General features: G+C 46.8%; 2 protein-coding genes across 3 annotated transcripts; one reads left to right on the top strand and one right to left on the bottom strand.

The window, feature by feature from the left end:
- Nucleotides 1-37,587: 37,587 nt before the first annotated feature.
- Nucleotides 37,588-102,377, top strand: CCNJL (cyclin J like). 2 transcript variants are annotated; one of them, XM_004009544.5, is made up of 6 exons: nt 37,588-37,817; nt 38,207-38,321; nt 67,613-67,826; nt 96,870-97,172; nt 98,683-98,842; nt 100,289-102,377. In XM_004009544.5, exons 2-6 carry the CDS (start codon nt 38,256-38,258, stop codon nt 100,701-100,703), a joined length of 1,158 nt encoding a protein of 385 aa, XP_004009593.2. In that variant the 5' UTR covers nt 37,588-37,817; nt 38,207-38,255; the 3' UTR covers nt 100,704-102,377. The 2 variants fall into 2 exon arrangements, with proteins under 2 accessions (XP_004009593.2, XP_060272587.1); XM_060416604.1 differs by having other exon boundaries at nt 38,207-38,358.
- A 6,422-nt stretch (nt 102,378-108,799) lies between these two features.
- FABP6 (fatty acid binding protein 6) lies at nt 108,800-114,831 on the bottom strand. The gene is made up of 4 exons (XM_004009033.4): nt 114,707-114,831; nt 113,409-113,584; nt 111,590-111,679; nt 108,800-108,924 (listed from the first exon to the last, which is right to left on the bottom strand). Exons 1-4 carry the CDS (start codon nt 114,771-114,773, stop codon nt 108,871-108,873), a joined length of 387 nt encoding a protein of 128 aa, XP_004009082.1. The 5' UTR covers nt 114,774-114,831; the 3' UTR covers nt 108,800-108,870.
- Nucleotides 114,832-129,938: the final 15,107 nt, after the last annotated feature.

Raw genomic sequence — 129,938 nt, 5'->3', positions numbered from 1 at the left:
CCACCCCTTTACTGCGCTTCCCCTCACTAGGGGGGACACTCACACCCTTTCTCTTTGGGTGTACATCTCTACCTTACTTCTGTCTTGACTAAACAAGTCATTTCTCTGTGTGCTCTCATAGCACACAACAAATTGCTGTTGTGCTATGTGTCTAGTAATAAACTTTCTACCTGCATTTATAGTTTTTGCCTCCGTGATAAATGCATTTTTCACTGGGGGCATTTGCCCCTGGATCTTTTTTCCCTGGATCTTTAGCCTATATCCGTGGTTGGTCTGGTGGCTAGGATTCCTGCTTTCCACCCAGGCTACCCAGGTTTAATTCCTGAGTAGGAAATTAAGATCTCACCTCACACCTCCGTTCACTGCTGCCTCACCAAGATCAAGTCCAATCGCTAAGGCTGGAACCAAATGGGTGAATCTAGAGTCTGCACGTTGAGCGACATTGGCCATGAACAGGCCCCTTGGTGGGCAACAGGACTTCCCTGCCACACTGTGTGCACCCGCCCCCCACCCCATGGGAGGGGAACCAGAGAAATCAAGACAGCCCAGATTTAGAAGCACTCCTGCACAGTACGAGTTGGGCCCCAAATACTTCCCACAACATAGGATTCTGTCTAAACTATCAAAGATTACAGATTTCATTTCCAGCAGACACCTCCTAAGGCCTCAGTGTGGTAAGGCCAGGGGACTTGCCCGTGGTCCCTCAGACATGTGGGGAGTCAGAGGCTCCCAGGGCAGAGAAGGGTGTGGACATGGCCACGCCTGCTCCAGCTTCCTCAGTGGGGCTTGGGAGTCTGGACCATTAACCAAGCTCCTTAAGCCAACTCTGGAGTACAGCCACTTTGCCGATCCCTGGGCCAGGCTGAGGGGAAAACTAGCAAACAACAGACTCAGATTCTAGTCTGTAATGGGGGCTGGAACCTGTGCGTGTCCCTTTTTCGTTATTTGCTCCTTTCCCGGAGTCCCTTCCACAGCCGTCCTCAGGCCCCAGTGGCTGCTGGCCGTGGCACGCAGGTTGAGATGGAAGCCTACCTCCCCTGAGAGGTCCAGCTCCTCAGGCAGCAGCCAAGGGCATGAGGAGGGCAGGTGCTTACTTACTGGCTCCTAAGAACCTCTGCAAAATTCCAGGCCTCTCCCTGCTTCAGAGACAAAAGCTTAAACAGAATTTCTCAGAAAACATCCCAAATGGCTCTGGGCAAGTCACTTTAAAAAAAAAAAAAGAAGAAGACATTCATCATCTGCTTGATCATTTTGCCTCAGATTGACCCTGATGAAAAATAAGAAGGAAGGAACTTCCCTGGCAGTCAGTGGTTAGGACTCTGCACTTTCACTGCCATGGGCCTGGGTTCAGTCCCTATTCGGGGAACTAAGATTCCACAAGCCACAGAGCACAGACAAAGAAGGAAAAAAAAATTGTTAAAGAAACAAAGAAGAGCTCAGCTTCATCCTTGGAATTTATTTTCAGCAAAGCCCTTGTGCGCTCACAACACATATTCATCTCTACCCCAAGTGATTTTTCAAGCTGAGGCTGACAATTGCCCCAAGTGGCCTCCTGGTGTGAAACGTTGGTATTCCACATGGGGCTTTCCCGTTCTATAAAACTCATGTAATGTATGAGCTTAATTACATGGAGAACAAGAGCCTCAGAGGTAAAAGGCTAAGGAGGGCATTAAATTCTGAAACACTTCTGAGTAGCCCCTTCACCCGGCACAACTGCACAGACAAATCACACTTAAGCTCCTGAGCACACGGAGGTCTGGAAGAGCCACCTTCTGTAAGGAATGGAGAAGAGAGAAGAGCAGGGGCCCCCAAGGTACCTGCCCACTCCTGTACTGACTGATGTGAGTAGCTGAACTTAAACTGATGAACTTTATCACGAGACCAATTTTGGCCAGTTCGTTTATTCAACAGATATTTGAACAACTCTCAACTCAGCACCAAACCCTGAGTTAGGCACTGGGGATGCTGGGATAAGCAAAATGCAAACATGGTCTCTGTCTCCCTGGACCCTTGAGTCTAGCACAGGCAGCAAGCACGGGACAAATGACCAGGGTAGTAAATGTAAAATGTCAGCTGCCAGATGGTGTCATGAGAATGGCAAGGTAGAACTTTACTGGTTGAGTGATATGAACAAGCTGAAAACTGCAGGGTAAATTATTGGAGAAGTAGGGTGTGTGTGTGCTTAGGCACTCAGTGGTGTCCAATTCTTTGGAACCTCATGGACTGCAGCCGGCTAGGCTCCTCTGTTCATAGGGATCCTCCAGGCAAGAATACTGGAGTGAGTTGCCATGCCCTCTTCCAAGGAATCTTCCCAATCCAGAGGTCGAGCCCAGGTCTCCCACACTGCAGGCAGATTCTTCACCAACTGAGCCACCCGGGAAGCCCAAGAATACTGGAGTGGGTGGCCTATTCCTTCTCCAGGGTAATGTCCCCACCCAGGAATCGAACCCGAGTCTCCTGCATTGTAGATGGATTCCTTACCAGCTGAGCTGCCAGGGAAGTCCTGAAGCAGGGTGGGGAAGGTATCTGAGGGGAGAAGGGGAGAAGGGGAGAGATCATCATATGCTAAGGCCCTGGGGGGACCAGAAGGGCAGGTTGGGGGAATCAAAGTATGATGACCACCATGATCCCCAGGTCATGATGCGGGTATGGAGGGACACTGCAAATAATAAGGTGAGGGGGTTGAGCTCAGAGCTTGAAGGCTGTTAGGTCAAATTCAAGACTTCTGCCTTGACTCTGAGAATAAAGGAAAACAACAGAATGATTTTAAGTGGATAGGTGACATAAGCAAACTTGGATTTTGAGAGGATCACGCTTGTCATAGCCATTGCAATTTAACCTAAAGAGGAGCTTTGCAATCGAATGCTTAATCTTGGGAAACTAATAACATGAATTGGGTCTTGTTGCATAGGAACCTGGAATGTTAGGTCTATGAATCAAGGTAACAGGAGATGGCAAGAGTGAATATCGACATTTTAGGAATCAGTGGGTGAACTTAATTCAGATTACCATTATAGCTACTGCTGTAGGCAAGAATCCCTCAGAAGAAATGGAGTAGCCCTCATACTCAACAAAAGAGTCCAAAATGCAGTACTTGATGTAATTTCAAAAACGACAGAATGATCTCTGTTCATTTCTAAGGCAAATCAATCAATATCACAATAATCCATGTCTATGCCCTAGCCGGTAATGTTGAAGAAGCTGAAGTTGAACAGTTTTATGAAGATCTATAAGATCTTCTAGAACTAACACCCCCAAAATATGTCCTTTTCATTATAGGGGACTGGAATGCAAAAGTAGGAAGTCAAGAGATACCTGGCTGCTGCTGCTAAGTCACTTCAGTCGTGTCCGACTCTGTGCAACCCCATAGAGAGGGGCCCACTGTCTCTGAGATTCTCCAGGCAAGAACACTGGAGCTGGTTGCCATTTCCTTCTCCAATGCATGAAAGTGAAAAGTGAAAGTGAAGTCACTCAGTTGTCCCCGACTCTCAGCGACCCCATGGACTGCAGCCTACCAGGCTCCTCCGTCCATGGGATTTTCCAGGCAAGAGTACTGGAGTGGGGTCCCATTGCCTTCTCCGAAGAGATACCTGGAGTAACAGGCAAATTTGACCTTGGAGTACAAAATGAAGCAGAGCAAAGGCTAACAGAGTTTTGCCAAGAGAACACACTGGTCATAGCAAACACCCTCTTCCAACAACACAAGAGAAGACTCTACACATGGACATCACCAGATGGTCAATACTGAAATCAGATTTATTATATTCTTTTCAGTTGAAAATGAAAAAGCTCTATTCATTCAGCAAAAACAAGACCAAGGGCTGACTGTGGCTCAGGTCATAAACTCCTTATTGCAAAATTGAGACTTAAATTGAAGAAAGTAAGGAAAACCACTAGACCATTCAAACCACTCAGTTCAGTTCAGTTCAGTTCAGTCGCTCAGTCGTGTCAGACTCTTTGCTACCCCATGAATCGCAGCACACCAGGCCTCCATGTTCATCACCATCTCCCGGAGATCACTCAGACTCACGTCCATCAAGTCCATGATGCCATCCAGCCATCTCATCCTTGGTTGTCCCCTTCTCCTCCTGCCCCCAATCTCTCCCAGCATCAGAGTCTTTTCCAATGAGTCAACTCTTCTCATGAGGTGACCAAAGTACTGGAGTTTCAGCTTTAGTATCATTCCTTCCAAAGAAATCCCAGGGCTGATCTCCTTCAGAATGGACTGGTTGGATCTCCTTGCAGTCCAAGGGACTCTCAAGAGTCTTCTCCAACACCACAGTTCAAAAGCAGCAATTCTTCGGTGCTCAGCCTTCTTCACAGTCCAACTCTCACATCCATACATGACCACAGGAAAACCACAGCCTTGACTAGACGGACCTCAGTCGGCAAAGTAATGTCTCTGCTTTTGAATATGCTATCTAGGTTGGTCATAACTTTTCTTCCAAGGAGTAAGCATCTTTTAATTTCATGGCTGCAGTCACCATCTGCAGTGATTTTGGAGCCCAGAAAAATAAAGTCTGACCACTAGACCTTACAAATTCAAATCCCTTACGATTGATTATACAGTGTAAGTGACAAATAGATTCAAGGGATTAGATCTAGTCTATCAAGGGATTAGATCTAGTCTATCAAGACAGACTGCCTGAAGAACCATGGATGGAGGTTTGTGACGTTGTACAGGAGACAGTGATCAAGACCATCCCCAAGAAAAAAAAATGCAAAAAGGGCAAAATGGTTGTCTGAGGAGGCCTTACAGATAGTTGAGAAAAGAAGCTAAAGGCAAAGGAGAAAAGGACAGATATACCCATTTGAATGCAGAGTTCCAAAGAACAGCAAGGAAAAATAAGAAAGCCGTCCTCAGTGATCAATGCAAAGAAAGAGGAAAACAATAGAATGGGAAAGACTAGAGATTTCTTCCAAAAAATTAGAGATACCAAGGGAACATTTCATGCAAAAATGTGCACAATAAAGGACAGAAATTGTATGGACCTAACAGAAGCTGAAGATATTAAGAGATGGCAAGAATATACAGAAGAATTATACAAAAAAGATCTTCATGACCCAGATAACCACGATGTTGTGACCACTCACCTAGAGCCAGACATCCTGGAGTGTGAAGTCAAGTGGGCCTTAGGAAGCATCATTATGAACAAAGCTAGTGGAGGTGATGGAATTCCAGTTGAGCTATTTCAAATCCTAAAAGATGACACTGTGAAAGTGCTGCACTCAATATGCTAGCAAATTTGGAAAACTCAGCAGCGGCCACAGGACTGGAAAAGGTCAGTTTTCATTCCAATCCCAAAGAAAGGAAATGCGAAAAAATGCTCAAACTACTGCACAATCGCACTCATCTCACATGCCAGCAAAGTAATGCTTAAAATTCTCTAAGCCAGGCTTCAACAGTATGTGAACCATGAACTTCCAGATGTCCAAGCTGGATTTAGAAAAGGCAGAGGAACCAGAGATCAAATTGCCAACATCCGCTGGATCATGGGAAAAACAAGAGAGTTCCAGAAAAACATCTACTTCTGCTTTATTGACATACCAAAGCCTTTGACTGTGTGGATTACAGCAAACTGTGGAAAATTCTTAAAGAGATGGGAATACCAGACCACCTGACCTGCCTCCTGAGAAATCTGTATGCAGATCAAGAAGCAACAGTTAGAACTGGACATGGAACAACAGACTAGTTCCAAATAGGAAAAGGAGTACGTCAAGGCTGCATAATGTCACCCTGCTTATTTAACACATATGCAGAGTACATCATGCAAAATGCTTGGCTGGATGAAGCACAAGCTGGAATCAAGATTGCCGGAAGAAATACCAGTAACCTCAGATACGCAGATGACACCACCCTTATGGCATAAAGTAAAGAAGAACTAAAGAACCTCTAGATGAAAGTGAAAGAGGAGAGTGAAAAAATAGGCTTGAAACTCAACATTCAGAAAACTAAGATCATGGCATCTGGTCCGATCACTTCATGGCAAATAGATGAGGAAACAGTGGAAACAGTGGCTGACTTTATGTTTTGGGCTCCAAAATCACTGCAGATGGTGACTGCAGGCATGAAATTAAAAGACACTTGCTCCTTGGAAGGAAAGCTATGACCAACCTAGACAGCATATTAAAAAGCAGAGACATTACTTTGACAACAAAGGTCCGTCTAGTCAAAGCTATGGTTTTTCCAGTAGTCATGTGGATGTGAAAGTTGGACTATAAAGAAAGCTGAGCGCCAAAGAATTGATGCTTTTGAACTGTGGTGTTGGAGAAGACTCTTGAGAGTCCCTTGGACAGCAAGGAGATCCAACCAGTCCACCCTAAAGGAAATCAGTCCTGAATATTCATTGGAAGGACTGATGCTAAAGCTGAAACTCCAATATTTTGGCCACTTGATGTGAAGAGCTGACTCATTTGAAAAAAACCCTGATGCTGGGAGAGAATGAAGGCAGGAGGAGAAGGGGACAACAGAGGATGAGATGGTTGGATGGCATTGCCGACTCTATGAGTTTGAGCATGCTCCAGGAGTTGGTGATGGACAGGGAAGCCTGGCATGCTGCAGTCCATGGGGTGGTAAAGAATCAGACATGACTGACTAACTGAACTTAACTGATTGTATTTTGTTAGGAATGAGCCCTCTGTGCTGTATGTTTGTCATGCATGAATATCTTTGGCCTTGAAAACAACATATAAGGTATTTGTATTATTATGATGCACTTTTCACAGATGAGGGAATCAAGGCTCACAGAGGCTCAGATAGTTGCTTAAGCTCATTCAGTTGGTAAAGTTGCGGAGCTGGAGCTCAAATCAAATTTCATCTGATTTCCGAACCACCGAAAGCTCCTAGGGGCCACAGCCCTGGTCCTCAACTGAGGTTGCGCAATGGAATCTCCTGAGTGGGGTGTACATATTCAAATCCTCCCCCGAAGAGGTTATGAGGTAATTAGCTCGGAGTGCAGCCAGGACTTTGGAAATTTTTATGGATAGGTGAGTCTATTGTGAATTCCCTTCCCGCTCAGATTGCCTGTGATTTCACCAGTTCTGCTGCCAGAAGCCTTTCTCTCAAAGTGACTAGGTTTCAGGAACTGACAAATGAAAGCTGAGGGACTTTGGTGACATCAGTTTGGCTTTAATGGCTGAGCAGGGAAAGCCAAGTCCTCCAGGCTGCATCTCTAAGCCCTGCCAGCCACTCACCTTTGGCCCAGACCCAGCCTGCAGACAAGTGGAGAGGACGAAGAGAAATGGTCAGCTGATCTCAGGTGGGCCCTGTTACCGGAGACTGATGGACTCCTCTGAGAGCCTCTGGAGCTTTAGAAAGTAGTGGGAACAGCTCTTACCTGCCCCCTTGGGCCTGCTTGGCTTCTTGGGGGTTCTGCTGCTTGGAGCAGGGTATAGGTATTTGACCCTGTCCCTTTTCCCTATGCAGCCACTTGGTCTGCTGCCACTTGAACCTACCCAGTTCATTCCCCCTTCCAGGCCTTGATACTTCCTGGTCCCTGGCCTTGGACTGCCTTCCCCCAGCCAGTCACTTGGCAACTCCAGGTCTGGAACCCAGGTGGGGCCCAGACAGAGGTCTGAACAGACTCTAAGTTGAGAGGCCCAGAGGCAGGCTCTACCCAAGGCTCCTGCTTCCTCCCAGACACCTTCTCTCTGATACCTGGGATAAGTCTTTAATTGCCTCCAGGGAAACCAGCCGCCACCCTGTCCTGAGCCACCATCATTCTTGCAGTGCGAGACTCAAGTCACAAATGCTTACTTGATCCTCTCTGACTCATGACGGCACAAGGGCAAGATGTTAGAAAGAGATGGGGTAGCAGAGAGCAAAAAACAGTACCTCACATCTCGGGGCTGCTTTCTGCCTTTTCCAGAACCTTCTGGAGCTATTATCTCACTTAGAGACTCAGAATCTGACGGCTTTATGGAGATTGCATATGCCCTGTCCCCATAATGCAAATAAGAAACTTCGGGGGGCAGTTGTTGCAGAGATTTTATGGCTGATGCAAGGTCATGCGGCCTAAACTACAACCACAGATGATATCGATGCACGTTTGATTTTCAGGATAACTCCGCAAGACTGGCAGAACAGTATCATCAGCCCATTGGACAGATGACGAAATAGAGGTACAGAGATAACAATCTGCCCAAGGTCGCAATAGACCTCACTGGGGAACAGAAACCAGAAATCTGCACTCTTGGCCCTTGCCAGTATGACACCACAAAGCTCTGCTTCTAAGAGGGGCAGAGAAAAGGCAGGCAGGGTCCCCATAATGCCAGTTGACGTGAACGGAAAAGTTGCTTTTAAGACTATGAGTTCTCAACTGTTCAATGTTAGAGTTTGCCTGACAAGCTCAATCCCAGCTCAGCTTTTTTCCATGACCTCTTAGGAGTCTCGGTTTTCTCATTTATTAATGAGGATAGTAATAGTCCTTTGTTCATAGATCATTGTGAGGATTAAAGGAGATAAAAAGCCCACCAAATGAATAAACTGTACTCACAGGCAACAAAGAACAGTTGCTATTTTTACTTTAATAACCCTTAGTAGAATTTCCATTATAATACTAACCATTCTGGGACTTCCATATCTGTCCAGTCGTTAAGACTCTGAGCTTCCACTGTGGTGGGCACAGGTTCGATCCATAGTCAGGGAACTAAGATCCCATATGCCAGGAGACCCAGCCGAAAATAAAAATTAAACATTCTAGAAAACAAACCATTAAAACAGCTTCTCTGAGGATGAGGCCTCCTGGGTTCCCAGCTTGTGAAATCAACCCAGAGGGAGTCTCTCCTTTTTTTTCCCCTCAAAATACATTGGAATACTGGCGCCAATTTGTACTGGCTTCTGAGGGCTTATTGTTCCATTTTCAGGAACTTTGTGGGCTGGTTGTTAAACACAGCCATTATTAAAAATTAAAAACTATGTAAGCTGTTTGAAGCCAATTCTTTAAGAGTTTCGCTCGTTTCAGTTGGTCCTGTGAGAGGGAGCACTAACAGTCTTTGTTCAGGATTATCTTTTCAAGCTTGTTTGTATCGTGTTTCCCTTAAAAAAAAAAAAAAAAAAAGGCAGATTTGCTTATTGTCCAGAATGATAAAAATAATGTCTGGCTTTGAGCATTATAAAAGATGATTACTTAGCATTCTAGAAGATTTGGGTCCCTAAGCTCAGGATTCCTCTCCCACAACTCACTCACTACACGTGCAAGTGCCAGCTGGTCCATTTTGCATCACCATTCGGGACCTGGGGCTCAGGGAACCAGTACAAGACAATGCTGACACTCTAGTTACTGCAGTTGCTGTAAATAATAAAGTCCATTGTCTCTGACCCAGGAGTCTCATGTCTTCCATCAGCTTCCGTGAAACTGACAATGTATTAGTTGGCAAGTACAGCAAACTCTTAGAACCTCCAAAGTTTTTGACAATTGAATAAGTTATATTTAAAATAAAGTTGATAAATACTCAAAACGCATCACTTCCTACCACCTTTTATTATTCTCTATACTTCTGAGGTCATGTGCATCTATTCTAAGTGCGAGCGTATTACGTAACAGTGTGCTCCTACGAATCTCTTCCTAACTCTGTGCTCAGGGGCATCCTATTATTTGCTAGCAATCAGCTAGAAGTGTTGTATTTACACCATGGAAACTATCCCTCCCCCACCAAGATCTGGCTGTGAAACATTTACCATCACATCACCATCTAAATCCTACCAATCCCTCCCCGAAATTTCTCAGATCCTGATGTTCCCAAAGATCTGTTAAAATGCAGGCTCCGAATTAGGCATCCATAGGAAAAACAAGACAAACAAACAAAAAATCTCAACCTAATCTCACACTTTATTACACAAAGTAACTCAAAATTGATCATAGATTTAGGGAAATTCCCTGGCGGTCCAGTGGTTAGGCCTCTGTGCTTCCATTGCAGGGCTGCAGGGACAGGTGTTTGATCCCTGGTCAGGGAACTAAGATCTCGCAAGAGGCAAGGCCATAAAAAGGATTCAGTGAGAGGAAAAGTAATAGGTTAAGAAGTGAATTTATTTAGAGACATACACATTCCACAGACAACAAGCAGTCTGTCTCAAAAGGCGAGAAGGGCTCTGGGAGAGACACATTCCACAGACAAAGTGGAGGGCATCTCAGAAGGTGAGAGACCCTGAACTACGGGGGTGGCTAGTTTTTATGGGCTGGGTAGTTTCATAGGCTAAATAGTGGGAGGATTATCCCACTATTTTGGAAGAGGGGGTGGAAATTTGCAGCAATTGGGCCACCACTCACTTTTGGTCCTTTTATGGTCAGCCTTGGAACTGTCCTGGTGCTTATGGGTATCATTTAGCTTATGCAAATGTAGTACAATGGCTTCCAAGCGGTGCTAGTGGTAAAGAACTATCCTGCCAAGGCAGGAAAAGTAAGAGATTTGAGTTCAATCCCTGGGTCGAGAAGATCCCCTGGAAGAGGACATGGCAACCCACTCCAGTATTTTTGCATGAAGAATCCCATGGACAGAGGCTAGCTGGTCCATAGGGTCACAAAGAATCAGACATGATTGAATTGACTTAACACGCATGAATATATTACAATGAGCATGTAATGAGGTTCAGGATCTCCTGGAAGCTGAATCTTCCCCCGTCTTGGACCTAGTTAATCCTCAAGGATTGTGTCATTCTTTTGGAGGTTGTGCCCAGTCCTCTTGCCTCCTCTTTTAGTTCCAGTTTAAAGAAGGGATATGTGAAACATATAAAGACTAGTTATTCTTTTCTTTTTAAATAATTTTATTTATTGATTGATTTTTTACTGTACTGGGCCTTCGTTGCTATGTGGGATTTTCTCTACTTGCAGAGAGCAGGGGCTACTCTCTAGATGCAGTGTGCTGGCTTCTCACTGCAGTAGCTTCTCTTATTGAGAACTACAGGCCCTAGGACAAGTGGGCTCAGTAGGTATGCCTCCCAGGCTCTAGAGAACTGGCTTAGTAGTTGTAGTGTATGGGCTTAGTTGCTCTGCGGCATGTGGGATCTTCCAGGACCAGGGATGGAACCTGTGCCCCCTGCATGGACAGGCAGATTGTCTACCACTGAGCCACCTGGGACATCTAAAGACTAGTTCTTACTGAGTGCCTATACATGCAGCTCTGTTCTGGACAGTGGTGATAAAGCAGCAAACACAACAGAGGAAGATTCCTGCCTTCATGAAACTTGTACTCTAATAAAGAGAGGCAATAAACCAGGTAAAAAGATAATATAATATGTTGTGTGTTCTTAATTACTATGGAGGGAGAATAAACTAGGAGAGGACATAGGGAGCTTGTTAGATGCAGGTAAGGAATTTAACGACAGAAAAGGTGAACTATGTTCAGAAAAGGTGAACTGTGCTGTGCTTAGTCGTTCAGGTCTGTCTGGCTCTTTGCAACCCCATAGACTGTACCTCACCAGGCTCCTTGGTCCAGGGGGATTTTCCAGGCAAGAATACTGGAGTGGGTAGCCTATTCCTTCTCCAGGGGATTTTCCCGACCCAAGAATTGAAGCGGGGTTTCCTGCATTGCCGTCACATTCTTTACCAGCTAAACTACTAGGGAAACCCAAGGTGTTACTGCAAAGGTGGCGCTTGAGCATTAGCCATCTCACTCTCTAAGGATGAGGTGCAACTATCTGAGGGTGCCATGGGGGAGGGGAGCATTTCAGGCAGAAGGAATGTCACAGGCAAAGGCTTGAGCTGGCAGCTCACACCCTGTGTTCAGCCGACTGGCCACCTTGGCTAGAGAACCAATGGCAGGAGATCATTAAGGGCCTTTGACCTCACGTCGGTTTAGCATGCAGACAGAGAGACTGCAGCCAAGAAATTTAAAGATGCTTGTTCCTTGGAAAAAAAACCTGTGCTCAACCTAGACAGCATATTAAAAAACAGAGACATTACTTTGCCAACAAAGCTCCATCTAGTCAAAGCTATGGGTCTTCCAGTAATCATTTATGGATGTGAGAGTTGGACTACAAAGAAAGCTGAGCACCAAAGAATTGATGCTTTTGAACTGTGATGTTGGAGAAGACTCTTGAGAGTCCCTTGGACTGCAAGGAGATCAAACCAGTCGATACTAAAGGAAATCAGTCCTGTATATTCACTGGAAGAACTGATGCTGAAGCTAAAACTCCAATACTTTGGCCATCTGATGCAAAGAACTGACTCATTGGAAAAGACCCTGATGCTGGGAAAGATTGAAGGCAGGAGGCGGAGGGGACAACAGAGGATGAGATGGTTGGATGGCATCACTGACTCAATGGACATGAGCTTTGAGCAAGCTCCAGGAGTTGGTGATGGACAGGGAGGCCTGGCATGCTGCAGTGCATGGGGAAGCAAAGAATAAGACACGACTGAGTGACTGAACTGAACCTGGAGAGTCCCTGGAGTGTTTGAACAATGGTTTTGCATAAATGATGCACAGGAAAACTGGAAGTGAATGCAGGCTGCAGGTCCCCTTGTGGAGGTGCTGAACGTGCGGGCGAGGTATGACAGGGTTCTGAAATAGGTTTCAGGGTGATCAGCAAAATAAAGGAAGGGGGGTATGAAATAGCACCACAGAAATCCAAGTCTCTGAACCTCATTATGACAAATTATAGATACGAAGTAACCCTGCAGAGCAGAGTAGGGATGTTTTCTTTCTCCTTTTTCTGTCTTGCTCTGCCATGTCACAGCGTAGATAAGATGACATGGAAATCTTAGCAGCATTCGGGGATGGGAAGGGCGACACAGAGGGCTACAGCATCCCTTCCTCCCCACCCCTCAGGTTCAGGCACTCTCTTAAATGCTTTACCTACAACAAATCTTTTCTGCTGACTTAATCCTCTCAACAGCCTTATGTGCTGTATCAGGGGCCTCTCCCCCTCACTATAACTCAACACTAAGAAATAGAATTGCTTTCTGTTTTATTCTTTTTTCATTTAAAAGCAAACACTATTCCTTCAAATGGGTTAATTTTAAGACACACTCTCAATAGTAGAAATGTCAAAAAGTGAATGACAGAATTGAGGCAATTTGGAGTCACCCATGTCAGATAATGAAATGAAGACTCCTGCAGTTAGAGGCATAAAACCAGAGACTTGAACCCACAACCCTTGGTTCTACCCTGAGGTCCCCCATTTAGTAGCTGGCAGAGGAGCCAGTACTCTTGCCTGGAAAATCCCATGGACGGAGGAGCCTGGTGGGCTGCTGACCATAGGTCCCTGAGGGTCGGACACGACTGAGTGACTTCACTTTCGCTTTTCACTTGCATGCATTGAAGAAGGCAATGGCAACCCACTCCAGTGTTCTTGCCTGGAGAATCCCAGGGATGAGGGAGCCTGGTGGGCTGCCATCTCTGGGGTCACACAGAGTCGGAAACAACTGAAGTGACTTAGCAGCAGCAGCAGCAGAGGAGCCTGGCGGGCTACAATCCGTGGGGTCACAAAGACTCAGCCTCAACTTAGCAACTAAACAGCAACAAGAAAGGTCATCACGTTTGATGCTTGCTCAGGCATGTCAGGCCATTCCCTCTATCACAGTGCTGACGCACAGCGTTCTTTTAAATCCTCAACTAGCAGGACCTCGGCAGATGGAGCCTCCTACCACAATTCCCATCTGTTGATTTTTTGCTCCATGGCCCAGCTCCTGAATTTTGCTGATATGTTTTAATCTTTAAAATATATGTGACTGACATTCTACTCATCAACATTGTATGAACACAGAAACAATGTTTTTCTTAGCCAAATCTTTGAATAATATTGAAGTTTGATGGAAAATGGGCCATGGCCTTGGGTACGCAGAACACTTTGATAAAGTCAATCCATTTGCTTGTGTGTTTCCAGTTAGTCAACCACAGCTTGCCTCTTGGCAAATATGGGTAACAGATGAAAAGGTACTTTCTAGGTCAGCATTAATGCATCACTGAAAGCAAGTCAGTGACAATTTGTAAGATGAAGCATAAATCTAAGAGAAAGCCACCAGTATCATCAGGCTGAAATCTTTGGTGCGTGCATGCTCAGTCGCTCAGTCATGCCTAACTCTTTGTGACCCCATGGACTGTAGCCTGCCAGCCTCCTCGGTCCGTGGGATTCTCCAGGCAAGAACACTGGAATGGTTGCCATGCCCTTCTCCGGGGGATCTCCCTGAGACAGGGATTAAACCCAAGTCTCTTATGTCTCCTGCATTGGCAGGTGGGTTCTTTACCACCAGTGCCACCAGAGTGACTCAACTGATTGACCTTGGAACTGAATCTGGACAAGGTGAGACAGTAGAGAGGTATTAGGATTCAGGACTTCAAGGATTATTGGGATGTGGGTTCTAGAGAGAGAAAACTAGAAACTGAGCTTATGGAGGGGTGAGACCATGGTAAGGAAGATGGGGTGATTGGAAGATGGGAAGTCAAGGAATAAGAGGCCAGAATCTTGGAAGGTACATCTATCTGCTTGGATATTAAAAATACAAAGAATTAAAACAGAAGTCGGTTAGAGAGAGTGACAATGAGCCAGACAGGCATTAAAATCCTCAAGCAAAGAAGTCATGGCCTAGTGGTCAGGAGGTGACTGCCATAAGGAAAGGTGCTGCACTCTGATGACAAGTGGTTCTAAGCCAGAATGTTTTACAGGAACTACAATGGAGGAAGGTCCAGCAGAGACAAGGGGGAGCAGGGGGAGCCCCCCACCTCCAGGTCCATAAGCAGAGAGGCAGGAGTGCCACAGCCTCCACTTGCAGAGAGGGCTGAGAGGCTGAGCTCCCTGGAGAACCAGGGTCTGTGGTTCTCCACCTGAGCCACAAATGATCAACGTGGGGGGACTCTGTGTCTCTGTCAGTGCCTGGACCCCACCATCCGGCATTTTCATTTAATTAGTCTGGTGAGGAGCCTGGACTTTAGTGTGCTTTTGAGTCCTGGAGGTGACTTATATGTGCAGTCCGGGAATGACAATAGAAGCTAAAGGGGACACAGAGAGGAGTTTGAGGATGTAGGGGGCTTTGCCCAGGATTGGCCTGGGGTTAGAGGGAAAACAGTGGACTTTAGGGACAGGTTAGACCAAGGGAGGGTGGTGAGCATGGGGATGAGAGCCTGGGGAAGGGACAGGAGGCCTGGGAGACCTGAGCTGAAGAGGTGGATTGTGTGGTGCTGAAGCTGTGAGTGTTGGGGAGGCAGAGGGGCAGGGTCTTACCTGGAGCACAGAGAAGGTGGTGGTTCACTGTACCAACGCAGGGGCCTGGAGGCTGAGGGAAGCCTGTCCTAAACACCAGGGACTCTGGGTCTTCCACTGACTCCCAGCTGCTTCCTTCCCATCAGATTCCCCAGCACGTCACCCTCCCGTGAGGCAGGGCAATGTAAGTTCCCCCCTTACCCAAGGGAAGCACTCACTTTCTGCAGTTTCAGTTACTCTCGGTCTGAAAATATTAAAAGGAAAATTCCAGAAATAAGCAATTCATAAGTTTTAAATTGCTTGCCGTCCTGAGTTGTGTGATGAAATCCGTCGCCCTCCTGCTCCCTGAGGCATCCCTTAGCACTCTGGTCTCTGTCATCAGATGGACTATCACGGTATCCTGGTGCCTGTGTCCAAGTCACCCTCATTTTACTCACGTGGCTCCAAAGTGCAAGAGCCGTCCATAATGCTGGTAATTCAGATCCGCCAAAGAGGAACTGGAAGTGCTTCCTTTACATGGAAAGGTGAAAGTTCTTGACTTAATAAGGAAAAAAATATCTTACACTGAGGTTGCTAAGATCTGCGGTAAGAATGAATTTTCTATCAACTTGTGAATAAGAGGAAAACGCTCCTGCTAGTTTTGCTGCTGCACCTCAAACTGCAAAAGTTACAACCACAGTGTGTGATAAGCATTTTGTTAAGAAGGAAAATGCATTACATTTGTACAAGGCATTAAATTTTGAGAGACTACATTCATATAACTTTTATTCCAGTGTATTGCTATGATTGTTCGATTTTATCATTAGTTGTTAATCTCCCATTGTGCCTAACTTATAAATTAAACTTTGTCATAGGTGTGTATATGTAGGAAAAAAACGTGTGTGTGTGTACTTAGCTGCTCAGTCACCTCCGACTCTTTTCGACCCCATGGACTGTAGCCCATCAGGCTTCTCTGTCTATGGAATTCTCCAAGCAAGAATACAGGAGTGGAGACTTCCCTGGTAGTCCAGTGGCTAAGACTCTGTGCTTCCAATGCAGGGTGCCTGGATTCAATCCCTGATCAGGGAACTAGATTCTGCATGCCACAACTAAAAGATTCCACATTCTTCAACAAAAATTGAAGATCTTGCAGGGTGCAACTAAGACCCACTCAGTGAGGCCAAATATATAGATACTTTTTAAAAAGAATACTGGAGTTGTAAGTACGTATAGGAAAAAAACATGGTATATATATATAAGATTTGGCACTATTCCAGATTTCAGACCACCACTGAGGATCTTGAAACGTATTCTCCACGGATAAGAGGGTACTACCACAGTCAGAGCCTAGACTATGGAGTCAGATGAACTTGGTTCAAATCTCTGCTCTGGGAGACTTTAGACAAATTAATCTCTCTGCACCTCCATTTTCCCAGTGGTAAAATGGGGCTAATAATAGTATCCAACACAGAGGGATTTTGTGAGCATTAAATGAGTTAAATGATGGAGGGGATTAGAAGAATGCCTAGCATACAGGAGGCCCTATTTGTGTTTTTCCTTCTTTCCTTAATTTTTGCATGGGGGCGGGGGGACACTCTGCCTGTGGGATCTTAGTTTCCTCACCAGGGATTGAACCCAGGCCCTCGGCAGTGAAAGCACAGAGTCCTAACCACTAGACCGCCAGGGAATTCCCCTGTGCTTTATCATTCTTTATCAAACATATCCCAAATCTCCTTCTCTCTATCTCTGTTGTGATAACACTGGTCCAAGATACCGTCATTGCCCACTGGGAGTCCTATTTTCACTCCTGTTTCTAACCCACTCACACACAGCAGCCAGGGTGATACTTCAAAACAGCACATCAATCTGTGTTACTCCTCTGCTTAAAATGTACCTCTGACTGCTCACCCATGGCATTTATAATGAAGTCCCAGATCATTATTCCTGGATTACTACGTCCCTCACCATCTGGTCTTCCTCTCTACCTCATTTCCTCATCTACTACGTCCCAGAGTCACTGACCTTTCCCTTCCTTAACATGCCAAGCACACTCCTGTGTTGGGTCTTTGCCCAGCTGTTTCCTCTGCCCAGGTGATTGTTTCTCCCAGTCTGTGCACAGCTAGATTCTTCTCATCCCTGAGTTCTCATCTGAGGCCTCCCACATCCCCAGTGTCACGAGGCCTTTGCTCACGAATTTCGTTCATGCCAATTTCAGTTCTCTGAGCATCCTCACTACCCTGTTTGCTTTGTTTGCATCTGTTCTACTCTGCATTCCCCCCCGCCTCCCCCAGACAGAGACTGAGACTAGGATTTGGGTGCTGATGGCTTATTTGGAAGATGTGGCCAAAAAGCAGCAGTGAAAACGCAGGGACAGTGAGACAGGGAGGATGCAAGGTCAGTGTATGTTTACAGCCTCACTACCAGGGAATTCGATCCCTGGTGGGAAACTAAGGTCCCACAAGCAGGGTGGCAAAAAAAAAAAAAAAGAAAGAAAAGAAGAAATATAGGAAAGAAAGAAAAGAATGGAAAGTACAGATAGGGCCTTCTGGATGCTAGGCATTATCCTAACCTCCTCCAGGATAAGTTGACTTGCTTAATGTTCACAAAATCCCTCTGTGTTGGATACTATTATTAGCCCCATTTTAAGCACAGAGAACACCTCATAGGGTTGTCTGTCCTGCTATATATAGGGGCTACGAATTCAACTGCTGGCTCTGATGGCTGTTTCACCGAAGGCTGCCTCTGAGGCTTTAATTCCCTGACTTCTAGGCTCTGCTTGCTTTTGGGCCAAGCTAGTTTCAGCTGCAAGGCTGTATTGGAGAAGGCGCTGGGCTTCCCTGGTAGCTCAAATGGTAAAGAATCTGCACGCAATTAGGAGACCTGGGTTTGATCCCCGGGTTGGGAAGATTCCCTGGATGAAGGGGATGGGAATCCACTTCAGTATTCTTGCCTAGAGAATCCCATGGACAGAGGAGCCTGGTGGGCTACCATCCAGAGGGTTGCAAAGAGTCGGACACGATTAAGCAACTGACATCAGAGGCAAGTCAGCACAGGTCTATCTAAACTCAAAGTGAGGCTGAAAGCCTTCACTATAGGCTCAGGTGTCTGTTGCCTGACTTGTCTCCCCACTAGAGTGTAAACTTCTAGTGAGAGAAGACTGTTCTTTCTGCTCACTGCTATTTTCCAAGAGCCCAGCATGGTGCCTGGCAGATAGCAGGTATCAATAAATACTAGTTGAAGGAATTTAATCCCTTCATCAATCCAAGCATATGTGTTGCTGTTATCCTCATTTTTCAATGAGAAAATTAAAATTCAGTCTTGCTTACTTGTGGTTGCAGCTGTGGTACAACTGGAATTATCAATCCAAGCACTCTGACTTTAGACCCCAAAGCTGAGAACTACAAGAACTTCCTTCATCAGCAGCTACAATTACTGAGAAAGATCATTAGACTTGGTCATCACATTTAGTTTAGGCAGTATAAAGGTTTTAGGTACTTTTTAGAGATTGTCTTGCTTCTATGGCATAACGGCTTTCATGTGGTATTAGGGTGTGATTTAGAGAATGAATAAGAATAAAAAATGCAAATGATTCAAAGGCCTTGGAGAGCAAGATAAATACTTGGAGTTGGCCTGGTTTGATATAAGAACAACTGGGGAAGATCTCCCACAAACTGGAGGGCACGTGCTCCATTTAGAGGAAGCTCCAGTGGTGGCCCACAGCTGGTGTCTAATAGCAGGGGTCAGTGAACCTTTTTTGCAAAGGGCCTGGTAGTAAATAGGTTTAGGGAGCCGTATAATCTCTGTGGCAGTTACTCATCTCTGCTTTGTAGCAAGAAAGCAGCCACTGATTATTTGTAAGCAAATGGGTGTGGCTGTATTCCAATAAAACAACATCCTTTACAAAAACAGATGATGGGTGATGGGCGGTAGTCTACTGACCCCTGCCTTAAAGGAATGTAGTCCAAATCTGATTTTCCAACAGAAGATGGAAATTGTGACTTTATGTGAAATTTCCCAGTTCTGAAAATATCATATAGACTGCCAGTTTGCACTCACCACATACAGTGGCTTCTCATATTTTCTGTTCAGGAAGTAAGGCATAAATATCAATAGCCATAATGCAAGTGGCCTGTGAAAGACACTGTCGTTCAAAGAGAAAATTCTCTCTGAACTGGGAAGCAGTTACTAAAGCCTTTATGAGAAGGCGGTGCATAGCTGGAGTTAAAAGTTAGGTAATATTTTTCCACGTAAAATTTACAGTGTGGGAGCACTGTAAAGGCAAAGGTAACGGTATGAACAGAAATATTTGGGGAACCACAAATATTCATTTTGACAGAGAGCAGAGGTCGATAAGGCTGGGAGAACAGGAAAGGAGATCAAAGGCTTGCTTGGAGTCTGGTAACAAACCTTGAGCAGGGTGTTCAGAGCTTCCAAAGGTCCCTGTTGATAGCGATGCCACTTAAAGACCGCACCATGAGGGGACTTCCCCGGCGGTTCAGTGGTTAGGAATCCTCTTTGCAATGCAGGGCATGTGGGTTCAACCCCTGGTTGGGGAACAAAGATACCACATGCCACAGGGCGACTAAGTCCTCACACTGCAACTACTGAGCCCATCACCACAACGAAAGAGTCTGCATGCTGCAAGTAAGACCCAAAACAGCCATAAATAAACAAATAAAAGATCAGACCATGGAGGGGTCGCAAGTGGGGTTGAATGTTTGTATACCCCACCCTCAATTCATACATTGAATTTCTAATCCCCAATGTGATGTTTGTAGGTAGGGCCTTTGGAAAGTAATGGGGTTTAAATAATGTCAGAGAGGTGGAGCCCCTAAGATGGGATTGGTGCCCTTATGGGGGACCAGAGCTTTCTCTCTCTGCCATGTGAGGATACAGCAAGAAAGAGGCCATCTGTAACTAGACATAGGCTTCTCCCCAAGAACCAGACCACGCTGGCACCCTGATCCTGGACTTCCAGACTCCAAAACTGTGAGAAGTAAATGTCTGTTGTCTAAGTCACCCAGGCTATGGTAATTTGTCATAGCAGCCTGGGGTAAGACAGAGAGTATTGTAATTGGCAATGACAGCTTCTTGAAACGTGAGCTCAGAGGCCAATTTCCAGTTCTAGAACTAGAATCAGAGAATGCCAGAGCTGGGAGGAAGCTCCGAGGTCTAATCAGGTCTGCCCCCCACTGCCAGGCAGAGACTCTGTGATCTGACAGATGCCACAGGCTTGCAGGCGGCAGGAAGGGCCTGCACTCTGGCTTCCCAGGTGCGGTTGGAAGAATATACTCTCAGGAAGGAAAGACAGGTTTGACCATATGTATCATAAAAATCTAACATAAAATTTAAGACAGCAGGAAAAACATTTGCCACAAATTTAACAGTCTTGCTAGTTTTAATATATAACTAGCAGGCTCCCGTACTCTTGCCTGGAAAATCCCATGGACAGAGGAGCCTGGAAGGCTGCAGTCCATGGGGTCACTAAGAGTCGGGGACAACTGAGCGACTTCACTTTCACTTTTCACTTTGATGCACTGGAGAAGGAAATGGCAACCCACTCCAGTGTTCTTGCCTGGAGAATCCCAGGGGCTGCCGTCTGTGGGGTCGCACAGAGTTGGACACAACTCAAGCGACTCGGTGGTGGCGGCAGCACTTCCTTTAGCTAAACTATAACATGCCAACACAAAGATGGATAAAGGACAGTTTGTAGAAGAAACACAAATAATCACATTTTAAAACTCCAGTCTCACTGGAGAGCAAAGAAATGTGAACTGAAACACTATATTCAAATTCATAGTCAGTTTGGAGAAAATTTTAACATACTTTCTCTTAAAAAAAATTTTTTTTAAATGATAATTTAGTCTTGGTGGGTCCAGGGAAGTAGGTACTTTCTAACATTGTATTGAAAACAGAAATGTGTTTTGGTAGAACGTTGCTAGAGGCCCATTTATAATCTATTTTAGAAGGCATAAAACTGTCATACTCTTTATCACAGCAATCTCACTTCTAGAAGTGAATCCTCAAGATAGAATTGGAAAAGCATAAAGACAGTATGTCTTTAGGATTTTATTTATATTGTACACACACACACACACACACACACACATGAAAAAAAAACCAACCCCTACAGTGTGTTACCAACACTCTTAGTCATATTTTAAATTATCCAAAAATAAAAAACTAATTAAATAAATCATTTGGCGATATGCTAGAATATTATGCAGCCATTACTATTTTATTTTTGGCTGTGCTAGGCAGCTTGCAGAATCTTAGTTCCCCAACAATGGATTGAACCTGAGCCACGGCAGTGAAAGCTCAAAATCTTAAACCTCTGCCACCAAAGAAGCCCCTGAAAATATTTTTGAAAGATATTTTTAAGATATCTCATAAAAATACTCATGAGATAATTTGGGGCTTAGAAGTAGCAGGATGCAAAACTGCATTCAGGTGATTACAACTTCATCAGTTCAGTTCAGTTCAGTGTCTCAGTCGTGTCTGACTCTTTGCGACCCCATGAATCGAAACACGCCAGGCCTCCCTGTCTGTCCATCACCAACTCCTGGAGTTCACTCAGATTCACGTCCATGGAGTCAGTGATGCCATCCAGCCATCTCATCCTCGGTCGTCCCCTTCTCCTCCTGACCCCAATCCCTCCCAGCATCAAAGTCTTCTCCAATGAGTCAACTCTTCACATGAGGTGGCCAAAGTACTGGAGCTTCAGCTTTAGCATCATTCCTTACAAAGAAATCCCAGGGCTGATCTCCTTCAGAATGGACTGGTTGGATCTCCTTGCAGTCCAAGGGACTCTCAAGAGTCTTCTCCAACGCCACAGTTCAAAAACAGCAATTCTACGGCGCTCAGCCTTCTTCACAGTCCAACTCTCACATCCATACATGACTACTGGAAAAACCATAGCCTTGACTAGATGGACCTTAGTCGGCAAAGTAATGTCTCTGCTTTTGAATATGCTATCTAGGTTGGTCATAACTCTTCTTCCAAGGAGTAAGCGTCTTTTAATTTCATGGCTGCAGTCACCATCTGCAGTGATTTTGGAGCCCAAAAAAATAATGTCTGACACTGTTTCCACTGTTTCCCCATCTATTTCCCATGAAGTGATGGGACCAGATGCCATGATTTTCGTTTTCTGAAAGTTTTTCACTCTCCTCTTTCACTTTCATCAAGAGGCTTTTAGTTCCTCCTCACTTTCTGCCATAAGGGTGGTGTCATCTGCATATCTGAGGTGATTGATATTTCTCCTGGCAATCTTGATTCCAGCTTGTGTTTCTTCTAGTCCAGTGTTTCTCATGATGTCCTCTGCATAGAAGTTAAACAAGCAGGGTGACAATATACAGCCTTAATGTACTCCTTTTCCTATTTGGAACCAGTCTGTTGTTCCATGTCCAGTTCTAACTGTTGCTTCCTGACCTGCATACAGATTTCTCAAGAGGCAGGTCAGGTGGTCTGGTATTCCCATCTCTTTCAGTATTTTCCACAGTTTATTGTGATCCACACAGTCAAAGGCTTTGGCTTAGTCAATAAAGCAGAAATAGATGTTTTTCTGGAACTCTCTTGCTTTTCCATGATCCAGCGGATGTTGACAATTTGATCTCTGGTTCCTCTGCCTTTTCTAAAACCAGTTTGAACATCAGGAAGTTCATGGTTTCATGTATTGCTAAAGCCTGGCTTGGAGAATTTTGAGCATTACTTTACTAGAGTGTGAGATGAATGCAATTGTGCAGTAGTTTGAATATTCTTTGGCATTGCCTTTCTTTGGGATTGGAATGAAAACTGACCTTTCCAGTCCTGTGGCCACTGCTGAGTTTTCCAAATTTGCTGGCATATTGAGTGCAGCACTTTCACAGCATGGTTCACACTTAGTGCCATCTACATACCAGGCATATAACTCTATAAAGGAAGTATTCCTTATTATCCCATTCTACAAATGAGGAATCTGGGGTTAAGTAGCTTGCCTCAGATCATCAGCTAGAAAGAAGCAAGGTCAGGACAGTAGCACTGACATATACACTGCTGCTGCTGCTGCTGCTAAGTCACTTCAGTCGTGACTGACTCTGTGCGACCCCATTGACGGCAGCACACCAGGCTCCCCCGTCCCTGGGATTCTCCAGGCAAGAACGCTGCAGTGGGTTGCCATTTCCTTCTCCAATGCATCAAAGTGAAAAGTGAAAGTGAAGTCGCTCAGTCGTGTCTGACTCTTAGCGACCCCATGGACTGCAGCCCACCAGGCTCCTCCGTCCACAGGATTCTCCAGGCAAGAGTACTGGAGTGGGATGCCATTGCCGTCTCCAACATATCCACTACCATGTGTAAAATAAGTAGCTAGTGGGAAGCTGCTAAATAGCACAGGGAGCTTATCTCCATGCCCTGTGATGACTTAGAGGCTGGGATGCGGGAGGAGTGGGAAGGAGGCCCAACAGGGAGGGAATATATGTATGTATATTTACAGCTGATTCAGATGGTTATACAGCAGAAACCGATACAACATTGTAAAGCAATTATCCTCCAATTAAAATTTTAAAAATTAATTAATTTTTTAAAAAAGATTGCAGTCTGGGCAGTCTCACTCAGGACTCTGAATCATGGAGCTTGCAGGAGGCAGAGAGGCCAGGGTAGGGGAGGGCAAGACGTCAAAAATATCCTGGGTGATGGGATTAACGTCTCAGGAAATGAGAACTTCCACCTTCAGACACTCAGAACTAAAACCTTGATTTCATGTTCATTCCCCTCTTTCACACCCCACATCTGGTCCATCAGCAGATCCTATCAGCTCTAACTTCCAAACATGCTCAGAGTCTGGCACCTTCTCACCTCTCCCATCGCCTCCACCCTGAGCCTCGGACCTGGTTGCTCTTACCCCCACCATCTATGTCCGCAGCCCAGGACACCATCACACTGATATCATACAGTCGCCTAGTGGTAGTGGGGCCGTGGGGTTGTTCAGGATCTTAAACATATTTTAAACATGCTTTAATACTGTTTCAAGCAGAGTAATACCTGTGTAACTTAAAAATGTCAAAACAAAAGATTGCCCAGCACTTTCCCCCACCCTTGGCCTCAGGGTCCCCAGCTGAGCAACTGGCGCCCTAATTCTTGGCTCTTTGAGCCTGGGTCTCTGAGCACTTGCAAGCTTCGGGAGCCCCTCAGGGAAGGAGACCTCGTGGCGTCCTGCGGCCCAAGGAAGGCAGTGCCGGTCGCTTGCGGTCAGGACTCTCTCCGCTTGAGGGTGCCAGGGGCAGGCCCCAGCAGGCTTGTCTGGTTGCTTTTACTGTCCAGTCTCAGTTTCCTTCCTGTTCATTGTCTGGCAGAGGAGGGGTGTCTGGCAGGCTCAGGGGCTTTTAAGTTAATGACGGCTTTAATTTCCTCCTGGAGTCTGGTCAGTTCTTAGGCTCTTGTTCCATTGTTCCCCAAAGACTCCTAGTCAGGCTGGAATGCTCCTTATCACACACCTAGTCCAGAGTTCACAAACTGGGGATGATTGTGAGTGCGGCCTCAAGCATTAAAAAAACAAAAAAAGGAAAAAAGGTAGATATGCACATCATTTAAAAATGGATGTTTAAGTTCAAAATACGTGGGAATTTGTTTAAAGTGTCTCAAATATTAATTTCTCACTTAAATGCTTTCTTCTCTGCAATCGCCCTCTGTGTTTTTTTTTTTTTTCAGTCTGACTTTACTGAGCATTTTGATGGCTAAGTTGAAGATTTCTCTTGGTAAATGTCACATTGCACTCGAAAATATATTTGGGTTATTTTCAAATATTTTTGATATTGATTTCTAACATAATTCCACAGTGATAAGAGCATGGACTCCATATGATTTCAATAACTTTAGACCATGAAATTTTTGCACTTTGTTTTATGTCCCTGGATATGTTCCAGTGTCTCCTAGTTTACAGTCTATGGGAACTTGAGTGTAGAATTTGTATCCTACTGTTGTCTGAGAAGTGTATAAATCTGAATTATGCTGAATTGATTCACAGTGCTTTTCAGGCTTACTATATCCTTCTACTTCTCCGTGTATTCATTCTGATAATTTTTGAATGTTTGATATTGAAACTCCAACTACAAATCTTAATTTATCTGCCTAAAAGAATAATTATAATATATAGTGGACGTACATGTAGTTCTGTATTTTCCAAGTCTCCTGTAAATGTGTTGTCATACTTTCATAATCTAAAGAAACAAGAAAGGAAAGGAAAAAAAGCTCGTATTTTAAGTCAGAAGATGTCTTGGTTTCTTTGAAAAATCTAGCCACTGGCGATAATGGAGCTGGAGCAATCAGAGCAGCACAGAGGGCCTCACTCCGGATGTGCCGTCAGCGGTCTAACTCACCTCAGTCCTCAGCACCCTGGTTGTCCCTGGTGGCATGGCTGTTGACCTTCAAACTTGGGCTGCTGTTTTCCTCACAGAGAAGAATACTTCTCCACCCCTCCATCTCTTTCAGAATGAGGAGTCAGGGTGGGGGAGTTACACAGGAGGGCTGGGAGCTTTCTTCCACCCGACAAGATTCTCTCATGTTGATCCCCTTGGGTTTGTGCCCCCCTAGGCCCTGCCAGGATCTAATCCCATCCTCTCCTTTGATTGCCCTCCTTTGACAGAAGGAGAAACTGAGCCCTGTGGAAGAAGTGTTGCTTATCAAGTCCCTACAGTGAGCTTGCACAGCGCTTGCTTCAGGCTCTAAAGTGCAGTGCCCTAGGAAGGCTCTGGCATGTTTCGTTATGAGTGAAGCTGTTAGAGAGCACTTTGTACTTCCACTCACCTTTCTTTTTTCTTTTTTTTTAAATTGTCTTTAAAAATTCATTCATTTGACTGTGCCAGGTCTTAGCTGCCGCATGCAAGATCTTCAGATGCGGCATCCAAACTCAGTTGTGGCATCCAAACTCTTATTTGCTGCATGTGAGGACTATTTCCCTGACCAGGGATTGAACCTGGGACCCCTGCATTGGAAGGGTGGAGTCTTAGCCATTGGACCACCAGAGAAGTCCCTCACCCCCCTCCTTTTCATCATCACAACAGTCTTTTAAGGAAACAGAGTTCCTCCATTCTAAAACCAAAGAGTGTAAGTGTCTGGAGTCACACAACTTTCTGAGTCTCATTTAAAAACTGGGGGTAATGACTCACCAAGCTGAAGTCTGAGCCAGGTGATTCCTTCAGACCCTATTAGCTCTGCTAGCTACATGCCCCTCATTTATCTGTTAGTTCAGGTAACCTGTATTGACCCCCTCCTTTACATAAGGCACTGTGCTTTTCCTCAAGGAGCCTAAATGGTGTAAGGGTAAACACTGAGGGTGAGAAGAAGGGGAAATTTTTGCCCCAACAATTGCCTATAGAGGGGGATGGGTGAGTTCAGTTTAAGCATTGTAAGGTCTAAGACTATCTTTGGAAGGAGCATAAATGGGTGTCTTACTCCGCTTAGGCTACTATGACAAAATACCACAGACTGGGTCACTTATGAACAACAGGAGGGCTCACCTGGTGGTCCAGTGGTTGAGACTCTGCACTGCCAATGCAGCAGCCCAGGGCTCCATCCCTGGTCCCAGAACTTGGTCCCACACAGTGCAACTAAATACCCTGCATTCCACAACAAAGATCGAAGTTTCTGTGTGCAGCCGTTAAGACCCAGTGCAGTCAAACAAACAAATAAACAACAGGAATTTATTTCTCAGAAGTTCAGGAGGCTGGGAACACAAAGATCAACATGCCAGCATGGCCATGTTCTGGGGCAAACCCTCCTCCTGGCTCACTGCCAGCACTCTCTCATCGTGTCTTCCACGCAGTTGAAGGGGCCATGGATCTCTCTGGGGTCTCTTTCATAACACACTACCCTCAAGACCTACATGTATCCCAAAGGCTCCAGCTCCTAACAGCGTCGCCTTGGAATGTTAGGATTTCAACATATGAGTTTGGGAGGTGGGGGGAGGGGTGGACACATACATTTAGACCATAGCAGTGGGTTTCCCCTTAGGTAGAGGTCAGAGGACCAGAGTTGGGGAACTAAGATGCCCGAACGCTACCTGGCAGACCAAACATTTTTTAAAGAAAAAAAATTAATTTAAATATTACTGTGAGTTTTATCACGTATCTTTATATTGTGCATTGTCACTTTTTGCTGCAAAAATGAGAATTTAACTAATATGCAGGATCCCTGAAATTACACAATTCATATTTCACAGTTTGTATGTACATATGTATTTAGCTTACATAATAGCTGTGGAAATGGTGCACATGAATAACACCAATTTTTTTTTTCAGATGCCAGCAGGTTTAATAGTGGCCCCCAAAGGTATGCCCAAGTTGTAACCCCTAGAACCTGCAAAGATGGCCTTATTTGGAAAAACAATCTTTGTACATGTAATTGTGGGTTTTGAGATGAGATCAACCTGGGTTAAGGTGAGCCCTTGTTTGTTTGTGCTCATCTGCTCAGTTGTGTCTGGTTCTTTGCGACCTCATGGACTGTAGCCTGCCACACTCCTCTGTCCATAGACTTTTCCAGGCAACAGTACTGGAGTGGGTTGCCATTTCCTACTCCGTAACACCAACTTTTTACTTCACTTCTATTTTGTTTTTGTTTCAATAATCTACCAGTTTTTATGAACAAACAATACTGATGCATATTAAAAGGTATTTTTGTCTGTCACTTAAATGTCCCCACTTTCTGGATGGGAAGTTGTCTTCTCCACGGATTTGACTGCCTGTTTCTCCCTGGGGCCCCAGCTATCAGGGTGAACGTGCTCTGTCAGAACAGGGCAGGAGCTGCCTGTGAGCAGGAAACCCTTGTGGCCCCCATCTGCAGCTCTCATCAGCGTTTTCACAGAGTAGAAATTGCTTTTGTCCTCTGCCTGAGAAGACCACCAGTGAGATTAAAATATCTGCTGCAAAGTAGATGTCAATGCAGGCTCCTTACATGAGGAAGGCTAATCTTCATCTTGGAGCCCAACACTCTGCCTATAGTTCTCCGTTTAGGACAGAGTTGTTCTCGGATTCACTTTCTGGCCTTTAAGGACCCAGCTCTCCAGCGGTGCAGGTCTGCACCTGGGCAGTGTGACGCGGGAAGGACAGAGAAAGGAGACAGCTCTAGGGGAGTGTATGGAGGTGGGGCCTCAGGCCATCCACAGTCAGAGGAGGAAGGAAGGGAGCCGGTGAGCTCAGGGCCTTCCACGTCCTGCCTCTGAGGCCAGGTGAGGTACTGGGCCCGCAGGGGCCAGCTGAGGGCGCTCACTCTCGTGCCAGGGCCGGGGCGAGTTCAGCGCGTGCGGCTGAGTAGGGTTACCAACCACCGCTCCAAAAGTTGGGTGGGCCACAAGCAACGCCCAGCACCAGGCCCTTCCCCTACAAAGAGAACCACCAGCTGGCCAACAAGACTGTAGTGGGCTGACCCAAGCCTTCAACAGTGGGCACGAGATTTCCCTAAAATAAATATTAGTTCCAGCTCATCAGCTGTTGGCTATCTGTGCAGGGCATGAGTTGGGGGAGCTCAAACTCGTTAAGCAGCCCCCTTCAGACAGCCAGACCCAGCTCAGAGCCTCAAGGCAAAGGGGTCTAGAGCCACTCCAGACGCTTCCAGAGTTGCTGCTGGTAGGAAGGGAGGCCCAGGAGAGTCCTGGGCCTGAGGGCACCTGTGTGGCCACGACTGTGACTGCTGGCCACACGTCGAATCCCCAGCTGAGGGCAGGCGGGCCCTCGTGGAGGCAGAGCCTTGTCCGCTCCTGGGCCGGGGGCCGGTGGACACCAAGGAGCTCTATCTGGTACCATCTCAGGAGGTCAGGGCTCGTTCTCTTTCCGCCCCGCCCTGGTGGCCCACCCTCTGCTGCGCCTCCGCTCGGCCACTTTGTTTCCTACCACCCTCACCCCCACACAGGGCTGCCTGGAGGTGAGGAACCGGTGACTGAAGGACTTTTGCTTTTTAATGAAAACTATATAATTTAAAGCGTACAACATGTGTTTTGATATACACATACGTCGAACCTAGGTCTCATGCATTGCAGGCAGATTCCTTACCCTCTGATCTACCAGGGAAGCCTTACCTATACACAGTGAAATGATTACTACAGCTGAGCTAATTAACGTATCCATCACCCCCATCAGAATATATAGTTACCTAAGGTTTTGTTTTTGTTTGTTTTGGTGGTGAAAGCACCTGAGATCCCCTCTCTTAGCAAATTTCTAGTATACAGTGCGGTTTTTGTTTGTTTGTTTTTGGACATGCCTTATGTGGGATCCTAGTTCCCTGATGAGGGATGGAACCCACACCCTCTGCCTTGGAAGGATGGATTCTGGTCTACTGGACCACCTGGGAAATTCCTACAATGCAATTTTACTGACGATAGCCACTGTGCTGTACATTAGATCCTCATAACTTATCCGTCTTACAGAACTGTAACTTTATACCCTTTGAACAATAGTTTCCCAATTTCCTTAGCTCCCACTCCTGGTAACCACTGTTCTATTGCTTCTATGAATTCAGTCTTTTTAGCTTCCATGTGTAAGTGATACAGTACTTGTCTTTCTGTGTTTGGCTTATTTCACTTAGCATAATGCCTTCCAGGTTCATCCATATTGTTAAACATGACAAGATTCCCTTCAGTTTTGTGGTTGAATAATATGCCATTGTGTAAATATACTACAATTTCTTTATCCATTCGTCCATCAGTGGGCACTTAGTTTGTTTCCATGCTTGGCTGTTGTGAATACTGCTGCAGTGGACTTCTTGAGATGTGCACATCTTATCAACACTCTCTACCTCTGGCTCACTCACGAGTAGGGAAGCTGCTGCTGCTGCTAGGTCGCTTCAGTTGTGTCCGACTCTGTGTGACCGCATAGAAGGCAGCCCAGCAGGCTCCCCTGTCCCTAGGATTCTCCAGGCAAGAACACTGGAGTGGGTTGCCATTTCCTTCTCCGATGCATGAAAGTGAAAAGTGAAAGTGAAGTTGCCCAGTCGTGTCTGACTCTTAGTGACCCCATGGACTGTAGCCTACCAGGCTCCTCCGTCCATGGGATTTTCCAGGTAAGAGTACTAGAGTGGGGTGTCATTGCCTTCTCTGAAGTAGGGAAGAGAGGAAAGGAAAAGGAATGATGGGTTGCGCCATTTTTTCCTTTCCTTCTTTGTCATAATATGTAGTTGCTTAATACAAGTAAGCAACACCAGTAAGAAACACTGGGATAGGCTTCTCTGGTTGTTCATATTTCTCAGAACGCTACTGCCTTCTGTAGTGGGCTGAATTGTGCCCCCACCAAAGTATGTTACTTTTTATTTGGACATACGGTTGTTCTAGTTATAGTTAGTTAAGATGAGATCACAGTAGTGGGGTGAGCCCTTAATCTAGTTGAATGACTAGTGTTCTATAAGAACGCTATGAAGGTGAAGGCAGATGAAGAAGAAGCAGCTGGAAGCCAAGTCACCATGGGCTGACAGCCACCACCAGAAACTGGAAGAGGCAAGGAAGTATTCTACCCAGAGCCTCCAACGGAGCATAGCCCCATTGATACCTTGATTTCAGACTTCTGTTGTTGTTCAGTTGTTCCGTTGTGTCAGACTCTGCAACACCGTGGCGACTTCTAGGCTCCAGAATTGTGAGAGAGTACAGGTCTGTTGTTTTAAACCACACGGTTTGTGGTATTTTGTTAATAGCAGCCTTTGGGAAGCTGTCACATCTTCTTTTTGCATTTAAAGCAAGTCTAGTTCAAGTGGAAAGTATAGCGTCTCAGGGTGGTCAGTTCTTCCCGCGCTGTGACTTGCAGGTATAGATGTAATACATCTACCTTCTACTTCTTTGGATTTCACTGAACTCCTGTGCCTTGTCGGTCCCCTGGAATTCCATGCTCCCAAGGCAGCAAGGAACAGCAGACACCTATGGCACAAAGTTCCTTTGTTCACATACGTGCTCCTCTGTCCTGGACTTCGTTTACAAAACACAGGTTCAAAGATAAAACTCGCTAAGAATTTCAAGGTGTGACAGTAGAACATAAAAAGCACAAGGCCCTTCTGAGCTTCAGCCTGTGCAGCCGCATAAGCCACACACCCAGGAATTGACCCAATGAGAGGGAAATTTACTTTTTCTTATCTTTTGTGCCTTCTAGATGCCATGCTACCTTTTTAATTGAAAAGAGTAGTATGGGCCTGCTTTATAAATATCCTCGGTTTTCAAGTTTTGTTCGAAAAATGGTCCTTTTAAAAATTCATCCTGCTGGGGTCTCAGACCTAATCTGTAGAGTTTTAAGTCAAGAATTTCTAATCGAGGATCATAAAGGATTTGGTCAATGTTCTTTTGACTCTGTAGAGCACAGAACTAGAGAGATTTTAAAGGGTTGGACCGGTTTTTGGTTAAAGACCAAAGTGGTAAACAAGGCTTATGTCTCAAAGTTTATAGCCCAGATGTCTTCCTTCTGTCCCTATAAACTGAGCCAGGCTTCGTGCTTTTGGTCCTAAATGGAGCAATGCAAACCATTAAGACACTAAGGAAATAAGGGGCGGGCGGAGGGGGGTGGATAAATTTGGAGATTGGGATTTACATACACACATTATTATGTATAAAATAGATAACTAATAAGAATTTACTGTAAAGCATAGGAAACTCTACTCACTACTCTGTAATGGCCTATATGGGAAAAGAATCTAAAAAAAGAATGTATATGTATAACTAATTCACTTTGGTATATGCCTGAAACTAACACAACATTGTAAATCAACTATACTCCAATAAAAATTTTAGAACAAACAAACAAACAGACAAAGGCTCTATGGAAATACTACTCAAAGTCTAGCCTCAGCTTAGGACCTGCAAAGCTGTGTGCCTGAAGAATTTGTATCATGGACCCCCCTGCCACCCAGGATATTTACTGTAATGTGATTATGGCAGCAAGACTGGAGACAATGTAAGTGTCCAGCAGAAGAAGAGTGGGTCCATATATCATGGTGGATGGATCTATGCTATGCGACTATGGGGTAACTGTGGAGCTTCCCTGATGGCTCAGTGGTAAAGAATTCTCCTGCAATGCAGGAGATGGGGGTTCTATCCCTGGGTTGGAAAGATCTCATGGAGAAAGAAATGACAACCCCCGCTAGTATCCTTGCCTGAAGAATTCCATGGACAGAGGAGCCTGGTTCAGTACAAAGCGTCACAAAGAGCCAGACATGACTGATCTACTGAGTACACAGGCTAACTGTGCAGCTCTATGGGCACTGCCACGGGACAACCAAGAGGGAAAAACGAGATGCAGAATGGTGTGTTCCATACGCTGCCATTCATGTAAAGGGGAAAGGCATGGGTATTCATGTTGGTAAGTGTGTGGATGACTTCTGGAAGGAAACATCAGGCGCTGCTTATCCTTGGGGAGGAGATCAAAGCCTGGGAGCAGGATGAGAACACATCCTTTTCACCATAAATATTTATTTATAATGTGAGAGCTTGTATCCTATGAGGGGGAAAAAGACAAAGGAAAGTTAAAGTGTAAAAAAAAAAAAAAAAAAAAAAGAAAGTTAAAGTGACCAGCTGAAAATAAAAAGTGAAAAGTTGATAATATTAGATTGATTTGTCCTCTGAGGAAGATTGAAAAGATCAGAGAAAAAAAAATTATTTTCTCATTTTATACATGGGAAAGTTTTAGATAGGTAGGATGGTCTTGCTTTAAATCTTTGGTTCCCATCCTGTGAGTTTCAGAGATTGGAAGTGGAAAGGCAGTAATTGGTTCATAGTTCATATTTAATAAAATTGTAGGTTTTGAATGAATGAATGAATACTCCTTGGCTTATTTACTTCTCATAATGCAGTGAGTGGGAGAAATAACTCCAGTTGCATTTTTCCTCTGTCATCTACCATAGGAAGCCTCTTCTGCTAAGGGCACCGACATCATTTCTACCTGTGGACAGGACTCACTACCAAAACCATCAGTGCAACATGTTTTTATCTTTCAGAGACACAGGGAAAATGAGAGACTCCTGAGAATTATATACAAAAGACTGAAGAATATGAATGATGTTTAGTATCCTCTTAAAATAGCCCTGGAAGAAAAGATCAAAGTCTCTGCATCTCGCTCACCTATTGGGACTCTGGATAACTGAGAACCTGAAGTTAGGAAGAGAGAACTCCAAATCAATGAACAATAAAGACCTGACCTCCTTTGGTGTAGCCTGAGAAAGAAATAATACTGCTATGAAAAAGATAAAACCAAATCAGAAACAAAACAACCCTGTGAATTGTTATTCAATGGAAGGCCACTCTGTAAATACATCAAGTGATTTTTTAAAAATAGCATTCATTATTTTCTTCTGATTGTGAAAGTAATGCATGTTTCTTAAAGAAAATTTAGAAAACTCAGATATACTAGAATAAAAACTAAATTAAAATTTCCCATAATATTACCACTCTGATTACACAGGATAATGTTTTAAAAATGCTTGTTCCTTGGAAGAAAATCTATGACCAACCTAGGCAGCATATTAAAGAGCAAAGACATTACTTTGCCGATGAAGGTTCCTCTAGTCAAGGCTATGATTTTTCCAGTAGTCATGTATGGACGTGAGAGTTGGACTATAAAGAAAGCTGAGCACATAAGAATTGATGCTTTTGAACTGTGGTGTTAGAGAAGACTCTTGAGAGTCCCTTGGACAGCAAGGAGATCCAACCAGTCCATCCTAAAGGAAATCAACCCTGAACATTCATTGGAAGGACTGATGCTGAAGCTGAAACTCCAATACTTTTGCCATCTGATATAAAGTACTGACTCATTGGAAAAGACTCAGATGCTGGGAAAGGTTGAAGGCAGGAGGAGAAGGGGACAACAGAGGATGAGATGGTTGGATGTCATCGCCTACTCCATGGACATGAGTTTGAGTAAGCTCTGGGAGTTGGTGATGGACAGGGAAGCCTGGCGTGCTACAGTCCTTGGGGTCACAAAGAGTCGGACATGACTGAGCGACTGAACTGAACTGACTGAATGTTTTTATGGACATTTTTTTTTTTGAATGTGTGTATGTGAGCATAATGTATAATTGGGATCATAATCTAATCTGCTTTTTCACTTAATATCTTGTGAACATTTCCTCAGATAATTATTTATTCTCTTAAAAAATGTTGAGCCAAATTAATATTTAACCAGTTCCTGTTCACTATAATGGAAAAGATTTGTGATGAAACTCCCTGTAAAGAAATCTTTGTACTCATATGCTTATTTTTTAGAGTGAATTTCCAGAAGTGGAATAGTTGGATCCGGTGATACTTTTTTAAGGCGGTTTTTTTTTTTTAGTTTGAGGAAGTTTATTGTTATATTTTTACAATAATAGATGAGGCACAACTGTCTCCTGCTTTTCCAGCATCTCAATATAAAAGACAATAATCGAGTGTATCAGTGAAAGTAAAAAAAAAAAAAAACAAAAAAAACGCAAAGCCTAAGGTTTTGGAGAGAAAAGTGACAACAATCTATGTGCAGAAAGGGTGTAAATGGTTTTACCTGAGCCTTGCAAATATCGATCTTTGTCTCTGATGAAGACTTGAGGGCCGGGCACCTTCCAGGAATAAGAAGCCCGCTCAGCTCACCACGAAGTGGAGGAAGCCCTGCCGCAGGGGAGAATGTGGGTCAGTTTTGTGGGCCATGCAGGGCCCAGGCCCTTGGGCTGTGTCCTCTGCTTCCCAGTCAGCTTAGAACTGCGTCTGAATACAATTATATTGTCTATCAGAAGACGGTGTTAATTTTCATTCCCACCAACACTGTATTTGTCAATCCTGTATATTGTGCTTTAAAAAATTCTTGTCAGAGATACACCCCGTTTCTAACGTCTTGGCTAGTGAGTATGAGCATTTAAAAAAAGCTTTTTTAAAAATGATAATTGTCCATCTGAATTTCCTCTTTCATGCATGCCTGTTCATCCATTCCTGCCTCTCAGGTGCTAGTGTTTTACATAGTGATTTACAAGAGGTCTATATGGTAAGATCAACCATGTCACATTTGTTACCAACATTCTCTCCGGTTTACCATTTGCCTTTTTGGTGATATTTGATGGCTGAGTGCTGAGTGCTAAGCCACTTCAGTGTGTCCGTCTATGTGATCCCATGGACGCAGGCTCCTCTGTCCATGGGATTCTTTGGGTTTATTTACTCAAATCTATATATACTCATCCTGGCCTTTTGTTTCTTCCTGTGCCTTAACCTCTAGACCTTCTCGTCTGAAATAAATCACCTACGTTTTCTTTCTTAATTTCTTAGTGGTCTGGCCTACGTCACACATTTAAACCTAAGTCAGCCAGCCCACACTGACTGGAAACATCTCACTGTCTAGGGAACCTAAGTACAGCAATCAGTCCTCCAGGTGAGCTAAAGCTGGCTCACCCTACCCTAAAAAATAGGACCTCGTCAATCATGCCCTGTTTCCTCCTTCTTCTAACACTCTGCATAACTATCTCTCTTTTAAAATTTCTAATTAGAGGATAATTACTTTACAATATTGTAATGGTTTTTGGTATATATCAATACGAATCGGCCATGGGTATATACATATGTCCCCTCCCTCTTGAGCTCCCCTCCCACCTCCTTCCCCATCCCTCCCCTCTAGGTTATCACAGCGCACCAGCTTTGGGTTCGCTGCCAATCACCTCAAGGTGTTTGAGTCAGACACCAAAATCCCACCGGCTATCTACTTTATATATGGTAATATATATGTTTCAATGCTATCCTCTCAAATTTTCCATCTGGTGCTCTCCATCCCCCTCTGTGTCTGTTCTTTTGTCTGTGTCTCCTTCGCTGCCCAGCAAGTAGGATCATTAGCATTAACTTTTTAGATTCCATTATTATGCATATAAAATTCACTTTTGCCCAAAATTCCTTGGGAAGAATGTTCCACTGTTTCTAAGGCACTGTACTCTCCCAATCCATGAATTATTTTCCCTTAAATAAATAACATCAAACCATCACTAAATTGTTTTAATTTTATCATTTGACAGGTTCTTATTTTTAGTTTGATAATGGTTTAAATAAATCCCTAATTTTACTTTTTTCCCTCAAATTAACTAATTTCCCTTGGCCAGTTTATTGAAGAATTTATCCTTTTCCCCTTAAAAGTGAAATGCCACATTTATCATAGTTAGTTTCTAAGTATGTGGAATATATTTCTAAACTTTCGATTAATCCACTGACACCTACCCATTCTTGTGTCAACACCACACTGTTTGAATCATAGATCTGCGATATGTTTTAAGATTTGGCAATATATAGCTCTATCCCTCATTTTTAAAAGATAAAAATCTTAGCTTTACTCATTGATATTCTTCCATTTAAGTGTTAGAAAAAGAAGTGTTGTCATCCCTCCCCCACCCCCCATCTACCCACAATTGTTAGAATTTTATTTAAAAAGTTAATTTGTGCAAAGTTGGTATTTTCACCTTTTTCTATTTCCTCAAACTTTTCTTATTCTGCTCAACCTTTATAATTTCTTTATTAAGAGCCTGTATTTATTAATGCTTATTCATTGTTATTTTTCACTTTTACAAGGTGTTTTTTTTTTTAACATTAAAACTTCTCTTTAAGCACCTATTGAAGCTTATCAAAGCTGATTTAAAAATTTCTTTCCAGCTGGGTACCTGCCTGTAGGAAACTAGTCAGAAACCAAAGCCTCCTTTGTAGCAGCTAGTTATTGAGTGTTTGTTTTATACTTGGCATGGGGATTATCCCTTTATACGAATTATCTTATTTAACGATGCAGTATCTCCAGCAGATTGGTGTAGTTTTTATTCCCAATTTTCACATGAGGGTGGGTTCCCAGAGAGTCTGAGGAACATGGCAAAAGTCATCCAGTCGGTAGCTGGAATTGAAACGGGTGACTCTCCAAAAGTATCACAAAAAGCAATCAATTTGTTGTTCCATCAGAGGGGCTGGTTCAAGGGAGTGTCTTTCCGAAAACAAATTAAAACTAAATTAAAAAGACAGTGCTTCCATCCACCTGACCCTCCAGAAACACTGGTTTTCTCCCAATGTAACGAGTAGATCTATACTTTGCAGGAGCACAAAACAAAATCCGTTGATTTACTGAGCCTCCTTCAGAAACAAGGACTCTTGGATAATCAAGAGCGGGTTTGGGGGGCTTCCGTGGGAATTTTACATTTAGACAGCCATCTCCGCATTTCAGGACTAGTTAAAAAGAAAAAACAGGTGGAACCGACTAAAGGTAGGTAAGAACAGCGCACGCGAGAGACAGAACTTTCTGGGGGCATCCTGCCCGCGTCCTTCACGAGCGGCGCGCGCAGGTGGCGCCGCGGTCCCAGCGCTGCCCGCGTGAGCACACGGGTGTCCAGGAGACCACCGGGAGTCCCCGCGAAGGTGAGAGGAAGCTTTCCACCCAGGCGGGGGTGGAGTGCGGACTGGAAAAACAGCCAGCTCTGGCGAAAGAAAGACTCCAATTCCCAGCCCCCAGCCCCGCGGGGTGCGGGGGCCGGCGGCGCATGCGCGAGGCCCGGCCCCCAATTCCCCCAGCGAAGGAGGGAGGCCCCCGGCGGCCCGGAGGCTGCGAGCCGCGGCGGGACCCGAGCGCAAGCAGGGGCGCGGCGGCGGCACGGGCGAGCAGGGCTACGGAGGCGGCCGTCGAGAGCTTGGAGCGCCCCGCGCCAGGGCCGCCTTTGCTTGCAGGCACCCGAGGGCACAGCCGGCTCGGCCCTGGGAAGAGCCCGGCGCCCGCAGCCCCCCACCTCCGGAGAGGGATGCGTGAGTTTCGCCCCGGCTGGAGGGCAGGATGTGGGAGCAGGACAAAGGCTGGGCGGCGGGGGAGGAGTTGGGGACGGCGAGCCGGTGGCGGCTGCCGGAGCCCCGGCCTCTGGAGAGCTAGCGGAGTCTGCAACTTTCTGTGCAACTTTTGCAAAAAGGAAGATAAAATTTCTGCAAGTTGTTGCAGAGCTTCAGGTCGCCTCAGGTCCCACGAGTAAAGGGGAGGGGACGGTGCAGCCTTCTTGGGATAGGAGGCGACCGTCCTCCGCTGAGTGGTGCAGAAGGGGGCGCCCGGCAGAGGCCCGAGCCGAGGACAAGAGAGGATGGGGATGCCGGGGTAGGAGCTGGGGGGCGCGCTTCGGGCTCTGAAGTTGCCTGTGTCCACTCAGGGTGTGCCCTCAAAACCCGGTAGCCTCGGAGAGCGGCGCTGCAGACGCGATGATGGATGAGCCGTGGTGGGAAGGGCGCGTCGCCTCGGACGTCCACTGCACCCTGCGCGAGAAGGTCAGTCCCTCCCCGTCCTTGTCACTCGCAGGACTGGGTATGTAAAGTCCCTTTCGCTCTTGACTCCATATCTTCGGGTCGCCCTGCGTCGGAGCTAGGAACTCCCGGTGCCTTTCTTTCCTTCTGCCCTTAGCCTCCTCCGGGGACAGTCGCGGGAAGAAGGGGAATGAGAAACGGGACTGGAGAGCTTAAATTGGTTTTTCTGCATAGGAGCCCAGAGTTCTTAGACAACTAAACTGTACTGCTTAAGGTGGTATTTCCCATAGTATTGTCACCCGAGATTATTTTAAAGGATACATGAACGGACTTAAAAAAAAAAAAGTTATCGTGTATTGACTGTGCAATTTAAAAACATGTATCTAGCAATCTCTGTGTAGAATAAATGATGCTGATTTTCCATTTATTGTAACGATATAGCAGTTCCTTTAAATATGTTTCTTTAAGTAAAAGTAGTAACATGATATAAAGAACAGTTAGGTTAATACTAGACTAAGACATATGTAGTTATGCCCCACCCCCAAAATATCTAGGATGGGACTGAATAAGATTTTAGAAACACTAGTCTAAAGGAGAGGCTACAGAACTAGGAGAATGGGGAGAAAACCAGCACTCCCCTGCCAGTGTGCCTCCACTGGCAGAAGATGGGGACAGCTGAAATATGATCTCTGCTCTCCCCCACCCCTTAAAGGGAGAAGTGCTGATAGGCTCTGGGAAGGTGGCGGACTGCAGGTGGGTTAGAGGTATGGCCTGTGTGTCTTGTCTCCTGCCCCTGAGCTGAGACTGGGAAGGGTGGTTTGGGGAACAGATGTGTAATGAAAGGTGTGTATGGAGAAGGCAATGGCACCTCACTCCAAAACTCTTGCCTGGAAAATCCCATGGATGGAGGAGCCTGGTAGGCTGCAGTCCATGGGGTCGCAAAGAGTCAGACATGACTGAGCGACTTCACTTTCACTTTTCACTTTCATGCATTGGAGAAGGACATGGCAACCCACTCCAGTGTTCTTGCCTAGAGAATCCCAGGGACAGAGGAGCCTGGTAGGAGGCCGTCTATGGGGCTGCACAGAGTTGGATGTGACTGAAGCGACTTAGCAGCAGCAGCAGCATTGGTTTCCTAGGGCTGCTGGACAAGCTACCACAAACCTGGGGCCTTAATAAAAATGTGCTCTCTGACAGTTCTGGAGGCTGGAAGTCCGCAGTTAAGGTGTTAGCAGGGCCACATTGCTCCTTGGCTTTCCTTGGCTGGTAGATGCATCGCTCTGCCTCTGCCTCTTGTCACATGGTGTTCTGTCGGTATGTCTGTCTGTGCCTCTGTTTTCTCACCTTATAAGGACACCAGTCGTTGGAATGGGGGCTGCTTGACCTCATCTTAATTTAATTAATTACATCAGAAAAGACCCTATTTCCAAATAAAGCCATTCTGAGGTTCTGGGTAGACATGAATTTTGGGGGGACGCTATCCAACCCAGTACAGCGAGGGGTAGGTCTCCTTAGTGAGTCCCTGGGTCACATCCAGTGCATTTGCACCCAATGTCTGTGGAGTTCTGCCTAAAAAGTCATTAGCTATTCAGAGTTTTTTCCTCATGAGGGGGTAGCTGTATTCCAGTCCAATTATCTTATCTTGTTTCCTGTACCTAGTAGTCCATCTCTGTTTTGCATTGCTTGTCAGGCTGCGGCTTTCCTCTGCTTCCCTTGGTTTTTCTCCCCAGAACAGTACGGCCCAAGGTGCAAGCATAGCAAGGCATATGGAAAAGAAATCCAGATCTTGGTGGTTCAGGTAACATGCCGGCAGTGGGAGTGGTAGACCAGGTAGTAAGGTCTTGGTCCTTTTCTGGAGGTGGTGGCTAGATGAATTAGTGAGGCCTGCCGTAAAAACGGGGCTTGCTTGTTCTTTGCAGGTGCCAGTGGTTGTCAGCTCTGCTGGTAGCTTAGGGGAATGGCTTTGACCTCATTGGTTCCTTTCTGGCAGGAAGGATTTCTGAGAGCAGTATAAACTCAACCAGCTCAGTTACCTGAGAATCCTCGACCTTTTGTATATAAATAAGAATGTTCTCATCGCTCCTTCAGCCACTCAAAGGAGCAGGGCAGGCAGTTCCCCATTAATTGTACCTCACCCATGTCATGTTAGTTCACTGTTGGCCTGCCTGCCTTGAGGGAGGATGGGTTTGTCCAGGTCTTACGTGTTAGAGGTTGAAAACTCACTTGAGTTAGTGCTCAGAGCCACCTGTGACTTGAAACTGGTCTTATTAGTTCCTTTTTCTTTTTAATTGACATATAGGTAATTTATGATGTTGTGTCAATTTCTAGTGTACAGCAAACTGATTCAGCTATGCATATATATATATACACACACACACACACATATTGTTTCATATTCTTTTCCATTATAAGATATTAAATATAGTTTCCTGTGCTATAAACAGTGGGACTTTACTGTTTATCCATTCTCTATATAATAGTTTGCATATGCTAATCCCAAACTGTTGGTTTATCCCTCTCCTCCCCCTTCTCCCTTTAGTAACCATAACTTTGTTTTCCAAGTTTGTGAGTCTATTTCTGTTTTGTAAGTAAATTCACCTGTATCATATTTTGGATTCCACATGTAAGTGATATCATATGGTGTTTGTCTTTTCCTTTCTGATGTAACTTCACTTGATATGGTAATCTCTAGATTCATCCGTGTTGCTGCAAATGGCATTATTTGATTCTTTTTACGGCTGAGTGGTATTCCATTGTATATATATCACATCTTCATTCATTTGTTGATGGACATTTAGGTTGCTTCTGTGTCTTGGCTATTGTAAATAGTGCTGCTATAAACATTGGGTTGTGAATGGCGTTTCAAATTTGTGTTTTTTTTCTGGGTATAAACCCAGGAGTGGGATTGCTGGATCATATGGCGCCTCAATATTTGTTTTTTTGAGGAATTTCCATACTGTTTTCCATAGTAGCTGCACCGATTTATATTCCCACCAACTGTTAAGGAGGATTCCCTCTTCTCTACACTATTTCCAGGATTTTTATTGTTTGTAGACATTTTAATGATGGCCATTCTGAGTAGTATGAGGTGATACCTCAATGTAGTTTTGACTTTCAGTTCTCTAAAAATCACTGATATTGAGCATTTTTTCATGTAACTAATGGTCATCTGTCTGTTTTCTTTGGAGAAATGTCTGTTTAGGTCTTCTGCCCAATTTTTGATTGCGTTGTTTGGTTTTTTGTTATTGAGTTATATAAGCTGTTTGTATATTTTGGAAATTGAGCCCTGTAGGTCACATCATTTGTGAATATTAAAGTACTCTTTGAGCATCCTACCTGGCCCTACTGCTTCTGTTGAAGCAGCCTTAGAGCTCCTCCTCATTTAACTACTTTTCTGGTGGGGCCTGGGGGTGCCCCCCCAGTACAAGGGAGTCAGGATTCTTCCCCATCATACCTGTGGCCTTGAACTTCTTCACTGAACATGAGAGAGGAGCAGATCATCCCCACCAGGCTGGTGGTGACAGTGAGGCTGTTGGTGATGTTTTTCAGGCATATGGCCCAGGAGTGTTCGGATTAGACTGACTCCCACTTTTTTTTCTTTATTTTTTGCCAAAAGATGCATCCAGCCATTTTAAATGAGCAGGTTCTGGGTACATATGATGGAATTAGGGCAGGGGATGGCTCTCAGCTTGAGGCCCAAGTTCATGGTCCTTCAAGCCTCTCTCCCCTCCCCAAAGTGTCCTGGCCCCAACCTCATGCTTCCCTCATGGTCCTGTTACCTGTGTCCTTCTCACCAGACTGTGAGCCTCTCACAGGCGTGCCGCATGCTGTGTGATATCTCAGCTTTACCAGACCAGCGTGCGGTATGGAGGGAAGACAAGGGGTGTCCGCTGCTTCACCTGTTGCAGGCACAGCCATCGGGGAGCACAGAGGCGAAGGACCAGGCTCAGGTGGACTTCCTGGGGCACTCGAATGGTGGTGCAGGAGTGCTTCCCAGGAGCCCTCTGTCGGGTCGCCCTGGCCTGGCGGGGCCTGTCCATGTGAGTGGCTGCAGTGCTGGCCGTGGTGCCAGGGACAGGATCAGGTGAAGGCTGCCTCCTGGCCTCCTATAGCCTTGACAGTAGATAGTCTCATTCTCTTCTGGGATAATGTGGGGGTGGGAGTGGGAAGGAGAGGAATAGAGGAGAGAGTAGGAAAAGAACTCCCCACAAAGACAGACCTACTGCCCTGGACCAAAGTCCTACATTGGGATTGTAGGAAAAGAGCTACAGGTTTAGCCCGAATAATAGAAACCTAGATCATTCCTCCCACACTTCTGCTGGGAGGTTCCATTTTCCTCCCTGAATTTTGTTTTTGGACGAGCAGTACAGTAGATAGAACTCACTCTGGTCTCCTTTTGACTTACGTCCATTTTACACATAATCATCATTCCAGTTAGCAGGAAGTGCTTATGTTAGTAAAACAGAATGTTTAAGAGCTCTCATCACTGTGATTTAAGGCTTCTTGGGTATGTGGAAGACTTTCTGAATATGGGGATTTCAGAGGATTACTTGGGGAAGAAGTACCCCCACCCTCCCGAAGCCACGTCGACAGCGCTGGTAGCTTTCTCTTCCAGGACTCTAGGAACCTGTGTGCCAGAGGCCTACTCCTCCTCCAGCCCCGTCTTCCTCCATCAGGCATTCACCTTCTCCCAGGATCAGAGTCACGTGGTACCGTTGGGGTCTTCTCCATAACCCCAGATTTGAGATCTTCAGAGCAAGCAGCCATGGAATGTATATTCCCTAAAACAGCCAGTTTTCTCTTCCCAGCCAGTTTTCCTGAAGCTGGCTTTCTTGTACACTTAAAGGCCTTTAACTGTGTGAGACTGTGTTCTTTGAACCAGTGGAGTGTTAAAGGACATTTTTACTGATCTGTGACTAAATTTACACAGAGAAATTCTGAAACACCAACAGAAATGATGTTTAGTGATGATAATGTTAATGGCTACTGTTTCTTGAGCACTTCCTATGTTTCAGACAGTGTGCCAAGCGCGCCCCTGTATATTATCTCACTTACACCTCATATTTGCCCCGGTTCTGGGACTGACCCTGTAGATGGAAACTATGAGACAGAGTGTGTCAGTAACTCTCGTGAGATCAAAACCCTGCTTGTATCACAGCCTGAACATTAATTTGTTTGGGAGAAAACCACCCATTTCAACCAAAAATAGAAGTACAGCACCAGGAACAATCAAGGCTCTGCCCTCCATGACACTGTAGGCTCTGTATCTTAGTTTGTGGTCCGATGGCTCTCCAAGGGCTAGGTTCTCCCTAAACCATCCTGAAAAACCTGGGCATTGGGAATTGCTGACTCCCAGGGCAGGGCCTCGCTTATCTGGTCCTGGTGGGTCCCCTGCCACACTTGTGCATGGGGCTTCTCACCTTGAAGTGATCTGGCTTCCGCTGTTGCCTGCCCCCGGGGTGCACCTGGGGGGCTGCTCCTATTTCTCCCGGCCCAGAAAAGGATGAGATGCCTCGGGATCTTCCTCTTCCTGGAACTCTGACAGCTGCATGTGCTAGGGTCTCACCCCAGCTCTGTTCTTCACCTGGATTAAAACCACACTGTCTTCTAGTGACCCCTAAAGTGAGTACATTCTTTTATTTTTCTTTTCCAACATCAGTAGTCCCTCTTCTCACTGTTTCCCTTACATTCCTTGAATGTCCCCACTGCAGAGCTGAACATCTGTCTCCTTATAGAAGGTGTTGACCCAGGTTACCTCTTACTTGGTTTTTCTATTCTCTTCCCCTCGTTTTTGGGTTTCTGCACCCCCAGGGAGCAGTTCTTCCTAAATCATGAGGCACACCCAGGTCCACCCATGAGAAAATGTTCCACATACGGGGATGTGTCTGGCCAGCTTAGTTCCAGGAATGTGTCACCCAGGCCTTTCAACCCCAAATGCTGGCTGGGACAAGCCCTTGGGGACTGACAGGGGCGCCTTGTGGCGGTGGTCTTCAAGTGGGAGGACAGCCAGCCCAGAGGTAAGGGTGAAGCTTTTAGCGGAAGCGGAAGTCTCTGGCGTGCATCCTCCAGAGCCTCTGCAGGCTGCCCTGGAGGTGTGTGCAAACAGAGGATGGAAGGTGGATTTAGAAGTGGCGTTCAGAGGCAGGAGGAGATGGCCTTCAAAGTGGCATCTGCTTGCAGACTCACTGACTCCTCTGCCTTACCTGTATTCTCTAGGAAGCTGGGAACAAAACTGAACCAGAACTTGGCATTTTCTCCCTAGTCCTGGCAGCCTTAGACTGTGGAAGCCCCCAGTGTGCCCTCAACACTCAGCTGAGACTAGATCTTTGCACGTTATCCATAATCTGTGGAAGAAGCAGATTATCTCGAAGGCTCCGTTTCATCTGTAAACCAGGAGAGTGATTCCTGCTCCCTGCCTCCCAGGTATCCTGGGAGAAAATGGGTATGGGTATCCTCCTTCCGTCTCCTGGGCCTCTGGGTTGTGGAGTGGGGAAGGGTCTTGGCAGGCATCCTAGTTGGCTGGGGAGGTCTGTGCTCCCTAAGTGAAGGGAGGACAGTTAAGACTTTGGGTTGGCTCTGTGCCCTTGCCCTTGACTTGTTCTTTGTCTTCCTAAACCACACAGCCCCTTGGGTAAAGGGAGTGCAGCCAGCAATTCTCTCTGTGAGAACGTGCCAGAAAGAGGTGACATTGTTGGTCTGCTATTTCTTTCTTTTCTTTCTTTCTCTTCTTTTGGCCATGTTACGCAACTTGCAAGATCTTAGTTCCCTGACCAGGGATTGAACCCATGCTCCTGCAGTGGAAGCACTGGGTCCTCACCACTGGGTGGCCAGGGATTTCCCTTCATTTTTAAAAAAAAATTATTGAACACACAAAGTACGTTTTTTGTTTCTCTAGGAAACTACGAAAATAAATACAAGCAAACAGAAGAAAGTAATACTCCCCCCACGATCCCACTCCTCGGAGAAATCTGTTGACATTTTAGTGTCGGTCCTTCTGTCCTTGTGTGTGTGTGTCATCGCATTTTTATAGAGCTTTTACTTAGTGAAGATGGAAAATACCTTTTCTTAAAACACTGTTGATTTCATAATATATCATGCACACACATTTCCATATCATTCTTCTTCACCCAATCCTGATTATTGGACTTTTGCAAAAAATTTGAAACAATTCCTTGTGTTTATTTAGAATAGACAATATAAGAACATGAAAGAAAGGAAAAAACACATATGAAAGGTTGGATGGTGAAGAGGCTCTAGTTCCTTCCCTGAAAGGTATCACTGACTCCAGTTTCTCCTGAATCTTTCCAGAGTTACCCTGTGTGTGAACAAGCCATGTGTGTGTGTTCTGACCCAAGTGGTAGTAGAATTTATACACTTCCCTGTACCATTTGATTTTTTAAATGTTTACATTTTAATAATTTAAATATCTTTATGAAACCACCAACAGAAGCTCCATGACCAGAAGGGAATTTTTTTGGTCTTTTCTGCTCACTGTAACAATAAAGGTATAGTGTAGATACTCAATATATTTGTGTTGAATGAAATGTTTCTTTTTGGCCATTTTTTATCCAAATGTATACATTTATTTTATATAAATGTTGTCATAGTGTATTACAGTATGTTATAGTTTCATAACAATTTTTTTGTTAACTGTATATGCTAAATAACTTTCTAAGTTAACTATTGGTCAACAGGTATCATGCATAATGTTTTATGGTATGGATATACCATGATTGGATTAACTCGTTTCTTTGTTGAATACGTAAATGGAGCTGCTTATTCATTTTTTTAAGCTGAAGTTAATTTATATATGATACAACACACAGATCTTTAAGTGGTTATGCAGTTTTGAGCAAGTTTTGACAAATGTATATACATGTAGCAACCACCATTGTCAAGAGATGAAACATTGCCATCAACCTAGAAAGTTCCCAGGTTCCTTTTCTCAGTCACTCACCCCATCTTGCTCCCAGCACCAGGCAGTCACTGAGCTGTTTTTTGTCTGTGTGGATTAGTTTCTCTTTTCCAGAGTGGAAATGGAGTTACATGTGTATGCTCTTTTCTGTCTGTCTTTTTAAACTTAGTTTTTTAACACTTTTGAGATTCACCTGTGTTGTGTCTATTAGGAGTTTGTTTCTTTTTTATTGCTGAGTAGTATTCCACTGCATGTATATTAGATAATTTGTCCATCCCCCTCTTGATGGCCTTTTGGGTCATTTCTCTTGTTCCATTTGATTTTATACAACACTGCAGTGCTGATCCCGCTCTGCTGTCTATGAGTGTGCTCATGAGAATAAATGCCTAGAATGGAATTGCTTGTCACAGGGTATGATTTTAAGAACTTTGTATTTCATCAGTTAATAAATTCTCAAAAGTTGCACCAGCTTTCACTCGAACCAGTGGTGTGGGAGGGTGTCTGCTTCCCAGTAACTTTGCCAACGCTGGTATTAGCCTTTTCTAGAAGTCCAGTGACTTCCCTGGTGGTCCAGTAGTTAAGAATCTGCCTTGCAATGCAGGGGATGTGGGTTCAATCCCTGGTTGGGGAATTAAGATCCTACATACCTGGAGTAACAAACCCACACACCAGAACTACTGAGCCTGCGAGCCAAACTTCAGCGAAGAGCCCACATGCTGCAACTAAGACAAATAAAATAAATGGTAAAAAAAGAAAAAGTCTGTTCTGTTTTAATAGGTCAAAATGGTGTCTCTTGTCTGTGTTTAAAAAGAATCAGGAACTCTGAATAGGAAAAGTACTACAAGCTACAAAGGAAGGGGTAGAGAACTCTAAACACTTTCCAGGATCCGGGGAGGCCCATCTGCAGCAGAGAACCATCCTGAGACTCACGTCATGCTGGGGGAGGCCTGCTCACCTGGAACTCAGGCCACAGAACTCTCCAACACTCCCTGAGCCCCGCCACCGCAGTGTGTACTTCCCTCCATCCTCACATGGCAGTTACTTGGAAACTGAATCCTGAGGCTGAATTTGAATTGTCCTGAGGCACTGGCCCCTTTGTAGGTCACTGGAGCAGATGGTACCAGAGCCTGGACGTTCTCTTGGTAGGGACATCCCTGCTGGTAGCACCAGCTACTTACTGAGTCGACAAGTGATCATCTGGTGACTTGAGTGGCTGGGGTGGGATGACAGGGAAGGGTAGGGAGGATCGTAAGAACAGCAAGAAGCATCAGGAATTGGATTGATTGAATTATTGTAAGGAAAAGTTGTAGAAAGCCTCAGTGCCATCAGAGAGGAATTGCTTTCACTCTGGTTCATCCTTGCACTAAAATAGGTGGACTTATTAGATGTGACGAGGTACATAACTTTATACTTAATAACAATTGATTTTTCTGATCATTGTAAAAGTGATTGAATGACTTAATAGGTCTGACTCTGGAGTGAACTTGTCCTTAATTTTTTATTATAGAAATTTTAAAAGATACACAAAAGTAGAGAGAATAGTGGAGTGAATCCCCGTGTACTCTCCACCTAGCTTCAGTACCTGCTGCTGCTTCTCCAGACAGCATGTCATTTCACCCATAAATATCTACTGAGAGATAAAGGCCATTTTAAAAAAACTTAATAACTATGCCAGTCTTACAAAACTCACTATCATTTATTAATAGTCTTCTATGGCTCAGTTCCATGCATTGGAGAAGAAAATGGCAACCCACTCCAGCATTCTTGCCTGGAGGATCCCAGGGACAGAGGAGCCTGGTAGGCTGCAGTCCATGGAGTCGCTAAGAGTTGGACACAACTGAGCAACTTCACTTTCACTTTTCACTTTCATGCATTGGAGAAGGAAATGGCAACCCACTCCAGTGTTCTTGCCTGGAGAATCCCAGGGACGGGGGAGCCTGGTGGGCTGCCGTCTGTGAGGTCGCACAGAGTCGGACACGACTGAAGTGACTCAGTAGCAGCAGCAGCATGTCTCAGTTCATGTTCAGTTCTCCCAGCTGTCTCATAAATGGCTTTTATAGTTGTTTTGTTCCAATTATGATCTAGATAAGGTCGATGCGTTACATTTTTCTTAATTGAATGACAGGTTCTTTAAATTCTGTAGTGCTATAAAAGTTTCAGAAGTTTCACATACCTGATTTAATATAATCCTGAAATAACACTTTAAAAAAATACGACTTCTCCTATATTGTCCCTCCTCTTTTCCTCTCTCTGTTGGTAACCAGTAGTTTGTTGTTTATATCTGTGAGTCTGCTTCTTTTTGGTTACATTCACTAGTTAATTTTTTAGATTCCACAGATAAGTGATATCATACAATATTTGCCTTTCTCTGACTTAATTTCACTTAGCATCTGTCAATGTTGCTGCAAATGGCAAAATTTCCTTTTTAGGGCTGAGTAGTATTCCGTTGTGTATATGTACACACCACATCTTTATCCATTTAGCTTTTGAAGGACAGTTAGGTTGCTTCCATACCTTGGTAGTTGTAAATAATGTTGCTTTGAACACTGGAGTATGTGTATCTTTTCGAATCTGTGTCTCTGGTTTTTTCGGCTATCTGCCCAGGAGTGGAATTGCTTGGTCATATGGTAGTTCCATTTTAATATTTTGGAAAATCTCTATACTGTTTTCCACAGTGTCTGTACCAGTTTGCATTCCCACAAGTAGTGTAGGAGGGTTCTCTTGCCAACATTTGTTATTTGTATTCTTTTTTTTTTTCCCCCCTTTTGGTTGTGCTGGGTCTTTGTTCTTGCGAATGGGCTTTCTCTAGTTGCGGCAACCAGGGGGCTCTTTTTCGTCGCAGTGGCTTCTCTTGTTTTGAAGCACCAGCTTTAGGCAATCAGGTACTAGGGCTCACAGGCTTCAGTACTTGCAGCACGTGGTTTTGTTAGCTGTGGTTCTCAGGGCTTTAGAGGAGGGGCTCAGTAGTTTGGAACGCTGGCTTAGTTGCTCTGTGGCACGTGGAATCTTCCCAAACCAGGGATCAAACCCTTGTCTCCTGCATTGGCAGGAGGATTCTTATCCACTGTACCCCCAAGGAAGTCCATTACTTGTGTTCTTTTTGATGATGGCCATTCTATAGATGTCAGGTGATATCTCGTGGTTTTCATTTGCATTTCCCTGATGATTATTGATGTTGAGCATCTTTTCATATGCCTGTTGGCCATCTGCATTTCCTTTTAGAAAAATATTTGTTTAGTCTACCCGTTTTAAAGTCCAGTTGTTTGTTTTTTTGATTTGTATTTGATCTGTTGAATTGTATCAGTCATATCATTGCAGATAACTTCTACTATTCGGTAGGTTTTTAAAAATTATTCTTAAGCCTTTCATTCTATAATGGTCTCCTTGCCTCCCATTGCCTTAAAAAATTATTTTTCATGCCATTGAATTTTGGCTAAAGCAGGTCATATGTCCTGAAGGACACCCCATATTCTTGATTTGACCTATTACTTCCTCCTGATGTCCTTAATTTCACTGTTAAGTTTGGCTTGTATACTTCCCTATTCTGTGGGACTAGGACATGCTGTAACCTTCTTGTTCTCTAGCTGTCAATCAAACATCACTTCCTCAGAAGAACCTTCCCTAGCTGCCATACAAGGTCAGTGTGGGCTGCTGCTGTGTTCTTAGACAACCCTTGATTATTCCTTCAGCACTCAGCACAATTTGTAATTGTATACTTATTAATGGAATTACTCCGTTTGGATCTCCCTGGATAGCAGGCTGGGACTGTAACTCCCCAGTTCTGAGCAGAGCAGCTGCTGCATATGAGCAGCTCCCCGCCCCCCATTGCTATGTGCTCATCACGGACGCCTGGTCTGGGGTCTGTGCCTTATAGTCCACACCTCACCTTCCTGGACCTCACTGCCTAGTGGGGTAGGTAGCATGGCTGCCAGTAACTCCGTCTGCTGGGAGAGTAACAGCCTCCAAGGACTTCAGCACTTGGCCATTAAGTGGAAGAGCTGGGACCTTAAAACCTCGAGATCTGCTGTCCGGAATCTGACTTTCAACAAGCAGAGTTGCACGCAGCCTTGAAGGCAGTGATGTGTAACAGGAACTTCCCCTGGCGGCGGGGCAACACCCGGGCACCCACACAGGGAGGTGAGAAGACGGAGGCTAGTGGTACAGAGCTGTTGGCTCTGAGTGGAAATCTCTCATGGGTCTCTTGTGTTAACTTTCTGTTTTGAAATAATTTCAAACTTAGCAGAGTTGCCAGCACAGTACACGGTTGTAAACACTTTAACACATTTGCCTTATCATCACCTTTTTCTTTCTTTAGGCATTTTTTTCCTCTCCTGGATCAAGATGCAGACCAAGATGCAGATGCAATGCCCTGTTATCCCCTTAACATTTCAGGGTTTCTTTTGCATGGTTACTTTTTTTAAAAAAAAATTTATTTGGCTGCGCTGGGTCATAGTTTCACCCTGCAGGATCTTTAGTTGTGGCATGTGGGATCTGGTTCCCCGATCAGGGTCAAACCTTGGCTCTCAGCATTGGGAGCTTGGAGTCTTAGCTATTAAACACCCATAGAAGTCCCTACAATGGTTTCTTTTAATATGGGCCATAAATTCTGGGGGAATTTTGGTCAAACCACTAGCAGCACCTTCCCAGCTAGGAATCCTCTCTGGAAGCCTGTTTTGGGTGAAAGGGATACAGCAGTCAGATCAGGAGGAAGGGTGGCCTGGCTCTGAGTCTGGGAAGGCAAATTTTGGCTCATTTCCTTGGACTGTCCCATGCCTTGTTGGCCAACCACTTCTTCATCAGGCAGTGCAGTGGTTTTTCCAGTAGTCATGTATGAATGTGAGAGCTGGACCATAAAGAAGGCTGAGCACCGAGGAATTGATGCTTTTGAACTGTGGTGTTGGAGAAGACTCTTGAGAGTTCCTTGGACTGCAAGGAAATCAAACCAGTCCATCCTAAAGGAAATCAACCCTCAGTGTTTATTGGAAGGACTGATGCTGAAGCTGAAACTCTAGTACTTTGGCCACGTGATGTGAAGAACTGACTCATTTGAAAAGACCCTGATGCTGGGAAAGATTGAAGGCAGGAGGAGAAGGGGACAACAGAGGATGAGATTGTTGGATGGCATCACTGATTCAGTGGGCATGAATTTGAGGAAGCTCTGGGAGATGGTGATGGACAGGAAAGCCTGGTGTGTTTCAGTCCATGGGGTCACAAAACCTCGTGTGTCACCTGCAGACACCGAGAAGCTGTACAGAAGATATCACAGCCCCTGGCCTCACTCCTGGGGGGTTATTCTTAGTACAACTGAGGATAATCATCTCAGACCACTCTGGCCATTGTATTTGTCAAAGTTAGCTAAACTCTTCCCCATTAATGGGTGCTTGTTGTGTGCCTGACTTATGTTACCTCCCATTATCTAAATCCTCTGCTCTTGCTGCTAAGTCACTTCAGTCATGTCTAACTCTTTGTGATCCCATGGACAGAGGAACCTGGCGGACAGTGTCCATTCTCTAGGCAAGAATACTGGAGTGGGTTGCCATGCCCCCCTCCAGGAGATCTTCCCGATCCAGGGATTGAACCTGCGTCTCTTAAGTCTCCTGCATTGGCAGGCAGATTCTTTATTGCTAGTGCCATCTGGGAATCCCCTAAGTCCTCTAGTAGGTACTAAATTATCTTCATTTTACCCCCACTTTACAGATGAGACAGATGCTAAAGTTTACAGAGTTAAATAACTTATCCAAGGTCATGCATCAGGTAGATGAAAGAGCCAAAATTTGAACCCAGGCAGACTGGCTCCAAAGTGCACACTCTTAACCACTATACCCATGATGACATCCCATTGCCTAGGGAAATATGAAAAGCTTCCAAAAGGTGAGACATAGAGGAATGTCATCTACTAGGGCCCAGGGCTGCAGCATATGGTAATCATGCATTGGTGGTCTGCCTGGGGCAGTCTGATGAGTAGGGGGCGGGCAGGTGAACCAGGAGTATCGGCTCTGGGATATGGGTCTCAGTAGACATTTACACTTATCCTGAGACATAGAAAACTCTGAGGAATGGGGGCTGGATCACTGGAAAATATCCTTGGCCTTGAAGACCTAGGTGTTGGCAGTGTTCTAAAGAGATGGCCTCTGAACCAGGGCAGGAAGTGGGAAGACTTGAGAGTATTAGGCAATAGGATCATAGGAACCAGTTAACAAACAGAGTGAAAGACTTAATGTTTCTTACTTGTTGGAACAAAGTGATTTTCCATTGCTGAGGAATTGGCCTTTTTCATGGTGAAGATTGTTGTTGGAATGCTCCTTCCAGCAATTGCTAGTTTCTGTGTAATTTTTCAAGACTCCCACTGCCCTCTAAATTAAGGGAGTAGGTGTTTATCGGGTACCACATGCCAGACATTGTTGAATGTTTGATGCACATTATCTCATTTAATTGTTAATGTTGCTTAATTTGGGAAAGGAGTACTTCAAGGCTGTATATTGTCACTCTGCTTATTTAACTTATACGCAGTGTACAGCATGCGAAATTCTGGGCTGGATGAAGCACAAGCTGGAATCAAGATCGCTGGGAGAAATATCAGTAATCTCAGACATGCAGATGACACCACTCTTAGGGCAGAAAGTGAAGAAGTAAAGAGCCTTTTGATGAAAGTGAAAGAGGAGAGTGAAAAAGCTGGCTTATAAATCAGCATTCAGAAAACTAAGATCATGGCATCCAGTCCCATCACTTCATGGCAAATAGATGGGGAAAGAATGGAAACAGTGACAGACTTTACTTTTGGGGGCTCCAAAATCACTGCAGGTGGTGACTGCAGCCATGAAATTAAAAGACGCTTGCTCCTTGGAATAAAAGCTATGACCAACCTAGACAGCATATTAAAAAGCAGAGACATTACTTTGCCAACAAAGGTCCATCTAGTCAAAGCTATGGTTTTTCCAGTTGTCATGTATGGATGTGAGAGTTGGACTATAAAGAAAGTTGATCACCAAAGAATTGATGCTTTTGAACTGTGGTGTTGGAGAACACTCTTGAGAGTCTCTTGGACTGTGAAGAGATCAAACCAGTCAATCCTAAAGGAAATTAACCCTGAATATTCATTGGAAGGACTGATGGTGAATCTGAAACTCCAGTACTTTGGCCACCTGATGTGAAGAACTGTCTCATTTGAAAAGACCCTGATGCTGGGAAAGATTGAAGGCAGGAGGAGAAGCGGGCAACAGAGGATGAGATGGTTGAATGGCATCACCGACTCGATGAACGTGAGTTTGAGTGAACTCCAGGAGTTGGTGATGGACAGGGAAGCCTGGTGTGCTGCAGTCCAAGAGGTCGCAAAGAGTCGGACACAGCTGAGTGACTGAAAAGAACTGAAATGCCCTGACCAAGGTGGAGTTAGTTGTTGCATGCTGGTCCACCTTCATTCTTTCATTCAGCACATGTCTTTTAGCAGCTGATCACATGCCAGCACTGCTAGCCACTGGGGATATAAGTGGTGAGCAAATAAAATTCTCCACCTTCATGGAGCTTACAGCTGAGCATCAGGCTCACATGAAGTGCCTGTAAAGTGCAGAGAGATGCCCAGCTCCATCCCAGGAGGACTGAGTCAGCAAGACAGGAAATGGGGAGTATAGTAGATTCCTAGGGCTGCCTCAAACTGGGTGGCTTACAATAGCAGAAGTGTATTCCCTTGTAGTTCTGGAGGCCAGAAGTCTTGAAATCAGGGTGTTTACAGCATGGTGCTCCCTCCAGAGGCTTGAAGGGAGGATCTCCAACATATGGTGGTTGCTGGCCATGCTTGACATTCCTTGGCGTGTAGCTTTATCAGTCTGGTCTCTGCCTCCATCCTCACCCGGCCCTCTTCCTGTGTTTGTCTTTGCTTGGTCTTCCCTCTGTGTGTCTGTGTGTCTCTAGTCTTCCCTTTGTGTGTCTGCGTGTCTCTGTTTTCTCTTCCTATAAGGACACCAGTCATTGGATTAGGGCCCACTCTAATCCACTATGACCTCATTTTATCTTGATTGCCTCTGTAAAGACACTATTTCCAAATAAGGTCACGTTCTAGGGTTCTGGCGGATGTGAGTCTGGCGGAGATGCCATCCAACTCAGTACCAGGGGGCAGCCTCCATGTTTCAGTAGATCCCCAGATTCCAGTGCCTGTGATCAACTGGCCACAGGTGCAGGAGCCCAGGTCAGCAGGGGACTGGAATCCCAGCTGGAGCAGCTGGGGCTTAGTGGTGGTGGTTACCACTACCACTACCGACCCATTTCTGGCTGCACAGTAGGGTCAGGATGCCCAGGAGAATGCATCAAGAGGAATCTGGAAATGAGGGCAGGTAGCTGAAAGTGTGGAGTGAAAGCCGCAGCTTAGGAGTGGTGACCCAGGGGAGAAGGACAAGAGTTGTGAGGGTTGGGTCTATTGCAAGGAACCAGCGTGGAAGGGGGCACACCATGACCCATGTCCCTAGGTGGCAGAGGGTGTGGAAGAATGAGGGGCACTTCCAGTACAGAAGGTGTGGGACAGGGTCGTATCAGGAAGCTGTTAAGAACTCAGGGGGGTGCTGGCATTTTATGGGGGGGCGGGGAGGCGGTGTAAGGGTGTCACCTGTGATTGGAAGCCGGGGTGGTGGGTGCTCAGACTTGCCTTTGTGCCCTGAAGGGCAGTAGCTCTGTCTCCTGGGAATGAGGAAGTGTGTTTGGAGCTAGCCCTCCTATGATTTGCAGAGTTCAGGGGGTCCCCACAAGAGGTGGGGTGGCTCAGGGTGACCTCTCTTTGCTGGAAGGAAGCTGCAGGCCAGACATCAGCAGGAGAGGATGTGACCAGCCTTGTTGGCTTCATGTACTGCAGGCCACCCTCTCGAGGATGTTGAAATAATGTTCCCGCAGAGAAGTTGATTCTTTACGGAAAATGCCTCCTCGGGCTCTATGAAGCAATCGGTTTGCGAGGGGAGGGAAGGGGTGGGTGATCCTCCGGCTTTGCAGGGCCTCCCAGGTCTGTGGCCTGTCCTCCTGAGGCCTCTGAAGAATCAGCCCACCCCTCCCCTTTCTTTCTCCCTTTCCATTTGCAAGTCTCCACTTCCTGTTTGTCACCTTGGTTACCCATGGTGTTTCTTCACCGTCTTGCTGCTCTTTGTTCTCAGGCGGACTCAAGCCCTGGAGCTGTTTCCCAAGCAGCTGGCCCGGTGCCTGGAGGCCCAGCCTCCCTAGGGAGGCAGCAGTTGGCAGCAGGGAGTAAGAGCTTGGTGGGAGGCACATGGGAGGAGACCCCGAGTGGGTTTCTTTCAGTGGCTGGTGTGGGAGGGCAGCTCGGCCCTGCTCTGCACCTTGGCCTGTTTATGCAGCAGTTGTCACACTCAAAGCTGTGTCCCACCCCAGGCCCAGCCAGCTCCTCTGATGTCCACGCCAGGATTTGCCACTGACCTGCAGTGTGGCCTGGGCCATTGCACTTCTGAGCCTCAGTCTCCTGGGTTCTGCTAGTGTTAGTGGCAGTTCCCCTGCCTGGGCCCACCTCAAGACAGGGAGTGTTGAGAGAGCCTGAATTGGGTTAAGTTGTTGGGGGGCATCTCTGTGTAGAGAAGCAATGTCAGAAGGGCATGTAACGAGACTTGTATGGACTCACAGTTATCTCCCAGTGCGGGATCACTGGTAATTTAATGTTCTTAGTACTTATCATATTTTCTAAAATTTGTATAGTGGTGCTGCTGCTGCTAAGTTGCTTCAGTAGTGTCCAACTCTTAGCAACCCCATGGACTGCAGCCCACCAGGCTCCTCCGTCCATGAGATTTTCCAGGCAAGAGTACTGGAGTGGGGTGCCATTGCCTTTATTTTATGAACGATTTCATATAACATTATTTTGGAAGGAAAACACAAGCCTAAATTATCCCATGGAGGCCCCAAAACATAGTGTTAAGCACACAGAGTCAGAAAGCCCAGACTCAGATATGTCCTTCATTACCTCGATGTCCTTCAGCAGGTTACTTAGCTTCTCTGAGCCATCCTGGGCTGGAACACGAGGACACCAATGATCCCCATCTCGTGGGCCTGTTGGAGGATAAGAGGACAAAATGCATGAGATTTAGTGTCTGGCTAATGACATATAAGCTTTCAAATTATGTGATATATGATATATATATATATGATATATATATATATGAAATGCGAGGTTATATAAAACTATTCATCATAAGGAGCAAGTCCAGATTCTCATGGAGACCAGAGGGGAGATGTAATCCAGGAGAGAGAGAAAGCTCTGTCCTTGCCTTGGGGTAGTATGTACCTCAGTCTATCCAGTAACAACAGAGAATCAAGGAGGAACCCAGGTCTGTGTTTATGGAGGACAGGATGCTGCCAGTTATATATATAAATATATTTGTGTGAGATGGGCTTCCCTGGTGGCTCAGCAGTAACGAATGTGCCTGCAATGCAGGAGTTGTGGGAGACACAGGTTTGATCCCTGGGTTGGGAAGACCCCCTGGAGGAGGGCATGGCAACCCACTCCAGTATTCTTGCCTGGAGAATCCCCCCCATAGACAGTGATCTACAGTTCATAGGGTTGCAAAGAGTCGGACACAACTGAGGTGACTGAGCACGCGTTCACAGCACAGGCGTGAGATGGGCCAGGGTGGGCGCGGGTTAATCTGGGGCCCAGTCCCTGGACCCCTCAAGGCAGGGCACCCAGCACCTGGCTGCCTGGGGCTTCTGTGGCCGGCGTCTTTGACCTCTTGTGCCCGTTCCTAGGCTCCTTAATACCACTGCCATGTGGAAGTTCTTAGCAGGGGCCATTCTGCAGGTGGAAGCTGTGGTTTTCCATCTCGGCAAACTTTTCAGTTAGTCTCTAAATTTAGAGTTATCAGATTACTAGGCAGTGTGCCAGGGATTTTCACCAGAGTCTTGCATTGCAGATGTGCTGGGGTCTCAGCTGCCAGCACCATAAATCACCGAAAAGGCTGGGTGGGGGTGATAGTGGTCAATGGGTAAATTTAACTCAGAATTTCACAAAACTGTGAGTTTTTTCTGAACACATATTTCTGGGCCTCTAATGGGCTAATATATGATGCTTTTTAGGAAGGAACAATGTAGTCCTGGGCTTCCCTGGTGGCTCAGAGGTAAGACTCTGTCTGTAGTGCAGGAGACTTTCAGGAAGACACCACTTTGATCCCTGGGTCAGGAAGATCCCCTGGTGTAGGAAATGGCAACCCACTCCAGTATTCTTGCCTGAAGAATCCCATAGACAGAGGAGCCTGCGGGGGTGGGGGGGGGGGGGGGGTACGCGACAGTGCATGGTATCACAAAGAGTTGGACACAACTGAGTGCCTGAGCGTGTACACAGAATGTGGTATGCGGTGTTCCCCAAACTAGTGGCCCACAGAATCCTCTTCAGGGGCTGGGTTGTCATGGGACACATGTCAGCAAGCAGTATCTTTGGAATGACCAAGTATGGAGGGTATGATTTAGGTTCTTAAAGCTTCCAGTCCTCTGTAAACACTGACCTCCTTCCTCCTTGGTTACCCTACCCTCTTTGCTGTTGGGTAGACTGAGGGACATGCCACTGAGAGGCAAGGACAACATTCCCTTTCCCCTGGAATTCAGCATCATCCCCAACCCCCGCCCCTACACTGCCAGGCTTTGAGTAGTTTGAATTGCCCAGCTAGATGAATAGTTTTATTCAACATAAATCAGGAGCAACTCGTTTTTTCCTGCCTTTTCATTTCAAGTATTTACCGTTCCCAAAATATGGAGATTAGAAGAATTGAGTATCTCTTTTGTGTTAGGCATTGGTGTCCTGGAGCTGAACAAGACAAACCCAGCCCCTGTCCTCATGATGTCTGCTGTCAGGGATGAAGAAGGACAGTGGATTGATGGATGGAGAGATGGATAGAAAGTCCTGGATGCCCCTGAGTTCTGACAGGGGCATTCCCTGGGGACACTCTCTTCAGAAGTGACCTTTAAGTTGAGATCGGCAGGAAGAGTGGGTTAAGAGGCAATTAGAAAGTAACACAGCACAAGACACCATGGGGTCAAATGAAGACTTCCTTTCCTCCCATCGTGAGAAACCAGGGTGACTGGCTGAACTTTCACAGTGCATGTGACCTTCAGAGCCCTCTGAGGTTAGCCTCAAAATGTGAGCAGAGCCTGTGTATGAGGAGCACACTCTGAATTTCCTGCCCATCTGTCCTGCAGCAGTGACAGGCTGGGGTCCCCACCCAGCTCTCCTGGCTGTGGGCTCCAGGTCTATCAGCCTGCCCTTGGAGCTGGCCTTGCTCCTGTTCCCAGTCACATCTGAGCACAGTGCAGGTAGGCAGGGTTTGCACCTCTGCCAAGGTCAGTGCCTCTGTGCTGGGGGTGAGGGAGGGGTCTGGACGCCTGCACTCCAGGCGGCCTTGCCTTCTCTGTGTGTAACTTGGTTTGGGGCTTCATGTAGGTCATGATTCACTTGTCCCTGGTCTTTCGTGGAGCCCTGCCCCTCTCAGGCAGTCCTCTTTCTGCTTTGTAAGCCTCTGGAAGAGCCTCTGGGCAGGAGGAGAGTGTTTCTAAAGGACTCCAGCCTGTCTTGACACCCATCACCTTCCTCTCCTCCAGGATGGCACTTCTGGAGCTTCTCACCCTGGGACTGTCCCCCAACCATCTTGGTTACCCCCAGGGAAGGGTACAGGACAAGGTAAGGGAGATCTGGGAGAGGAGGGCAGAGAAGGCTCCAGGTGGAGGGAAGTTCCCCCAGTTGGTGTTGATTGGGTTGTACCTGTGTTCATCACAGAACACTCCATTCATCCATGAATACATTCACCCCCTCATTCACCAGATGTTCATTTGCCCTTAGCTGTACCAGATCCAGATCAGTCCCTGGCTCGGGAAGATCCCCTGGAGGAGGGCATGGCAACCATTCCACTATTCTTGCCTGCGAAATTCCATGGACAGAGGAGCCTCGTGGGCTACAGTCCATGGGGTCGCAAAAGAATCGGACACGACTTAGCGACTAAACAATAACAACTGACATAGCAAAAGCAGTTTTTTTGTGTTTTTTTTTAAAGGTGGAGTCCCACCTGCCCACCCTCCCCAACCCCATCACAACCATCTGTCTTTGTGCCCCCACCTGCTCAAACTGGGCAATCAACCTTCTGGGAGGGCAAATAAAAAGCTCTCCCGTCTGGCTCAGGTGATAAAGGTCTAGGAAGGGAGAGTTTCAGGAAGCCTCTGCCCCGCCCCTTCTCAGTGTGGCTTTTGTGCTGGCCACACTGATGCTGCCCCTGGCCCCGCCATGAGCAGGGTCACCCTGCCTGGCCAGTTCCTGCCCCGTTTTCGCCCTTGCCAGCAGCTGCCTGCCTGCCTGCCAAGTGCCTGCCTAATCCAGGAGCGCTTCCTGAGCCGCCCCTCGCTGGCTGCTCTTTTGTTCCTGGAATTCAGGCGGCTCAGCAGAGGGGCTGGCTTCGTGCACCCAGCTGCTTCGAGCTGCCTTAGGTCAAGAGTGCTCTGGGAGGAATGCGATCCTTAGAGCAAAGCCCTTGTAATGGATGCCTTCCCCACCCCCCACCCCAACCCTCCCTGGCGCCCCTCCACCCCCCACTCACAATTGGGTTAGGGGAATAATTGACCAGACTCTCAACTAAACAGGGTAGGCATGCTGGCGTCCTGGTTTGTTGTTCATTTCCCAAAGAATCGCCCTGCTCTGAGGTGCTGAGCAGAAGTGAAGGCTCAGAGTGCTAATTTCCTTTGGCTCTCAGTCTCTGCAGAGCATGTGGAGGCAGGCAGCTTTCTCTGCACCGCCACCCCCATCTCCCGACCCCAGCCCAGCTATAAACCCTCAGGTGGAATGCCTTCTTCAGCAGTACAAATCAGGATCCTTTGAGAGCCCGACCGAGGCAAATAAGCTCAACTTATCTGAAGGTTGATTGCCCAGTTTGAGGGAAAGGCAGGCCTAAGTGCTGTTAAGTGCCACATGCTTTGCATTATGACAGTGTGACCTCCTTTTCAGGTGAGGACACCAGGGTTCAGAATTCACATGTCCAGGGTTAGTAAACAGTAAAGGTGAGATTCCACCCCAGAACTGCCTAATGTTGCACTCCGTGCCAGGCTGTTCCCCTAAATGTGGAGGAGGGTATTTGGAACAGGGAGGGATGTCCTTGTGTTCATTCTTATTTTTTAACTGACTTTGTGTTTTCAGGCAGTTTTAGGTTCAGAGCATATTGAACAGGAGGTACAGAGATTTCCCGTGTACCCTGCCTCCCCTCCATATCCACAGCCTCCTCCACTAGCAACAACCCCCACCAGAAGGGTCCATTTGTTAACAAGTCAGTGAACCTACAAATCCTCACCTGAATTCCAGAAACGAAAGGAGCAGCCAGTGAGGGGCGGCTCAGGAAGCGCTCCTGTAGTGGACCTACATAAACACATTACTTCGAGACCACAGTTTACACTGGGGTTCACTCTTGGTGGTGTACGTTCTGTGAGTTTGGACAAATGTGGAATGACATGTATCCTCCATTGTAATACCACACCCAGTAGTTTAACTGCCCTGAAATTCCTCCATGCTCCCCCTGTTCATCTCTCCCCCACCCAGCCTCTGGCATCCACTGATCTTTATTTACTTTCTCCATAGTTTTTCCTGGTCCAGATTGTCATATAGTTGGAATCACAGTATGTAGGCTTTTCAGATTGCCTTCTTTCACTTAGCAACATGCATGTACGTTTCCTCCTTGCCTTCTTGATGGATGCTCATTCCTTTTTTTAACTTATGCAGAGATTTTTTTGAGCACCTGCCCCTGTGCTAGGCTCTGGGCAGTTGGTATTGGCAGGGGGGATGTGGCTCCTGCTCTTTGCAGCTAGAGTTTAGCAGGAAGAGACACGTGAATAAGTAAATATCTGGTCTTGAAGAACAGCGTGCTAACAAGGGACACCTGATTTAGAATGGTGAGGGATCAGAGAAAGCGTCTCTTTGTAAGTGACGATTAGACCTGTCTGAGGGATGAGCAGAAGTCGAGCTGGGGAGCATCACAGACAGCTGTTCTCCTTCCTAAAAGCCTGCACACCCTTGAGAACAGCCTTTTCCATGAAGCCCTACCTGCTGACTCCTTCTTGAGCTATTATTGCCTGTTCCAAAGGTCCATAGCTGTTTTATGTACCGATGGCTTCCTCAGAGAATCTGCTCAAGCCAATGGGCTCTTTCTGCAGGAGGGTGTGCAGAGGAAAGACATACAGCATCTGGCTTTGAGCTTTTCCTACACAAGGGAAAATGCAGAGGATGGGAGTGTAGCTCTGTCGGGCTGAGCTAAAATCAGAGAGCAGTCAGGACGTTGCATATCTGACTTCTTGTGTTTGGAGCCTTTGAACCGCCTGGATGAGGGCAGTGCAACCCGGGCCAAAGGTCACTTCGCTAATTTCCGGCAGCTGTTGCCTATGGAACACTAAATATCTGAGATTGTTGTTGCTTCTTGTCAAGAGCCTTAGAACCCTCTGCTTAAAGGAAATACCCAAGTAGGCTGCAAGCTTGTGGGGGCTGCTGGAGGGTGGGGAGGGGATCCTGGTGATGAGAGGGCTGCAGCCGCAAATTGGCTGCTGCTACCAGTTGTCTGGCTATAAGCCAGGGCAAGACCGACTGAGAGTTCTTCCCTGCAAGGCCATTCTGCTCTAAACCCCTTACTGTCATTGCCCTGCTCCAAACCCTTTACTGGCTCCCGTTGCCCACAGGGCAGGCGGGATATCTTACATGTTAAATCCCTTCAGTCGTGTCCAACTCTTGCGACCCCATAGACTGTAGCCTGCCAGGCTCCTCTGTCCATAGGATTTTCTAGGCAAGAATACTGGAGTGGGTTGCTGTGCCCTCCTCCAAGGGATCTTCCCAATCCAGGGATTGAACCTGTGTCTCTTATGTCTCCTGCATTGGCAGGTGGGTTCTTTACCATCTTAGCAGGACATATAGACTGAGACCCCGTCCACCCTTGCAACCTACTTGGTTCAAGCATACTCTCCCTCTCTGGCTGTTCCGAGGGCTCCAGCTTCCCCAGATGGGACACCAGTGTGGCCTTGCAGGTGCTGTGTTTCCAGCTGAACTTCCTTTTCCCCTTCATCTTCAACAGGTTAGTTCCTAGGTGTCCTTCCAGAATTTGACTAGACAGGTCTCCTTGAGGTTCCCACTGACTTGCTACTCTACACAAGTGGCCACACCTTCCTCTGGGCCCTGGGCAGTCAGTACTCACCACTGCAGTCCCTCCCTTCCTCTCTCCCTCCCTTCCTTCACTCCTTCACCATTTAATTCCAGGCATCTGACCATGTTCTTGTCACACCAGGGCAGAGGCAGACCCAGACTTGCACCCTCAAGGAGCTTGAAGTCCCATGGTGGTAGCATGAATCCATCAAACAGTGAAGATGAAAAATACCCAAAGAAGTCAAATCCTTTCCTTAAAGAAGTGAAGATTTTGTCCATGATTATAAAAGTCTACACATAATAAATTCTGGAGAGGATGTGGAGAGAAGGGAACCCTTCGACTCTGTTTTGTTGTTTGGTTGCTAAGTCTTTGCAGCTCTATGAACGGTAGCCCATGAGGCTCCTCTGTCCATGGGAGTTCCCAGTCATGAAAACTGGAGTAGGTTGACATTTCCTTCTCCGGGGGTATCTTCCCGACCCAAGGATTGAACCCATATCTCCTGCATTGCAGGTAAATTCTTTACCACTGAACCACCAGGGAATGGAATGTAAATTGGTGCAACCACTGTGGAAAACAGTATGGACATTCCCTAAAAAAACTAAAAAAAATCTGTGATAACATCCAGCAACCCCATTCCTGGGCATATATTCAGAGAAGATGAAAGTTCTATCTCTAAAAGATACAAGCACACCGATGTTCATAGCAGCACAATAGCCAAGACTTGGGAGCAACCTAAATGTGCATTAGCAGATGCATGGATAAAGAAGATGTGGTACATATCTATAGCAGATTGTTATTTAGCCATAAAAAAGAATGAAATAATGCCATTTGCCGCATCATGGATAGACAGACCTAGAGAGTATCATTATCATGTGACTTACTAAATGAAGTAAGTCAGAGAGAGAAAGACAAATATGTGTTATCACTTATATGTGGAATCTAAAAATAATGCAAATGAATTTATTTATAAAACAGAAACAGACTCACACATAAAAAATAAACTTTGTTACCAAAGGGGAAAGGAGGGGTGGATAAATTAGGAGTATGGGATTAACAGATGCATATAAAATAGATAAAGATTTACTGTATAGCACAGGGAACTGTATTCAATATCTTGTAATAACCTATATTGGAAAAGAATCTGAAAAAATATATATGTTAACTGAATTACTTTAATGTAACCTGAAATTAACAAAATATTGTGAATCAACTATACTTCAATTAAAAATTGTTTATTAGAAAAGATTTTCTCCATGATTTAAAAAAAAAAATAAAAGGTTGAGGAAAAGGATACATTAAAATCCTTCTAGTCTCAGATCTAATATTTCTTGTTAGTTAAGCCCTGGGGCTATAGGACTTCGTCACACTTGGTTTCTCCATGTGTAATGTTAGGGACAGGAAATAGTTGATTAGACGTTGGGCACCTTCCATGATCACAGCTTTAGGGCTACTGAGAGAGTGGTGTTGTGGCTTCAGGTTCTGGGGGAATAAGTCAGAGAAGAGATCCTAGCATGAAATCTCTACCAGGCTTCGCTTTCAGAGGGCAGATCTCCCCTCCCTCAGGGAAGACAAGCAGCTTTTTCAGCGTCCACAGCTTTCCTCTGCAGTGCTGATCCCGGTTTGGAATTCTGCAGTTGCCTTACTCTTTGATGGTCATCTCTTTCCAACAGGGCCGTAAACTCCATTAGAGTGGGTGATGTGTCTGTTATTTTTTTTTTATAACAGCTTCATTGAGATATCATTCACATACCGTAAAATTCACCCTTTTGAAGTCACATTCAGTCGCTTTTTAGTGTATTCACAGAGATGTGCAACCATCGACACCAAGAACATTTTAATCATTCCTAAAAGAACCCTCGTATCCATTAGCAGGTTCCTCCTGCCGTTAACCTTCCCACCTGCCCCCAGCTTCCAGCATTCGCTGATCTAACTTCTGTTTGTATGGATTTGTTACCAGAAGGGGGGCCCAAGAGTGGGCTCTTGTCTAACACTCGGAAGCGAATCGTCTGAGAAGACGCATGTCCTTACAAAGCAAAAGACTATTGGAAGGGGCACCCAGGCAGAGAACAGTGGGATGAGGGAACCCTGGAGGGGGTTCCCTCCTCCTGGGCAGAGGGTTCCTCTGCCTCGTGGTGCACAGTCTCAGTTTTTATGGTAATGGGATTAGCTTACCAGGTTGTTTGTGGCCAGTCATCTTGCTTGTGCCCACTTTTGGTCTGACTAGGGTCCTTCCTGATGGCGCCAGATTCTCTCTGCCAAGGGAGGATTTCTGGGAGGTTGGCCGGACATATTATGGGTTGGTGACTCCTCTCTCCTTTTGGCCCCTCCCAGATTTTCCTGGTTAGTTTTCAGTGGCAGCACCGTGTTCCTTATGGGGATCTCTGACCTCCTGTTGTGAGACAGCTCATGCAAGTGGTTATTACCATGCCTGACCCAGGCAGACAGTTTTGGTCAACAGTTCCCTAACAGATTTTCCTGTGCTGCACATTTCATACAAAGAGAGTCCTATGATATGTAGCCTTTTATGGCTGGATCTTTTTCACTTAACATAATGTTCTCAAGGTTCATCCAAGTTCTAACACATACCAGTATTTCATTCCTTTTTGTGGAATAATAATATTCTATGGGATGGGTATACCATATATTTCCATTCATCAGTTGGTGGACATGTGGGTTGTTTTCATTTGGGGGCTATTATGAATAATGCTGCTATGAACTTTCCAGTTCAAGTGTTTGTGTGGTCATCTGTTTCCATTTCTCCTGAGTGTACACCAAGGATTGGAATTCCTAGGTCATGCGGTAACTCTTACATTTTGAGGAGCTGCCAAATCATCTTCCACAGTGGCTGCACCATTTCTGTTTAACACCAGCAGTGTCTGAGGGTTCCAGTTTGTTCAAATTTGTTCACATTCTCACCAGCATGTGTTTATTTTCTGTTTCTGTTTTTATAATAGCCATTCTAGTAGGTGTGAAGTGGCATCTGATTGTGGTTTTGATTTGCATTTTCCTAAAATAATGTTGAGCATCTTTTCATGTGCTTATTGGCGATTTCTATACCTTCTTTGAAGAAATATCTGTTCAGTCATTTGCCCATTTTTAAATTGGGTTGTTTGTCTTTTTATTGAAGATTTGTAAGAGTTCTTTGTATGTTCTGAATTAGAGTCTCTTACTGATCTGTGATTTCCAAATATTTTCTCCCATCCCGTGGGTTATCTTTACATTTTCTTGATGGTGTCTTTTGAAAGTTTTAAAATTTGAAGTCTAACTTATGCATTTTTTTCTTTTTTTTTATTCCTTCTGTTTTGGATGTCATATCAAAGAAACCACTGCCTAACCTAATCATAAAGATTTGTTCCTGTTTTTTTTTTTTTTTTTAAGAGTTTCACAGTTTTAATCTTACATTCATGTCTGTGTCTGTCTCATTCCTGATTATACCCCCTCTGCCTAGAATAATGCCTGGTATATAAAAGGTACTTGATACTTACTGAGTGAAATGAATGAATTGATATCTCTTAAATGAGTGAATGAACAGCTATCACCTTGTCCCAAAGCTGTTGCTACTCACAGCCCGAGGGTTAAGAGAGGGTGTTAGGCAGGGGAGGGTCACCAGTTTGTTTTAATCTCATCCCCCAGTTGACCTGCCCTTAGTGAGCTCTCACAGTTCCTTTTCTGCAGCTTCTTCTTTACGTTTTTCCTGGATTTTTGCTTCTTTTTTTGTTTCCCTTTTTGACAAAATGTTGCTAAGACATTTCCTAAGTAAACTGTGTCTGATCTGCTTGGTTAAATGTATGGTAGAGGTATAAGAAAATTTTTTCATTCATCAAAATCTTGGGTGACATAGTTTTCTTGTTGCATTTACTTGTGTTTGACTGATAAATTCAGATGACACAGTAGTCTATAAATTATGAAGGAAAAGTCACCTCCTCAGGGTGTTATGCCCAAGTCTCGAAATCTCCCAGTGACCACCAGGGAGCCGATGTCCGATGCAAAAGCAAGAGTTTTATTACCAAGCTCCAACTGGGGCTCCCACCATTACCCACGCAGTGGCTATAGGGAGGAGCCCCGAACTCTGGGTTACATTGCTTATATAGGGTATTCTAGCGCAAAAAATTCGAAAAATGGGAGTTTCCGGGTTGGGAGATGTCTAATTGGTTACCTTCTGTGGAAGGGTTAGGTGTTGGGTTCTGATTGGTTTTCATTTCCCGGGCTGGCTACGGGTTCTAATTGGTTCCCATTTCCTGGGCTTAATTCGAATTTCCCTGGCAGGTCATAAGTCCTGAACGTAAAGTCAGGAGATCCTGATCTGGGATCTAATTGGCTCACAGGTGGTGGGGTGAGGTCAGGGGATTTCCAAAGACTCTTTCCTCAGAACTCTAAAATGGAGTCTTCTTTAACAAAATGGGGTGGCTTAGGTTCTTCAAGGGGACAGATGATGGCTGGAACTTACTTTTAGAAAAAGTGTGTATATAGAGAAGGAAAAGGTGAGTAACAACTAATGAGTCTGGGCGAAGGCTGTTTGGAGCTCTCTGTACTCTAGTTTCCATTAGGCTGGGCCAGGTCTGAGCCGTAGCACTCAGGGTCTCTGATCTTCATTGTGTCCTGCAGGATGTTGTAGTTGTGGCATACACGATCCTTAGTTGTGGCATATGAACTCTTAGTTGTGGCGTGTGGGATCTAGTTCCCTGACCAGGGATTGAACCCGGCCCCCCTGCATTGGGAGCATGGAGTCTTAACCACTGGACCACCAGGGAAGTCCTTATGCTCAGAATTAACAACCTTTCTTACACTGAACTTTTTTCAAAACGGTGTTTCTCACAATCCCACCCATAGAGGAAATTAAGCCGAGGACCCTGAGAGGTTACTGGCTTCTTGGTGCTTTATATCCATTTTTCATTTAATCCTCAGCTGTTGGAAAGGAAGCCAAGGTGAAGGTGGGCTGACCAAGGTCATACAACCTGGTTGAGTGGAAAAACCTGAATTTGGACTTGGGACTCCAACTTAAGTCCTCTTATGTGTTTTATGGCCTTGTGCGTCTCAGGCAGTCGACCTTTTGCTGGGAATGCTCAGGCTGCTTCCCTTGCCTCTGTCTTCACGTTCTTGACACTTCACGTGCTCAGCAAGGGCTGGAGGGGGATGGTCCAAGAGTTTCTAGAATAGAGCGAAGGCCATCTGGGGCCTGAAGGAAAGCAAAGAGGGAATGGAGGGAATTGATGCTCCCTGAGGCTCCCGGGAGGTAGCCCTGACCCCCTCTTCTGCCCTACGTGTTCCAGGAGCTGAAGCTGCCTACCTTCCGAGCCCACTCCCCGCTCCTGAAGAGCCGCCGGTTCTTAGTTGACATCTTGACCCTGCTGAGCAGCCGCTGCCAGCTCTGCCCTGCTGCCCGGCACCTGGCTGTCTACCTGCTGGATCACTTCCTGGATCGCTATGACATCACCACCTCCAAGCAGCTCTACGCCGTGGCGGTCTCCTGCCTCCTGCTCGCAAGTACGTGGACCCTGCTTCCTTCCCTGCGCTGTGCCCTCCTGCTCCATGAGCCCACATGCTCCCGAATTGTTCTAGGTTTCCAGGTCTTTGTGCATCTTCTGTATTCATCCTTAGCTGAATGTGAAGAAGAGAAGTTGCTCAGTCGTGTCTGACTGTTTGTGACCCCATGGAATGGAGCCTGCCAGGCTCCTCCATCCATGGGATTTCCCAGGCCAGAATACTAGAGTGGGTTGCCATTTCCTTCTCCAGGAGATCTTCCCGATGTAGGGATCAAACATGGGTCTCCCGCACTGCAGGGAGACTCTTTACCGTCTGAGCTACCAGGGAAGCCCTAGCTGAATGCAAGCTATAGTAATAATACTCAACATGTTCTTTAGCATCTAAAATGTACTAGGCTATAAGGCATAAGGATTTTAGCAACTTGATCTTAAAAGAATCTACATAATGACTCTAGAAGACAGATCTTTGAATACCTGCATTTCACCAAGGCACAGAGAGGTTAAGAAATTTGCTTGGGTCTATAGCAGATAGGATTTGAGCCCAGAAATGCACAATGCCAGAATCTGTGTCTTAACCCCATGTTACCTCCTTTCTGACACAGGGCCTCTGAATGTGCTAGGTGAGTGGCTGGGGAACTCTAGCAACCACTGTCCTTAGACGTGTTTAGAAATGTGACTGCTTGTATGGGGCCCAAGCAGGACCTTCATATACTTGTCAGGCCTGGGCACAGGCCTCTTTGAATGAGGCCTCACTAAAACACAGCATGGCTTTGACCATCTGTCTGTCTGCCTGGGTAGGAAATGAACATGCTCCTGGTCTGGTCCAAACACAATCTGCCATACCATGCTGCCACTTTAAAATCTCCCCCTGGTTTGCCAACAATCTTAAAAGGACCAGCCGTCAGGGTACTGCCTCTCTGACCTCATGCTTTTCTCCTCTTCCATCCCCGGGTTCCAGCCAATCCCTCTGTTCCCCTGTCACAGAGCTTTGCATATGCTGTTCCTTCTGCCCAGAGCCTCCATTCTCTTCCCCCGCCCATCTGGTCTTGGTTAGACGGCACTTGGGCCCTGCGCTTGCATCCCCAAGAAAGACTCCACCACTGCCTGCAGAGTGAGTGGTGCGTATGTAAGGTGTCTCTGATGTACAGTTCCACGGTGTCGTGGATTTTTAATTAAAACCCACCTCCCCCACTAAGCAGGCTTCCCTGATGGCTCAGCTGTAAAGAATTCGCCTGCAGTGCAGGAGACGCAGGAGATTCCAGAGATGCTGGTTCAATTCCTGGGTCGGGAAGAGCCCCTGGAGAAGGGAATGGCTACCTACTCCAGCATTCTTGCCTGGAGAATCCCATGGACAGAGGAACCTGCAGGCTACAATCCATGGGGTCACAGTCCAACCTGCAGGCTACAGTCCAAGAGTCAGACAGGACTGAGTGACTGAGCAGCACACTCCCACTAAGCAGTGAGTTTCAGAGGGGAAAGGAGCACATAGGAAGGCCTCAGAATATAGTATTTGTGGACTAAAGGAAATGAGTGGAGCCAAGGGTTCCCTTAGAGTGGGGCGCCCACACTTCTCCAAGTTGCCCTTAATGCAGAAGAGCAGATACCCCAAAGTGACCAGCTGCAGTCACATTTCCTTGCCATCTAATCAGATTTTGCCTTCGTCGCTACATTACGTTATTGTCCTATTTTGTTACAGGGGGCCCTTCCCCATTCTTTGACTTCCACTGATGCTTCAAGAAGACCATGCCCATTTTCTCCAGTGGCTTTGTCTGTCCCTGGCACACTGCTGCGAACCCTTCATCACCATCACCCAGTTCCAAAGACATGGCATTAGAGTTTTTAGCATTCTGCCTTGGTTTCCACCCTGCCACCTGCCGTTATCTATAATCCCTGTGCCAGCTTTGGGTTTACAGCCTTCCGGATTTGTGATTTTCTCTACCTTGGACCAGCTGGCTTTCCCTTGTGATATAAGGCAGCCTGGCTTGCTGGGAGACTGGCCTGCTTGCTACTTCAAAGTCCCAAGTCAGCACGCAGCTCTCTTTGGTCTTGGGAGGAGCTGGGGGCTGGCGAGACATCCCTGTCAGTGGAAGGCAGGACACGCGTCGCATTTCGGGGGGGGGGCCTCGGGGAGTCTGCGCCGTGGCCTCTGGCTTGCTGCTGTCTGTGATCTGTGGTCTGCATCGAGGCCCCTGGGGCGGGAGACTTGGATTTCCATGGGTCCCCCGAGGCTCCGGCGTCTGTCTGGGGAGCTGGGGCGGGAGGTGTGCGCTGGGGACTTCTTTGTTCAGTGGCTGCCATGGCAGAGGGAGGGGGCCTTTCAGACAGAGAGGCAGAGCCCCCGACACACCCACACGTCTGAGGGCGGCAGCCAGCCTCAAGTGGCAGGAATGGATTTTTCAGGACACCTGCCATATGCTCAGGGGCCCCAGGCAAGAAAAGTTTCCATGACAGCCTGAAATCCTATTCATTCCTCCTTTGCCTCTCCCCAGGCCAACTGTCAGCCACAAGGGAGGTCACCTTGCTCAGGAGGTTCTGAGTTCTGCTAATTTCCTAGCAAATAATTAATTCCCAGATAAGAAGGATGACGGTTCTTGGGTTTTTGCAGCTGCTTCCAGGTGAGGGTCTTGCATAGATGGAACCCCCTCACCCACATGCACTTTCTCTGCTCCCATAAAACAGGAGCCGGTCAAGGACCCATGTCTCCAGATTGTGGAAAGAGGAAGAAAAGCAAGAGTTTGTGGGCTGGTGCATGGCGGACCAGTGGCAGAACCACCCTTTGCCTCTCTGTGATCAAGTTTTATTTATTTATTTTTCATCCCCTGCATTGCTAAGTAGATTCTTAACCCCTGGACCACCAGGGAAGTCCTTGTGTGACCAAGTTAACTTCATTTCCTTCCTTAACAGAAGAGAGACTTCTGTTGTTGTTCAGATGCTAAGTCGTGTCCGACTCTTTTGTGACCCCATAGACTGTAGCCCACCAGTCTCCTTTGTCCATGGGATTTCCCAGGCAAGAATACTGGAGTGGGGTGCCACTTCCTCCTTCAGGGGATCTTCCCAACGCAGGGATCAAACTCATGTCTCCTGCATTGGCAGGCAGATACTTTACCACTGAGCCACTAGGATAGCCTGGAGAGACTCCTTCTGTAAGTATAATCTAGATATAAGTGAGTGAAGTCGCTCAATTGTGTCCGACTCATTGCAACCCTGTGGGCTGTAGCCCACCAGGCTTCTCTGTCCATGGGATTCTCCAGGCAAAGATACTGGAGTGGGTTGCCATTTCCTTCTCCAGGGGATCTTCCCAACCCAGGGATTGAACCCGTCTCCTGCATTGCAGGCAGATGCTTTATCCTCTGAGCCACTAGGGAAGCCCCAGTCTAGATATAATCTAGATATAAGTGTGCCATAAATCGAATAGAGCCACTGTCTTCTGTGGTCTCACGTCTTATACAGCACCCCTCCCCAGCTGTCTTTTGGTTGTTGTTTAATTAAAAGGGCAATTTGACAACACAGAAACCCCACCACTTGCAGGTGAGTTGGCTCTGATGGTGCCACGTAATCATCGTCCTGATGGGGTGGCTGCATTGTTTACTGGTCCCTTTCTACACACCCAGCCCTGTGCCAGCCACTTCATATGCATATCACTTGGAAGCCTCGCAACCAGCCCGTGTAGTCATCTGCCCATTCTGTAGGTTCAGAGAGGCCCAGAGTCACACAGTTTGGAATTTTGCTTTGTTTTTTAAAATTGAGGTAGAATTCGAATCACAACGTAGAATCTACTGTTTTAACCGCAGTGAAGTGTGCGGTCCCATGGCACTCAGTTCACATGCCGCTGTTGTATAGCCATCAACTCTTTCTAGTTCCAGAACATGTCCATCACTCTGGAAGGTGCCCATGTACCCCATTAAGCAGTCAGTTCCCATTCCTGCCTGTCCCCAGCCCCTGGCAACCACCAGTCTGTTTTGTGTCTGTATGGAGTTGCCTATTCTGGATATTGCATATGGAAAGGGATCATATAATATGTGACCTTTTTATGTCTGGTTTCTTTTAAGGTTCATCCATGTTGTAGTATGTGTCAGTACTTCAGTGCCTCATTCCTTGTTATGGCTGTATGGATACATACAGCCTTTTATGGATGGACTACAATTTTTCTATCCATTCACATGTTGATGGACATTGGGGTGGTTTTCACGTTTTGGCTGCTAGGATTAGTGCTGCTGTGAACATTTGAGCACCAATTTTGTTAGAACATTTATTTTCAGTTCTTTTGGGTATCAACATTGGAGTGGAATTGCTGCCCATATGTGGTTATTCTGTGCTAAACTTTTTGAAGGAAACTTGGAGTTTCGCCTTTGCCTCGTTATTGCCATTCAGGGATAAATGTGTGCTGAGTCCTTATCCCCAGGATATGGACCGGGGAAGGAGAGAAAGGAGAGAGGGAGGGAAAGAAACCCAGAAAGGCAAGAGGCATGACCAGTGGCATGTAGCTAGGATGGCAAGGCCTTAAATGTAGTATAAGATCTTACGATGATGATATAAAAAGTATGAGATGCAGTAAGTCCCCGACATATGAACGAGTTCTGTTTTAAGTGTGCATTCGTAAGTCCAACTTGTTCGTAAGTCCAACAAAGTTAGCCTAGGTACCTGACTAACACAATCTGCTGTGTAGTACTCTACTGTGATAAGTTTGTAATACATTTCATACAAATAACACATAAAAACAAAAGCAAAAAATAAAACGTTTTTAATCTTGCAGTACAGTACCTTGAAAAGTACAGTACTACAGTACAATAGCCGGCATGCAGGGGCTGGTATCCATTGAACAGGCAAGAATTACTGACGGGAGGAGGGAGAGGAGGCGGGAGATGGCAGAGCTGAAGGACTAGGAGACAGAGAGCAAGCCCCAGTTTCACTCATGCCTGACATTGACACATTTGCATCTTTGAATGTTTGCAACTTGAAGGTTCATATGTAGGAGACTTACTATATATATATATATATATTTTTTTTTTTTTTTACTGTATGTTTTTATTGTTAAAAAGAATCCAAAAGGAACAGAAGCACCTAGCGTAAAAAAATTAGTTTCTCCCCAAATCCATAGTCCCATTCCCAAAGTTTGGGGTGTATCATTCCAGATCTAGATGTACTTATGTATCTTCATAATTGAGAAAATAAACCTATTTTCATTTCTCGGAGTGGGGGAGGGAATGAATCATAGGTTAACAGCTGTATAAACTGCCCAGTAAACAAAATTGCCAGATTTCCTCCCTTCCTCCTTTTATCATTCTTTTTTTTTTTCATTCTTTCTTTCCAGCTAATCCCAATTGCATTATACTTTCTCTTTGCAAGCTTCTGTTTTCTTTCATTGTGACTTTCGGACCCCCGACCGCTCCTTGGGAAAACAAGGTTTCTGAGTGCTGAATTGTTGGTGAGCTGCATCCTGCCCCTGAATTCTGATTTGTGAAAAGCTGTGGGAGCTCAGGGAGATGAGTCCATGTGTTTCTTGGGATAAAATTCTGACTTCCATTTTTTTGTAGCTGAGCCTGAGTCCAGTGCTGGCCTTCATCTCAGCCCTCATCCTTCTCCCCAGGAGAGGGAGGCATCAAGCAGGAGGGTGATCCCATGGTCTCTGCAAGGAAAGGACCCCTCTCTGTCCTTGGGTCCTCCTGCAGGGCAGGCTCCCTTAGCTGGGCCTGAGTCAGTCCTGCTATTCTGCGCTGTAGTAGTTCTATCTCCCTCTGGTAGAGTTTTAAAATTAGCAGTGGTATACTCACTTGTAATAAAATTCAAAGAATAAAATAATCTGTTGCCCATCCCACTCTCCAAAATCACTGCAGATGGTGACTGCAGCTATGAAATTAAAAGACGTTTGCTCCTTGGAAGAAAAGTTATGACCAACCTAGACAGCATATTAAAAAGCAGAGACATTACTTTGCCAACAAAGGTTCATCTAGTCAAGGCTATGGTTTTTCCAGTAGTCGTATATGGATGTGAGAGTTGAACTATAAAGAAAGCTGAGCACATAAGAATTGATGCTTTTGAACTGTGGTGTTGGGGAAGACTCTTGAGAGTCCCTTGGACTGCAAGGAGATCCAACCAGTTCATCCTAAAGGAAATCAGTCCTAAATATTCATTGGAAGGACTGATGCCGAAGCTGAAACTCCAATATTTTGGCCACCTGATGCGAAGAGCTGAGTTGTTTGAAAAGACTCTGATATCGGGAAAGATTGAGGGCAGGAGGAGAAGGGGACGACAGAGGATGAGATGGCTGGATGGCATCACCGACTCAATGGATGTGAGTTTGAGTGAACTCCCGGAGTTGGTGATGGACAGGGAGGCCTGGCGTGCTGCGGTTCATGGGGTCACAGAGTCGGATATGACTGAGCAACTGAACTGAACAGAACTGTAGCAGGCCTATCTCCCTCTGGTAGAGTTTTAAAATTAGCAGTGGTACACTCACTTGTAATGAGATTCAAAGAATAAAATAAAAAATCTGATGCCCATCCCACTCTCCAGAGACAACTCATGGGAACAGTTTCTTATATCTTTGCCCAAAATCGATCGAATGTATTTTCTAGGAATATTCTGTGTGTATACAAACATACAGTCAGTCAGCTTTCATGAGCCAAGATTCCATACTTGCAAATTCACCTGCTCACTGGAATTTATTTGTAACTCCCAAACCAGTACTTCTAGAAATTTGGGGGGCAGCTCTGTGCTTTCTCATTTCGGCTCTCATACTAATAGCAAGTGTCAGCTGGCCTTTTCCACTCTGTTTAGTGTCATGTTTTCTGATTTTTCTGCTTGTTGGTGATTTTGCTGTGTGACATGAGCCCCCACCATCATGTTGAACTACAGTATTCTGTTCTTGCTTTTAGGAAGGCTGTGCTGTGTGTTAGGTAAGCTTTGTTCAGGCAGAAGGTATAGTGCTGTTAGTTGTGAGTTCAGTGATCAAAAATCAATGATATATTAAACAAAAATACACAGAAAAGGTTACGTAGCGGGTTTTTTGGCCCCACTGGGTCTTTGTTGCTGCACTCAGGTTTTCTCTAGCTTCTGTGGGTGGGCTTCTTGTTGCCATGGTTTCTCTTTTGGAGCTTGGGCTCTAGGCACATGGGCTCAGGAGTTGTGGCACGTGGACATAGCTGCTCCGCGCCATGTGGCATCTTCTTGGACCAGGGACTGATTCTTAACCACAGAACCACTAGGGAAGTCCAAAAAGAAGCTCATGTGTTGGTTGATTGTGATCAGACTCACAGGAACCTAACCCTGTATCTTCCCTCTAGGAGCATGGTTCTGTGTTCACCGGATCAGTGTGCACCATGAATAATCAGAATCAGTTAGATCTGCACAAGTGGGTTAACACCAAAGGTGCTTTCTTTGTGGTTCGTTAGGGAACATCTTTCCCGTCCGTCTTTGTGGAGGCACCTTACTCTTTATACTGAGTGCAGAATTCTCCATGTTATAAACACTGACATCTATAGAATGATTTCTCTGTCAATGGATATTTACACTGTCATCCTTTTTTTTTTTTACACTGCTTTACACAATGTGACAACAACTGTCCTTTCCCTTGCATCTTTGCACACTGAAGTATGTCTGTGGGATAGATGCCCAGAGATGGGATGGTTTTGGTCAGAGGTGTGTGCATTTAAGATTTTGGTATGTTGCACTGAAACCAACAGCTGAGGATCCTTTTTTTCTTCAGTTGAACTTAGTGTGCAGGAGCCTTTGGAGCCACACTTCTCCACCATCAGAAGGAGAGCCACGTCCCTCCCCCATCCTGGCCCCTCATCAGTCTGCTAGGGCTTCCCAGCGGGGAGTGCATTTGCATCCCGCCTTTCTGCCTTGTCCTGTCCAGGACGCCCAGGTAAGAAATGAGTTCCCACAACAACTGCTTTTAAGGCTTCTTAAGCCGGACATCAATAGCCTCATCTCTTAGTGAAGGTACCAAAAGAAGCACTGCCTCTGGGCCTCCGCAGATTCCAGAAGAGGCCTGTCTTTCTCTCAGTAAACTGTCTTCCTTTCTCTCTCACCCCTGTATCCTTCCCCTCCCCTTCCCCTGCTTTGATTACTTAGCTGCTGAGAAGCAGCTTCTTTGCCAGCGGAGTGGGGGATGGGTCGCTTCCTCTGAAATTTTGAGGTTTCGGAAACTTGAAAGCAGCCTAATCCCTCCGATGTCCCTGCTCGACAGGGATGAAGGAAGATGCCCCAGCTCGCCCTAAAGCCGGGGATTCTTGGGACCCCACTGGGGCACCAGTCACAGGCTGCTTGTGTGCCGGCATGCTCAGTCCTGTCGGAGCAACTTTTGCAACCCTTTGGACTGTAGTCCTTAAAGCTTCTCTGTCCATGGGGTTTTCCAGGCAAGAATACTGGAGTGAGTTGCCATTTCATCCTCCAGAGGATCTTCCCAACCCAGGGATCGAACCTGCATCTCCTGTGTCTCAGTAGATGTAAGTGGGGGCAGTTTTTCCAGGTAGCCTTGTTCAGGGTGTGCCTCAAAACAGTGTGAGACTTGCTTATAGAATTAGACTCAAATCCGCAAGGAAACTTGGCTGTCCCTGTTCAGGAAATAATTCAGTGCTCCCTGCCTCTCATGCAAGAGTGGTCGGCCCCGTGTTTCCTTCCGGCCATGGTTTCACATTTCAGAAGTCAGGATGGGTCTCACTTTTGATGCATGCACTTGATATGATCAGCGTGTGTTACTTCCTCCAGAAAGCTGCTGCAGTGTCCGTGGTGCGTATTCTAATCCGTAGTATTTCAGCGGTGCCCACACAGCACAAGACAGGCTAGAAACAGTGGTCTGTCACGTGAGGGCCACGCCAAGCAGCTCCAGTGTTACTGTACAGTGAATGAGGACGTGGTGATTTTCCATTTCCTGTTCCTGTTTCTGCAGACTGGCAGGCTTAGAACTGTTTGAGGGGAGGGATTCTGTGTGAAGTGCCCATCAGACAGCTGACTGGGCTGGACACAGAAATTGTGCCATTTGCCCTAGCAAGTCTAGTACCCAGACCTGTTTGGCTAAGGCCTGCTGTTCTGGTCTCAGAGGTTTTTTGAGGGGACGGGGAAACTTGAGCTGCGTGAGTTGATCTATCATGCGGTGTTTAAGAGCCCTTGACCCCACGTAAGTAAAATAGTCACAAAAAACCTGTATTCCGCCTTTGCTGTATGCCAGACGCAGCGGTCAACCTCAAGGAGACGGGGTGAATGGTAGAGTTCACCTGGAAGACTCAGCGGCACATAGCGGGGCACAAAGCAGATCAAGCTGGCATCCTAAGAAAGCAGGCGTCAAGCCAGGCATGACCAGCAAGTCCTGGGCACACGCCAAGAACAAGCCAGTCACCCTGCTGCGAAGATCCGAGTGTCCTTACTGTTAGGAGAACACTTTGGCTCACACCATGACTAGGATATCGACATTGGGCACTCTCTCTGCTCCTCATGCTTTTTGCGGTTTGGCTGCTGGAATCTAGGCATCTTTATTTTCTTATCTACAGTACCTTGAACCCACTGAGCAGTGAATGCTCAGTGTCTTACAGTTCTTTCTCTGCTCTCACAGCCAGAATTGCATTATAAGCATCCTCCTGCTAATGCTGAAGGCTTAGAGGGCAGAGTTCAGAGTCCTTCATCATTGGGCCACCAGTTCCTCACACCCAGAGGCTGTCCTCCAGGTTAGAGCCCTTCCGTGCTTTGCCAGGGAGACTTGGGCTCTGCGTGGTGGGGGGTCCACACCTCTGGTCATACCGTTCTGCCCTCCTTGAGGCACCCACCAATGTCTGCATTGGTTACGGTAGGACCAGCAAGGCAGCTTTCGGTTCTTTTCTTTTTTCCTCTCTCTTCAGTATAATTTCCAGGCTTCCCTGGTGCCTCAGTGGTAAAGAATCCACCTGCCCATGCAGGAGATGTGGGTTTGAACCCTGGTCTGGAAAGATGCCACGGAGCAGCTAAGCCCATGCACCCCAACTACTGAGCCCACATTCTGCACATACTGAAGCCCTCGCGCGCCCTAGAGCCTGTACTCTGCAACAAGGGAAGGCACCTCGGTGAGAAGCCTGCACGCTGCACATGGGGAGGAGCTCTCAAGGCAGCAAAGACCCAGCACAGCCAAGGAAAAAGAGAAATAGAATTATTTTTTAAAAAGAAAAGTATGATTTCCATTTTACTGTCTTTTCAGAGAACAGTATTTCTTCAGTCTTTAAGGACTCATCTCCTTTCATGGGCTTCAGTGGAGGTCGTGGAGCAGCACCTGCAGTCTAAATCAGGGTGCTGCTGTTCAGGGTGGCACTTTCTGAGAATGCTGCCTGGTTGACTGCTTTGCTGTGAATGGTATGGTTCATGCAATAGTGTTGTTTCACATACAGCTTGGGAAGCACAGAGGCGTCGAAAACACTTGCTTCAGAATTGTCGTCCCTGACGGCTGCGGCCTCTACAATGTTCCGAATGACAGATTTTTTAAAAAAGAAAAAATATTTATTTTTGGCTGCACTGAGTCTTTGCTGCTGCACATGGGCTTTCTCTAGTTGCAGCGAGCAGGGGCTGCTAGCTTCTCATTGCGGTGGCTTCTCCTGTTGCGGACCATGGGCTTTAGGGTGTGGCCTTCAGTAGTTGTGGCGTGGGCTTAGTTGCCCTGAGGCATGTGGGATCCTCCTGGACCAGGGGGTGGCAGGGACCAATGTCCCGTGCATTGGGAGGCGGATTCTTAACCACTGGACCTCAAGGGAAGTCTGAACGACAAACTTTTTAATGCCTTATCCTTGGGCAAGCATTGGGCATAGTTGGTGCTGTGAACAGGCTGCACGTGACCACGGCTTTTTTTCTGTAGGATCATTGTTCCTTCTTTTCTTGGTGATCTTGGAAACGAGGCGAGAGAGAAGGTTTGCTTTAAAACTCCTTTCAGACCCAAAGGAAATGTGCCAGCCTAGCCTTCCCTGGGAGGTCAGATGAGATTAATCTTTTTCTTTTTTTGGCAGATCTTAATTCCCAGACCAGGGATTGAACCTGGGCCCTCAGAAGTGAGAGCGTGGAATCCTAATCAGTGGACTGCCAGGAAATTCCCCCGAAATGAGACTGTATTATTTGTGTTTGTCTAGATTTTCAAGATGGTCTTCAGTGGGCATGCCTCGCCCCTCCCTACATCCTCGTCTTGACCAAGGGCAGATCCATGTTTAGGAACCTTCTCTGGCACTTAGTCTGCTGGTTCTGGCTTCGAGGGTCCCAACAGTGGCGTCTCAATTTCCGAGAAGTTGAAACTGTTTTTCCTCAGTGGCAGAATGATATTTGTTCCTTGTAGAAAATTAGAAAATAGAAAGCTACTTTAAAAAAGCAGTAGCTACAATAAAAGCTACTTGAAAACCTGCTGCGCTTTTTCCTACAGTCAGATTTGGGGGTGGAGGGCAGATCCTGGCTTCAGTGATCGTGGGATGGTTAAGATTTATTGTTTATAGGCCAGGTGGTGTTTTGAACTCTTTGTATGGATTTGCTTATTTAATCTTCAAAACCATCCTGTGAAGTAGGCACTGTTATTTCCTCCAGTTGACAGAGGAGGAAACTGAGACCCAGGGGTTGGGTAACTTTCCAATTGGGTGAGCAGCCCGGATGGGGACCCAGGTGACCCCGAGTCCTTGCTTTCGGCCACTACACAACAGCAGCCTTTGTCACCGAGCAGGTCATTCTCTTCTTGGCCATAGCAGGAAGACTCAAACCAGCAACCAGAGAGGTTGCTGGGAGATGCCTGGCTCCTGTGCTTTCTGAGTCTGCTGAGCCGTGTTTCAGCTGACCTGGATGGAAGCTTCAGCCCCAGGGACCAGGCCTCATGATTGGAAGCGGCTCCCCTTCTGACCTTGAGAGAGGCGGCCAAGGTTGCTGCCTTGCTCCTCCTCCCGCCACCTCCTCCTCTTCTTCCTCCTCATTTTCCTCCCCCTCCCCCTTCTCCCTTCTCCAAGCAGAGAAGTTGGAATAACAAAGGATCCAGAACTCCTGACATCCACGCCTTCAGCTCAGAAGAGAACTTGTCAGCTTTTCTGTGGCTGGCAGCCCAGTCAGGCCTGGTCCGGAGCTGCCCAAGTCAGCTGGCAGGGGCATTCTGCAAAGCAGTGGCCTTCATTACAGGGGAGAACTCCCTTCCTCTGCACAAAGCAGTGCTTGACCCTGGCCCCAGAAACCAGCTATGTATATGACAGGGGGCCACATTGCATGGCCCTGCTTTTACACTCAGTGAAATTATTTGAGTCCCTTTTAAAGAGGAGCACAAAAGAGCCCAGGCTTTGCTGTGGTCAGCGAGTGAAGTCATCCCGCCAGTTTGCTCCATCCTGAGACAGGGAAGCCCTCACGGCCAGAAGGGAAGCCGGTGTGTGACCCAGCTGGCCAGATGCCACCTCTGACTCGGAGGCATTTTTACAATTTCCTCCTGGAGAAAACAACTACCCGCAGCCTCACCTCCAGTCCAGAGTTGAACTCCGGAATTGAGCCAGCCTGTCAGAAATGTGCTTTGAGTCATTCATTCGTTATTTATTGAGCTCTGCTCTGTTCTGGACCCTGAAGATGCAGTCATAACAGAACAGCCTGCTGTGAGGAGGGGAACGGGGAGGCTCTGAAAGGCAGGGTGAGCCCAAGGACCTGATCGTCTCGGGCCCCACCATCTCCCAGGCTCAGCGCGTAGTAGGTGTGTGTGTGTGAAAGGAATCTTGAATTGCAGGGATCATGGACATTCCTTAAGGGCCTTTCTTTGTGTCCTGAGGAAGGCAGGGAGCTCAACCATGGAAGAACCCCACTTTACCTCCCCACTGGGTCTCCCAGATGCCCCAGTTTGGCTGGGATCACAGGCTTGTTTCTGCAGGACATTTCCTAACCTCTAGATCCCTGGAGGGGCTGGGGTTCTTGGATGCGGTGCATCTGGGGTAGGTCTTCAAGGACAGACTGGGGGTGTAGGATGCTCCCCACTTCCCACCTACAATGGTCTTTATAGGTTCTTCCCTTCACTGAAGACTGCCACCGAAGCACTCTTTTTTTCTTTAAAGATCTAATTTTTTAAAAAAATATTTATTTATTTGGCCATGCTGAGTCTTAGTTGTGGCATGTGGAATCTTTATTTGTGGCCTGCGGGGTCTAACCTGAACAGGGATCAAACCTAGGCCCCCTACATGGGGAGTGCAGAGTCTTAGCCACTGGACCACCAGGGAAGTCCCCGAAGTACTGTCTTACAGCAGGAGGGTTTTCTTGCTCTGTCCCTGGCTTTCTCTCTCTCCCACCTGAAATCTGGTCCTCAGGTGAAGCTGTCACTGCACCTGTGGCTGACTGCACGGTTGGCTCTGAAGCGAGCAGATGTTTATAAAGCAGTGCACATTCCAGGGTTTGTTGAGCTCTGGGCCCTTCTGAGCATGCTGAGCCCTTGTGCCATCCTCACGAGCATTTTGTCTCCTCCTGTCACTCCTGTTGCTCATGCCCTGAGGTTGAGACTCGCCCCCAGCCACGCAGGCGGTGATTGAGCCCCCAGAGAGCCTGGGTGGCCCTGCGCGCAGTGCTGGCTCTGGCTTCTCCATCAGATTGCTCAGACTGTCGCCCCTGGTTCCTTGGAAAGACACTTGTCTGCTGCATATGAGCATGGCCCGTTTGGGGATGAATAGGAAGCAACCTTCTGGCCTCAGTAACTTAAAAAAAAAATTTTTTTTTTTAATGAAAAGCTGGTTGGGTGGAGAGGAATCTGTCTTTTTTAAAAAATTTTCTTTTTATTGAAGTATAGTTGATTTGCCATGTTGTGTTAATTCCTGCATTGCAGCAGTGATTCCCTTATACCTACATATATATATATATATATATATATATATATATATACATACACACACATTCTTTTCTTAATGTATCCTTTTCCATTATGGCTTATCATAGAATGTTGAATATAGTTCCCTGTGCTATACGGTAGGATGTTATTTATCTATTTCATATATAAACGCTTACATCTGCTCGCCCCACCCTCCCAGTGTATCCCTCCCCTATCGCCCTCCCCCTTGGCAGTCACGTCTGTTCTCTGTGTCCCTGATGCTGTTTGTCTCATAGATCGGCTCATTTGTGTCATACTTTGGATTCCACATATAAGTGATACCACAGGGTATTTGTTTTTCCCTTTCTGACTGACTTAGTAGCTAATCTCCAGGTCCATCCAGGTTGCTGCAAATGGCATTGTTTCAGTCTTCTTTGTGCCTGAGTAGTATTCCGTAGGATACATGCTCTGCATCTTGCTCATCTGTTGATGAGCGTTTGGATTGTTTCCATGTCTTAGCTGTGAGTAATGTGATGTGACTATAATATCTTGTTGAATTATGATTTTGCCTGGATATATGCCTAGGAATGGGATTGCTGGATCGTATGATGATTCTGTTTTTAATTTTCTGAGGAATCTCCGCACTGTTTTCCGCCGTGGCTGCACCAACTTACATTCCCACCAACAGTGTAGGAGGTTTCCTTTTTTCCCCACATCCTCTAGGGGAGGCTATTCTTTATTGCAGAAAGTCTGCTTTGGAAGAAAAAACTAAGTCTCTTTGATCATACACATCTTTAGTGGAAAGGCTCTGGGATTAAATTGCTAAATGGCATAAAGAGGAGGATTGACAGAGGTGAGTATTTGTGGACAACAGGGTGGTTAGATGGGGAGGTTGCAGCTGGCCTGACACCCATGTTCATGGGAATTCCTGCGCCCAGATAAATATACTCTCGGAGACTTTCTGGAATTGCAAGGATCTTTGTGACTGTATCTGAGATTTCTTGCTTGTGGAATAGAAAACTCTAGACTTTGGAACCATTTCTGTATTCATTTTAAAAAGAACTGCTTAAGTATTAAATTTGTGCTGGCTGCTGTGCTAAGTGAAGGGCATCTACAATGTTACAAAGACAGATGTGTTCCCATCCTCATGGAATAAGGAGCTAGCCAGACTGCATTTTGCTCTTGCTCTTCACAACTGGGTGATTGGGCAACTCACTTAACCTTTCTGAGCTTCTCATTCCATGTGGAAAACACTCCCAACCTCTGGGGTTGTTCCCAGAATGAACTGAGTTTGCTTGTCAGTTCCTGAGGCTGCGCCTCCCTGGGGGCTGCCTGCATTGTTTGATGCCTGCTGTGCAGTGCTGGAGCCTGGGAGACAGAGGGGAGCCCAGAGTGAACCACGTGCCCTCTGAGGCTCACATCCTGGTGTGTGGATTCTCTGCCTTTTGCCAACTAGCTAGACTAGGAAAGTCCCTCCCCTGTGAGGAGGACCCATCCGGGAAAGGCCTTGGACCCCACACTGCCCTTGACTTCCCAGGCTCTGGGAACCTTGAAATTACCAGCAGAAGGGTGGAATTCAAGATCACCGTCTAGGGCAAGGAGGCTGGAGCCACTCTGGCATTCTCTCTGGGGGTCTGGTACAGCCCGGCCGGTGGGATCAGTGGGCTGAGGGAGCCTTTGGTTGGACTTACTTTCACCCCTTTTTCAGAGCCTGTAACAAAATGTTTGTAGTATTGACTGCCAACGCTAGTTCATCTCTACTTAACTAACAGGACTTTAGAAGAACATCCCAGGTCCAAGGTGCAAAGAATAAATACCATGTTCAGCAAATAATAGCAGCAGCTGCTACCATTTATGGAGCGATTGCTTTACCCTGGGTCCTTTGCCAATCGTATTGCCTTCTGTCTCCTTGAGCCTTCCCAACCATCCTTTCGGGTGTAGGTTTCCATGTGATTGCCCAGAATCGTGCGAATCATAACAGCAGTGAGGATGGAGAACTAGCACCTGAGCCTGAACTTGAAATCCTTGGTGGGGGTGGGGGTGACGGTTCGAGAGGAGGCATTCTTGACTGTTTCCATTAAGGACCCCCCTCCCCCAGAATCTGGGTTTCCCCTGGTAGCAGGATGCTCAGCCCTCATTAAATATCTTGCTCAAAAACAAAAAGCAAACAAAAAAAATCCTGTTCTTCCTGAAGGCCACCTGTCTCCCCTCCCTTAAAAGAAGAATCTAAGGAAGAATTTGCATCAGAAAGGTCTTTCTGCCTGGCCCAGCCTGGGGACTAAAGGGCCGGAGTACTTTCTCTCCCAGCCACTGGGGAAAAGCCCTTTCCAGCAGGACTTTCTCTTTCCTCTTGGGTCTTCACCTCCTCTACCGCCCAGCACCTTCTATAGTCATGTCAGAAGATGTTAGGTTCACTGGAGGACCAGGCAGTCACCAGAGTGGCTCTTTACCCTCTGACCTGCTTACCACCCTTCCCTTTATCATCGGCTGCACACAGAGTAGGGCCGAGGGCTGCTGGAAGAAGGAGTAGCCATGGGGTCTCAATCCCTGATCGAGAACATTTTGTTTCTCAGTCTCAGATGAAAAGCGGGGCGGTGGGGGTGGGGGGAGACTTTAAAATAGGAGAGTGGCCTTTCTTGAGAAAGAGCAGCTTTGCCTGTTTTAAAAGGCATTGCACTTCTTTAGCAAAGAAGAATTGTTTTCATAGCTGTTGCATTAAAACCTGGTCTCTGTAGCCAGGAGGCCTTGGCCTCATGTCTGAGCCTAGGTTTAACTCCTGAATGAGCAGCAGGTAATCCTAAATGAATCTCTTAAGTGTGTGTCTTGCCAGGGATGTAGGATTCTTGCAGGAATTAACTGGAATCTGTCTAGTAGAGAGTGGGCAGCGCTGAGCTCGGGCATGAGAAACAGTCAACTTTTTATTAAAAGGCCAGCTTTTTAAGAAAAACTCCCATTCTGTGCTTATTTACCTTTTTGTTTAAGGATTTTTCTTTTCTTTTTTTTTTCCTCTTTTGGCTCTGTGGCATGCGGGATCTTAGTTTTCCAACCAGATATTGAACCTGAACCTCTTGAAATAGAAGCACAGAGTCTTAATCACTGACCCACTAGGGAAGTTGCAAGACTTCTTCTAAAGACAGTGTAAATGTGGATGATCATTAAAGGTTCATAATGCGTTCATCGGGTTTCATTATAACATTTTCTCTGTGGGTTTTTTTTTTAAATATTTAAAATTTTCTGAAATTAAGAGTTTGAGGGGTTTTTTAAGCAATTAAAAATATTGCTTCTCTTGGTCCTACTTCAGAAAAGTCAGTATTCTATTTGATATGCTCTATTTCTGCTTTATTGACTATGCCAAAGCCTTTGACTGTGTGGATCACAATAAACTGTGGACAATTCTGAAAGAGATGGGAATACCAGACCACATGACCTGCCTCTTGAGAAACCTATACGCAGGTCAGGAAGCAACAGTTAGAACTGGACATGGAACAACAGACTGGTTCCAGATAGGAAAAGGAGTACATCAAGGCTGTATATTGTCACCCTGCTCGTTTAACTTCTATGCAGAGTACATCATGAGAAACGCTGGGCTGGAAGAAGCACAAGCTGGAATCAAGATTGCTGGGAGAAATATCAGTAACCTCAGATATGCAGATGACGCCACCCTTATGGCAGAAAGTGAAGAGGAACTAAAAAGCCTCTTGATGAAAGTGAAAGAGGAGAGTGAAAAAGTTGGCTTAAAGCTCAACATTCAGAAAACAAAGATAATGGCATCTGGTCCCATCACTTCATGGGAAATAGATGGGGAAACAGTGGAAACAGTGTCAGACTTTATTTTCTTGGGGCTCCAAAATCACTGCAGATGTTGACTGCAGCCATGAAATTAAAAGACGCTTACTCCTTGGAAGGAAAGTTATGACCAACCTAGATAGCATATTCAAAAGCAGAGACATTACTTTGCCAACAAAGGTCTATCTAGTCAAGGCTATAGTTTTTCCAGTGGTCATCTATGGATGTGAGAGTTGGACTGTGAAGAAGGCTGAACGCCGAAGAATTGATGCTTTTGAACTGTGGTGTTGGAGAAGACTCTTGAGAGTCCCTTGGACTGCAAGGAGATCCAACCAGTCCATTGTAAAGGAGGTCAGCCCTGGGTGTTCTTAGGAAGGAATGATGCTAAAGCTGAAACTCCAGTACTTTGGCCACCTCATGAGAAGAGTTGACTCATTGGAAAAGACTCTGATGCTGGGAGGGATTGGGGGCAGGAGGAAAAGGGGACAACCGAGGATGAGATGGCTGGATGGCATCACCGACTCGATGGATGTGAGTTTGAGTGAACTCCAGGAGTTGGTGATAGACAGGGAGTCCTGGCGTGCTGCAATTCATGGGGTCGCGAAGAGTCGGACATGACTGAGCGACTGAACTGAACTGAACTGAACTGAAGGCTTGATTGTCAGGACAGTAGGTAGAATAAGAAAGAGCTAATCTTTAGTCAGTTCCAAGAGACAGAAAGTAGAAAGGCAGTTATCAGGGGCTGGGAGAAGGGAACAGAGAGTTGTTAAGTGGGTACAGAGTTTCTGTTTTTGCAAAATGAAGAGTTCTGGAGATTGGTTACACAATAGTGTGAATGTACTTAATGCCGCTGATCAGTACAATTAAAAGGGTTAAAGTGGTACATTTTATGTTATGTGCATTTTACTACAATTTTTAAAAATACCATTTTTAAAAAAAGGAAAAGCTATTGTGTGGATATCCTTCCCAAGGCTTGCTGGCTTGCAGTGTCTGGCCACCGTGGTGGAGACTGTTTAGGCCGCTTGGTGGACACATGTCATCAGTCTACTAACTGTGACCTTCCAAGAGTGGCTCAGGCTGTCTTTGAACCAGCCTCTGGGAGTGTGGGAGCAGTCAGCCAGCTGATGCGCAGAACATCCTCAAAGGTGGTGTTTGCATGTTTCACCATCACCACTAACATTGGGCTCATGTGCGTGCCACTGACCTCCCAGATTCAGGGTGAGTGCTTTGATAGCCTTAGGATTTCTTTTTATAATTTTGTTTATTTATTTTTGGCTGTGTGGGGTCTTCCTTGTCTCGAGGGCTCTTCTGTAGTTTCAGCAGGTGGGGGCTACTCCAGCTGCGGTGCATGGGCTCCGCATCTTGGTGCATGGGCCCCGCATCGTGGTGCATGGGCTCCGCATCGTGGTGCATGGCTCCGCATCACGGCGCATGGGCCCCGCATCGTGGTCATGGGCCCCGCATCGCGGTGCATGCCTCCGCATCGCGGCACATGGGCCCTGCATCGCGGCGCATGGCCTCCGCATCGCGGCGCATGGCCTCCGCATCGCGGCGCATGGGCCCCGCATCGTGGTCATGGGCCCCGCATCGTGGTGCATGGGCTCCGCATTGTGGTGCCTTCTCTTGTGGTGGAGCAGCGGCTCTAGGGTGCATGGACTTAGTTGCTGGCGGCTCTCCGGCTCTAGAGCACAGGCTCAGTAGTTGTGGCTCACGGGCTTAGTTGCTCTTTGGCATGTGGGATCTTGCCAGACCAGGGATTGAACCCATGTCTTCTGTGTTGGCAGGTGGATTCTTTACCTCTGAGCCACCAGGGAAGCTTAGGATTTTTTTTTTTTAACCTTAGTATGTTGATAGTACTCCTACTGTTCAAAATTGGAACAGTGTGAAAAGAAAAATGTAGGTGAAATGGTAGATGAAATGTAGATGAAATACTGATTAAATTCTTTTTTTTCAACCCCAGTATAACAATTTATTTAGGAAAGGATCATCCATGGATGCTAAACCATTGAGTTAAAGGTTGTTGGGAAACAGGGTATTCACTTTATCTTGAGGTGTCATCTCACAGAGGACTTATTAATTTCACAGGAGAGTGGTGCCTTTAAAACAGAGAGATCTGGTTTCAGCTCCTTAACCAAGTGATCAAACGTAGCATCGCTATTGCTGGGACAAACTGACCTTGTATAATTCCTGAGGAGACCCAGTAGGACCAAAGCATCGCCTCTGTAGTCTTGTTGACCAAACTGTTTGATAATGAGGAAACAATCAGGGAAGTCCAGGATATGGGTCACTGTACCAGACAGCTGGCCCAGATTCATCCAGAGTCGGTGTCATGAAAAACAAAGAGTGGGGCCAAAGAGATGTAATAGACACCATGTGTAGCCTTGTTGGATCTGGATCTAAAAAACAAAGGTTATAAAGGCATTTTCAGGACCCTTGGGGAAAGCCAGATATGGATTGAATGTTAGAAACTGTCACTGCATTACTGTTGATGTTCTTGGAATTGTGACTGGCATTATAATATAGGAAAATGACCTCAGGGATGGATGCTGAAGTAACGAGGGGTGGCATGTCATATCTGCAACTTAATTAAAATAGTCCAGCAAAACCAATATTTATATACTACACACACACACACACACAGAATTTGTGGCTCTGTGTCAGCAATTGGTGACTCTGGGGAGGGGTCATCTGGGTTCATTGTTCTGTTCTTTCATCTCTTCTGTGGATTTGAAAATTTTCCTAATAAAAGTACATCAAACAAGTTGGAGGCAAATTGTGTGGCTCTTGCCTGACTTGGAAAGACTCAGACTTCTGTCCCCCACTCCTCCAGGGGACCTGCCTGAAGACTCCTGGCATTTGTTGTCTGTGCCCTTTGTCAGTCAGGAGCAAGCAGCTGGGTGGCGGTGCTTGGTGCTGGCAGGCTGGGAACAAAGGGCTGCCTGGCCCCCAGACCTGGGAAGAAGGATGCCCTGCATATGCAGTGTCAGAAACTCATAAAATCTTTGCTGGCTGTGAAATGTGTTGTTCTAATTGCATGGGCTGTGAGGTCGCTCCTAGGTATGGACTTGAGTGCTTGCAGGCCCTTTTCCTCTAAGTCCCTGGGGCTCTGAACAGAACCTACCTGGGGGCATCCAGCATGTGTCCAGCACAAAGCCCAGTGCCCAGCCCAGCATGGGGCTCCATCCATCTCTGTGCTGGGTACGCCTTAGAGGACTTTGCATACTGCACAGCCATGCTTTCTCCACGTGGGGCATATTCCTAGAGAGGAAATGAACAGCTTGTGGATTTCAGTGCTTTTAGGTCCAGAGTCAACTCGAGGATTCAGACCCAGCTCTGCCCTGCTCTGGCCTGCAGTGCAATGAGTCCCCAGGAAGCTTCCCCTGTGTGGGGAGCAGAGGGAGCCGGAGAATCAGATTCCTCAGTAACTGCTGGCCTTTCCATTTCAGGGTGATTCTTTGGGTCCTGGTAGCTCTGGGAAAGGCACAACTCTGAGAAGTTTGAAAGCAACAAGGGCAGGGAGGAACTAATCTGATTGAGTACATCTGCCTGTTGGGATATGGACCCTCAGAGGCTAGTGCCACTCTGAGAAGGCCAGGGAAGGGTGGGCAAAGTAAACTGGACCTTGGGACTTCCCTGGTGGTTCAGTGCTTAAGACTCTGTACTTGCAATGCAGGGGACGCAGGTTCGACCCTTGGTAGGAGAAATAAGATCCCACATGCTGCAAGGTGAGGCCAAAAAAAAAAAAAAGGTTAATTGGGGCTCGGTCAACCCCAGGGTGAAATTGCTGGAAAGGCCCTGGGAGGTTCATTCTGCACCCTTCTCCACCCCTTCACTCTCTACCCCTCCTCCACTCTGCACTGTGGCATCGATTATTCACTCATGTGTTCATTCTAGCAGCGGTTTTTGAGTGCCTACTATATTCCAGTGCTGAAGATACAGAGATGAATAAGATGCCCTTCCTTGCCTTAGGTAGCCCAGCATCAGAGACAATTAAAGTCAAGTGTGGCAAAGGCTCTGATAGGGGCAGGATAAGGTGCTTTAGGAACCCAGTCTGCTGACTGAGGAGTTGGATAAGGCTTCACAGAGTACGACATTGAACTAATCTAAAGGGATGGGTTGGATGAGAGATTCTTCTGCTTCCACAGAACTGCGGGAAGTACAGTGTGCCAGAGCAGGGGTTCTCAAACTTGAGTGTGCCGAAGAGCCACCTGGAGGGCTTGCTAGGATGCAAATTGCTAGGCCCCACCTTGAGTCTCATACAGTAGGTCTGAGTGGGGCTGAAGGATTCACCTCTCTAACAGGTTCCTAGGTGATGTTGAGGCTTGTGGTTCTCAAATGTGATATGCTGCTTCTCAGCTTCATTAAATAACCTCAGCCTCATCTATAGAAGGAAAAGGCAATGGCAACCCACTCCAGTACTCTCGTCTGGAAAATCGCATGGACGGAGGAGCCTGGTAGGCTGCAGTCCATGGGATCACACAGAGTCGGACACGACTGAAGTGACTTAGCAGCAGCAGCAGCCTGTTGGGATAGATGGCTGACTGCCAGCAGAGCCATGGAAGGGTCTCAGTGCCACTAGGGCATGATTGATATTTCTGCCAGAGCTGTGACCTTCACCTTCACCTTCTGTTCTGGGAAGAAAAGAGCTCTAGCTATTGAGTGTCTGTGAACAGCATTGACTCAAGTGAGCCCAAGGTTCAGGGAAACCTTAATAAGTTGGCAAAAAAAGTTTTTTTCTTAAGTTGCCAAAAGAATACGTGAATCATTGGAGAAAAAAATTAGGGAGTACAGATAATCAGAGAGCATCAGAGAACAATTCATACGGCCTGCAATTCAACTAGGGCTTCACTGGTGGCTCAGACAGTAAAGAATGTGCCTACAGTGCAGGAGACACAGGAGATGTGGGTTCGATCCCTGGGTGGGGTGGGGCAGATCTCCTGGAGGAGGGCATGGCAACCCACTTAAATATTCTTGCCTGGAGAATCCCATGGACAGAGGAGCCTGGCGGGCTACATCCCTTAGGGTCACAAAGAGTTGGATATGACCGAAGCAACAAGCACAGTTCAACTATCCAGAGAGAACCATTCATTCTCTCAACAAATAGGCATGGGACGTCTACTGTGTGCCAGGGACTGTGCTGGGACCTTGGGCACAGCTGAGAACGTGTGGGATGTGGTTCCTATTCTGCGGCTCACACTTGTTGATGGTTTGGTTGCTAAGTCGTGTCTGACTCTTTTGCGACCCCACTGATTATAGCCTTCCAGGCTTCTCTGTCCATGGTATTCTCCAGGCAAGAATACTGACGTGGGTTGCCATTTCCTTCTCCAGGGGATCTTCCCAACCCAGGGATCGAACCCACATCACCTGCATGGACAGGCAGATTCTTAACCACTGAGCCACCAGGGAAGCTCTCATACTTGTTAGTGACCTATTAATGGCCAGTTGCTGGCCACTGACAGTAGATTTGAAATTTAAAAATCTTATGTGTGAGAAGTGCCTTGATGACACCCAGTGGCCTCTGATCAAAGCTCTGGAGGACATGTGATAAGGTGGGTGACGGCATGAGCACACCCCGCTGGAGGAGGGGTCACGTTTCAGGTGTGGTTGGATCCAGTGTTTAGGGAGGGCGTGGGGCCGTGAGGCTGCGGAACGTCGCAAGGCCTGATCAGCAGGCAGCACCCTCTCCCCGGATTTCATCATACAAAGGCCTCTTCCACCTGGGGAAGGGGCAGCACTGTCCTCACCTTTTCCTGTCCGAGTTGCCCTGGTACAAGGGAAGGTGTGTGCTCTGGAGGCAGGGCTGTGCCTGGCAGGCTGGGAAGGAGATGAGTCTGGGCTGCACTGGTTCCTCCTCCGAGGCAAAGACCAGAACTGCATGTCATCGTCTCTGCCCATCCGGTGGGCTGGCTGTTGCCTGGCTCCCTGAGAAGATGCAGGCCTCCCAGAGTCGGTGTTTCGTTTTTCAGTGACGTCTTCTGAGGCCTTGGTGAGGAGTGTGTTGTCTCTGCTGCAGGGCTGCCTGCCTGAAGTGATTACTTCCTTATCTCTTGGCGAGCAAGAGTGTCGGCTGAGAACTGGGTCACGGGGCACTGGCAGTTGTGCACAGGTGTGTGGACTCTTTGTTGGCTCTTCCCGCTGTCGGAACAGATGTGTGCTCCAAGCTCAACTAGGTCGCCCATTGCCTTTTCCGACACCTGCTCCAGCAGCTGTTCTGCACACAGCGAGGCTGGACTTGGAGGCCAGCGTGATGGGACTGAGGTCAGGCCTTGGGTACACCGTCTGATGTGGGTGTCAGGCAGCACGTGGGGACTGTGGTCAGGGCAGGCTTCCGAAGGGGAGTGGCTTTGAGGTGGAGGACAGGGTGAGCTTGGTGGAATGACAGGACGATGGGAAAAGGTGCTTCGGGCAGAGGGGCTGCGCTAACCAAGGCTCGTCAGCAAGGAGGGCACAGTGCCTTCAGAAAACTTCAGTGGCCAAGGCCACAGTCCGGTGTGAGTGGTTTCCCTGAGCATTGGTGTGAAGGCTAGGAGTCCCCAGCCGTTTCTCCTGTAGAGCTGCCTCCAGCTCAGGCTGCCTGTGGGGCTTCTACCATGGATGACTGCCCAGCGCCATTACTATGGAAATCCTCCATTCCCTTGACCCTGAGCAGGATAACCCAAGGTTTGTGTTTTATTTTTGTTTGTATCTAGCTCCATTTGGATGTATTTCATGCAGTTTATTTCCAGGATCTTCCAGTATGTAATCATGACCTCAGTGAGGCAGCAGTGAGCAGTGGTGTGAGGTAGGATCTTAATTTCCTACCCAAGAATTGAACCCAGGTAGCCTGGATGAAAACCAGCAATCCCAGCCACCAGACCAACCAGGGTTACAGGCTAGAAGCTATTTTTCTGTGGATCTTTGCCCCCGGTGAAAAATGCATTTATCATAGAGACAAGAACTGTAAATGCAGGTACAGAGTTTATCATTAGAGACCGTGTAACAGGTGGGAGAGCACACAGAGAAGCAGTTTGTTAAGACAGAAGCAAGGCAGAGATGCACGCCCAGAGAGAAAGGTTGTGGATATCCCCCTTAGTGAGGAGGAATGCAGTAAAGAGGTGGGTAAGTCATTTGTATAGGTCAGTTCTTACAGGTCTTTATTTACCTTTAGCCAATTATCTGGTTTCTTTTTCCACATCTGACCTACCCTGGGACCCTCTCTTGGATGTGCGCACACCCCTCAACCAAGATAGATTTTGAAGTGAAGTCTTCTGGGAGGATCAAGACTCATTATGGTCCAGCATTATTCCCTGACTTTTGGCTCACAAGGAGCCTTTCTGTGCATGTGTAGTGTCTATCCAAAAAAGTGGGGAGCAGAAATTCCTTAATCCTTGACTCAAGCAGGATTTTGTCCCTCATTGTCCTTGCCATGACTATTACCTTAAGGTGTTTACGAGAGGCAAAGGCTGGCTGTTTCCCCTGTTTCTATTGTTACTTCCATTTTGGAGGGCAAATAGGAGGCTGATTGTAAATGCCTTAACTGGAGCCCACCTATCTCTTATCTCAGGAAATGCAAGCGGGAGACTGGTTAGAAGTGTCCAGTTTGAAGCCCACTTCTTCCTGCCCCAAGAAATGCAAATAGGAAGCCAGTTGTAAATGTCTAGCCTAGAGCCTGTTTATCTCTGGACTCGGCTATTACTTCTTTTTAAAAAAAATTTTTTTTAATTATTTAATTTAATTTATGACTGTGCTGGGTTTTCATTGCTGTGTGAGAACTTTCTCTAGTTGTGATGGGAGGGCTTTTCACTGTGGTGGCTTCTCTTGTTGCAAAGCATGGGCTCTAGGGTGGCGAGGCTTCAGTACTGTGGTGTATGGGCTTAGTTGCCTCTGAGCATCTTAGTTCCTAGACCAGGAATCAAACCCATGTCCTCCGCACTGGCAGGCAGATTCTTAACTACTGGACCACCAGGGAAGTCCCTTTCCGAGCTTTGTGACAGGTCAGTCTGTGGGATTTCACATCTTTTTGTCACTGTGCACTGGTATGAGTATATTCCAGTTATCTGTTCCTGCAAACAACCCCAAAACTTAGTGATTTAAAACAACAGCAGTGTGCACTGCACAGTGGTTCTGTGTTGGTTTCACTTTGGCTCATTCATACAGTTGCTGGAGAATCCACTGGCCTGGAAGGTCCAGAGTGGCCTCATTCTCATGTATGAGAATCAGTGCTGGATGTTGCCTGGGCACGTCTGTTCTCATCCTTGTGGTTTCTTTGACTCCAGGAGGCTAAATGTGCTTCCTTACATGGAGGTCTGGGAATGACACTCCAGGTAGGGCCAAGTTGAATCTGTAACGTCTCTCGACATTCCTGGTCGTCGAGTGGTTAAGAATCCACTTTGCAATGCAGGAGACGCGGGTTCGATCTCTGGTTGGGGAACTAAGATCCCACATACTTTGGAGTAACTAAGACTGCAAACCACAACTAGAGAGTCCATGTGCTGCAATGAAAGGTCCGCCATGGTACAGTGAAGATCTCGTGTGCCACAACTAAGACTCAATACAGCCAAAATAAAATAATAATTTTTTAAAAGGTTGTAAGGCCTCTTAAAGCATTGTCTTGGAAGTTACATGACACCATGTTTTCCAGTTTCATTGAGATGCATTTGGCATAATGTATTGATTTAAGTTGTACAACATAATGGTTTGATGTATGCATATATTGTGAAATCACAATTAGTTAACATTCATAATCTCACATAGAGTTTTTTTCTTTTAAGATGAGAACTTTTAAGATCTACTGTCTTAGCAACTTTCAAATATACAATATGGTTAACTAGTCACTACACCCTATGTTACATCCCCAGGACTTAATTTATCTTATAACTAGAAGTTGGTACCTTCTGATCCCATTCCCCACCCCGCTTCTGGCAAACACCAATCTGTTATCTGTATCTGGGTTCAATTTTTTAAAGATTCTGCATGTAACAAATACTGTAACACAGTGCCGGGAGCTCAGCCCTTAGCATAGTAGCCATTGCTGTGCAGCATCACTCTGCACACCGTTACCAGGCAGTGGGTCCTGCTCAGTCATTGGTAGGTGCTTCAGTGGGCCCCGCCCACTGGCAACCAACTGTCAAAGAAGAACCGTTAGTGGTCCTTCTCTGCCATTGGACAGCGGGGCAGTGGGCCCCGCCCACAAGCAACAACAGTTAGTGAGGGGATTCAGACAACTGTAAAGTGGTGGTCCTGAGGTGCAGAGTGAGCTAAGAGGCGGATCATGGCCTTCTCCCCTAGGCCCCCCAACTCACCCAGCCCTGGGCCAGCAGGTGAACTAGGGGCCCAGAGAACAGACTGGGGACTGTGTCCTGCAGGGCACCAGAGCCCTTGCCAAGGCCACTCACTAGCCTTGGCCCAGACATTAAGGCAGCTGTGAACCTCTCCTCAGTCCCTGTCTGTGACCTAACAGCAGTGGCTGTCTGCCTGGCTCACAGTTTTCAGGACCTGCCCCCGCCGTATGGGCAGCTTGAGGAGCGTGAGGGCCAGTTGGGTCCTGAGTGCCTGGCTCCCTCGGCAATGACAGCTGGACAGGATATTGGGATGTGGCCCTGAGGAAGCTGCCAGCTGAGCTCTGCCTCCTCTCAGCCAGAACCTGGGCCTTGGAGAGTGAAGGTCCCAGAACCTAGGACCTGGCCCTTTCGTGTCAGAACAGGGAATAACATTGATTTGGTGGAGCTTTATAGGAACATCATTACCTGACCTCAAGAACAAAGGCTCTGACACAAGTAACCATGTCCCTCCCTCATCTTTTTACTTTTAAAATGGCTTTGCTGAAAGCTTCCAGTAACTTTGGGGTTCTTAAGGCATGGGTCACTCATCTCCTTTCATGTCGCTGTAATAAACCTTTCTCTGTTCCAAATTCCAGTGTTTTAGTATTGTTTGGCCTTACTGTGTCGGGCACACGAACTTGGTGATCTTCGGTAACAATATCTTATAGTAGTTGTCTGTCTCTCTCATTACTCACCTCAAGGTCCATCCATGTTGTCCCAAATGGCAGGATTTTCTTCTTTTCATGGCTGAATAATATCACTTTAAGCTCCAGGAGATAGTGAAGGACAGGGAAGCCTGGCGTGCTGCAGTCCATGGGGTCGCAAAGAGTCGGACATGACAACAACAAACATGTTTTTGTTCAGTTGCTCAGTCATGTCCGACTCTTTGCGACCCCATGGACTGCAGCACGCCAGGCTTCCCTGTCCTTCACCATCTCCCAGAGCTTGCTCAGACTCATGTCCATTGAGTTGATGATGCCGTCCAACCATCCTCGGTTCCCCCCTCTTCTCCTCCTGCCTTCAGTCTTTCTTGGCATCAGGGTCTTTTCCAGTGAGTCGGCTCTTCACTTCAGGCAGCCAAATATTGGAGTTTCAGCTTCAGCACCAGTCCTTCCAGTGAATACTCAGGGTTGATTTCTCTTAGGATTGGACTGGTTTGATCTCTTTGCAGTCCAAGGGACTCTCAAGTGTCTTCTCCAGCACGACAGTTTGAAAGCATCAATTCTTTGGCACTCAGCCTTCTTTATGATCCAGTTCTCAGATTCGTACACGACTGCTGGGAAAACCATAGCTTTGACTATACAGACCTTTGTGGGCAAAGTGATGTCTCTCCTTTTCAATATGCTGTACAGGTTGGTCGTAGCTTTCCTTCCAGGGAGGAAGTGTCTTTTAAATTCATGGATGCAGTCACCATCCATAGTAATTTTGGAGCCCAAGGAAATAAAGTCTGTCACTGTTTCCACTTTTCCCCCTTCTGTTTGCCATGAAATGATGGGACCCATTGTATATAAATAACTGTTTTCTTTATTCATTATCTGTCAGTGGATACTTAGGCTTTCTTGGCTCTTGTGAATCATGCTTCAGTGAACATGGTGTTTAGATACCTCTTCAAGATAAAATGCACCTTTGGCTTTCATCCCTTTTCTGTCTTCTCCTACTTATAGATCTTCCCCAGGCTCACCTCCCAAGCAAACTGTTTTAAGGAAATCCAAACTCAGAAACCTTTGACAGAGTTAAAGCTCAGTATTGAAGATACTGGGGAGCCACTGAAGGGCTCTTCCACATCTGCAACAACAGGCCAGATTTACAAGGTCCCCGTGACTGTGGCCCCCTGACCAGTCGTGATGTTGAATTAGTACAGACCAGACAGGAGGGCCCAGGCCCTTGCTGCTATTGCTAACTGCTGTTGAACATCTTCTGTGATCCACGCGCTGGTCTGTACATTTGGTGTGTGTTATCTCATTGAATCTAACAAAAGCTTTAGGAGGTATAAGTTCCATTTTACATAGAGAACTGAGGCACAGAGAGGATAAGACATGTTTCCATGATCACACAGCTGGAAGTGATGGTGTGGGGATTCGAGCTCAAATGTGATAGATCTGTAATCTGTGCCTTTGGGCTTGCTCTTCTCCTTGCCAGCACCATCGGGTACTATAAAGAGGGCCTTTACAGCAAGTGCTATCTCACATAATCTCTGCTTGTCCCTTAGGTAAGTTCGAGGATCGGGAAGACCACGTCCCCAAGCTGGAGCAGATAAACAGCACCAGGATCCTGAGCAGCCAAAACTTCTCCCTCACCAGGAAGGAGCTGCTGAGTACAGAGCTGCTGCTGCTGGAGGCCTTTGGCTGGAACCTCTGCCTGCCTACGCCTGCCCACTTCCTCGACTACTACCTCTTAGCCTCCGTCAGCCAGAAGGACCACCACTGCCACAGCTGGCCCACCACCTGCCCCCGCAAGACCAAAGAGTGCCTCAAGGAGTATGCCCACTACTTCCTAGAGGTCACCCTGCAAGGTGGGGCCAATTTCAAGGCCTGTCCACGCTTCCCCACCCACATAGGAGCCAGAGTCAGGGGCCAGTGCACCCACATCACCAGATCACCCCCACTTTGCAGGGATAGGCAGAGAAAGATTTGCAGGGGTAAGCAGAGACAGAGTGAGTTAGCAATAATGTGTAAAGGACTAGTAGCTTGTGTGCAGGCAGCCTGTAGTCTGTCTGTTTTCTGATCACCTGCCTGGTAGTTTTTAACTCACTTGGAACACTGCAAATGATCTGAGTAGCCCAGAGTCACAGGTAGGTCATTCTGAAAGAGTATCGTACAGGTAGGATGGGGAAGAGGGTTTTGTTTCCATCTGCTGTAGCAATACACTTTTACCATTTGGAGACGTTTGCTTAAAGTGTCTTAAGATCTGAGTATTAAGATCTAGGTATTAGGTACAACACTAGGTCAGAAATACTGTTGATTTAACCACCTGAAAACCCACTCCAAGCCAAAATGGTTATGAGTAACAATATCAACAATTGTGATATTAAGCAGTAAGTGAACACTTACTGTACACCAGGCAGTGCTCTGCATGTCTTGTTTCATTTGAACCTCACAGCAACTTCACATGAAGATCACTTATGCTACTCTCATTTTACAAATCAGTTTCCTTAATTGACGCTCAAGATGTGAAGTAACTTATCCTAAGGTTATTGCTAGGATTTGAAGCTGGGGAGTCTGACTCTTGACTGTGCTTATAACCATACCACCCTGCCTAATTCATACTTTAAGAGGCAAATGTTGAAATCATTGAAAGTCATGAACAGTTTAAGACAGGAAAGTAATGTGCAGATAAGCAACTATTCTTCATGAGAATTGTGGGAATTCGAGCAGTTTGCCTTTGCACATATTAGTACTAGCTTTGCCGGGTTGCCAAATATCTTAGTAGGACATTAAGATTTTTCATATTATTTCAGTGTTTACTTATCCCAAAACATCACACTGTACATCATAAATATATGGTATTTGTCAGTTGTTTGTCAATAAATCTGGGGTGGGGTGAGGGGAAGGTTACTGAGTAAATTTATGAATATCAAATTCTTAACATTCATTTGTTTGTTCCTTCTTCAGCAGATTTTCAGTGAGTTCCTGCTGTGGGCCAGGCTTCGTTACTAAATAGCCTTTAGTCAGCACCCCAAACAGAAGTCTTTGAAATGGTGTGTGTTCACCACTGTCTTTCAAAGGAAGGACAGATGTTTAGTGTTTCTCCTTGAAGCATCAGCAAGTCCCTTGCAGGCCCTGGAAGCCAGGGATGTATTTTGACAATCGCTGCTGTAGGCTGACATCAGAAATCGCAGGCCTTGAGCTGAGGTGCTTTAAGAATGAAAATTCATGCTATTTTAATTTTTCATGTAGACCCTCTGCACTGCGTGTATGGTGAACAACCTTGGGCCTAATCGGTTGTCTCCCAGTTCCCAGGGAGCACAAGGCAGAGCTCCAAGGCCAGGCTTCTGATGGTGACTCTCTGTGATTTTCTTCCAGATCATATTTTCTATAAATTCCAGCCTTCCGTGGTGGCTGCAGCCTGCGTTGGGGCCTCTAGGATTTGCCTTCAGCTTTCTCCCTATTGGACCAGAGACCTGCAGAGGATTTCAAACTACTCCCTGGAACATCTCAGCACGTGCATCGAAATCCTGCTGGTGTAAGCTCCTCTCCTGATCCTTTTGTGTTTCTGAAATAGCCAAGTTCCACTTGCTCGTAAGGCCCACCTCAGGTGATTTCCTGCAGTTAGACGCTTATGGTGTCCTGGTGGCTCACAGAAAGTGAACCACCATGACTCCTGATAGAATTCAGATTTGGGGAGTTGGTCCTTCCTATTTTGGGTAGCTTTGGGTTTGCAGGTGTCAGGTCAAGAGTGCAGGAGAAGAGGGGCTCACTGCACATTTTTCTGAGTGTCTGGCCTCTTTGACCCAATGTATCAGTCAGTCTTCTTGGTGATCATATGGAGAGACCCTCATTATGAGCTGCTTTTCTCAGACGTGGTCACAAAGTGAACTCTTAGCCTGCTCAGCCCAGAGTGGCTTCACTTAAGAGACCATAGCCTAGGAATCTTGTGGAGGAAATGTTCAGTGTTTCAGAGAGGATGCTTAAAGACACAGCACCCTAAAACTGATATTGGAGGCCAAAGAGTAGTGACTGCAGGGAGGAGGACAAAGAGGACAGAAAGCTCTCAGCTGGCTGCACTTGGTCTCTCTTGCATCCAACGGCTGGCAGCATCTCCTGTGTGCTGGTCCCGCTCACTTCAGAGCCACGCCTCTGAAGAGCCATCTCTCACCCTCCTGGTACAGCTGCCTTTGTCTCAATCCTCTGAAATCAGTCATGCTCCCTAGCCCTGATTTTAAAATCTCTGCCTTTTGAAAGCTAGAGAATATGGTCTGACCTGAATGAGGACAAGTGTCCCAGATACTTAGCCACCAGCCCTGCCTCTTCTCCAAGGCTCTGGGGTAGCCCCCTGCTCAGACCTGCCACAGCTTCACTTATTTCTTTCTTACCAAAACCTCTAATTGTTTTCCCAAAACAAATTTATTATGGGAAGCTTTTCCCTTTTTTTGAGATGGAAAAAAACCTGTTCTATCCTGCTTTTCAGATGGAGACAGTTAGGCCCCTGGGGACAACCTGTTTGAAATCTGCTAAGTCTCATAACTCCATCTCAGCCGGGAATGGAGCTGACCAAAAGTGTCTTGAAGGCAGAAGGGGTGCTCACCTAAGCACCAGCAGGCAGTTCCTGTGCCCTGTGTGAGGATGCAGTGATGAGCAAAAGCAGACAGGCCCTCCCTCTCGAAGCTTAAACTCCACACTAGGGGCCACGTAGTGCCCTGAAAGTTATCGTCTGCAGTGTTGACCGCCAAGTGGGGGCAGTGCAGAGGGTCTGCATGAACAGCTAGGTTAGTCTTGCAGGTTGCTGGGCTTTTGTGGAAAGCAGGCCCAAACTGAGATCTGGGGCCTGGGTTTAGTCGGAGATCAGCCGAGGCAGTGAGCACAAGCCAGGAGGGGCCAGCAGCACATGGGTCGCATCCCACGCAGCAAGGCAGGTGACTGGCGCTGCGGCCTCTGGCCTCCCACGTCTCACCCGGTCCTTTCCTTTCAGAGCTTATGACAACGTCCTCAAGGATGCCGTTGCTGTCAAGAGCCAGGCCTTGGCAATGGTGCCCGGCTCACCCACCCAGGTGCTGTTCCAGCCATCCGCCTACCCGGGCCTCAGCCAGCCGTCAGCGACGGCGCTGGCCCAATTCCAGGCCCCCGTGCAGGACCTGTGCTTGGCCTATCGGGACTCGCTGCAAGCCCACCGCTCGGGGACCCTGCTCTCAGGGGGCACCAGCTCATCCCTCCACGCCCTGTACCCCACCCTCCAGCCCCTGGACATGTGTCCTGTGCCGCTGCCCGCGTCCTTCAGCATGCAGATGGCGATCGCAGCCGAGCCCAGGCACTGCCTCGCCGCCACCTATGGGAGCAGTTACTTCAGTGGGGGTCATGCATTCCCCGCAGGCTGTTTTGATAGATAGGGCACCTTTAGCCACCCAGGGAGGCCTTGGAGACCCGGGCAGAGGAAGAGGATGCTGACCAGGGGAGCCTAGCCCAGCGAGGCACCTGGGAGGGGCCATCCCCACAGAGAGCCTCAGGGCCCTTGAACAGAGCGCGTCTGTGGTCTTTTTAAATAAAACTGACCCGGAGCAAAACAAGTAATGACATACCTCACCCGAGAGCATTCCTCTGGAAAAATGTCTTCCACTTGTGGTTAGGGTGCAGGAGGGTGGCTCAGTGGCCCCCCTCTGGAGAGGGGCCCAGCGGGTTGAGGAAGACTTGGGAAGAGGCCAGGAGGCTGGAGACTGGATGCAGACCTGCAGTGTACGAGCACCTCCAGGTTTTAGCATCAAAGACGCCTTTATTCTTTGCTGATGGCAGCTACAACATTGAAAAGGGGGTGGCCTGACATGCTCTCAGGAACCCCAGTAGATGCCATCTGGCTCCATCCGCAGGGGCCTGGGTATGCGTCTGCCTCCCGAGACACAGTGAGCAGCTGTCTTGATTTGTTGTGGAACCTAAAACCTTCTTCAGCCTTTTAGATGTTTCACGTGTTGCTGCTTCCCAAAGTGACCTAGCTTTCTGTTCAGTAAGATGTCTTGTTTACATGCTATATCAGGGATTTTGTGATACTTGAAAATTGCTTTGGAGAAAAACATTGGTGATTGCTACACTGCTACACTGTCCCATGCGTGAGCTGTAGGTTTTAACCCAGCTTGGGATGGACCCCTGATTAACCACAGAGCTCCCTTTTGCAAAAATGTATGGTTGGGGAGAACCACTTTCCAAGCTCTCGGTTCCAGAAGATTCCACATCTTGGATGCTCTGTTCATCTGTAGAACTTCGATAACCACCCAGAGAAAAAAGACTGTTGAAAAGTAGACAAAGATTTAACACCAGCAACCCCCACCTCCCTCCCTCCACCGCATGCTTCTAGTGCATGAGGTTAAACCCAGCCTTGGCCTTGCATTTGGCTCAGAGCAAAGGATCATAATGTGGAATGTACGCCTGACGCCAGCTGGATTTGGGGGCGTGTGGGGTCTGTGACACCACTGACAGCCACCGATGGATTGGATCAAAAGCCGGTATTTGGGTCTCTGCAGTGAGAGGGCTCTCAGGAAGACTCTTGGAACCATGTGCAATATGTTTTTATTCTGACTCACGGCTTGTGCTCAGTGTATTTTCTTTTTTGGTTGGTTTGGGGTCAGTGGTCACATTGTTCATCCCCTGGGACCAGGAGGTGCAAAGAACCATGGAAGCGTATTTTGGTTTGTTTCCTAAAGAAGAACCCATTTTTTGGTTTTCTTGACTTGGTTGCCAGTCTAGGAGACTGGCAGAGGGACTGCCGGAAGTCAGATCCGAAGGTGGTTCTCGGAGCTGATGGGAGCCTCAGCACGGAAGCTGAGTGAAAGAAGAGCCTGGACGCCGGCACGGAGGGGTCACGTTGTCACACTAGCATAGGAAAGTGCACGTTCGTTTGTTTTCTCTTTTTCCTTGCCAGCCTCCTTCTATTTATGTGCAGCTGGTTTGGATTCCGAGTTACTGTGTCTGTCTTTTCTGGGTCTGGCCATTTGTGAGGGTCCCACCCCAAATAGAGCCTCACAGCCAGCCCAGCCCAGAGAAAAAGTGGTCCTGCAATAAATACATCACCTATTTGTGGCCTCTCTGGGTTCTCTTCCTGGCCTTCTCTCAGCTAGCCCTCCCTCTCTCTTCCTCGTCAGCCCCGGGGATTCACACTGGTACCCAGAGGTTGTCGGGGAGGAGTGGGTGACTGCAAGAAGAGCTCCTGCCCTCTGAGCTGGGGCTACGCCTCCCTGGGGCCTGGGCTGAGCTGCAGAAGTCAGTCCAGCACCACCACCGAATAGGCAGGGCTCTATAGAAAAACAGAGCCCATTGTACATATAGTGAGAGTGATTTATTCTAAGAAAATTGGCCAAACATTGTGAATGCCTGCATTGGGATCAGAGCTAAGGTTCCACTTCCTCATGCCCTCTAGATTAAAAATCCATCTCTCCAAAGCCATCTGTTCTGTCATCTGAACACTCCTCTCTGCTGCTGCTGCTGCTAAGTCACTTTAGTCGTGTCCAACTCTGTGTGACCCCATAGAAGGCAGCCCACCAGGCTCCCCCGTCCCTGGGATTCTCCAGGCAAGAACACTGCAGTGGGTTACCATTTCCTTCTCCAGTGCATGAAAGTGAAAAGTGAAAGTGAAGTCGCTCAGTCGTGTCCGACTCTTAGCAACCTCATGGACTGCAGCCTACCAGGCTCCTCTGCCCATGGGATTTTCCAGGCAATAATAGTACTGGAGTGGGTTGCCATTGCCTTCTCTGACACTCCTCTCTACTAACCCCTTAATCAGTGATTCTCAGCAGGGCTCATTTTTGCCCTCCATGGGATTTTGGCAACGTCTGGTGGTCACAGTTGGGAGAGGGGCATGGTTGGTATTTAGCAGATAGAATCCAGGATGCTGTTAAACGTCCTGCAATGCACAGGACAGTCCCCACAGTGAAAAATGGACTGGCTCCAAATGACAACAGTGCTGTGGTTGAAAAACTTTAACCCATAGAACACCTTCCAATGAGGTCTCTATCATCCCCCAGGTCCCTTTCATTACCCCTTTAATTTTCATCATAGCTGTTAAATCACCTGGAATCATCTTGTTTACTGAGTTTGATGGCTGTGCCCTAAACCACCTCCAGCCAATAAAATATATAGATACTTGTAGATAGTAGTGCTCATCACCCAACTGGCATTTATTATTTGCTTAGTAAAGCACTGTGCTAAGGAATTCGTTCATATTTCCTATGTAATCGTCCTCATAAGCCTCCAAAGTAGGAACTATTATCAGCTGTTATCTTACAGACCAGAAAAACGGGCACAGAGGAGTTCTTTGCCTAAGGTCAGGTGAAGGAAGGAGCCAGAATTCAAGCTCAGGCAGCCAGGAGCTGCCCTGCCACCCTGAGGTTCCTCAGGGGTTTTGGATGAGTGCAAGGCTCCCGCGGGCCATCCCGCTCACCTGCTGGAGAAGACATAACAGAGTAATGGATACGGGTTTGTAAAAGGGTTACCAGGCATTGGTGCTCCTGATTGACAGGGTCCCAGGGGGTTCTTAGAGCATGCTCAGTAGCAGACAGAAATGGTTTTGCACAGCTGCCGCAGGCTAATATGATTTACAGCTCCATCTGCCTGCCTCCAACAGGCTCTTGACCTGGGAGGGGATCCTGCAGCCTCATCTGTGAAGGTGAAGATCTGAGATCCTGCTTGGGGCATTCCCCGAGCATCCCCTGGCAGGGACCCTACCTTCGGGCTGGTTCTGGCAATAGCTGGCACTGAGTTCCAGTGAAAGAATCTTAGCAGCCTCATTAATCTCATTCTCTGTTCCTTAGGGAAGCCGCTTGTGACAAATTTGAGCAGAAAGGTCATAGCGCTTAGCAGGAGTGTCAAATCCAAAGGCCCATCAGGATCAGGCAGGTAACAGTGAGTAGATCAGCTGGATGACTGAGACAGTGTGAGATGGTGGGGACTGTTGAAGCCTGTGTTCCCCTGTAAGGGATACGGCTGGCTTCTGTTCATCACTGACTAACTACAGCCTTTCAGGGATGTAAGGTGTATATTGCCACAACTTCAAATTTTCAGAGAACCTGAAAGTCTACACTTTCTAGGAAATCTAATTATTTGTAATTTTAAAAGCTACCAAAAAAATTGTAATGCAATAGAAGACCAATGAAACACATTGGTGGTTAGGGAGATTCTTAGCCTAAAAACTTACAATTTCTGGTGTGTAGACAAGAACATTGGACCTAAGAGGTGGAAGATCTGAGTTTGCCTGCCTTTAGCTAGGTGACCTTGAGAAGAGCTTCCTCTCTCCTCTGAACTTCTGTCTCATCATCTGTAAAGGTGGGGACATTGTCAGGCTGGGCTGCATTTTAGATTTATGATAAGAAAGCATGGAATATATGGAATCATTATCCAACAGTGCATCCTTTGAGGACTCAAAAGTGGACCACTCCTTTCTGAGGGGTGCTGCTGCTCAGATGAGCCCCAGAGCTTCACCTCCCTCCAGCCCAGCTCTGTCTTTTAAGGGAGAGGAACAGTGGTCAGCCTTCTGCTGGCCCATCTCCAATGAGTATTTCAGGTTCTGCCCTTGCCAGAGCCACAGCAGACAGCATATACTAGAAGTCAGAACTTCTGCTACCCCCTGGCTGTGCAGACATGGCAGGTCAGTCCCCTTTTCTGGATCTCAGTTTTTTCATCTGTGAAATAGGAGGATTGGGACTGGAATGATCTGCAAGGTCACACCTAGCTGGACAGCACTTTGGAAGAATTACAGCTTCCTGGTCTTCATACCTAAAGTGTCCCATTCTGTAGGTCTGCATTTGGGCCTGGGCTGCCCTTTTAATATGCCCCCGAGGAAATGTGTATGCATGTCTGGATTTGGTCTTCTTGTTCTAGAAGCTCTGACCCTGTGTATGCCCATTCTACCAGTCAAACCACCCATAAGGATCCTCCTGTTCAGTGAGCATTTACTGTGTTCCAGGCCCTGTACATGACACTTTCCTCATGCTCTCTTACCCCCTGCTCCTCTTTTGTTCTCTCAACATCATGACCTAGCATTATCTACAATCACAGTTTTTCAGGTGATACTGAGGTTCAGAGGCCCAAGGTCTCACCACAGGCAATGGTGAACTGTTTTGCACTTAGATGTGCTGGACTGAGGAGCTACGTGGCCTCTGAGTTGACCCCCCAATCCCCCAGAGAACACATCCACACCCACCCCAAGGCCCAATCACTCCGGATTTCACCGGTCAACCACCTGTCCTGCCCCCAGCATACGTGCACACCCAGGGGTCCCTGGGACCACAGGTGCGTGGTAGAGCGCCACCTAGTGGTGGTCTTTAAGGATACTTTGAGAAGCTCCTGTTAACAGCAAGTGAGCTTGGTGGGAGGGAAGTGGTTGGTAGCGACGGTTCCCAAGGGTCAGGGTAAAGGGGCACCTTCAACCGTGCAGCAGAATGGGGATGCACATCTAACTTTCATGGATTTTCACCCGTGAAACGCCTCTACCACCCAAGAAGGGGAGGCTTTATTAGCTGTTTTACACACGGACAAGATAAAACGCTGAGAAACACCGCAGCACGCCCGCATGTCTCACGCGGGAGTGAGAGGAGGAGGCACTCCTGGCGCTTTCATCGCACTGGCTTGAGAATGGTGGTGCTGATGATGGAGGGGATGGTGGCCATTTCACAGTGGCTAGTTACTTCGTAGCGTGACAGCTCTTCCTAGGTAAGTGCAGTTTTGATCCCCACCGACAGGTGAGGAATCTGAGGCTCAGAGAAATGGATGCACTTACCCCAGGCGACACAGCTTCTAGGTGGCAGAAGAGAGATTTGAACCCTCGCAATGTGACTCCGGAGTCAGAGCTCTTAACCTGTGTCCATTCTTCTGGGTGAGGAAACTTCTTTTCCAAGATGCCGGTGAAATGGATACCTCACCCCATCTCACCTTGCTCCACTTACTCCTATAAAGTGGAATTAGAACCTGAAGCCTCCATCAGCCGGTGATGCCCAGCCCCACATTTCTCTCAGGAGACTTGCTCAGCTATGTGACCTTAGATAAATCTCTTCACCTCTCTGAGCCTTGGTTTTCATATCTGAAATACAGAATTTAAACTAGTTGAGCTCTGAGTTTCTGTTCTCTGAGTCTGTGACTCTATAACACTGGCTGCAGTGTTTGAATTTGTTCTTGAGTCGGTTACCAAAACAAAAACAATCTCTCTCCTCCAACTCTTCCTTTCTCTTCTACTCTTTCTCTTATCCCTTCTCTTTCTCTCAGTTTTCCACCTAGTTGTATTTAACTCTTATTTAGAGACTTATTATCCAAGCTCATTATGAGTAATTATTCAGTCTGAACAGAAAACAGGAACAGCGCTAGTTTAATTTAATGCTTTTCTAGTTCACTTAATTAGCAATAAGTCTTGGCAAAATGCTGGAATTCACAGGGTCCTGACTTGGTGGGTGGGTAGGGGAGGCTGAGTGCTGTTCTTGGAAAGAAACAAGTTTCAGGGCACACTGTGGGAGGAGGCAAGGGCTGAGCTGCCAGTGAGCTGGGCTGTGCCATCTGTCCAGGCTGAGGCAGGCTCCTGAGAGTGAAAGACTGTAGATTACACAGGCTGCAAGTACCTGAGGTCAGGTATAGCATAGCGCTTATTAAGCACCTGTTGTATGCCAGACTCTCTAGTAACCACTAACCTGTTTCTGTATCTATCTATGAGTTTGTTTTATTTTGAAATCATGTGGACCACCAGAAAAGTCTTTCTCCATCTGACTTAATATAATACCTTCAGGCTCTAGGGCTTCCCTTGTGGCTCAGCTGGTAAAGAATCTACCTGTAATGCGGGAAACCTGGGCTGGGAAGATCCCCTGGAAAAGGGAAAGGCTACCCACTCCAGTGTTCTGGCCTGGAGAATTCCATGGACTGCATAGTCCATGGGGTCGCAAAGAGTGGGACACAACTGAGCCACTTTCACTCCACTTCAGGCTCCATCGATGTCGTTGCAAATGGCAGGATTTAATTTTTTTTTATGGCTGAATAGTATTCCTGTGCGTGCGTGTGTGTGTGTGTGTGTGTGTGTGTGTGTGTGTGTGTGTGTGTGTGTGTGTGAGAAACATCTTTATCCATTCATCCACTGATGGACACTTAGATAATTCAGTTCTTAAGGAGGGTGCATTCTTCTCTTGTCATGGAGTCCTGCAGGCATTTTGATGAGGGAAGGAGAGAGTTTCCTGTTTGGTGCTACTGGCTATTGTACGGCTCTTTCCCTTTTCACAGAGAGAGGCCTAAGGCTCACAGCTTTGACAACAGAATCCAGCTCAAAGTCAATATTGTTCAGCTTTGACTTTTTTAAATAGTTTAAATCTATTTATGGAAAATGATGATGGCTTTCCATGTATGAAAGTGATATAAAGTTTCCTTTGTAGTAAAAACAAAAGAATTGTCCTGGAGAAAAGTATGGGGTGAAAAAGAAGTCAGGGTGAAGCACTGTTCTGGCGGTCCACTGGTTAAGACTCCGCACTTCCACAGCAGGGGGCACAGGTTTGATCCCCAGAGCTGAGGATCCTGTGTGCAGTGTGGCATAGCCATTAAACAAAAGGGAGAACAACTCAGGGTGGCACCGAGGGAAGACGAGAATGAAAAAATCCCATTCGAGGTCAGGGATGATCTATCCAAGGGGCAGGCAGACCCCTCTCCTCCTCTCCATGCCCTGAACAGACACCGCGATCAGGCAGGGACATTTGCTCAGTCCAGGTGCGGCCTTGGAATCCTCCCTGATGCAGAGGTCCAGGCACCTACCTGAGGGTCAGAGTGACCTTTATGATCACCTTTCCCATCCCACTGCAGCCTCTCCAAGTTCCTCCCTGGCCCTCCATCCAAGCCCTGCTAGTTCAATCCATGACGTTTCAGTTCCTGCCTGGCACACCCATAACCCCTTTGTCATCTCATGACTCCCATTTCTCCTCAGTCCCTCATTGGTCCTCCTGGCCCTCTCTTGTACCAGTGGGTAAACTGAGGCCCAAAGGAAGGACTCCGCAGTGAATGAGCAGAGACCCCAGCCATGCTGAAGCACTGCTCCTGGCTGGTGCATCCATCCCAGCGTCTGTGCAGCCTCGGCGCCCAGCAGCAGCGAGTCCTGCCAGGGAATCACCAGTCCTGCCCCCCTGCTTCTGATACACTTTCTTGTGGCCCATCTGAGAGTCAGTGTGTCACCCCTCCAGGGGGACATTTGTCTCTTGAGAAAGAGTGATCTCTCCACCCTGAGTGTGGGTGGCAGGTAGCGGCAGGGACCACAGAGATGTGCCCACCATGCCTCTCGAGCACCATCTGTGCCCTTTCTCTGGGGCCAGGGGTCTTAGGTCCACACCTGTCCACACCCCAAGTCTCTGTGGTGACATGGGGCCCACAGGGACCTCAGGGCCAAGGTGTGGCCTGCACAGCCATCTGCAGGGGTTTCCCATCTCCACCAGCCAGAACTGCCCCAAGACACTAGAGAACAAAGAGAGGTTCTGGAACGAGCAGAAAGTCTTGTTAGGCCAGCTTTATTGATACGGCTTTATGGCCCCTGCGGAGCCCTACCCGCCAACTCAGGCCAGCTCAGGCCACCTTCTTGCTCACGCGCTCGTAGGTCACGCCTCCAAGGGTGGAGACCTGGAAGAAACAGCAGGAACAGAGGGAGTCAGTGCAGGGAGCCCAAGGTGACCATGGGGCCTAGGGAAGGTAGACTGGCCTCTAGTCCCAGCCCTGATGGGAGTGAGCCCATGCACCGCTTCTCTGGGCCTCTGGTTCCCAGTTTGTTGCAAGGCTCACTCTGTTCACTTTTATGTGGCCAAAGTGCTAACATGTTGGCACGATGTGACTTTCCTTGGGATAACCTTCCACTCATCCATCCATTTCATTTCACCCGTGCCAGTCACATTCCCCCCAACACTGAGCTTGCCCCATTGTACAGATGAGAAAGCTAAAGGTTAGAGAAGTCAATCACCCCTCTAAGGAGGAGGGCCACGCTCACCCTGTATACCATTTAGCATTTATGGGGCCCCTGTGCTCAGTGATGAGGACATACAGTCTCTGCCCTTAGGAAGTGTAAGGTTTTGTGGAAAATGCTGGAAAGAGGATGCTGTTCAGCAGGGGCCCGCTGTGTGCGGCACCCTGGGCTCAGGGCCAAGACACGCTGTCATTGATGTGCTCATTGCATCAGCTGGTCCTGATGCCCAGCAGAGGAGAGCTGCTTTCTTGTGGGAGGGGACAGGTGGCAAATGGAATTTTGTGGAAGCAGTTTAGCCCAAGGGCAGCAGTAAAGTGATGTGTGATTTTCATATGGGGTGGATGGAGGATGGAGCGGAGGGGGAGGCCAGGGCTCTGTCTAGAGGAGGAGTGATGAGAGAAGGGGTGCTGGTGGTGGGTGGAGGTGGGAAGAGGGATGCTCACAAAATGCATCCCTGTGGGTGGAGAAGGAGGAAGGTGTCCAGGATAATTCTGGGTCTCCAGAGATGGGAGGACATAGCAACCAAGACAGCTTCTCTCTGCTACCTAGTCTGTCCATGTGCATATGTGTGTGTGCATTCTTGTGCCTGTGTGCGTGTGTGTGTGTAACAGCCATGAGCTCTGGGCACTGCTCACGCTGTACAGGCTCCATAGTCAGGTGCCCCCCCCCCCCCAGGAATTAGGAAACACTTGTTTCTTTTGGGAAGATGAGTTCTCCTGTCGGGCACAAGTGTGCTTCATTCTGCCCTGGATTCTCCTTGTACCCCTCACAGGCTCTGCCCTGGGTTCTTCCTGCACCCCTCACAGGCTGGGGAGCTCTGCTTCTGGGAGTCAGTGTCCTCTAGCTTCCACCAGATTCTCCAAGAAGTCAATTTCTGTCCAGAAAACAATGCTCGTGCCTGTGCTTAGTTGCTCAGTTGTGTCTGACTCTACGACTCCATGAACTATAACCCGTGTGGCTCCTTTGTCCATGGGATTCTCCAGACAAGAATACTGGAGTGGATTGCCATTTCCTTTTCTCAGGAGGTCTTCCCAACTCAGGGATGAAATCCTCATCAGCTGCATTGGCAGGAGGATTCTTTACTGCTGAGCCACTGGAGAAGCCTGTGCCATATATATATATGCGTGTATATGTGGGTATACACATGTGCACACAGACATATTTTAAAACACTATAGTTTTTTTCTAACTGAAATGAAGGGAGGGAAAGAAGACCCATGGCCTGGGAAGAGCAGGCAGAGTTTAGAAACCAGCCAATTTCATCTGCCTCCCCCACAGACTAGCTGTGTGGCCTTGGGCAAGTTGCCTATGTCTCTGAGCCTCTAAGGCTTCTCTGTAAAATGGGAGTAATGTGAGGGCATTGGGCCTCCGGAGCCATGTGCTGCTTTTCTCTAGACTGGACTTGGGCGAGGAAACAAGGAAACGGGGAAGAGATTGCAAGATAGAGAGGAATGAGGGTGGCAGACCCTGCCTCCGTCGGTACGTCCTCCTGGAGAGGCTTGGGGAGGACAGCCCCGACCTCCCCTGGGGGGGGACTCTAGCCCAAGACATAGGCTCACAAGGAGGAAATGACTGACATGTAGAAGCATCTTCCTTTTTCTCGTCACCTCACATCCATTTCCTTCACCTAGGGAAACTCTGGAGCCCCCAGGGGAAGAGTTGGATGGGGGATGGAGCACCTCCAACCTGTGTTTACTGAGAACCCGCCTGCCACTGCAGGAGACACAGGAGACGAGGGTTCAATCCCTGGGTCAGGATGATCCCCTGGAGGAGGAAACGGCCTGTGGGAGGGGTCAGTCCACAGGTGTGAGTTGGCCCCGCTAACATTTTTTTTTAAATCTTTTAATTAGTTGCCAATATTGGCTAGTCTGGAAATTTCACTTTAAGTACCAATTTCCAGCTTCTCTTGAAACACCAGAAAATACAGCATTCAGGGCCTGAAGTCCCTCATGGAAGTGAGGGAGTGGCAGCTGTGTTTGCAGGGCCCACCAGGACTCCCTGCTTCATTTATACTCTGGGAAGTCCAGACTTGTGCCCCTGAGGTGGCTGAGTGCGGGCACTGGAGTCTGGCGCCTAACACCAAATTCCTGCTCTGTCAAGAAAGCTCTGTGCCCTCTGGCCAATCTCTTAGTCACCCTGTGCCTCAGTCTCCTCACCTGCCAAATGGGGATAAAAATCCTTATCTAACAGCGTGATTGTGAAGGTCAGATGAAGTCCTGTGCATCCAGCGATCAGCACAGAGCCCATGCCTCTAAAGCCAGCTTCCCAGAGGCCCGCCTCTCAGGGCAGAACATCCTCTATTTTATGTGGGAACCAGCAGGACACTTACCTCCACCAGCTTGCCATCCACAATCTCTGCAGTGTGGTGGTAGTTGGCGGAGTCCACGACCACCTTCCCACCCTCCATCTTCACGGTGACCTGAAAGGGAAGCAAAAGGCAGCCTGAGCTGCAGAGCCCCCACAAATGCAGACCAGCCCTCGGGGGAATGGACCTGCCTCCAGCCCCAGCAGCCCCCTCTAGGAATTAATGTGTCCTATATAGACTTGTGATGCTGCAGCCCATGGGATTGCAAGGAGCTGGACACGACTGAGCAACGGGACACCACCACCAACAAAGACATGTGATTACATACATCCAAAGACACAGATAATCTGTGCAAGTCACTGGACCTTCCTGTGCCTCAGTTTTCTCATCTCAGTGATGGGGATAGTACTTGTACCTACTCCATGGGGTTAGTGTGAAGATTAAATGATTTACTGTCATATATGTGGGCTTCCCAGGTGGTTCAGTGAGGAAGCAAAGACTCTGCCTGCCAATTCAGAAGGGGAGGGTTCGATCCTGAGGTCAGGAAGATTCCCTAGAAAAGTCAGACGTTTCTGAACAGTCACACATGATATGTGTATGGTGCTTAGAGCAGCGCCTGGCTCCCTGCTGAGCACTCCTTGTTAGCTGCAGAATCTGTTAATGATCATCGTTATTAAGTGATGCTGATGTCATCCGAGAGCGTTCATTGCAGCCTTGTTTGTAACAGTGAACAACCTAAGTGTTCAACTTACGTTATCCGCCAGTCAATAGTTTAAATATCTATTAATGAGGGGATGCTGACTAGCATTTCCATACTGTTGGACACTATACTACCATTAAGAAAAGAATAAGGCAAGTTATTATGTGTTGAAACTGAAAGATACCGTGAGAAGTTGTTAAATTTTTAAAATACCCAAGTGGCAGAATATCAATATTATGACTGCTTATCCTCCTCCCCTGGCAATCTGAGGAGCAGAGTACTTTCTTGGTCAGGGTTGGGGGCTACAGAGGGGACATGGGCTGGGTGGAAGACCTGAGGGGCCATTCTGGGTAGGAAGGGGATAAACAGCCAACTTTCGCTGCTTTGCTACCCATGATTGCCGTTTCGAACCCAGATGAGTCTAGTTCTAGGGCCTGGGCAAGATTAATCTCTAGGTCACACTACAGGCAGCATAAAAATGTGTTTATGCTCTCTGGAACCAGACTGCCTGAGTGTGCAGGCCCAGCCTTGCTGTGGGATCCAGGCAGCTATTTAATCACATGACTCAGCCCAACTCCCCCATCTGTAAAGTGGGGCAGTAGTTATAGCGACCTCACGGGCTTACCTGCATTAAGATGTGGGACAGATCCAGCTAGTGTCCGGGATATATGTGTGAAGGATTCGGCAGATGGGAACAATTTTTATCATCATTATTGTGTCCATTATTGATGTATCATTAAAAACCAAGAATGGCTAAATTGCCAAGTAACTCAAGCTCTTAATGCTGTAGACTAGACTTGAGAAGAAGGGCATCCCCGGTGGTGCTAGTGATAAAGAACCCACCTGCCAGTGCAGGAGACACAGGAGACCTGGATTTGATCCCTTGGTCAGAAGATCCCCTGGAGGAGGGCATTGCAACCCACTCCAGTGTTCTTGCCTGGAGTATCCCATGGACAGAGGAGCCTGGCAATCTACAGTCCATAGGGTCATAAAAGTGTTGGATGCGACTGAAGCGACTTAGCACTCACACACAGACTTGAGAAGAAGCCTCAGCTTAGGGAGCAGCCCCAGGGGACTTGGTGGGAGCCAAGAAGTCAGCCAGAGGCCTGGGGAAGGAGGGCGGGGTAGCTAGCAGGCTCTCACCTTGAACTTCTTGTTTCCCACGGTCTCCATCTCGGTCTCCTTGCCAATGGTGAAATTGTTGGAAATGGAGTGGCCCCCAGGGTAGTGCTGGGACCAGATGAAGTTCTGCCCGTCCTGCTGTATCTCCGAGATGACCTTGAAATTGCGGCCCTTTTCAATCGTGTCGCTGGAGAGCCCTGGGCCCGGGAACAAGCAGAGTGACCGTGTAAGAGCTGCCTACAACCTGTGGCTTTAGGCATGAGCTTGCTTCACCCATGGCAGGTTAGTTTGACAGTCAAGAGCACAAGCCCCAGTTCTGTCATGAGCCATGTGGCTTGGGCAAGTTACTATCTCTCCAAGGCTCAGAGTTTTCATCCACAAACTGAGAATAATAAGGCCCATTTCACAGGACTGTTGCAGGGATTAAATGACAGTGATTATGCCTGGTAAAACTCCTGGCATGGAGTTGACAATAATAGCTGCTCTTCTATATTATACTAGAAATTTATTACCGTACTACTAGAAAGTAGTATGCTAGAAATTTCCCAAGCTTACAAAGTCCTAAAATGAATGAGACCTGCAAGGCTGTCTTCTAATGCTCTTGTTTTACAGATACGGATCCCTGAAACTAGACTGTTGTAGGTAAAGCCAGGTCCCTGTTCCTTCAGGGCCAGTCCCAGTACTTGACTCAGAAGGGCTCTTTCCTCCCCATGGCCCCAGGCCCCTGCTCCTGGGGCCCCTCCGGCTGTCCTCTGAATCTAGACCGCTGCAATGCCTCACACTTGGCTGACACACCAAGATTTCTGCAGGATTCTCAAGTCCACTGTCTCTCTGGTTCCTCCCAACCAGTGTTACAAATCGAGCTGTCAGAAGAGTGGAGTGTTTGATCTCTAGCCATGGTGCCTAGCACTGTAAGAGGCCCTTGTTTGCTGAATGACGGCATGAACGAGTAGCTTGTCAACCCTGGTATCTATGTTCCCACCCCTTTGTCACCTCTCCCCAGGCAGGATGTGGTGACATCACTCGTCATCTTATCCTTGGCTCCTGGGGGGGTCTCATGACTTCTGGCACTGATGCGTAACTGTGAGCCGTTCTTGCTGAAATGCCCCATCAGTAACATTAGGTTCGCCCATGCATATAGCAAGCATTCAATAAATGTTTGAATGAATAAGCCAATCAACTCTCCATCTCACCCATTACTAGATTTGTGACCTTGCACTAGTCACTCAGCTTCTCTGACCCTCATGGATTTTGGGTTCCCTGTGCAAAGCTGGCTGTGACGCCCAACCCTAGGAAGGTGCTCTCGGGAGCTCACTCACCCAGGCGCTTCATGAAGTCATCATAGTTCTTCTCACTCTCAATCTCGTACTTGCCAGTGAAGGCCATGCTGCTGAAGAGCTGGAGCCTCAGGAGCAAAGGATGAGAAGGAGGAGCTGTGGTGCTGAGGGGCCTGGTGCCTCAGCTTATAAACCCTCCTGGATGCTGAGGCTCAGCCCCAAAGTCACCCCACTTCTTCCCACCCATGAAGAGGAAGCACTTACAATTTTATGATGTGGGCAGGACATGGAGGAGCAAAAACCCTGAGGTTATTCACCCTGGGGACTTCCTGGCTGGAATCCCATTACCATTGGCAAGGCTAGGGATGGCTCTGCTGCAGGGTTTGAGTGATCATCCATCTCTGCCCAGCCCTCCTCCATCCATCCATCCATGTCCTCCCTCCATCCATGCTCCTAGCATCCCTCCTTTACTCAGTCACCCCCACATTCATTGACCAGAGTGTGTCGGGTACCTCAGTGTGTGGCCAGCACTGAGGAAACAGTGAGACATACCCCCTTCCCCAAAACGCTTCCAGTCTGGTCCAGCGTCAAAACACACCTGCAAAGAATCCTCATGCAAGCAGGATGGGATATGTCCTGAGACACACAGATCTGGGGAAGAAGCAGTGGGGTCCAGCTGGCTGGTGTAGCTTTGCATAGCAAGTGGCATTTAATACAGGTCTTGAAAGAATTTGGATGTTTAGAGCAGTGGTAAGGTTGGAAGAGGCAGATAACATTGTAAGTTGAGGGAACGATGTGCTGAAGGTGGGTAGAGCCACCAAGAAAGGCAACAGTGAGTTTCTAGCAAAGAACACTTGCAGAAGCACAGGCGTGAGATGGGTGTAGATGGTGTGATCATCTGTACCCGTGGAGTGTAGCCCACAAGCCAGGGAGCCAATTGGAGGAGGCAGTGCCAGTTGCCTTAGAGACCAGTTATGTGCCGGGCATGGGCTGGGAGTGTGGCAAATTTCAGTCTGTTCCAACTAAGCAACCGGGAGGGCCAGGCATCCGGCCCCAACTTCCTGTCCCTGTTCTTCTGTGGTTGTGCTGGATCTCCATTGTAAGGCACAGCTTCTCTAGTTGTGGCACACAGGTTTAGTTGCCCCATAGCATGCAGGATCTTAGTTCCCCAACCAGGGATCAAACCCATGTCCCCTGCATTGGAAGGCAGATTCTTAACCACTGGACCACCAGGGAAGTCCCCTTGTCTCTGTTCTGACTCTGATACCACTTCACACTCAAGGACTCCATCTCCTCGTGATAACTCCTGCCCAGCCTGTCTCATGGGACTGCTCTCTGGATCAAATAGATTGGCCATGCAAAGTATGAAGCACTTACAAAGGCTCTCATGTTTATTATTATTAAGGAAAGTTTTGCATCTGTCTCCTTTTTTAGAGTCCCTTAGAATCAGTGGCAACCCACTCCAGTATTCTTGCCTGGAAAATCCCATGGACGGAGAAGCCTGGTAGGCTGCAGTCCGTGGTGTCGCTAAGAGTCAGACATGACTGAGTGACTTCACTTTCACTTTTCACTTTCATGCATTGGAGAAGGAAATGGCAACCCACTCCAGTCTTCTTGCCTGGAGAATCCCAGGGACAGGGGAGCCTGGTGGGCTGCCATCTATGGGGTCGCACAGAGTTGGACATGACTGACGCGACTTAGCAGCAGAATCCACATCATTTATATGCAAAGCAGAATTCACCACAGTTGCTAACCCCAGACCTAGGACTGAGTGGTTTCTGAACTGATGAAACCAGTTTTGCCGCATTCTGCAAATCTACAATTTTCAATTTTAGAATTCCTTACCCCAGCCAAGAGTCTTATTTAGAAAATAACAACATCAATACATACCCATACTGTCTCCCTCCACTCCATCTTGGATTTTCTGATGCTAAACTATATATATTAAAATTTCATAATTCAGAGCAAATGACAGTTCTGGCAGAGATGTCCTTGATAACAGTTGGTATCTGTCCTCTCAGACTTTTAAGTGAATACCTATACTTTCTTCTCTAAATAAGATTATGTTGTTCTGTCATGTATTCTTTATGTAACGATGTAAGTATATGTGTGTATCATTACATAAAGGTATACCACATTCTATGGTATGTATATTTCACAATTTATGTAACTATTCCTGGGCCTTTAGGTTGTTCCCAATCTTTTTCTGTTATAAATAACTCTGAGACAAAATTCTCACTCACTCCCCTTGGTGCCCATATCAGCTTATTTACTAAGATTATTTGCTAAGGATGAATTCCTAGACATGCAATTCCTAGAACAAAAGGATTTTGTACCTAAAGTTATATATAAACTTATATGTGAGTTAAAACTATATGTATACTAGAACAGTATACACTCCTGTCTAGAGCATATGAGAATTTCCCTTCATTGATCCATTTCCCCTTATCCCCAAATGCCGCAACTAAGGATATTGAATGCGGCAACTAAGACCTGGTACAGGCAGGTATATATATATTTAATGGCGGCTTAATAGAAACACGGGGCTGTGTTTACAAACCAGTGCTGAGCAAAGAAAAAGAGAATGGAATATTGCATTTACATGGTGACTATGGCTATTACTGGAAGGACTGATGCTAAAGCTGAAACTCCAGTACTTTGGCCACCTCATGTGAAGAGTTGACTCATTGGAAAAGACTCTGATGCTGGGAGGGATTGGGGGCAGGAGGAGAAGGGGACGACAGAGGATGAGATGGCTGGATGGCATCACCGAATCAATGGACATGAGTTTGGGTGAACTCCTGGAGTTGGTGATGGACAGGGAGGCCTGGCATGCTGCAATTCATGGGGTTGCAAAGAGTCGGACACGACTGAGTGACTGAACTGACGGCTATTATAGGGCTTCCCAGGTGGCTCAGTGGTAAAGAATCCAACTGCCAATGCAGGACACAGGAAATGCGTTGATGACATAATAATGACAGTAATAGCTAACACTTACTGAGTGCTTACCATTCACTGGGCATGATGCTGAGTGTTCTACATGGATTCTCTCATTTAATCTTCCAAACAACTCTATGAAGTAAATACCGTTATTGTCCCCATTTTTTCAAGGAGGAAACCAGGAAACCAAGGTTCAGAGAAGTTAAGTATCCCACTCAAAGTCACAGAGAACCTGTGTATAATTCATATTTACTACCAAGACAATTTTCAGCATCATTTAATGACATTTCCAAAAACCTTCCATGATCCCATTGCTTTTTCTTTCTCTTATCTCTTTCTCTCTTCTCTCATCCTTGCTTTCTCTCTCACAGATTCTAACAGATATGTAATAGGCATAGTCACCATGTAAATGCAATATTCCATTCTCTTTTTCGTTGCTCAGTATTGGTTTGTAAATACAGTCCCATGTTTCTGTAAAACTGCAATATATATATATATATATAGATATATCTATAAATATATACATGATATATATATTTATAGATATATGTTTGGCTGTGCTGGGTCTTAGTTGCAGCATTCAGAATCTTTAGTTGTGGCATGAGGGATCTAGTTCGCTGCTGCTGCTGCTGCTAAGTCACTTCAGTCGTGTCCGACTCTGTGCGACCCCATAGACGGCAGCCCATCAGGCTCCCCCATCCCTGGGATTCTCCAGGCAAGAACACTGGAGCGGGTTGCCATTTCCTTCTCCAATGCATGAAAGTGAAAAGTGAAAGTGAAGTCACTCAGTTGTGTCCGACTCTTAGCTACCCCAGGGACTGCAGCCCACCAGGCTCCTCTGCCCATGAGATTTTCCAGGCAAGAGTACTGGAGTAGGGTGCCATTGCCTTCTCCGTCTAGTTCACTGACCAGAGATCAAACCCGGGCATAGAGTCTTAGCTGCTGAACCACCAGGGAAGTCACAAAACTGCCATGTTTACTGTTAGAAACGGCTGTACAATGTTTGCAGTTGGAATTTTAGGGGGTTCTCATTTAAAGGGGTACCCATTTAAATGAGAGGCCACAGTGAGCTTGTTTACATGTATTTTCTTGCATTAAAGGATTACCAAGTTATGGGATCTGGAACATTCTTACAACTCTTAATATGTGTTGCCACATTGGGACTGAATTGGGTTAGCCCCTGATTGCCCAGTTGCTGATAGCTAAAGACACTGTTTTCCCTTGCCTTTTCCCCCACCTAGCAGTATATCATAGAGATTAATGGATCTTATTCCTTTATGGAAACTGAAACTACCCCATTCATTATTTAAAGGGACTTTCCAAACAGAGAAATCCACTGGTCTAGGCGTAGGAAGCCAATAAGAGCATTTGCCATCTCCCTGGAAAGCTTGGAGGAAAGTAATTCCACAGCAGTATTTGGGATGTAGGTTAGATGTAAGATGGTTAAGCTAGAGAGGTTTAGGGGATGGGATATGGTCCCCTCAAATCCCCTGGGGTCTCTAGGAAGTATGCCCTTTTACCTTTGTGCCTTGGCCTGCCTGGAATGACTGCTCACCTTCCACCTGTCTTTCCAAATTTGAATTGTCTTCCCAACTCCTTCTCCAGGGAGCCTTCTTCGATTACTCCAACCTATAGATAAATCAGTTACAGGAATCTGCCTGGTGTGTACCAGCTGCTTGTAATGGCTCGTTGGGAAACCTGGGCTTTAGAGTCACAATATTAACCGAGACTTCAGACAGAATCTTTATTCATTCAGAAAACACTATCTGAGTGCCTACTGTGCACTAGACCCTGGAACTACTGAGTATCTGTCCTCAAGTCTTGTGAGAGACCCAGCCTAGTACACAGGCAGTTGCAACATGGTGTGAAAAATGAGATAAAGTCGGTTACATCAGGGTGTTTTGAAAAACAGAGGCATCACTCTTGTCACCTCTTAAGGGTCAGGGAAGGCTGGTGTGAGGAAAATTGGCAAATAAACCATTAGTAAGTGAGAAGTAGAAGCTTGAGTCTGGCGCCTTAGACCACTCGGCCATCCTGACAAGTTGGAATAAAAATACCTGTTTTCTGGGACTTCCCTGGTGATCCAGTGGTTAAGACTCTGAGCTTTGAATGCAGGGGCCTTGGGTTCGATCCCTCATCAGGGAATTAGATCCTTCATGCTGCAACTAAAATCCTACACGCGGCCACAAAGATCCCAGGTGCTACAACTGAGACCCAGTGCAGCCAAATAAATAAAACAAAAACAGACCTGTCTTCCAGAGACTAAATGAGGATTAAATGAGAGTATATAAATAAAGGGCTTAGCACAGGATCTAGCATTTTGTAGGTGTTCATTGAATGATACTGTTATTTCTGTGTGTGTGTGTGTGTGCGCGCGTGTGCTTAGAGGCTCAGTTATGTCTGACTCTTTGCAACCCCATGGACCATAGCCCACCAGGCTCTCTGTCCATGGGATTCTCCAGGCAAGAATATTGGAGTAGGTTGCCATTCCCTTCTCCGGGGGATCTTCCCAACTCAGGGATTGAACCCAAGTCTCCTGCACTGCAGGCAGATTCTTGACCACTGAGCCACAAGGGATGCCCACTATTTATTGTAGCATTAGTTTGACTCTTCACAAAATGTGTCTTTTATCTCCCAATCAGATTATAATCCCTTTAAGGAAAGAGCCTGCATTTCCTACTTGTTTATGGCTGTGTACCTAGTAAGCACTGGGACATCTCTGATTTTGTTTCATTGGTTCAGAGCAGTCTGGAATAGGCTGTGAGACTGTTTTCCAAGTGTGGTCTTAATCATACACTGCTAAGGGTGCAGGAGAGGAGGGCTTGTGAAAAACGGAAGCCTCTGGGCCCTGCCCCGCAGCAGTTCTGATTTGGGCAGCCTGGTGGGGCCCGGGAATCCCCAGTAGTTGTGCTGTAGTTATTACCCCGAGAAGCTCCAGGCCAGGGTTTGTGGGCAGTGGCTGGCAGATGGACCAGATGGGTTCACCAGACCCCGACTTCACTCTTTTTCCCATGGACTTCCTTGTGGATGGTCTGAACCGTTTTCTCCTCAGTAGCTCATCCAAAGCCAGCAGCACAGACAGGATGGGAGGGGCAGGGGTGTGGGAAGGGACAGGCTTGGCACTGGGACACCTGACTCAGCTGTGTTCCTCTTAACTGGAATCCCTGTCCATTTGACCCTCCAGCCTTCCACCCACCCACACACTCTCTCTCTCTCTCCCTCTTTAACTGAGGTTCACCTATTTGTTCAGACACTCATTGAGAACCTTCCAAGAGGAGTAAATGAACTCAAACTGCTTCCGTGTCACAGTGAGGTTTTATGGGGCAATTGAACCCCTAGAGCAGCTATTCCCCATAGAGATAAAGAATGGCCCCAAGGTTAGTCCCCCCTGGGCCACCCCAACTTCCCACCTGGACTCTGGCTCCTGCGTCAAACCAGCCACCATTATTTCTGAGAATAACTAGTGAAGGAAGTAGCAAATGCAGGTGCTTGAGTCCACAGTTGGAACATGAGCCCTTGACCTCCCCCTAACCTCCTCTCCCCAGGACTCTCCAGGGCCGTGTATGAAGTGAGTGATCCATCAGAATTATAGATTCCCTGATCAACCACCCATCCCCTTCCTCTTCTTTCCTCAACCAAGAATCTGAAATGCTAACTAGGGTTAATCCTGGAGTACCCAGGCTGAATGGGACCTCTGATGGCAATTTATTCCACGACAGTTCTCCTAGCTCTGCTCTCAATGGTCAGAGAATAAGAGGTTAAGCTTTCTCTTGGAAAATCCAGTTTACACTTGGTTTATCCACAAGTAGAACTTAGAAATTTAAAATTAGAAGAGATGGAGGCTCTGAGGTCAGGCTCCCTAGGTTTAAGTCCCAGCTCTGCTGCTTGCTGGTTAAGTTAGCTATCTTCCTGTGTCTCAGTTCTCTCATCTGCAAAATGGAGATAATAATTTCTTCTAACTTAAAGGGTTGCTATGAGTATTAAATGAGTTAATTTTCATAAAGCAATTTTTTCAGAGCCTGGCACAGTATATAAGAGCGTGTTAAATAAACGTTGCTCGGGCAGGCTGGCTATGCAGCCTCAGCATCACTGTGTCTGGTCACCAGCTTTGCAGTGACAATTATGTCCATCATCGCTAAGCATCCAGTGCCCCCGAGTTCAGCCCTCAGTCTTGCCTTTTCTCTAAGCACTTATTTCCTTGGTGATCTCATCTAGTCCATGGGTTTATGATTAGTTTTAATGCTGAACTTTTAGCTGGTTTGTTACTGTTGTTGTTTTAATTTTGGCTGTGCTGGGTCTTTGTGCAGCGCGTGGATTTCTCTTGTGGTGCAAAGGCTCTAGAATGTGCAGGCTCAGTAGTTGCAGCATGTGGGATCTCTAGTTGCCCACAGCATGTGGGATTTTAGTTCTGTGACCAGTTTTATAACCCATGTCCTTTGCGTTGAAGGGCAGTTCTTAACCACTGGATCACCAAGGGAAGTCCCCAGTTTATTGGCTTGAAATATCATCTGTATGCCAATGACTCCCAGATATTTTCCCCATCTGAGACCTCCTCTCTGAATTTACATTCAACTGCCCACCTAACAGCTCCACCTCATGTATTGTGCCATCTCAGACTGGCAGGTCCAAAACTCGTATTTTTATGCCCTCAACAAAGCCAACTCCTCCTCATCTCCAATAATGGGGAATCCTAGCAGCCAGCATCTGCTGTGCACCTGCAGTATGCTAAATGCTATGCATAAATTATTACTCAAATTTTCCCAACCAGTCTATTGGGTAGGCCTTGATATTATCCCTACTATATAAATAAGGAAACAGGCTCAGAAATGTCACAGTTAGTTGACTGAGAAAGCAGTTTTACTTCAGGTCTTGCTGCTGTGACCTCTAACTAAATACAGCAGTTGAATTTGGATGCAGCCTCCAGAACTAGGCAGGCTCTTGGAGACCGTGATTCTTCCTATGGTACTTAGCAGGTGATCCCTAAATGCCAGACACTGGTGCTAAGGACTTGACACATGGCATCTCGTTTAATCCCTGCAACAAACTTCTGAGAAATCTGACCTTATCCCTATTTACAGAAAAGAAATCCTAGGCTTAGAAAGGTTAGGTGCCTTGTTCAGAGTCACACAGTTTGTTGTTGATCAAGATTGGGTGTGAACTCATTTTTTCTTTTTTACCTGAAGTGATATTTGCCACCACTATGGCTCTCTGATGAAAAGCAGAATGCCAGTCTGTGGCTCTAACACCAGAGTTATAACCCACACAGTCATTCATTCAGAATACATTTACTGAGCACCTGGGTGTGTTAGGGAAGGAAGATACACAGCAGAAGAGAAAACAGTCCCCACTCCATCGAATGAACCTCCTAGCCTCAAGCTCATTTCCTTTCCCCAGGTTCATCTCCTACTCTTAGCCTCATTTCCTTACCTATCCAGCCCATGGGTGCTTCACTTATTTATTTATTTGGTTGCACTGGGTCTTTGTTGTGGCACATGAGACGTTCATTGTTTCACGTGGAATCTTTCGTTGCAGTACACAGACTTTCTAGTTGCAGCACGCAGGCTCAGTAGTTGCCACTCGTAGACTTAGTTTCTCCATGGTGTGTGGGATCTTAGTTACTGGACTGGAGGTTGAACCTACATCCCTGCACTGCAAGGCAGATTCTTAGCCACTGGACCACCAGGGAAATCCCAGATGCTTTACTTCTTTTGCTAGGACTCTCAATGTCCTTTGGCCACCCTGGCTTCCCAGGTCCCATCTTTGGACTCCCCCCAAAAAATTGTCTTTCCACTTCCCCTCACTAGACTGCTGACTACAACCAGAAGAAAACACTCAACTGAAGGTGGGGAGGAGTGCACCACCACTGCAGATTCATGGTCGGCTCTCAGCCAAGTTTTGAACAGCTCAGTGGTATTTCCCCTCATCAGTGGTGGTTCCCAACGCCATTATCTATGCCAGCTACACTTATCAAGTCTTCTACATCACTCCCACTGCCTGCCTGCCAGCCCCATCCCCTGCTATCACTTTAATGACTTTCAATTAATGCATCATATGGATATACTGGGGGATTTCCTGGTGGTTCAGTGATTAAGAATCCACCTGGCCAAGCATGAGATGCAGGTTTGATCCCAGGGCTGGGAAGATCCCCTGGAGAAGGAAATGGCAACCCACTCCAGTATTTCTTGCCTGGGAATTCTTCATGGACAGAGGAGCCTGGTGGGCTACAGTCCATGGGGTTATGAAGAGTCAGACATGACTGAGCAACTAACATTTTCACTTCACTCCCTGACCAAGGATTGAAGCCAGGCCTCCTGCATTGGGAGCATGAATTCTTAGCCACTGAGCCACCAGAGAAGTCCCCCACCCTCCCTTCTTATAGTCCTCCACTGGAGACTCAAATTCCCAGCTCAACCAATTACTGGCTATATCAACAGGTCATTTAACCTTTGTGTTTGGGACTCCTTGTGGGCAGAATGGGGCTAACAATTAAACCTGACTCCTAGAGACATGGGGAGGACTGGATAACTCAACACATGAAGGTATGTAGGAAGGAGCATAAGACCTAGCAAATACTTAATAGATGCTACCTAATTTAAAGGACTATTTTTTAGTGGTCATTTTGACTTTTCACCTTGTGATCCTCTTTTCCTTAAATGATACTGAATCATATTAATGAATACTATTAATATAAGAGAATGTAAAAATTCTCCTGAAAATAGAAAAAGATTAAAAATAGCTTTTAAAACAGCCAGTCAATTCAGCAAGTATCATTAAAGCAGGCAAAGTCTCAAGGTGCTATAGTGTTATTTATGTTATGATTTCCAAGTCTTAATTGGAAATTCAATTTATAGCAAATGACCTAGAAGCCTCTTGAGTCAAGTGGAATCATACACAGAAATACATAGCTGTTAAAAATACCATGACATTTTATCACAGTGGTAGGTTTGTGTTGGGCTTCCCAGGTGACGCTAGTGGTAAAGAATCCGTGTGCCAGTGCAGGAGACGTAAGAGTCGTGGGTTCAACCCCTAGGTTGGAAAGATCCCTTGGAGAAGTGGATGGCAATCCACTGCAGGCAAATATCCTTGCCTGGAGAATCCCATGGACTGAGGAGCCTGGTGGGCTACAGTCCATATGGTCGCAAAGAGTTGGACACGACTGAACTGACTTAGCATGCATAGGTTTGTATTTGTGTGTATTTTTGTCTTTAAATTGCACACAATACTGTAAATAATTTATTACGGAACCAGTATGTAGACACCCTGGGCTTCCCAGGTGGTTTAGTGCTAAAGAATCTGCCTGCTGATGCAGGAGACACAGCAAACTCAGGTTTGATCCCTGAGCTGGGAAGATTCCCTCAAGGAGAAAATGGCAACCCACTCTAGTATTCTTGCCTGAGAAATCCCATGGACAGAGGAGCCTGGCAGGCCACAATCCATGTGGTCACAGAGTCGGACATGACTGAGCAACTGAGCAAGCACGCTTAAAAAAAAAGTACCAGGAGACAAAGTTCTGTTGGCCTAACTCGGTTGTATTCAACTCCTGGGGGTGGGTGGAGGGTCTTGACTGACAGTCCCATGAAGACCCACGTGCAGCAGGGGTAGAGGCAGCCCTTCCAGGAACAGGTAAGGCCTCATACAGAGGAAGGGGAAGTGCATGCTGGGCAGGCAAGAACCCTGAATCCTCTTTATAATTTCTCAGCACCCCAGAGCCACCTCGCCATGTCTGCCTGTCTGACCCTTGCTGGGGCCATAGCCAGCAAGGAGGAGGAAGCAAGGAGGATAGACCCAACAACACCCAAACAACCTGCCCTCCAAACTTAGAACCAAAGCAGCCTGTGACCCTTGAAAAATATTGCTTCAGGCCAAAGTCAGGTGCCGAAAGGTCTTCATACAGTTCCTGTGCAGTTATTCATTGCCCCGTCTCCTGCCGCTGGCTATCCATGATTAATACCTGTGGCAGCTATAGGAATCATTCCTAATGAATTTCTAATGAACTCATTTGGTGCTAATGCGGTATGTAATTCCACGGGACACTCATTATAATTTAGCCTTATTAAGTCTCTGGTAATTGGGAACTACTATCGCTCTAAGCTCATAAGCAGGAGAAAAGTAATTACCCAAAGCAGGCAGTTAAATTATGGAGAGGACTGAACACTCAGAGAAGGCCAGGAAGTGGCCGCTTCTATTTTTTTCTCCTTGGGTTGTACTGCCCTACAGTGGGGATCCAGCTGTGTGGGTCTTTGAGCAAAGACATGAATGTCCTTCCTGAGTTTATGTTCTGTATGTAATGTCAGAGCTGAGCAGGCTGCGGTCTGTGTGGTAGGATTTTTAAAGACCATCCAAGGTGGTTCTCATGCCCAGTCACTATATCGTGTCTGACTCTTTGTGACCTGGTGGGCTGTAGCTCACCAGGCTCCTCTGTCCATGGGATTTCCCAAGCAGGAATACTGGAGTGGGCTGCCATTTCCTCCTCTGGGGGATCATCCTGACCCAGGGATCAAACCCAGGTCTCCTGTACTGGCTGGCAGGTTCTTCACTGCTGAGCCACTAGGGAAGCCCCATCCAAAGGTGACCCTGCCCCACATGGCCTACAGCTTGAGTTTGAATTTTCATCATAGGGATGGATTCCTTTACATTAGAGGCCCTGTTGCAGGTTGACAGGTGACCTACGGCACCCGTCAAGAGTTCACAAAGCCATCACAGATAGGTTATCTCATCTGATCATCACAGTATCCCAGTTATCGTCATTATACTTCTGACAGATAAGAGACTGAGGTTCACAGAGGTGAGGCAACTTGCCCAAGGTTGCTGAGTGCCAGAGCTGGGAACAGAACCCATGTCTCCTCACCTCCAGGTGACTTAGCTCTCTAGGTCACCCCTCATTTACTGCCTGGCATGCATTTCCTGCACATACGACTCAGGTTGCCACCTCAGTGGCATCAGACAATCCTTGAGGTGGCAGCTGTGTCTATGACCTTCTTTGCCTATTTGTCTGGCCTTGGTTCAGATCATGGCTGCAAGACTCTGGCAATAAGGGTTAGGTCAGGGCTTTGAGGACACCTGGAAAAGTCTATCATCCACAAGTTGATTCATGTTTCCTTTCCCCACTTCTCCCTGAAATTCTCTCTTTATTCTTCCTTTCTAACAACCAGCTTTATACTTTTGGCTAAAACGTAGATAAACTCCTTTAAAATATATATTATTTTTATTTATTTATTTGGCTAAGCGGGGTCTTAGTTGAGGCACATAGATGCTCAATCTTTGTTTTGGCATGTGAGATCTTTTAGTCATGGCACGTGGGATCTTCAGTTGCAGCATCTAAACTCTTAGTTGTGGAGTGTGGGATTTGGTTCCCTGACCAAGAATCGAACCCAGGCCCACTGCACTAGGGGGAATGAGGGGAAGCACAGAGTCTTAGCCACTGGACCACCAGGGAAGTCCCTAAATTCTTTTTTTAGTTTGACTTCGTTTTCTCCTGATGTTAAAAGTAAATTATGGTTTTTGCATAAAATTTCAAAAAATGCAGAAAAGCCTAAAAACTAGAAAGATCATTTGTAATCCCATCACTCAGATATGACAGTTGTTTGCTAGTTGGTGTATATACCCATCCAGACGTTATTATGATATGCACACAAATATACATACCAACATTTTACCCAAAATAGGATTGTATCATACATTTTATTTTAGAACTTGTGTTTTATTAAACTTTGGAAATATGAAATTTCTGAAAGATGAGTTTACATTATCAGATGATAATAAAAACTAATTTAACAAAAATATCCTTGGTAGCTCGTCTGGATTATAGGAAGATACAAAAGAAGGGGGAATTGAGAGAATAAAGTCCAAATAACCTCATATGTAAGCCAGAAAGGAAATTTGCTTATTGCTACCTTATCTCCCAAAACATCTGGTTTATCAGTTTGATGTAGGAGTTTGGCATGAGAAGACCAGTGAGTGGAGGGTGAAGGCCTAAGTGCAGAGTTGCTTGGCACTGGGAGTCAGGGTGATTGAACAGGATTGTGGAGTTTAGAGATAAAGCCAGGGGCCTGATGTGGCCCTTGCCCCCTCCCCAGCCTCATTTTCTGCCGTGCCCTGACTATGCTGCAAGCCCACGGTCGCTGGAGCCCCACACACTCATGATGCTGTTCTGCACCACAGTGCCTTTGCATGTATTCATCTTTAACTGGAATGCCCATTGCCATAAATGGTGAAAGTCTACTTTCATGCAGTGTCAATCGTTTGCCCACAGAGAAAGCCAAAAGAGGCCCTTGGAGGGCAAGCTAGCTTGGGCTTCCTCACAACACAGGTTTTTGCGTTAGTGTGGAAGAAGGTGCTAGGCAGCTGTGGGGGAGGTTTTCTTTCCCCTTTCAGGGTAGAAACAAGCTTCTCACAGCCTGCCGTGGTGCTGTGTTGAGCTGTCTCCATGACCATGGGGCTGCCATGCATGTCTAGGTCACACTGGTATTGACTTCCCACCTCCTGCGCCATGTTCTGGTCTGCAAGTCCCTCATTCCTATTTCCAGAACTTTCTGTCAGTCCCACGTGAGGTGCTGCTGGCCTCTGCCAGTGGCTTCTCACTGCAGCCAGGGAGCCCCTCAGAGCTCTATGTTTGTTGTTGCTATTCAGACATGGGCAGGAATCACTAAATTCATGTTGACATTAATATGGCCAGTGTGTGTGTCTGTGCTTCTCTGTACAAAAATGCACATTGCTCAGGAGCATTTATATCTGCGGTACTCTACAATGAAACTGCATGCATGTCCTGAGAAAATATGTGTAGGTGCCCCTGTATCTGCGTGTGCAGGATATATACTTCCTTTGTGTGTAGGTGTGTATCTCGGGGTATACATGTGGAGTATTAGTATGTGCTGGTGTTTCCATGCAAAGCAGAGTGCACATGTGCTCAGCTGTGACTTTCTGAGCACGACCCTGGATCTGTTTGTATATAGTTATGTGAGAGTGTTTATTTACTGAAGGGAGGGTAGATATTAGTTGGATGCCTTAGACTTCAAGCAAAAACAAGCAAACAATCCTTCCCAAACAATAAATAAGCTTTTATCTCACGTGACTGGAATTCCAAAGGTGGGGAAGGAGGACTCTCAAGCTGACTGATTGCTTTGATCAATAATGTCTTTAAGAGCCTGTTGACAAAGCTGCATACAGGCATGCTTAGTCGCTCAGTTGTGTCTGACTTTTTGCGACCCCATGGACTGTCACCCACCAGGCTCCTCTGTCCATGGGATTATCCAGGCAAGAATATTGGAGTGAGTTGCCATTTTCTTCTCCAAGTGATCTTCCCAACCCAGTGATCAAACCCAGGTCTCTTGCATTGGCAGCCATCTATGAGCCACCAGGGAAACCCCTATAATCAAAGCTATGGTTTTTCCCATAGTCATGTATGGATGTAAGATTTGGATCATAAAGAAGGTTGAGCACCAAAGAACTGATGCTTTCAAATTGTGGTGCTGGAGAAGACTCTTGATAGTCCCTTGGATAGCAAGATCAAACCAGTCAATTCTAAAGAAAATCAACCCTGAAAATTCATTGGAAGGACCGATGCTGAAGCTGAAGCTCCAATACTTTGGCCACCTGATGCAAAGGACTGACTCACTGATGCGAGACCCTGATGCGAGGAAAGATTGAAGGCATGAGGAGAAGGGGGCGACAGAGGATAAGATAGTTGGATGGCATTACCAACACAGTGGACATGAGTTTGAGCAGATTCCAAGAAATAGTGAAGGACAGGGAAGCCTGGTGTCCATGAGATTACAAAGAGTTAGACACAACTTAGCGGCTGAACAACAACCATCTCTCCTCTTGGCTTAATTCTGCATTCTCATGGTCACAAAATGACTGTAGCATTTGCATATCCCACACTCAGACATTAAGAATCCAGTGACTGGGAATTCCTTGGTGGTCCAGTGGTTGGGAGTCCACACTTCCCCTGCAGGTAATATGGGTTTGACCCTGACTGGGGAAACAGGATCCTGTATGCCTCATGGCACAGCGAAAAAAAAAAAAAAAAAATCCAGTGTTTCTGGGGTGACTTTCCCTAGAGAGGAAGTTTTCCCAGAAGCTCAAGCCTGCCTCCCCCCATGTCTCACCGGGTAGAACTAAACATGGCCAAAGCTAAGCCTGTCTGTTGAGGGGATGAGACCACCAAGTTTGGTTTAGACTTATCAGGATCCCTCTCCTGGAACTGAGGATGGAAACTGCCTTTCAAAGCCCACAGCTGCTTGGTAGGGTGGTAGTCAGCTGACAGTTCAGTCAGGAAGGAAGACAAGCAGGAATGGGAGTTGGATAGACAGTCAACAGTGTCTAGTACCTTTGT

The sequence above is a fragment of the Ovis aries genome, chromosome 5, assembly GCF_016772045.2.
Source record: "Ovis aries strain OAR_USU_Benz2616 breed Rambouillet chromosome 5, ARS-UI_Ramb_v3.0, whole genome shotgun sequence".
Classification (NCBI taxonomy): Eukaryota; Metazoa; Chordata; class Mammalia; order Artiodactyla; family Bovidae; genus Ovis; species Ovis aries.
This window is presented reverse-complemented; position numbering and strand designations above follow the sequence as displayed.

Coding starts and splice junctions, on each gene's coding strand:
- CCNJL (XM_060416604.1), top strand. CDS start 38,263: ATGAGCCGTGGTGGGAAGGGCGCGTCGCCTCGGACGTCCACTGCACCC. Junction 38,359..67,612: donor CTTGTCACTCGCAGGACTGG/GTATGTAAAGTC, acceptor TACGTGTTCCAG/GAGCTGAAGCTGCCTACCTT. Junction 67,827..96,869: donor CTCCTGCCTCCTGCTCGCAA/GTACGTGGACCC, acceptor CTTGTCCCTTAG/GTAAGTTCGAGGATCGGGAA.
- FABP6 (XM_004009033.4), bottom strand. CDS start 114,773: ATGGCCTTCACTGGCAAGTACGAGATTGAGAGTGAGAAGAACTATGAT. Junction 113,585..114,706: donor TGACTTCATGAAGCGCCTGG/GTGAGTGAGCTC, acceptor TCCCGGGCCCAG/GGCTCTCCAGCGACACGATT. Junction 111,680..113,408: donor TGGGAAACAAGAAGTTCAAG/GTGAGAGCCTGC, acceptor CTTCCCTTTCAG/GTCACCGTGAAGATGGAGGG.